At 49.7% G+C, this 138188-nt stretch overlaps 3 protein-coding genes across 11 annotated transcripts; 1 reads left to right on the plus strand and 2 right to left on the minus strand.

Moving 5' to 3' along the window:
- Positions 1-975: 975 nt before the first annotated feature.
- Positions 976-69875, minus strand: PACSIN1 (protein kinase C and casein kinase substrate in neurons 1). Of its 5 annotated transcripts, none has more exons than XM_015449547.3 (11): positions 69709-69875; positions 48733-48804; positions 10393-10518; positions 9286-9442; positions 7893-8128; positions 6918-7073; positions 6627-6802; positions 6104-6224; positions 5880-6007; positions 4717-4904; positions 976-4178 (listed from the first exon to the last, which is right to left on the minus strand). In XM_015449547.3, the coding sequence occupies exons 3-11, from the start codon at positions 10453-10455 to the stop codon at positions 4069-4071; spliced, it is 1335 nt and encodes a 444-aa protein (XP_015305033.1). In that variant the 5' UTR covers positions 10456-10518; positions 48733-48804; positions 69709-69875; the 3' UTR covers positions 976-4068. The 5 variants fall into 5 exon arrangements, with proteins under 5 accessions (XP_015305033.1, XP_065400195.1, XP_015305032.1 ...); XM_065544123.1 differs by lacking the exons at positions 48733-48804; positions 69709-69875 and adding exons at positions 21385-21474; positions 21727-21923; XM_015449546.3 differs by lacking the exon at positions 48733-48804.
- Positions 69876-103822: 33947 nt separating this feature from the next.
- LOC135970642 (large ribosomal subunit protein eL39) lies at positions 103823-104119 on the minus strand. Its single transcript, XM_065544130.2, has one exon. It carries the CDS (start codon positions 104066-104068, stop codon positions 103913-103915), a length of 156 nt encoding a protein of 51 aa, XP_065400202.1. The 5' UTR covers positions 104069-104119; the 3' UTR covers positions 103823-103912.
- Positions 104120-111177: 7058 nt separating this feature from the next.
- RPS10 (ribosomal protein S10) lies at positions 111178-133332 on the plus strand. Of its 5 annotated transcripts, none has more exons than XM_065544132.2 (7): positions 111178-111486; positions 112057-112206; positions 112393-112564; positions 115710-115787; positions 118713-118729; positions 118958-119013; positions 119581-119675. In XM_065544132.2, the coding sequence occupies exons 2-7, from the start codon at positions 112057-112059 to the stop codon at positions 119672-119674; spliced, it is 567 nt and encodes a 188-aa protein (XP_065400204.1). In that variant the 5' UTR covers positions 111178-111486; the 3' UTR covers position 119675. The 5 variants fall into 5 exon arrangements, with proteins under 5 accessions (XP_065400204.1, XP_065400203.1, XP_005553317.1 ...); XM_065544131.2 differs by having other exon boundaries at positions 111178-111250; XM_005553260.4 differs by lacking the exon at positions 118713-118729 and having other exon boundaries at positions 119581-119671.
- The last annotated feature ends 4856 nt before the right edge of the window (positions 133333-138188 follow it).

Here is a 138188-nt window from a genome sequence, read left to right on the forward strand (position 1 = left end):
ATTTGAAGATTTCTGTTTGGCTAAAACCGGGCTTCACATGGAGGTAGGTTTGGAGGAGTAAGGAAGATGGGGTGGCTGATAGATTCAATCTCCATCTCAACCTTTTTCCCTGCCTGGCACACCCTGAGGCTGGGGCACGGGGTGTCAGGGAGGGGCTGGCATATATTTGCCCTGAGTAATGGGCTTGTGTGATGGCCCTGCCAGGCTGCCAGGGCCAGAGGACCCTGAGAGAGACATCTCACCCGACTGGGGAAGCTGAGACCCGGGTGAGGGTGGGAACACAGTGAGCTGATGGCAGAACTGGGACTGGCCCTTGGACTCCTGCGCTGCCCCAGAAGAGATCCCCAGAGGCTGGGGTGCAGGGGGAGTCAGGGAGCCGGAGCAAGAGCTGGGCCTGGGGCTGGAAGAACAGCCGAGAACCCAGAGCTCTGGTCCTGCCTATGCCCCTGAGAAATTCTCCCCAAGGAGCCCTCCCACGGGTCCCACACAGAAATGCCTTCAGAGCCAGGTTGGGTGCAGGAAGGTGTGGCACGGCCCAACGTCACCACACAGGGAGCTTGGCACCGTGGACAACCAGGAACCATGGGCCTCAGCGGTCACTTTTAGAATTCTGCTTTAAAAAGCAAAACCTATTTGAGAGCTTCATTCACTCTTAATCCATGAGTGTGGAAACCTGAACGCCCCAGCTCTCCTGGTCAGGGCCTGTCACCAGGCACCCGGAACCTGAATGGGCCAGAGCTCCAGGAGCCTCCAGTATCACCCTCCTCAGTCCAGACAAGACCCAGGCCCCTGCAGGATGAAGGGACCAGGCCTCAGTGGCCCAGTCTATGGATGGTCGGCCAGGACAGCACCCAGCCCTGCTCAGGCACCACCCCTCCCCTCCTGCATCCCAACCACAAACAGCTCTCAGAGGGCTCAGAAACCCCCAGGACTGAAGAAGGCGCACAAGACTCAACATGACAATGCGCAGCCAGGTTGACACAGTTCTGGATTTTATCCACAGTCATACAATCACAACTGATATATATATATATTTGTATTTATATACCTTTAAATTACACAATCATGTACAAAACAGGTGCATTGCTGAGACCACAGCACTTCTCGGAGTTTCACAAGTGTCGGAACTAATGGGGTCAGGAAGCCTAGGGCGGCAGACGGCGGGTGGTGGGGCAGCCCCGGTTCCTTACAGAACCAGGCCGCAGAATGGTGGTTAACTCGGGACAAAACACATTACTCGCCAAGCCCCGCCAGGGCGGGCCCGTGCAGCATCGAGGATGCGGGCAGGGGCTACAGGAGGAGGCCGTGGGCATGGCAAGGGGCGCGGCCCCCACCCTCGGTGTTGAGTGCCCTGACACCAGCACTGGCAGGTAGGGTTGGGCCCTGGAGCTCAAGGGGACTTCCAGGTAGGAGACCCTCCTGCTCTGGAGCCCTGAGGAGCCTGGGGACTGAGAGAGTGGTCCCAAACAGGGCCCTGGAGGTGGCTGCTCAGGATGGAGGGGGTTTCGAGTCCCTGTCCTGGAGTGGGCAGCTGGAGTGCTAAGAGGGACAGGGTGGAGTCCAGCTGGGGCTGCAGCCCCTCCGCAGGTGCTGGGAAGCTGCTGGCACAGAGAGGGGGAGCCCAGGCCCCAAGATGCAGATCGCCAGCTTCCCACCTTTCCAAGGTAAGTGATGAGGGACAGACGCCCCCTACCCCAGCTCCTGCCTGGGGAAAGGCTGGACTTCTGCGCTGGAGCTGGGAGGACTGCAGGCTTCCAAAAGCTTGCTTCAGGCGCTGAGGAGCCCAGGACACATCTCAGGCTTCCAAAAGCTTGCTTCAGGCGCTGAGGAGCCCAGGACACATCTCAGGCTTCCAAAAGCTTGCTTCAGGCACTGAGGAGCCCAGGACACATCTCAGGCTTCCAAAAGCTTGCTTCAGGCTCTGAGGAGCCCAGGACACATCTCAGGCTTCCAAAAGCTTGCTTCAGGCGCTGAGGAGCCCAGGACACATCTCAGGCTTCCAAAAGCTTGCTTCAGGCTCTGAGGAGCCCAGGACACATCTCAGGCTTCCAAAAGCTTGCTTCAGGCTCTGAGGAGCCCAGGACACATCTCAGGCTTCCAAAAGCTTGCTTCAGGCGCTGAGGAGCCCAGGACACATCTCAGGCTTCCAAAAGTTTGCTTCAGGTGCTGAGGAGGCTCATCTTGGCTTCAGGCTCATCTCAGGCTGCAGCCAAGGCCCAGAGACCAGACAGTGATAAGGAAGGGGGTGCTGGCAGCAGGAAGGAGGTCTGCCTGTCCCTGGGATGCCATTGCCCCTGGCCCTGAGGGAGGCCTGCCCCAGCTCAGGCCCCTGCCAGAGTGTCAGGACCCTCCGTGCCCACACGGAGAAGGTCAGAACCTTGAGGCTGGGGTCTACTACCTCCTAACAGTGGGCTGTTGGGAGAAGCAGCAAGAGCAAAGGAGGACTGAGGGGGAACAGGGCTGGGCTGGCTCTCTCTCTTTACCTGGAGGCCCAGGAGGCCAGGTGTGCAGGAGGAAGGAGGGCATCTGCGGTCCAGAGGCCTAGAAGTGGCATCCACCGTAAGCAAGTCTCACCTGGTGCTGCAGGACTTCTCAGCTCCTTGCTCCAGAGGTCCCCAAGAGACTTTTCTTCCAGCTCCCCTCCCTCATGGGGTTTTGTCCAACCCTGGTCTGCTTCCCAAGCCCCTGTACCCTCTCGTGCGGGAGAGGCTGGTACCTAGCACTCCGGCACTACTGCTCACCAACCAGCAGCTGGGCCCTTTGCTTCCACCCACCCCCGAAGGTCCTTTCACTCTGACCCAGGCTTGGAGAGATGGAAGGGCTGCCAGCAGGGGGAATGTTGTTCCGGGGGCTGTGGGGACAAGGAAGAAATACATGATGTGACTATCTTCCTCTTGAGGGCCAGGGTTCCTCCTTTCTGCCAAACTCAGCTGCAGGTTCTCCCCTGATGTCTCAGGCTGGAGGCACCCATGGGGCCCTTGCAGGCTCCCCAGGCAGGTCAGAGAAGAGGAGAGATGGTTAGGCCAAGAGCTTTGCAGGTACAAGGCTTGGCCTCATGGAGGCTGATGTGGAACCCAGTGATTTTATGGTTTTTGGATGGACATGGAGGGAGCGTGGGGGGCCAGGGGGACAAGATGACCTCCTCCCCAGCAAATAGGAGGAGGCTGCTACTGTTGCTGGCTTTGCCATCAGTTTGGGGGTCCCCACCCTAGGCCAGGGGACTTATGAGAAGGGACAGGTCCTCTGCAAGTTGCTGAGGGGGTTTGGATCTGCTGAAGAGCCGATGCTCAAAGTGCTGATGGCTGGAAAGAAGGGCCTGGGTAACAGGGTCTTGGTCCCTCAGATGGGCCTGGGGCTGGGAGGGCTGGCACAACCCGGGCTGAGAGCCTGCATGCCCTTCATTCACCCTCCTGTACCCCAGTGACACCATGACTTCCTCCAGCTCACCCCTCTTTCATTCTGGGGGACCCCTGGGAACCTCCAGCGGGGAGGAGGGTGACTGTTCCTCCTCCAGTCCCACTGGGCCCAAGGGACGCAGCTAGGAGTAGAGGATGCTCCCCAGGGTAGAGTGGAAGACTAAAGATGGGGAAGCCTCCCTCCCTGGGGTCTGGAGAGGAGGCCTTTGAGGGCAGGGTGGTGGAGGAAGGGAAGCAGGGCAGGGGAGGAAGAAAAGGTTAGGAAACCAGGCCAGGGAATGGGGCAGGTGCCGGCAGCCTGGAGTGGAGTGGGACAGAGGGAGTGAGGCAGGGTGGAAGGGTCAGGAGACATCTCTCAGGGCTCAGGAGTCTCTTTGGTGGAACCTAAAGAGCAGATGTTGTGATGTTGGGCTAAGTCCTAAGCCTGTTACCTACCCTGGGACCATCATCCCAAGCCCCAGCACCGCAGCCTCCAGGTGGCCCTGCAAATGCTCTGTCTCTGTATACTTTGTTTTGTTCTGTTTTGACTTTTAAAAAAATAAAAGCTTGATCGGAAAATATGTCTGGAACTCTATGGCGAGGGGAAGGAGACGAGAGTGGGAGGGGAGGGGAGGCAGTGGGGAGGAGTGAGGGGAGTATGGAGGGAGGGCCTCTAGATAGCCTCCACGTAGTTGGCAGGGTAGAGGCCCAGCTGCCCGCTGTCCAGCCGCCCACGGCACCAGCCCTGTTCATCCTCCTCGCCCAGCTTCGTGAGTTCGTCTCCTAGGAAAAAGAACACGGGGCGGGGCGGGGGGGAGGGCTCAGAGAGAAGGCTGCCCCTCCCTCAACACACCAGTTGCAAAGGGAGCCCTCCAATACCCCCTCCCGGTTACTGCACTGGGTCTTAGATTCTTAGGCCCTGCCCCTGGAGACCAGCCCCAGTTCCATGCCAACATTCACATGCCACCCTTGGCATAGGGGTCCTGGCCTACTTCAGCCACTCACCTAATCTGGGTGTCGGGTCCGCCCCCAAAATCAGACCTCGCATCCACCCTATTCTCAGGTTCTGACTCCGCCCCTGGCACCAACCAATCTAAATCTTGCTCTCACTCCCATCCTGGGCCCAGGTCACGCCCACAACCCAGGCCACGCCCCATTTAGTTCCCTGCAAATCCTCGTAACCCGTCTTCAAATCCTGTCTCTGCCCCACCACATACCCAGTCCAGGCCCAAGCCTCTCTTTCAGGCACCGCCCCTGCCCCACCACACACCCAATCCAGGCCCAAGCCTCGCTCAGGCACTGTCCCGCCCAGCCGCCCTACCGGCCTTAAAGCTGAGCTCATCCTGCTCCTGGCCGTCATAGTCGTAGAGTGCCCGCACGCGCACTCCCTTGGAGTCGTCCTCAAAGGGGTTGGCACCCCCGTTGGCCTCACTGCCCCCAAAGGGGTTTCCACTCTCGTCGTCTGACCACTCGGTGGCGTAGGGTTGGCCTCTGTCGTAGCTGCTAACACTGAGACGCGGAGGGAGGACCCAGCTTCAATGTCTCCCCGCACCACACCCCGAGGGCTAACCACTCCTAATCAGAGCTCTGACCCTGAATTCTACCAAGTCTAGAGCAAGGATTAGCCACATAGGAGGGGTGACCCTCATGAGCTCTTTAAACAGATGTTTAAATGCAGGGCCATTTGCGTTATTATTCAGCCCAAGAGGGAGAGGGCATTTAAGGGGACCCGAGGGCAAGTCTGAGTCTTCATCCGGGAGGAGGAGTACCACCTAATGATTAAGAGCAAGGATCCTGGAGTCAGACCTCCTGGGCATCATATCTGGCTCTGAGGTTTATTAACTAGCAATGTGACCTTGGGCAAGTCACTTAACCTCTCTGGGTTTCAGTTTCTCCATCTGTAAAACGGGAATATTTACGCACTTGAACCGCGCCACACACAGCAGGTGCTCTAGAAGGATCCGCTACCACTATCTTTTAGAGAGGAGGCTTGGTTCCTATTATCTAGACCAGGGATCCCTAATCCTGGGGCTGCAGACAGTCCGTGGCCTGTTAGGAACCAGGCAGCGCAGCAGGAGGTGAGTGACAGGCAAGGGAGCATTATCGCCCGAGTTCCACCTCCTGTTAGATCAGCCGCGCCGTTAGATTCTCGTAAGAGCGCAAACCCCTATCGTGAACTGCACATTCGAGGGATCCAGGTTGCACGTTCCTTATGATAATCTAATGCCTGATGATCTGAGGTGGAACAGTTTCATCCCAAAACCACCCCACTCCCATCGGTGGAAAAATTGTCTTCCACAAAACTGGTCCCTGGTCCCAAAAAGATTGGGGACCGCTGCTTTAGAGTGATGAACTACCACTCTCCTTTAGAGAGGAGACATAGTTGCTATGATCTAGATCATTTCTTGTCTTCTGAAGCACAACTCAGCTGCCCCAGAGTGTGGGTCCCTCTTGGCCCCAGGAAGCTCCACAGGAGGCACTCACCTGCCTCGGTCCCCAGCCTGGGATGTGGACTCTACTGCCCCAGTGGCATTGGTCAGCGCCACTCCCTCTGCCTTCTTGGACTGTTTCTCCTTCTTGGTGGTGGTGTGAGGGAGGTCTGGGTTCCACTCCTGGTGGGGCCAGTGGAGCAGTCAGGCTGGGGGACTATGCCCTGAGGCACCTTTCAGCCTCTTCAGGCTCCCCTTCCCATCCCCACATATCCTCACCTCAAACTGGGGCCAGTTCATGGGCATGCCGGGGCCACTGGTGCTGCGGAACCATCTGAGGTCTTCCTGGGCGTCAGCCCCCCGGATGGCCTGCTCCAGCTCACGATACACATGGATGTAGCTGTGCTCAGGGAAATGGGGGAGGTGGAGGGCACAGATTCACCATGGCCCCTTCTCATCCTTGGTGAGGGGCCGGAGTCCACTCAGGGAAGCAGGGTGCTGGGCATGCTGCCCAGCCAGGAATCATGTGGGCTTTGCAAGAAGCAGCTCCGGGCATGCTCAGTGAACTCCCTTCTCCCTCCCACCTTAGCCATTCACCCATCACCCTGCATGTATTTCTAGAGTACGCAGTGTGCGTCATCTTGCACCCATCAGCCGCTGTGTTTGAAGCCTCATCCCTCTTGACCCCTGCAGCTCTGCCTCCCCTTCCCGTCACTATGATGTAGGGCTGGGATGCCCTGCATGCCAGTCACACCAACTGCTGGCTGTGCCTGTGCCCTCGGTGCTTGCCATGCCCAGGTACCTGCTGTTCTCAGCCAGGTTGAGGTGCCGTTTGATATCCAGCAGCACCTCCTTGAGGAAGACCAGCCGCTTTTCCTCGAATTGCTGGCACTGCTCAAACACCTGCTCCATGTTCTCCATGTACTGGGGTGTGGTCTTGCCCACGTCTTCCAGCACTTTCTCGTACTTCTCCTGTGTCTGTGGGCACCAGAATGGAGAGAGGGTGACACCTAACCAGGCCTGCAGCTCCCAGCCACCATCCTTTGCAAGGGGACCCCCAGACCCCCTGCTGCCATCCCGGCCCGGCCAGCACCTTCTGCACATCCTGCTTGCACTTGTCCACTTTGTCCTGCAGCTTCTTTTGTTGCTCAGGTGTGACCGATTGCTCTGTCTTGCTGTTCATCTCCCGTGTCATGGCCAGCTTCTCCTCTTTGCAAGCCAAATGGTAGGACTTCTTGGCTGCCTCCAGCTGTGGGGAGGGGGGAATAGGGAGTAGGGTTTTCATCTGTGACCAGCAGCAAACATGGTCATCCATCAACTCCTCCCCTGCCCACTCCCTGGGAGCTGTGAGCCCACACTCTTTTTTTTTTGAGACAGAGTCTCACTCTGTCGCCCAAGCTGGAGTGCAGTGGCCGGATCTCAGCTCACTGCAGCTCCGCCTTCCGGGTTCACGCCATTCTCCTGCCTCAGCCTCCCGAGTAGCTGGGACTACAGGCGCCCGCCACCTCGCCCGGCTAGTTTTTTGTATTTTTTAGTAGAGATGGGGTTTCACCATGTTAGCCAGGATGGTCTCGATCTCCTGACCTCGTGATCCACCCATCTCGGCCTCCCAAAGTGCTGGGATTACAGGCTTGAGCCACCGCGCCCGGCCGAGCCCACACTCTTAAGAGCCAGAAAGGATGCAAGCCCTGGCTCCAGATGTTCAGGAGCAGCACTCCTCCATTTGTGGCTTTGTCTCTGCTTAGCACTGCCTGCTCCCCTGCAGATACCCTCCTGTCAGGCAGTGCAGTGCCCACCCCATCTGGGGAGCCAGGGGCCAATGTGCCCGTCTGCGCTGCTGGTATCTTTCCTGGGGACAGTGCCCTCTTGCCCATGGGTTTCCTTACCCAGTGGGCACTGCCCACCCATCTGTGAATATTTCTTCCTGGAAGGCAGTGCTGCTCCCCTGTGGGCACAATCCCGGAGGGCAGTGCCCAGCCCACCCATCCGTAGATGCCCTCCTTGGGATCAGCACCCTCTGATCAGACGGGCCCACCCCACCCCACCCGTGGCAGCACCCACTGAGCACCTCTTTCATCTTCTTGGCCCAAGGCTTCTGGGCCTTGCGGAAGCCATCTTCAGCCTCCTTTGTCTCCTTGAAGCCACCCATGATCTGCTTGTGATAGGCGTCCTTCTGCCAGTTCTTCACCTTCTCCAGGTCCTCATTCAGCAGGTTGTTCTTCACCTCCTGGTGCAGCTCGCTCACCTTGTCTGCCTCCGTCATTATGGCACCCCAGGCCCGCTCCAGGCTGCCATACTGTGGGCCTGAGGGAGTGGCAATAGGTCACAGGAACCTCACTGCCCCCTGCCCAGAGGCCCCCCTCACACCTCCCTTCTCTGAGGCTTTCCCCTTCCTGCCATAGCAACAGAAATGCCCTCCTCTGCTCTACATGGCCCCATCCTCTAGGGCCCACATCAACCACTATCTCCAGGAAGCCTTCCCTGACTGCTCTACCCAACTGCCACGGCCTGCAGCCCTTGCTGCATTCTTCTCACAGTATCTGCAGCTGTACCTCCCTCCTCTTTATCTCTCCCGTCAACGTGTGAGCCCCACAGAGTGGGGTCAGAGGGGGGCAGCCTGGACCCTGTGAGCTCTGACAAGCCCAGCACAGCGCCAAGCACACAGTAGGTGCTCTAGGAATGTTAGCTGAAGCTTGTGACAGATGCCAGGAGGCCACTGGGGACCAGTCATTCCACATTGACTTGTTGTTTGTGTACTGGCACCAGCTCTGTGCAGGGCACTGTGCTAGGTGGTGCAGGCCCAGCCCCTGCTCTCATGGGGTTTAGAGTATACTGCAAGAGAATAACACGAACAAGTATATGTAAACCGCAACTTGAAACTGTTCTAGATTAAAGGAACCTGAAGACACGATGCATAGAGGCAATGTGCGACTGCGCTAGATCCTGGACTAGCAAGCACAATTGTTATGGTAAATCTGTGTATGAGTTGTATTCATGTCCCAAATTTGGTAGTTGAACTCTGGTTACATAAGCAAATGCTCTTGTTCTTAGGAGATAATGAAGAATTTAGGGGTAAACGGATAATGGCTCCAGCTTACTCTCAAAAGGTTCGGAACATATGCATATCAATAAACAGTCGGTGAGAAAACAAACGTGGAGCCAGTGAGTCTGGGGGAAGGGTGTGTAGGAATTCTCTGTGCTACTGTTGCAGCTTTCACACAAAGTTTGAATTATTTCAAGATAAAAAGTGTTTTGCTTTTTTTTTAATCCAACCTAAAGTTGTACAAAATACAGATGAACAGGTAAGCCTGGTTTGATCTAGGAGGGAACAGAGCCTGAAAAGGTCCTATGGCTGGTAGATGCAGGGCATGGTGCATGCAAGTATCCAGGGCTCCCAGGACCCAGACCGAGGGGGCGGGTGATGGCCTGGGGGCGCGCAGGATGTGAGCCTGGGGGAGCACCTTTCTCGATGAGCTGGCGCCAACGCTTAGCCCAGTCCGTGAGCTGCTGCCCGTACGCCTTCTCGATCTTGGCGCGCTCCTGCACGCAGTTCATCAGGTCGTTGCATAGACGGTGGCCGTCATCGATGCGCTTCACGGTCCGCTTGTAGTTCCCCACCTGGCGGCCAAGCAGCGAGCACCACTCCCGCGGGTTCCTAGCGTCCCCTGCCCCGCCCGCCGCAACCAGCACGGCCACGCCCACTGTCTCCCGCCCCGCCGTCCCGCCCACGGCCTCCGGTCCCGCCCCCGCCCCCAGCCCCGCTGCCCAGCCGCAACGCAGCAGGGAAACTGACTTTCGGAGGCTCCAGCACCCTGCGTCAGGCCCCACCGTCTACACGCACCCTCACCCCAATTTAAACATGATTTCCTCGCTGCCACAAAATGCAGAAGGATTTTTAGAATTTGGACTTGGGCTGGAATGAATTATTCATTTTGTTTTTGCGAGTTAAATCTATTATATTTATATAGAGTCATATAAGCGTTGAGTTGAGCTGCAGCTTCTTGACATAATATTATGTTTTGTAGACATCTCATTAAACGCTTATTAATTTAGGTTTGGCAGTTTTCGTCTTGGGTTTCAGGAGCCAATAGCAATTTTTTTCCTCCAGGTCTCAAATATTTCCGAAGGCTCTGAAAATGCTGGCTTCTGGCCGCGCCTGAAGGGGCCCCGTGGGGCTCTGGGAGCTCACTCCCTCTCTCTGTGTCCAGCGCTCCACCCCTGCCCACCTCAGCATCGGGGGCGAGCGAGGGAAACAGGAACAGCTGGGAAAGGCTGTGCTGTACCTGCCTGATGGAAGTGCCAGAGTCACAAAGGGCCTGTTCCCACATTGTGAAATGCCACAGGCTCTCTCTGGGGGCAGCTGTGGGGAGAGAGGGGCTCCTGACTCAGTGGGCAGTGCTCTTGGGCCACTTCATGGCTACCGCTGCCTGTTGGACACCCAGGGCTTTGGAGGGGCCTGGGGGACTGGGGAGTGGGGCCTGAGGTCATGGGGTGAGTAATAGGGGAGCCTGGCCTCCAAACAGCCAGGCTGTCTGGTCCCCAGAACCTGGAGATCATGAGAGCCTCACCTCCCAGAAGCTGTCGGTGGTCTCCTCTGGAGCCAGTGAGGCCTCATCGTAGGAGCCGGACATGGTGTAGCCGCAGGGGGATGGACAAGTGCGGAGCTGCGGTTAGCAGGCTCAGCTGCTCATGCACTGGGAGGGCAGGAGAGAGATCCATGGAGATGAGAGAAGGGCCTTCCACCCTTTGCCCCATTCCAGTCCTGGGTCCCCAACCCGATGGGATAGGGGCTCCATGGGAGGAGGCTTGCATTAGGATGTCAGCTTCCTGTCCAGAAACTAGCTCACCAGACCTAGGGTAACCCTAAGAGTCGCCCTGTAGCACCCTCATGCCCAACTCCCCATCCCTCCTCCTTCCCCCTCCCTCGAATCCATCCTCTAGCTCCAGTATGAGCACCGCCACTCAGAAGCCAGCCCCAGCCCCAGCCCCCAGAGCTGGTTCTGTCTCCTGAACTGTTGGAGCCCAGGCTCAGCGCCTCCTCAGTTATCTGAGCCCCGGGACCCTGTAAATGCCCTTCTGGCTGCCCTTGCTGCCAACCTCAGCAGCCCCCATTAGCTCCTTACAAATCTCCTGGGAATCCCAATGTGTGGCGTCCTGGCCCACAGGTCACACCACCGAGATCTCACAGGTCACACCACGGAGATCTATGGGAGCATCTGGGGTGGCTGTGTCTGCCCTGGATCTGTCAGCAGGCATCACGGTTATCCAATCTAGGCTGTGCGCTGCCCCAGGGCCAAGGTGGGTACTCCCCTCCTCCCCTCCCCAGCCAGCCCTCGCTGTTACCCCAGGCAAGAATGGCTCAGTAGTCAGGAGCCAGGACTCAAGAGGGCCAGGGGCCTGGTTTTCAAAGAGGCAGCAGAGTCCAGGCTGGGCCTGGCCAGGCTGTGAGCTGCCAGCCACTAGCTGGATCCAGGCACCAGGGGACACCTTCTTGCTTCTGCACTGCAGTCCCAGGACTATGAACCCTGATAGTGTGGATGCTCAGGGAGGGCTGGCCTCTGCAAGATTCAGCCCAACCTGGGGGTCCAGGGAACCCCCAGCCGTTACCAGCAGCTGGCTCTCAGGCTCAGGGCAGGGGCAATAACATGTAAGAATGGTTGGCTGAGGATGTCCCTTCCCCTAGGGTTCCCCATCTGTCCAGGGCCTGGGGCTCTTTCCCAGTAATAACCCCGTATTGCCTCTTGCACCCCTCAGGCATCTAAACATATTTTGTTCCCTCCCTTTTAGAAGAACCACAGACAGACTTTCCCATAAACTCGCGCACAGTGGGGGTGGGTGAGAGGGAGGACGGCTGGATTTCATCAAGGGACAAAGAAATGAGTCTGAATTTTTCTTTTCTTAACTTGGCACTTTTCACTCATAAAGCAGTACTTGCTTCATAAGGAACATTTTAAATTTAGATACAGAGAAGTAAAAAGCAGGGATGTTTAAGGAAGCATGGTCAGCCAGGTGAGCTAGGTATCCCTGGGGCCACAGTCCCTTCTAGAACCCTTAATGTCACACAGAACTCTGCCCCGACCCCTGGTAATGCATAGCTGCCAGGGGGCTGGTGGGGGGTGGGCAGGAGTTGGGTGGAGGGTACAGGCATTCCCTTGTGGGAACAAAGGTAGAACCTGAGCCATTTGTCTCTCACCCACGGTAATGGGAAAGTAACTTAATACCATACAATTGTCATTGATACAATTATGGGGTACACACCCTTCACCCAGCAACACCACTTCTAGGAATTTACTTCCAGTCAGTCAGCCAGATGATGCACAAGATTATTTACTACAGTACTGCTTGTAAACGCAAAAGGCTAGAAACAGCCCAAATACCCGTCCACAGAGGGCCGGGTCAGTAAGGTATGGTGCAGGGCTGTCTAGGAAGCTCTGTTCCTGAATGGAACCTTCCCCAGACCACATCACTAAAGCAAAAAGAGCAAGGTGTTGACCCGTGTGGCTGGGGAAAATACATAGGTAGGGAGTGTTTTGGGAGGACCACAAGAGAAACTGGTGATGGCGACCGTCTTCAGGGAATGGGGTGGCCAGGGTACGCAGGGGAAGGGAAACTTTTCTCTGTAGGTCCTTTCGTGCCCTTTTAATTTTGCCTCATGTGCATGAATTTTTTAATGTGCCTCGTGTGTATATTTTTGAAACCCTCCGGCCTGTGTTGGGGGAGAGCTGAGGGAGCTGGGAACCAGGATGGAGGGTGCTGTCAGCATGGAGGGAAGGGACAGTGCAGCTGAGATCTGGTATGTCAGGCCAAAATGCCCGACGGCTGAGACCACTCTCCACCTTGTGCAGAACAGGCCAGGCTCAGGGCTCTTGGAACTTGCTGGGGTCCACCCTTGGTGTTGGCAGGTAATGTGTCTCTCCAGCTTCCAGCTGAGGGAGCATGCGTAGTGGAAACAGCTCCAACCTCGGGGTCCCTGCTCTGCTACCAACCTGCTGTGCGGCCATGGGCAATTCGCAGGCCTTTCTGGGCCTTGCTGGGAAATGAGGATGATATGACTGACTTAAGGATTAGATGAGGTGGTTAGTGTCCAGCCCATGGCAGACTCCAGGCCCTCCCAACTCCAGCCTCAGTTCTGACCCACAAAGGGGTGGGCTCAGGAACAAGAGCCAGGAGACAGTGTGTGAACCCCCCATCATGTGACTAGACACACGTTCCCACCCCGCCTCTGCCTCTTCCAAACTAGCCTCACACCCCCACCCTGGGGGCAGGCAGGAGGCTCAACTCGGGACAAATGCCATGTCCTTCTTGAAGGGCAGTCGGTACCTGCTGTCACTAAAAAGGCTGCATCTCTCACCATCAGAAAGGGATGTGGCTGGCACCTGGCACTCCCTGTGGGCAAACTCGACATGCTCTTAACCTTCCTCAACCTTTCAAAGGGGCACGAGGCCCATCTGCCTTCTCTCACCAGTGGCTATGAGGCTAACTCAGCCCTGAAGACCCTTTAGTGTCTCAATAAATGACAGCTGGCATTGATTGGGCACGTACCATTCACATGTCGAATCTACCTCCTGTAATCCTCACCACAATCTGACCAGGCAGATTCTGCTGTCACCCCACACTGTAGCTGAGAATCCAGGGACTCAGGGATGTAACAGGGACAGAGCTTGTCCAGGTACCAAGGGGAGAAGTGAGCCCAGGGCATCACAGCATCCATCCCTGCGTGATCTTATGATTTAAGGCTGTCACAGCAATGACGGTGGCCAGCAGGCAGTGAGGGCTGAATGTCCCACACACGGTGCACAGCACTACGTGTGGGAGCTCAATGAATAGACAATGGCCATGTGACATGGGAACTGCTGTTACACTGAGCAGCGAGGTAACCTGCCAGAGGTTGCTAATTGTGATGATTAATTTCAGGGGTCAGCTTGATGGGATTAGGGGATACCTGGAGAGCTGGTGAAGCATTATTTCTGGGTATGCCTGTGAGGGTGTTTTGGAAAGAGGATGGCATTGCAATCAGTGGACTGAGGAAGGAAGATCTGCCCTCATGCAGTGTGGGCGGGCACCACCCAGTCGGCTGAGGGCCCAGAGAGAAGGAAGAGGCAGAGGAAAGGTGAGTTCTGACTCTCTTCTGGAGCTGACACGCTCCTCCTGCCCGTGGACATCAGATCTCCAGGTTCTGTGGCCTTTGGACTCAGGGACTTTGCATGAGCAGCCCCTGAGGTCCTCAGGCCTTTGGCCGCAGATTGAGAGTTACCCCACTGGCCCCCCGGTTCTCAGGACTTTGGACTTGGAGCCATGGTACTGGCTCATCTGGCTCAGCAGCTCACAGACGGCGTAACATGGGACTTCTTCACACTCATGTGAGTCAGCTCCCCTACCAAATCCCCTCTCATCCATCCTTTTCTACCTACCTATCTATCCATCTATCATCCATCCATCCATCCACCCACCCATCCATCCAACTGGTTCTGTCTCTCTGGGGAGCCTAATACACACAGCTAGGGAAAGGTGCAACTGGGATTTGAGCCCAGCGTCCAGATCCAGAGCGCACACTCCTGACCACCATACTATCATTACATAGAGAGGTGTTGACATTAACATTGGCTATCACTAGCTAGCGTTTACCGAGTGCCTACTGTGTGCTAGGTACTGCTCTAGATGCTTTATGTGTGCCTTATTTTCATTTACAGATGGGGAAACTGAGGCACGGAGTGATTAAAATAGTGCACCCATGGCCTTTGAGACAGTAAACAGCGGAGCTGGGATTCAATCCTCGCTCCAGCCAAAGCCCCTGCTGCATGGCCCCTGCTGAGCCTCATTCCCCGGGAGCCCTGCGGGAGAGCAGAAGCAAGGCTTACTGAGCACTTCCTCAGGACAGGCCCTCGCACCAGCACCGCATTCATTCTCGCAGCAGTCCTCACAGGGAGGGGCTTCCTCTTTTTCTTCTTGCGGAGACCACACTCAGAGAGGTAAACCAAGATCACACGGCTACAGGGTGGCAGAGTGAGGACTGACCCTGGGGCCTGTGCAGCACAAAGTAGGATTACAACCCAGACTCTGGAGCCAAATAACCTGGATTCGAACCCTGGCTCTCTCATGTATGGGCTGTGAGACTGTGCGTGGATCTCTTCCTCTTCCCAGGCCTCGGCGCCCTCATTGGTAAAATGGGCTGTTGCAAGGATTAAACGGAGCACTAGACCTTGGGCCACCGGACCGCGCCTGACACACGGTGAGCTTTCCACAAATGTCGGCGCTCACTATCCATCCACCACTGCCGTTGCCTGTAGGCAACAGCTCCATCTCAGGGGTAGCCCTCTCTTTCTGTGGAGCCAGGAAGGGTCTTGCCTTTCTTGTCCATGAGGATGGACATGATGCAGCCTGTGAAGTGCAGAATGGGGGGGTGCAGGGCTCTGGAGCCAGCAACCCCAACTACTACCAGTGAGATGTGGGCCAAGTCTGTAATGGAGGCCTCAGTGACAAAGGAGCCCCAGGGTGAAAAGCGTCTCTCCTCAGGCCCAGGCATCTCCTGACAGCTGCCTCTAGGAGAACCTGGAAGGCAGGGCCCTCAGCTGTGTTCCATCTACTCCTGGCTTGAGGAAGGGAGAGAGGAATTAAGAGCATGAGCCTGGAGAGGCCAGGCCTGGTGTGGACCAAGGCGCTGTGTGGATTCCTACCTCAGTGGTCACCAACCACAGGCCTGGGAGTCACCCAGCTGCTCCCAGACACCGGCAGGTCCTGAGCCTCCACCTCCTCCCTGTCCTTGCTATATTATTCTCCACAGCCCTCGTCACCACCAGACACGCCATCCACAGCACGGCATTCATCACGTTGCATGTCCTCCTTCCCACAGGAATGTCACTCAGTCCGGTCAGCGGTGTTTATCTGTCTGGTTCTCTGCCGTATTCCCAGCGTCCAGTGCAGTGCTGGCCACAGAGTACGTGGGCAGTGCACTTTTGTTGAATGAATGAATGAATAAATGCCAAGGACCTTCTGAACATTGACTTAATAAACCGCAGAAATGATGAATTTCTATCCCAGAGCCAGACACAGCTACCTGCACACAGTGGGCACCCAGCCAATGTTGACAATGATGATGATGACACAACCAGAGCCAGGAGCCAGGAGGAGGTCCCGAGTCCCACCCACCCTCTGTCTCCAGGCCGGGCTTCTCCTGGAGATCCCTTCCCTCCTCTTGGCCAGCCCTCAGGGTCCGGTTCCAGGGTCTCCTCCTCCCTGTGGTCCTAGGACCATCCTGCCCTCAGCATGGCGCCCTCCGTCCTCAGGGGTGCTGCAGCACGCAGGCAGCATCAACGACACAGCAATTTTGAGTGCCTACTGTGTGCCATTGTGAGCACCTCCTCACACGCTTTATCTCCAAACCTCACAGCCCACTGAGATGGCTGTTGCCTTCCCTAGTCTACAGACGAGTACCTGAGTCTCAGAGAAGTTAGATAACTTGTCCAAGGTCACACAGCAGGGAGGAGGCAGAACCAGACTCAGACCCAAGGGTGGTCTTTCCCCTGCCCCTGCTCCCAGCTCTCTGTGGGTGTCACTCCAGCCCTCCTGGCCTAAGGCCTTCTCCCCTGCCCGGAACAGGCTCAGCTCAGGGACAGGGCCATGGAGAAACCAGAGCTGCCTGCCTCTTCCCCAGGGTCGCAGGTCCCACAGACATTCCCAGCAGCGCCCCCCCAACCCACCCCTCGCCTCACCCAGAGATAGACCGACAGGCTCACAGCACCCAGCCTGGGCCACACAGCGCCTCTGAACCATCTCTGGGAGCTGGGGCTCCGAATGCAACGGGGAGGATTCAAGTCAGCTGAGATGCACCGCGTCCACTAGAGCCTCTGCCCCTTTCTCATGTCTCCCCATAACCCAGCCTAGGGCATATGCCATCCTCCCTCCTGTCACTCACCCCTCCCCCAGAAAAAGCCTGCTTCCCTTCAAGGGCCAGCTCAGTCCCTGTCCCTCCAAGAAGCCTTCCCCAAATACCCCAGCCCTCCCCTACCCCTCCCCTCATCTGACACCAACCCTGTGGTGCCATTCTTAGGCATGTTCTGCCCTAAACAGTCTTGCTGGTTCAGGAGTGGCAACCTGCTGTCCCAAAAAGTCGATTAGCACAATAGCTAACAGCACCAAGGGGCCAGACAGAATGTCTGGAGATGAGGTTCAAATCCCGGCTCTGCCACTGACCTTGGCAAGTTAGTTAAACTCTCTGTGCCTCAGTTTCCTCATCTGCAAAATGGAGGTGATCCCCGTGGGATTGGTGTAGGAGGAAATGAGTGCACATAAGGTCCAGAGTTCACCTGCAGTATTATGGGTATTAACAGGTACAGAGTCTTCATGACAGGAGCCTCATCTCTCTGGATCACCTGGCTTCCCTTCTCCCCTCCTCAGCTAACACCCCCAGAGTCCTTCCAGGACTGTTGGGCCTCACCTGGGACCTTCAGATCTCCAGGTCCCCCATGAAAGGAAGATCTCAGGCCTGGCTTCCTCTTGCTTTCTCTTTAGGTCTGAAAACCAGTCCCCTGGACTGCCATCCCTTCTAACCTGGGGTGTTTCAGGCAGTCCCCAAGGGGCCTGCTTATTAGAAATGATGATCCCGAGGTGAGGAGGAAGGAGGAGGATGGAAACACAAATAGGGAGACTCAGGGAAGCAGAGCTCAAACCTTACTCAAGTTTGGAAGGCTCCAGAGAGGCCCAGGGCAAAGGGGACCAGGTGGGTTCATCCCAGCTAGGAAGGGACCCAAGGTACCCCTTGGTGGTCCACCTGTGAGAACAGGTAAGCCTCAGACACAGCCTCAGGCACCCCAGCCTCTGTGGCTGGCCCTTCCTCCTCCCTAGCCCACTCCTGGTCTGACCTTTCACCCTTCACCATCCCTGTGCTCTCCTCCTCTGGCCACCCTCTTAAGAGCCCAGACCCTCTCTCTCCTCCTGAAAATCACCCCAAAAAGCTCACATCCCTCCCCTGCTTTCAAGTCAAGTAGACAAGACACCATTTTGCACAGCCCACATCTTTAGAGGGCCTCTAAGCCTGTTTCAGGTGGGGCAGGTTCATCAGGGAATAAGACCAGCCCTTCCCTCATGGAGCTTACACTCCAGCACAGGCAAAAAGCCAAGAAGCAAATATAATAAATATCACCACATTAGGTGGTGACAACAGTTCAGAGAAAACTCAGCCAGCGTGAGGGACAGGGCAAAGGGTAGTGGAGAGCCGCTGGAAGGTGGTGTATATATACCCCAGCTCCCCTGCCCTCCTGGACTGAGTCAAAGGTGTGTTCAAAATGTCTCCCAGAGCTCCCCAACTGGAGTGAGCTGAATTACCTGCAGTGGTAACTTGCTTGGTAAAGCAACCTGTTTTGGCCGCCTATTTCCCTATCTCATTTCCCCACCCTCAGTGTTTCTGTGGGCCACCTCCTAAATGAATCATATCCTTGTCTTGGGGTTGGCTTCTGGGGGAGCCCAAAGTGAGATGCCCACAGATGGGGAGGCAGGGGCAGGAGCTTGTTGGGAAGGCAGGGCCCCCTGCTGTCTGCTCTGGGGCATCTCTTTTCTCAAGACCAGTCAGCACACACTTGGCCGCTCTGCAGGGGTGTGTCTGTCCTGAGCCCACTGCCTCTGTGGCTGCCTAGAGAGCAGGGGCCACGCCGCCCCCTCTGTGGGCAGCCCTCCTGGTGGGAGCGCAGCACGTTTTTGCAACACAGGGAACACAAGGATGAGTTCCGACCAGGAAGAAGCGGCCGTGGCCCTCCCGCTTCAGTGGCTTGCGTTGGGATGCTTGCGGCTCGCTCTCTTCCTGGGCCTGGCCTGGCAGAGCTGCTGTGGCCACAGCTGGAGTAGAGAAAAGGAAGACGTGTGGACCCAGGGCAGGCCCAGCGTCCTGTCTGACCCAATGTCCCTGAGGCAACGGCCCAGGTAGACGGGCATCATCTTCCCCTGTGAGGATGGAATCATAGGCCCCCACGACAGCACAGATGCTGAGCCAGCCCCCAAGGGAGACACTCCTGGCTTTACACTGCAGCCCTGATTCTCAGAGTGCGGAGCTGGGCTACAGCAGTGAGTAAGACAGAAAACCCCCTCCCTTGTGGGGCTGACATTATAGAGGGGCTGAGCAGGCAAGAAACGAGATAAATAAGTGGTAATCAAGGATGTTAGAAGGTGACAGGCTGTGAAGGAAAGCAAGGCAGGGGAGGGGACAGGGAGGGAAGATGGGGGACAGGAGTGGTGCTTTTGTTTGCAGAATGGTCACAGAAGGTCATTCTGAGCAGGTGGCCTTGGAGCAAAGGCCTGAGGGAGGTGGGGAGAGAGCCAGGCAGAGCACTCAGGCAGCCTGAACAGCCCGTGCAAAGGCCCTGGGGCAGAAGCCGGCTGCCAGGGTTGAGGAGCAAGGGGGTCATGTGGCCTGCGAAGATGAGGGAAGGGGAGGGGTGAGGCTGAAGAGGTTGAGGGAGGGGACTGGGGAGGGCCTTGTAGGTCAGAAGGAGGCCTTTAGCAGAGTGAGATGGGAGCCACTGCAGGGTTTGGGAAGAGGTGGGATGTGATCTGGCTTCTGTTTTAAAGGATCTATGGCTGCTGGGGGAAGAGCAAACCACGGTGGGGCAGAGTGGGCAGGGAAGCTCTAGGAGGTGGCTGCCGTCCCCCAGGTGAGGGAAGATGGGGTCTCAGAATAAGGAGGTAATGTTAGAAGGAGTGGGAAGAGGCTGGAGTCCGGAAGTGCTGTGGCATTCCAGCCAACAGGATCTGCCGATGGTTTTGGATGTGACGGTGAGATGAGAAGTCAAGGATGGCTCCTGCCGGACCAGCTGGCAGATAGAGCTGCTGTTTACTGAGCTGGGGATACTGAGGGAGGAACGGTGTTGGAGGGGATGGGAGCTCAGTTCTGGAGCCCTGAGATGCCCATGGACAGCCAGCTGGAGATACCTCCTCACCCTTGCCAGCTCCTGCACGGGGGTCAAGGGCAGTGAGGAGGGACCAGCCAGGAGCCAGATTGTTCCTGTGTCTCAGGCCCCAGCCCCTGCTGAGCTCTAGGCCTCTCAGTGCTCCTGGGGCCTCCCTCAAGCTCCCTTTCACATGAGAAGGCCTGCCAGGGGAGGTCAAGTCTCAATCCGGCTTCCAGGTGGGTGCCCTGGGCTGTGGGTGCGTTGTGTGCAATGAAGTGGGGCAGGGAAATGTGTCCCAGAAGCCCATCCTGGTGGACTCACTGCCCCAGAATCTGGTGGCAAGAATGTGGGAGAAAGACAGAGCAAGCACAGGCAGCCCCAAGCCGACCTGTGAAGCAGCAACCTGACAGGGAGGGGCCTGGGCCCAGAGGAGGCAGGCCAGGGGTGGGAGGTCGGGGCCAGGCCTGGAGGGCCTGCTGAGTGGACAGACACTCCTTCAGCTCTCACCCGAAGAACCTGCCCTCCAGGCCTCACCAGCCCCTGCTCCGTGGAGGTGGGGGCGGCTGCTGACAGGCGACTGAGGCAGGAGGTGAGGCAGGGCAGATACCAGCTCCCACCCTGGTCGGGGAGGAGGAGAGTGCAGGGTTCGGAAGAGCAGGGGCAGGCAGTGTCAGTGCGCACAGGCGAATCTGCATCCCATTTCTGCCAACCCGAGACCTGCCCTTCTCCCTCCTAGGCCCTTGATCCCAAAGTGGGAGCCCCCAAGTCCAGCACTCTGTGGATGTGCATCTAACGTTTGCAGAAGTGAGCAGAGCCACACCAGCTTCTCAGTGTGTATTCCCTTCCCCATCATGCGACCCCCTCCTCAGCCCCTGCACCAGGCCCTCTGACCCGAGTGCCAGGGGAAGGGGTCACCCCACACTGTGGTCCAGCAAAAGACCCAGCTGGGCTCTCAGGGGGTGCGGCAGAGAAAGCAGGTGGAGAAGGGCAGGACCTTAAGCACGCCCATAGTTGCACACATCAACCTTCTGCCCCCTCTCAGGCTAGCATCTCCTCCCTATGCCACCCAAGGAGGCTCAGCTCCAACCAGGGCAAACCTGGACCAGGTGTGCCCCACCCATGCACTCCTGTGGGCCCCCTCCTGTCCCCTCCCTGCCCAGAGTTGGGACAGAGGGCCCAGCTCCTCCCCTGCACCCCACCCCACCCCCTCCTGAGCAGCTGGCAGAGGCTCCTCCGCAGTGGCAGTGCCGGAGAGCTCCCCCAGCAGCAGGAGTCTGTCCCCAGGATCACTGCAGCAGAGGGACGGAGAGCGCAGGAGGGAGGGCCACAGGCACTCTCACCCCATCAGAGGCCTGCTCCCTGGTGCCCCAACTTGGAGGCCCTGGGCTTGCTGGGGATGGGCACGGAGGTTCTTTGGGAGATCAAGGGTTGGGGAGAGTTCACTAAGTCTCCAGGGAGAACGAGGAAGGGCAAGGGCCTGAGGATGGGGCAGGAGGTAGATGCCTCTGGCCTGACCAGGGGGCTCTAAGCCCAGTGCCTGAGACCATCCAGGGCCAGCAGGGAGGCTCTGGCGTCATCGGGAGATGGTGGGAGGTGAGTCTGCTTATCCCAAACAGCCAGAGCCTAGCAGTGCCTTGAGTGGGACTGGGGCATCCTTACTCCTCCCTGCCCTCTGCCGCCTACCCTGTCTAGCTTCAGACTGTGGGTCCCTGGAGGCTCCAGCCTCCGTCGGCCTGCTGCCCCAAGGAGGGGGCATGGCTGCAAAGTCAGGACCTGTGGCGGTGGTGGAGACAAGAGGTACAGAGGAGGAAAGGCAACAGGGACAGTCCCCCGATGAGGAGGATCAAGGTTCTGACAAGACCTCTCAGGATGCTGGCTGCACCCCACAGCCCACTCCCCAGCAGGTCCCTGGCCCAGCCCCTCCGGATGGCCTGTTTGGCTCCTACCAGGTGCCGCCGGTAGGAAGGCAGGGCAGTCCCGTTCCCCACTCTCCACACAGCCTCTTCCAGCCATCGAAATGCCTACCTGGGCCCGTGTGGGCACCAAGCTGCGGGCAGGTAGGAGCTTACTGCCCCCGCTGGGCCAGGCCAGGGCCGGAGGGGCTGGCTGTCCTCCTTCTCCTCCGTGGTGGCGGGCGGAGAGGGGGCCTGGCGCCGGGCTGGGGGCTCTGTCCTCTAGGGTTCCCTCCACTGCTCACTCAGGAAGGCAGCAGCGCCAGAACTGCAGGAGCCAGCTCCCTCCACCGCTGCCTCCTCCCCACTCCCCCCTCCCGACCCGCCTCCTTCTCCAGCCACCCACCTCCTTCTGCTCGTTTCTATGGCAACTGGGCAATGCTCTGCACAGACAGCCTCCCTCCCATGTACAGCAGGGGACGCCCGCCTCCCGCACGGCGCCGCATCAACATGGGCGCACACGCACACACCTCACGGCCACAGGCAGGCTGGTGGGTACACGGGCTCAGCCGCCGCCCTCGCCTGGGGAGCCCTGCTCCATCCCCTTTCTCCCCTTTCTCCCCAAGATCCCACCTCCCAACCGTCCTTCCAGACAGCTGCACATTTCCATGCACTTCGCTTGGGTCCTTAAAATCTCAGCGCATGCTGCTCTGTGAGGCATTTCTATTTGTTTAATCATTTATTCTCTCATTTGATGAAAACTCAAGATTTTGAGTTTTTTCTAGGCCAGGCTGAGTGTGAGAGACGCTCATGCACAACCTCGTGCCATGAGACCTCATACCCATTTTACAGATTGGAAGCTGAGGGCCACAGCAGTAAAAGAATTTGAGTGTCCAAGGTTCCTGGGCTAGCTGTCGGCACTGAGACCTTGTGATGCCAGTTCCGACGCTTCTCCCACAGGCCATGGCTGCCACACACCAGTCAAGCGCACACAGGGGTGGCCCATACACACTCATGTGTGTCCAGGACATGTGCACCCCAATGACACACTTACAGATACAAACACCCATTACATATATTTGCACACATGCATTTCCACAAGTCTGTGTATCTTCCTACACACGCACCTATAACACACACACGTAACTGTGACACTAATATCAGCATATGCACATCTTGAAGACACGTGCACACACATCTACATGGATTCAGAACCTGTAACACACAAACCCTTCCTACACAAACTCACCGTGGCACACACAAGCCCTGATGCTAGCCTCATGGGCGGGGTTCAGTGATGGGAGTAGAAGTGTCAGGATCAAGGGGCTGAATAATGAGTGGCCTCCCGGGGAGGATTTGCCTGTCTGCTCCGCCCCACCTGGGGATCAGGCACTAATCTGATCTCAGCAGTGTCTCAGCTCTGCTGCTGAAGGGGAATGCAGTGGGGGTGGAGACCGGGCCCACCCTCCCTCACTCTCATTCTGAAAATCCACTCTAGATCCCCCCTAGAGCCCCCTCAGCCTAGGGGGCTCACACATATCCCTACTCACCCCTCTAGCATCGGTACTTGGAGTTATGACAGGGCACAGTAAAATGACTCTCCCCAAGAAGAGAATTCCAGGCTTCACACAGGCTTCTAGACTTCTGCCACCCCCCAGGAGGGACAGTGTGGGTGGTGGGTGGCAGGAGACCAGAGTGGGGACTGGGGCCCCGGACACACAGCATGCCCCACAGGACGTGCTGTCCCCAGCCCAGCACCACCGCAGGGCCTCAGGCAACGGTCACTGCAGCCCCTGTGCCCCAGGGTAATTTTCAGGGACCCCACGCTCCCCAGAGAGGGCAGATACAACAGAAAGGAACCAGAAGCCATCACAAATTAAGAGAAGGGCCCTCCGGGCGCGGTGGCTCAAGCCTGTAATCCCAGCACTTTGGGAGGCCGAGACGGGCGGATCACGAGGTCAGGAGATCGAGACCATCCTGGCTAACATGGTGAAACCCCGTCTCTACTAAAAAATACAAAAAACTAGCTGGGCGAGGTGGCGGGCGCCTGTAGTCCCAGCTACACGGGAGGCTGAGGCAAGAGAATGGCGTAAACCTGGGAGGCGGAGCATGCAGTGAGCTGAGATCCGGCCACTGCACTCCAGCCTGGGCGACAGAGCAAGACTCCGTCTCAAAAAAAAAAAAAAAAAAAAAAAAAGAGAAAGGCCCTCTTTTAATAATAATGATAGCTCCTCCGTATTCAGCACTTCCAAGACCCCTCTCAGTCACAAGGCTGCTGCTGGTGAAACTCAGACATAATTGCATGACGCATCCCAGTATTAGAGATGTCAAGAGATAAGAGAAAAATCATCTCTGGATAGAGAAATGGGGCATTTCATCCATCCAACAGACACTGACTAGGCATCTACCATGTGTCAGAGATGGTTCTAGACACTGAGATATAGCTGTGAGCAAAACAGAGTCCCTGCCCTTGAGGAGATGACGAGCTAGTGGGTTCCCGGAAAGCCTGGGCCTGTCTCAGGGGCTCTCCCACAGTCTTTGGCTGTCACAGGGCCTTGCATGGTGAGGCTACTGGACTGATTAGGAAATAGGCTCTGAGAGATTGAACAGTTTGTCCACAGTGACAAAGGCAGCCAGTGGCTAGGCTGGGATTCGAGCCCTCGGCCTGCCAAGCCTTTTCCAGTGCCTCACGTGGATTCCATTAAGAAAGATCTGATTGGGAAACACGGCACCAGCCACTCAGTTTCTAAAAGTTTCATAGCCAAGTTCGCTTCTATCCTTAGATCAAAGGTAGGATGAGATCGTAAGTACTTGAAGTCCCAATCAAGTGGTGGGCACAAGGACCCCACAATCAACCTCAGAAGTGACTTCCATCCTTGCCTTCCTTGGGCCAGAAGTCTGATGTCAGCCATCCCCAGGCCTGGAGGTCCTTGGCAGGGAGTTCAGGTCAAGGCCTAGGCCAGGAGGGTGGGGACTCCCAGTGCCCAAGAGCAGAGGCTTCCTAGAGAGTGAGAAGGCCTCAGCTGGGCAACAGGGAGGGATTGAGTTCCCAGGTGCTGTAAGCAGAGCCCCCTGCCCACCTGCCGGCCCCCAGCCCTGGATCATCTTTCTCCTAAAGAGCCGGGCTCCATCCAAGGATACCAAAGACAGCTGCCCTCCCACCCACCCCTCCGTCAGCCTGATCCGGCCCCATCTGCTGCCTAGCAGACCCCACGTCCTGTCCTCCCACACTCACGGATTCCAGACAGGCCCTGTGGAAGAAGCTGACCCCTTCTGTCTCCCCCTCCTTCCCCAGCCCAGAGAGGATCCACCCCCACCCCACCCCCACTGGCAGCCTAATCTGGCCCCATCTGCTGCTGGGAATGAAGGCCCTCTACTCTCTCACTTGCAGGTCCCACACTGGCCCAGGGACACCCCCTACATTATGTATACACACACACACGTATGCATACACACACACGTACACGCACACACACAATCCATGCCCAACCTCAGCTCCTGTTCCTGAACCTTAGCCATGCTCCTGTCCTATAGGCGAGATCAGAGGAGGGTGTCTGGCCCACGCCACAAGGCAGCGGCCCTCATGCCCGTGGGAGATGCCTACTCCTTCTGTCAACCCCCTCCTTGCCTCCTTATCCAGCTCCCCAAAAGCATTCATTGCCCCCTCTCCCCAGCTCGGCACAGTTATCCCACGTGTTCCCCAGAGCCAGGGAAAATGCAATCAGTGCTCATTAGCTGCTGCTTTGCATCTCATCTGCATAATATTCCCATGACTGTCAAAATGCCAGAATCCTCCCCAACCCCAGCCCACAATAGGCAGGGCTGGCCAGCTCTAGAGAAAGAAAATGGAAAGGCTTTAGTGGGATTCTGTGTGGGCGGCTGAGCACGTGGAGTGGGTACTTGGGAGGGGGAAGATCAGGGGAGAAAATGTCCAGTGGCCCTGGCAGGCACCCGGAGGAGGAGCAACAAATATTACAATCACTGAGTCCCTGCTACATCTAGGCACTGTGCATGGTGCTTTATACCGTATCCACTGTTTTTTCACAATGAGCTATTTTACAGGTGTGGAAACTGAGGCTCCGGGCAGTTAAGGCCTGGCTATCCAAGGCCCAGCGGCCTGTGCACCACCTGGAAGCTGGTCAGAAATGCAGCATTTCAGGTCCCACCCCAGACTTCCCGCATCAGAATCTGCATTTTCACAAGATCCCAGGTGATTAGAGTGTGAGACTCCTAGGTTAAGGGGCTGGCCCCATACTGTAATACACAGCTGCAAGATGAAGCTGGTGTCAATACTGAGGTGTCTGACTAAATCCCATGCTAGTTTCTTCGTGCATTTAACAAGCATTTCTTGACTGCAGCTATGTGCCACACTGCTCTAGGGTTGAGCACGGTAGATAAACAGACGACGTCCATGACCTCAGGGAGATTTCATGCCAAAGGGAGACACATCATAAATAAATATGTTCAAATGGTGAGCAGTGCTACCAAGAAAAATAATGTGGGCTGTGTGCAATGGCTCACGCCAGTAATCCCAACATTTTGGGAGGCCGAAGCGGGCAGATTGCCTGAGTTCAGGAGTTCTCGACCAGCCTGGGCAACACGGAGAAACCATGTCTCTACTAAAATACAAAAAATTACCCAGGCGTGGCGGCATGCACCTGTAGTCCTAGCTACTTGGGAGACTGAGGCAGGAGAATTGCCTGAACCCGGGAGGCAGAGGTTGCAGTGAGCCGAGATCACACCACTGCACTCCAACTCGGGTGAGAGCGAGACTGTCTCAAAATAATAATAACAATAATAATAATATTAATAACGTGGGTTAAAGAGACAGAGAGTATGAAGCAGGAACATTTTAGAATCCCCCTTTGAAGAGATGACATTTGAACAGAGATCTAAATAAAGGGAGAAAGGGAGGTATGTGATGGTTTGAAGGAAGAGTATTTCTGGCAGAGGGAACAGCAAAGGTAAATGTCCTAGAGGTGGGAGTAAGCTGAGCACAATGAAAGCAGCCCACAGCTGAATGGTTGGATGGGTGGATGGGAGGATGGATGAATGGATGGTAGGTAGAGCAAACCAGACAGAGAGAGGTGGCAAATGAGGTAGTGATAAAGAAGAGGCAGGCAGGGGCTGGCTCCCAGAGGGCCTTGTAGGCCATGGTGAGGACTCTGAATTTTATTCTAAGTATGAAGGGAAGCCATTGGTACTTTTGAGCAAGGGGAGAAAGGGATCTAAATTATGTTTTCAGAAGATCACAGTGGTTTTTACATGGAGAAGTGATTAGAAGGAGACCAGAGCAGAGGCAAGGAGACCAGTTAAGAAGCTTTTGCAATATTTAGTGCTAATAGCCATGAAAACGCATGTCCAAGAATGTTCATAGAAGCTTCATTCTTCATATCTCCAAACTGGAAGCAACCCAAATGCCCACCCACAGAGGGGTTGACAAACAAATTGTGCCGTTTACTGCATGTAGTTGAGGTAGTTTGCTGTGTGGGATTTCACTGTATAAATTCTACTGTGTGGTTTGTTCACATAGTGAAATACTACACAGCAATGAAAAAAATCCCACTATACATAATCACATGGATAATCTCAAGACATCATGCTGATTCTGTACACTAATAACAAAGAATTTCTGACAAATTCTGAAAGTTTTCTAAAATTTCTGAATTTCTGAAAAAAATTTAAGAAACCAATTCTATTTATAATAACATCAAAAAGAATAAAATACTTGGAATAAAGTTAACCTAGGAGATGAAATACTTGTAAACTGAAAACTATAAAATATTGATGAAATAAATTAAAGAAGACACAAATAAACAAAAACATCTCATGTTCATGGATTGGAAGATTTAATATTCTTTACTTATTTTTTTTTTTTTAGAGACGGAGTCTTGCTCTGTCACCCCAGTTGGAGTGCAGTGGCACAATCTTGGCTCATTGCAAGCTCTGCCTCCTGGGTTCCCGCCATTCTCCTGCCTCAGCCTCCTGAATAGCTGGGACTACAGGCACCCACCACTGGTTTCACCATGTTAGCTAGGATGGTCTCAATCTCCTGACCTTGTGATCCACCTGTCTCAGCCTCCCAAAGTGCTGGGATTACAGGTGTGAGCCATCACGCCCGGCCCTTAATATTCTTAAAATATCCATACTACCCCAAGCAAACTACAGATTCAATGTAATCCCTCTTAAAATCTTAATGGCATTTGTATAGCAATAGAAAAAAAAATCCTAAAATCATATGAACCACAAAGACCCCCAAAATAGCCAAAAAAATATTGAGAAGAACAAAACTGGAGGCCCCATACTTCCTGATTTCAACACATATTACTAAGCTACAGTAATTAAAACAGTATGGTACTGTCATAAAGACAGCCATATATGCATATTATGGTCACCAGCAATAAATAAATAAATAAATAAAGACATACAGACCAATGGAACAGAATGAAGAGCCCAGAAATAAACCCACAGATATATGGTCAACAGATCTTCAGTGAGGGTGCCAAGCATACACAGTGGGGAAATGATAGGAAGGATAGTTCTTCTTCAACAAATGGTGATGGGAAAACTGCTTTCTACATGCAAAAGGATGAAACTGAATCATTATCTTACACCATAGACAAAAATCAGCTCGAAGTTGATTAAAAACTTAAACATAAAACCAGAAACCATAAAATTCCTAGAAGAAAACATAGGAAAAAATTTCAGGACATTGACCTTGGCAGTGATTTCTTAGATCTGACACCACAAGCACAGGCAACAAAAACAAAAATAGACAAATAGGACTACCTATCAAACTAAAAAGCCTAAGCACTGCAAAGGAAAAAGCAGAGTGAAAATGTAACCTGCTGAATGGGGAAAAAAAAAAAAAATTGCAAACCACATATTTAACAAGGGACTAGGATCCAAAATATATAAGAAACTCCTATAACTGGATAGCTTGAAAAAATTTAAAAATGAGCAAAAAGTTTGAACACACATTTCTCCAAAGAAGGCAGACAAATGACCAACTGGTATATTTAAAAATGCTCAGCCGGGTCCGGGCGCAGTGGTTCACGCCTGTAATCCCAGCACTTTGGGAGGCCGAAGCAGGCGGATCACGAGGTCAGGAGATCCAGACCATCCTGGCTAAGATGGTGAAACCCCGTCTCTACTAAAAATACAAAAAATTAACCGGGCGTGGTGGCGGGTGCCTGTAGTCCCAGCTACTCGGGAGGCTGAGGCAGGAGAATGGCATGAACCTGGGAGGCGGAGCTTGCAGTGAGCCGAGATCGCGCCACTGCACTCCAGCCTGGGCGACAGAGTGAGACTCCGTCTCAAAAAATAAAAAAAAAAAAAATAATAATAATAATAAACATAAAAATAAAAAAAGCTCAGTCGGGCGTTGTAGCTCACGCTTGTAATCCCAGCACTTTGGGAGGCCGAGGCATGGCAGATCACGAAGTCAGGAGATGGAGAACATCCGGCTAACACGGTGAAACCCCGTCTCTACTAAAATACAAAAAATTAGCCGGGCGTGGTGGCGGGTCCCAGCTACTCGGGAGACTGAGGCAAGAGAATGGGAGGCTGAGGCAAGAGAATGGCGTGAACCCGGGAGGCGGAGCTTGCTTGCACTGAGATCGCGCCACTGCACGATAGACAGTGTAGCCTGCGCGACAAAGCGACACTCTGTCTCAAAAAAAAAAAAAATTCAGGCCGGGCGCGGTGGCTCAAGCCTGTAATCCCAGCACTTTGGGAGGCCGAGACGGGCGGATCACGAGGTCAGGAGATCGAGACCATCCTGGCTAACACGGTGAAACCCCATCTCTACTAAAAAATACAAAAAACTAGCCGGGCGAAGTGGCGGGCGCCTGTGGTCCCAGCTACTCGGGAGGCTGAGGCAGGAGAATGGCGTAAACCCGGGAGGTGGAGCTTGCAGTGAGCTGAGATCCGGCCACTGCACTCCAGCCTGGGCGACAGAGCCAGACTCAGTCTCAAAAAAAAAAAAAAAAAAAAAAAAAAAAAAAAAAAAAAAATTCAAAAAAAAAAAAAAAAAGCTCAATATCACTAATCGTTGTGGAAAGGCAAATCAAAACCCCAATGAGATATCACCTCATACCTGTCAGGATAGCCATTATTTTAAAAGTGTTATTATAATAAAATAACAAGTGTTGGCAAGGATGTGGATAAATTTGAACACTTGTGCATTGTTGGTAGGAATGTGTAATGGTGCAGCTGCTATAAAAAACAGTATGAAGGTTTTTCAAAAAATTAAAAATAGGCTGGGCATGGTGACTCACGCCTCTAATCCCAGCATTTTGAACGGCAGAGGCAAGAGGATTGCTTGAGCTCAGGAGTTCAAGATCAGCCTGGACAACATAATGAGACCTCATCTCTACTAAAAATAAAAATAAATAAAACTTTAAAAATAACTACTGTCAGGCATGGTTGCTCACACCTGTAAGCCCAGCACTTTGGAAGGCCGAGGTGGTGGATCACCTGGCCACCACCTCCTTGAGGTCAGGAGTTCAAGACCAGCCTGGTCAACATGGTGAAACCCCATCTCTACTAAAAATAGAAAAAAATGGCCGGGTGTGGTGGCACATGTCTGTAATCCCAGCTAATTGAGAGGCTGAGGCAGGCAAATTGCTTGAACCCGGGAGGTAGAGGTTGCAGTGAGCTGAGATTGTGTCATTGCACTCCAGCTTGGGCAACAAGAGTGAAACTCCGTTTCAAAAAAAAAAAAAAAAAAGAACTACCATATGATCCATCAATACCACTTCTGGGTATTTCTCCAAAAGAATTGAAATCAGAGTCTCAAAGACAAATTTGTACTGCTATGTTCATCACAGCATTACTCACAATAGCCAAGATATGGAAACAATCTAAATGTCCATCAATGGATGAATGGATAAAGAAAATGTGGTATATACACACAGTGGAATAGTATTTAGCCTTAAAAAAGGAAATCCTATCTCATGCCACAAAATGGGTGAACTTTGAGGATATTATGATAACTTAAATAAGCCAGTCATAGAAGGACAAATACTGCATTATTTCACTTATTTGAGGTATCTAAAGTAGTCAAATCCATAGAAACAGGAAGGAGAATGGTGGTTGCCAGGGGCCGAGGGGAGGAAGAAATGGGGAGTTGCTATTCACTGGGTATAAAGCTTCATTTTTGCAAAATGAAAAAGTTCTAGAGATCTGTTGCACGACATCGGGCCTATAGTTAATACTGTACATTTAAGATTTTGTTAGAAGGGTAGATCTCATGTTATGTGGGTTTTTTTTTTTTTTTTTTACCACAATAAAAGTTTTTTTGAAAAGACATCATGCCAAGCAAGAGAAGCCAAACTTAAAAGAGCACACACAGTAGATTCTATTTATGTGAAGTTCAAGAATAGATGAATCTGGACTTCTGATTCTGAACAAGATGGAGTAGACACACTTCTCCCCATTCCTCCTGCTAAAGCCACCCCTATATATAAAACAAACAGAAGAAGACTCTAAAAGGTAGAGAGAAGGCAGACTGACTAGAGACCTCAGGACCAAACAGTGGCACAGCAGTGAGTTCCCTGGGTTTTCTTTTTGCCCAATACATGCCAGATTTGGAGGTGGAAGAAATCAGCAACCCAGAAATACCAATAAACATAGACAAAAACAGCCCCAAGAAAAACCTGCTCTTTGCTTCCTGCTGACGGGTCTAAAACATAATAAAAAAGAACAAAACAAAAATAAAAAAGAGGAAAACCTGCTCTCTTTAGCCAAAGGATCAGCAGAGACCCAGCCTAGCATTGTTTTAAAACCTTTAAAACAATGACCTCCCTACTCTAGCCAAACAGCATGGAAGAAACTACAGCCCCAGGCCCGTGCTGCCCTGTGAGGACAGGCCGGGTGGGGAGCCCTGCCTGGCCATAACAACGAGCCCCATCCCCCAGCGCCAGGGCAATAACAGTGAAGAATGAGGGAGAGCCAGGACTTCCACTCCACCCGGCAACAACAAGGTGCCCCTCCCTCTCCATGCTGGGTTGACTTTCACCCCCACCCAAGAGTAATCAGGTCAGTGGAGACCACATAGGAGCAGTAACAAGGCACCCTCCCTTCCCATGCAGGGAAGGATCATTGAAGCCAGACCTCCCACCACTGCCCAGAAGTAAGGAGGTACCCCTGACCCCCACCAGGGTGTCAACCAAGGTCAAGTAGGGGACCTGGATTTCTACCCCCACCTGGCATTAATAAGGCCCAGGGCTAAAGGAGGCCTGCTGAAATAGATTACAAGAGGATCCAGCATCTCAGAACATAATACCCCAAATGTCCAGGGTATAATACAAAAATAATTTGTGGCCATGAGCAATGGCTCACACCTGCAATTCTAGCACTTTAGGAGACCACGGCAGGAGGATCGCTTGAGGCCAGGAGTTTGAGACCAGCCTGGGCAACATAGTGAGACCCTGTCTCTACAAAATGAAAAAATTAGCCTGGCATAGTGGTGCATGCCTGCAGTCCCAGATACTTAAAAGCTTAGGTGGGGGGATTGCTTGCGCCCAGTAGGTTGAGGCAGCAATAAATTGTGATTGTGCCATTGCACTCCAGCCTGGGCAACAGAGCAAGACTGTCTCAAAAAAATAAAAGAGGAAAAACTTCTCTCACACCAAGAACCAGGAAAATCTCAAATTTAATGAGAAAATGCAACCAACAGATGCCAACAACACCAAGACACAAATACTGGAATTATCTGAGAAGGATTTTAAAGCTGCCATCTTAAAAATGCTTTGGCAAGCAGTTACGAACATGTTTGAAACAAATGAAAAATAGAAAGCCTAAGCAAATAAATAGACACTACAAAGAAGAACCAAATTGATAGAATTTTAGAAAGCTGACTGGATGGGCTCAACATCCAGTGAGCTTTGTAAATAGAATGGAGGCTGGGTGTGTTGCCTCACGCCTGTAATCCCAGCACTTTGGAAGTCCAAGGCAGGCAGATTGTTTGAGGGCAGGAGTTCGAGACCAGCCTGGGCAACATGGTGAAACCCCATCTTTACTAAAATTACAAAAATCAGCCAGGCACGTTGGTGCACACCTGTAATCCCAGCTACCGGGGAGGCTGAGGTGCGAAAATCCCTTGAACCAGGGAGGCAGAGGTTGCAGTGAGCTGAGATTGTGCCACTGTACTCCAGCCTGGCGGGTGACAGAGTGAGACTTCATCTCAAAAAAAAAAAAAAAAATAGTACGGAGGTATGAGATAAAAAAAAAAAAAGTCGGCCGGGCGCGGTGGCTCTAGCCTGTAATCCCAGCACTTTGGGAGGCCGAGACGGGCGGATCACGAGGTCAGGAGATCGAGACCATCCTGGCTAACAAGGTGAAACCCCATCTCAACTAAAAAATACAAAAAATAACTAGCCGGGCGAGGTGGCGGGCGCCTGTAGTCCCAGCTACTCGGGAGGCTGAGGCAGGAGAATGGCGTAAACCTGGGAGGCGGAGCTTGCAGTGAGCTGAGATCCGGCCACTGCATCCCAGCCTGGGTGACAGAGCGAGACTCCCTCTCAAAAAAAAAAAAAAAAAAAAGTCATTGAATTTGAAGATAGAACAATAGAAATTACCCAATCTGAACAACAGAGAGAAAACAGACGAAAAAAAAAGAGAAAAGGACAGAACCTCAGGAACCTGTGGAACTAAAATAGAAGCTCTGACATTCATGTTTTTAGAGTCCAAGAGGAAGCGGAGAAAAAGTGGGGGCTGAAAAAATATTCAAAGAAATAGTAGCTGAAAACAATCCTGAACTTGGCAAAAGACAAACAATGGATTTAAGAAGTTAAGTGAACTCTGAAGAGGTAAAACCCCAAGAAATCCACTCCAAGGCACATCATGGTCAAACTCTTGAAAACTAAAGACAATGAAAAAATCTTGAAAGCAGAGAGAGAGAGAGAGAAATGACACTTTATTTAAAAGGGAAAAACGGGCCGAGCAACATAGCAAGACACTATCTCTACAAAAAAATTTTTTTAAATCAGCTGGGTGTGGTGGCGTGCACTTGTAGTCCTGACTATTTGGGAGGCTGAGGCCTCCTGGGCCCAAGGATTACTTGAGCCCAGGAGTTCAAGGCTTCAGTGAACTATGATTATGCCACGACACTCCAACAGAGTGAGACCTCATTCCTAAAAAAAAATCTAAAAATAAAAAATAAATAAAAGGAAAAAACAAATTACAGCAGATTTTTTTAAACTCAGAAACCATAGAAGCCAGCAAGAAGTGGCAAAACAGTTTTCAAGTGCTGAAAGAAAAGAACTGCAGAGCCATATATCCAGAGAAAGTATCCTTCAGGAATGAAGGAAAATCAAGGTATTCTCAGATAAAGAAAAACTAAGAGAATTTTTTGTTAGCAGATCTACCCTAAAATAATAATTAAAGGAAGTTCTTGAAACTGAAAGGAAAGATAAAAGAAGGAATCCTCCTGGAACATTGGGGAAGAGGAAAGAAAAATGGAAAGAGTAAAAATAGGGGTAAATATGATCAACTTTCCTTCTCTTGAGCTTTCTAAATTATGTTTGAGGGTTGAAGCAAAAATTATAACATTGTGGCCGGGCGTGGTGGCTCACGCCTGTAATCCCAGCACTTGGGGAGCCCGAGGCAGGTGGATCACTTGAGGTCAGGAGTTCAAGATCAGCCAAGCCAACATGGCGAAACCCTGTCTCTACTAAAAATACAAAAATTATCTGGCCTCCCAAAGTGCTGGGATTACCGGTGTGAGCCACGATGCCCGGTCTATAATTAACTTTTTAATGAATCACCAAACTGTTTTCCACAGTGGCTGTACCAGTTTACATTCCCATCAGCAATATACAAGTGTTTCAATTTCTACACTTCCCTGCAACACTCGGTTTTTTATTTTATTTTATTTTTATTTTTATTTGTGAATCAGGCAACCTCTCAAACCAGAGTAGGCTCAGAGACGCCTAACACTTGTTATTTTCTGTTTTTATAGTGGCCATCATAACGGGTGTGAAGTGGTATCTCACTGTGTTTTTTATTTGCATTTCACTAATGATCAGTGATGTTGAACATCTTTTCATGTGCTTATTGACCAACTATACATCTTCTTTGGAGAAAAGTCCTTTACCTGTTTTTTAACTGGGTTGTTTGTGTTTTTTGCTATTGAGTTGCAGAAGTTCTATACATAGTCTGGATATTAACCCCTCATTAGATACATGATTTGCAAATATTTTCTCCCATTTTTTGGGCTGCTTTTCACTCTTTTGATAGTGTCCCCTGATGTACAAAAGTCTTAAATTTTAATGAAGTTCAATTTATTTTTTTCCTTTTGTTGCCTGTGCTTTTGGTGTTATATCCAAGAAACTATTGCCAAATCCAATGTCATAAAGATTCTTCCCTATATTTTCTTTTTTCTCTTTTCTTTTTTTTTTTTTGAGACAAAGCTTCACTATGTCGCTCAGGCTGGAGTGCAGTGGTACCGTCTCAACTCACTGCAGCCTCCACCTCCCTGGTTAAGCAATTAGCCTCCTGAATACCTGGGATTACAGGCGCCCGTCACTATGCCTGCGTAATTTTTTTGTACTTTTAGTAGGGACGGGGTTTCACCACATTGGCCAGGCTGTTCTCAAACTCCTGACCTCAAGTGATCCTCCCACCTCAGCCTCCCAAAGTGCTGCGAATACAGGCGTGAGCCACTGTGTCCAGCTCGTCCCTGTGTTTTCTTCCAAGAATTTAAAAAATTTAGTTCTTATATTTATGTCTTTGGTTCATTTTGAGTTAATTTTTGTATGTAGTATAACAAGAGTCCCCAACCCCCTGTTGGAAACCAGGCTGCACACCAGGAGGTAAGTGGTGAGCAAGGAACCTTGTATTTAGCCACTCCCCCTCACTCACATTACCGCCTAAGCTCCGCTTCCTGTCTGGCAGCATTAGATTCTGATGGGAGCGCAAACCCTACTGTGAACTGTGAATGTGAGGGATCTAGGTTGCACGCTCCTTACGAGAATCTAATGCCTGAGGATTTGTCGCTATCTCCCATCACCCCGAGATGGGACTGTCATGTTGCAGGAAAAGCCCAGGGCTCCCACTGATTCTATATTATGGCCAGTTGTATAATTATTTCATTATATATTATAATGTAATAATAATGGAAATAAAGTATCCAATAATTGTAATGTGCTTGAATCATCCCCCAAACCTCCCCCAACCCTGGTCTGTGGAAAACCATCCCCCAACCCCAGTCTGTGGAAAAACTGTTTTCCACAAAATCAATCCCCGGTGCCAAAAAGGTTGGGAACTGCTGTGGTACAAGGTATGTATCCAATTTCATTCTTCTGCATGTGGATATCCAGTTTTCTTACCTGGGACACTTATTTTTTTTCTTTTTTAGACAAAGTCTTGCTTTGTGGCCTAGGCTGAAGTGCAATGGTGCAATCACAGCTCACTGCAGCCATGACCTTCCTGGGGTCAGGTGATCCTCCCACCTCAGCCTCCAGAGTAGCTGGGACTACAGGTGTGTGCCACCATGCCTGATTAATTTTTTGTATATTTAGTTAAGACAAGGTTTTGCCATGTTGCCCAGACTGGCAATCCACCCACCTCAGCCTCCCAAAGTGTTGGGATTACAGGTGTGCCCAGCCAGGACACTTTTAAAACTCCTCAAGACCAGGCTGTTGCATGGGAAAAAGTACTTGCAAATCATATATCTGATGATATATCATATGATGAGGGATTAATACTCAGAATATATACAGAACTTCTACAACTTAATAACAAAATACCAAACAACCCAGTTAAAAAACACGCAAAAGGGCTGGGTGTGGTGGCTCGTGCCTGTAATCCCAGCACTTTGGGAGGCCGAGGCGGGTGGATCACAAGGTCAGGAGATCGACCAGTATTGTGAAACCCCGTCTCTACTAAAAATACAAAAATTAGCCAGGCGTGGCGGCACACACCTGTAGTCCCAGCTACTTGGGAGGCTGAGACAGAAAAATCGCTTGAACCCAGGAGGCAGAGGTTGCAGTGAGCCAAGATCATGCCACTGCACTCCAGCCTGGCGACATAGGGAGACTAAGTCTCCAAAAAAAAAAAAAACCCAAAACAAACAAACAAACAAAAAACAGGCAAAGGACTTTTCTGCACCCCAGAATCTCTGTGGTGGGGCACAGGCATCAGAACTCAAGGTTTCCCAGGTGATTCCCATGGGCAGCCCGGAATACAACCATTGTCTATGACACTGAAATTTTAGTCCCAATTGTATTGGTCTCTGTATTCTCAGTTTCTAGCATGAGGTGTGGCCCATGGACACACAGAATAGGGTGTACACTGGGCCCCGTGGGGACTTTGGGAGATTCTATTCCTAGAAATTATCAAATAAATGGGCCCCCCAGCACCATGCCATGCCCACTGCTTTGCCAGGTGCATTCAAGAAGATGAACAAGAACTGACCATGGGTTCAGTCCCAGCAGAGTGTGGGAGGGATCGAGAGAGACTATAGAGTCAGATAGCAACAGAGTGATGGACAGTGTGGGGCAGGGTGTCTGTTCACAGAATCAGAGAGGCGTGGTTGCCTGGGGGCAGGGCTGGGGCACACACACCCTTGGATGGGATTGCAAGAAGGAGGAAGAGCTGGAGGTGAGCCTGCGAGGAGCCTTGTTGGAGAAGCTTCCCAATTGTTGCAGCAGCTAACTTCTGCAAAAGCCTGTCTGCCCATGCTTTCCACAGTGCCTCCTCATCTTTAACCAGGGATGAGAGCAGCACCTACCTCACCGGTCGACTGGGAGGATACCTGAGCTAAGGCATGAAAAGCACCCGGAACGGTGCCTGACACACAGGAAGCACTCAATATTGTCAGTTATATATTCCATCATTATCTCCTTTAATCTCAACAACCCTAAGAGATACATACCATTGGCTGGGCGTGGGGCTCAGCCTGTAATCCCAGCACTTTGGGAGGCCGAGGCAGGAGGATCACCTGAGCTCAGGAGTTCGAAACCAGCCTGGCCAACATGGTGAAACCCTGTCTCTACTAAAGATAAAAAAAAATTAGCCAGGCATTGTGGTGGGCGCCTGTATTCCCAGCTACTTGGGAGGCTGAACCATGAGAATTGCTTGAACCCGGGAAGTGGAGGATGCAGTGAGTCAAGATTCCACTCCAGCCTGGGCAACAGAGCAAGATCAGACTCTGTCTCAAAAAAAAAAAAAAAAAAAAAAAAAAAAAAAAAAAAAAAAGAGAGAGAGAGAGAGAGAGAGATGCATATCATTATCTCTTTTTTTTTTTTTTTTAAGTTGAAACTGGAGCTCAGAAAGGTGAAGTCAATTGTCCAATGTCACACAGCAGGAATGAGCCAGGATTCAGACTCTATTGTATCCAGCTCCAAAGCCCATGCACAAATCTTCCACAAAACTTGGGGACCAGAGGCTGGAGTCCTGGAATCCAGGAATCCAGAGTTGGAAGGGGTCACTGAAAGCCATTTTGTCTGGTCTAACCATTTCATTTGTAGAGAAAGATGACCAGAGAAGAGAGCATGTCAGATTGAGGAGGGTACAGAGCTCAGGCTTCTAAACAGACTGACAGGCAGGACAAGCCATGGCCTTGGCCTCAGCATCAGTCTCCCCACGAGTCAGCAAGCTCTGCCTCTCCCATCTCCAGCCAACACAGCTGAAGGCATACTAAGGAGCTGGGGTACCATCCAGGAGGAGGAGGACGAGCAGCCTCTGCGCCAAGAGCTCACCATCTGCCTCCCGCCCCAGGCTGGCAGAGATCACCCCAGAAGCCCCCAGCCCCTGTCCCTCTCAGCCTGGGCCTGCAGCCCAGAGACCCTCTGACAGGCCCCCACCGCAGCCTCCTCCCCACTGTGGGGAGGAAGTCAGGCAATTACAGATGACCTTTGCAGGAGAGCAGAATGTAAACTAGAATCCATTTTCCTGTGCAATCTTCATAATTACCACGGCAATTATCCCCAATGAGCCACTGTGACCAAGGCTTCACTCAGCCCAGGTGCTGAGCCTCTCCAGCCAGGTTTTGGTCCCTCACCCTTCCCATCATAGGCTGCCTTTAGTCCCGTGGCACAATCACCTGCACAACTGCTGCCTCTCTGCTCTCCAGCTACAACCACACAGCACACAGGGAGCTGACTTCATCCCTGTTGTAGGGATGGGGAAACTGAGGCTCGGCCTCACCAAGGATAAGGGGTCTGTAAGCAGTTGAGTTCTGATAGGAGTTAGACCTTAACACCTCACCTACACCCCATTTCTTCCCACTCTACATTCTCCTGGGCCTGGGCGACACAGAGGGACCCTGAGTAATCTCTCCTTCAGAAACACTGGGGAGATGGAAGCACAACTAGTACGATTTAGGAAAGTAGTTTCTAAACCTGTATGTGCAACAAAATCTCCTTTAAAAAATGCACATTCCTGGCCAGGCACGGTGGCTCACACCTGTAATCCCAGCACTTTGGGAGGCCAAGGTGGGTGAATCACCTGAGGTCAGGAATTCAAGACCAGCCTGGCCAACAGGGTGAAACCCTGTCTCTACTAAAAATACAAAAATTAGCCAGGTGTGGTGGCGGCGCCTGTAGTCCCAGCTACTCAGGAGGCTGAGGCAGGGGAATTACTTTAACCCAGGAGGTGGAGGCCGCAGAGAGGCAAGATCGTGCCATTGCACTCCAGCCTAGGTGACAGAGCGAGACTCCGTCTGGAAAAAAAAAAAAACATATTCCTGATCCCCACGTTGGAGATTCCGATTCTGCTGATCTAGGGTAAAATCCAAGTGTCCCTGTTTTGGTTTTCACTTATAAACTTCCTTCATGTGATTTCAATCATTAGCCCATATATGGGAAATGTTAGGTGATAAAGGAAAGAATTCCTGAATATTTCTTGTTCTTTCCCTCACTGTCACCATCTCCAACAACCAAAAGCTCCTTCTTTTGCACATCTAAATAACCACTGAGAGAGTTAAGGGAAGAGATGTGAGTCATTCACACTTTAGTATAAATAAGCTCACTCAGCTAGCTTTTTGCCTAATGCCTAGCTGAGATCCTGCCCATTTTGGGGGAGGAGAGGATAAGAATTAGGAGTGTTGATGGAGGAGGAAAGAGAAGAGAGCCGGAAGAGGGAGGGAATAGAGGTGCTTCTGAGAGAGGTGTTAAGAGTGAGGCGCCTTGAACTGAGCCAAATGACTTGAATGGTAAATACCGTAATGGGAAAACCAGAGAGAGGCTTGGACTTACAGTAACTAGCACTAGTGCCAGAGTTCAGACAGCAACTAACCAGTGTTTGCTGGAGCTCTGAGGGAGAGGATGAGCACAGCATAAAAGCCTGCCTATACAGCCGATAGCTGGGGGAGTGATCTAACGCCTCAATACTCAAAGTATGGTCCAAGGACCAGCAGTACTGGCATCACCTGGGAGTTTGTTAGAAATGCAGGCTGTGGCTAGGCTCGGTGGCTCATACCCTAGCACTTTGGGAGGGCAAGGCAGGAGGATTGCTTGAGCCCAGGAGTTCAAGAGCAGCCCGGGCAACACAGCCAAACACCGTCTCTACAAAAAATTTAAAAATTAGCCAGGCATAGTGGTACACACCTGTGGTTCCAGTTATTTGGGAAGCTGAGGTGGGAGGATTGCTGGAGCCCAAGAGGTTTAGGCTGCAGTGAGCTGTGAATGCACTGCTGCACTCAGGCCTGGGCAACACAGCAAGACTCTGTCTCAAAAAAGAACAAAGAAAAGAGGTCGGGCTCGGTGGTGGCTCACGCCTGTAATCCCAGCACTTTGGGAGGCCGAGGCGGGCAGATCACGAGGACAGAAGATCAAGACCATCCTGGCTAACATGGTGAAACTCCGTCTCTACCAAAAATACAAAAAAAATTAGCTGGGCATGGTGGCAGGCGCCTGTAGTCCCAGCTACTCGGGAGGCTGAGGCAGGAGAATGGCATGAACCCGGGAGGCGGAGGTTGCAGTGGGTCGCAATAGCACCACTGCACTCCAGCCTGGGCGACAGAGCGAGACTCTGTCTCAAAAAAAAAAAAAAAAAGGCCGGGCGCGGTGGCTCACGCCTGTAATCCCAGCACTTTGGGAGGCCGAGGCGGGCGGATCACAAGGTCAGGAGATCGAGACCACGGTGAAACCCCGTCTCTACTAAAAATACAGAAAATTAGCCGGGCGCGGTTGTGGGCGCCTGTAGTCCCAGCTACTCGGGAGGCTGAGGCAGGAGAATGGCGTGAACCCGGGAGGCGGAGCTTGCAGTGAGCCGAGATCGCGCCACTGCACTCCAGCCTGGGCGACAGAGCGAGACTCCGTCTCAAAAAAAAAAAAAAAAAAAGAACAAAGAAAAGAAATGCAGGCTTTTAGGACCACCAGACCTACTGAATCAGAATCTTTTAAAAAGGTCCCCAGGAGACACCTGTGTGCATTAAGGTTGGAGAAGCTCTGGTCTAACATTTAAGCACAGCGAGCTCTGGGAATGACCTGCTTCGAAGAGGACATTGATGAGCAAGAGGTAGGGGCAGACCATGAAACAAAGAATGGGGGTGGGCACTGGGGAACTGGGCAGAGCAGGTTAACTCTGCCAAGGAGCTAGCCTGAGTTGCTTTCTAAAGGAAGGGGAGGGTAAGATAGGCCAATAAAACTAACAAGTAGCTAAATTTTGTGTCCTGGACTTGGAATCTACAGCTTGGTTTCAGGGTCAGTTTTACTGATTTCTGTGTGACTTTGCCCAAGTAACTGACCTCGGTTTTGTCTTCTGTCAAATAGAGCTGATATTCTATTCTCTTGCTGCCTTTAGAGATATTATGAGAACCAAAGGAGCTAAGATGAGAAAAAGTGCATTGGAGGCCATGAAACGCTGGACAGAGCAAGTCAAAGCGGCTGCTTCCTAGTGTCCACAGAAGCCTGACCTCCCAGGCAGCAAAGCTTACCCTTGCTCCCTTCCCACACCTGACAGCTGGAATCCCATGCTGAAAGGAGCCGGACAAGCCTGGGCACTTGAGGATGTTATGATCTCACAATACTTTAATGTGTCTGCCAGGATTTGGTTTGGAAGACCCTTGGGATTAGAATCAGGTAGCCAAGTGAGGGTGGTCCAAGGGCTCCCCATATCTCACATCCTCCTACCCACTGGGGAGCATTGGTTCCCCACCAGGCTGCACAACAGAATCAGTGATGTCTGGACCATCAGGGTAACTAAAATGAAAAGACAGATAATATCAAGCGTTGGTGAGGATGCAGAGTAATCAGAACTCTCAAACACTGCTGGTGGGATTGTAAAATGGGATCAGCCATGTTGAAAACTATGCAGCAATCTCTATTGAAGTTCAGCACACATACCCCTTAGACCAGCACTTCCACCCTTGGGCTTACATGCAGCAGAAGTGAGTGCCCAGGCCACCAAAAGACATACACATGAATGCCTGCAGCAGCCATATTCATAGTAGCCCCCAAAAATCCACATGTCCCCCAATAGCTGAAAGACTAAGCAGATACACTGTGTCCAGTGCTATGCCCTGTGCCACCCCAAAGCCCAGCATCAGGGTGAAGACCCTCCATCCCCCAGCTGCAGGGGGTATTTACTGCTGACAGTTCTGAGAGTTCTTTTCCGAGAATTCCCCTCCTCTTGCTGGCCCCCTCCCAGGGGCAACTCATATCCAACAAGTGCTTGACCCAGGCCTGGATCCCTTGCTTGATTCAGGACAACTCTGAAGCGCCCTCCCAGCCCCAGCACTCCATGTGGGATCAACTGAGGCCTGTGTTAAAAGGGCATCTTAGCTCACCCTCTCCCACTCTCTGCCCTGTCCCACTTCCCTATCCTCTTTTCTCATGTGTGTGGTTTTTATTTACTTGTAACTTTTATTTTAGATACAGGTACATGTGCAGGTTTGTTACATGGGTATATATTGCACCCAGGTAGTGAGCACAGTATCCAATAGGTAGTTTCATGACCCACAGTTCCCTCCTTCCCTCCTCTAGAAGTCCATGGTATCTACTATTCCCATGTTTATATTCTTGGATGCTCAATGTTTAGCTCCCACTTATAAGTGAGCATGCACTGTTTGGTTTTCCGTTTATGCGTTAATTCACTTAGAATTATGGCCTCCAGGCCAGGCACAGTGGCTCGTGCCTGTAATCCCAGCACTTTGGGAGGCTGAGGTGGGTAGATCACTTGAGGTCAGGAGTTCGAGACCAGCCTGACCAACATGGCAAAACCCCATCTCTACAAAAATACAAAATTAGCCGGGCATGGTGGCGCGTGCCTGTAATCCCAGCTACTCAGGAGGCTGAGGCAGGAGAATCGCTTGGACCCAGGAGGTGGAGTTTGCGGTGAGCTGAGATCGAGCCATTGCACTCCAGCCTGGGCAACAAGAGCGAAACTCTGTCTCAAAATAAATAACAGTAAATAAAAATTAGCTGGGCATAGTGATGCGCGCCTGTAGCTACAGCTACTGGGGAGGCTGAGGCAGGAGAATTGCTTGAACCCAGGAGGAGGAGGTTGCAATGAGCAGAAATTGCACCACTGCACTACAGCCTGGGCAACAGAGTAAGACTCTGTCCCAAAAAAAAAAAAAAAGAATTATGGCCTCCAGCTCCATCCATGTTGCTGCAAAGGACATGATTTTATTCTTTTTCATAGTTGCATAATATTCCACAGTGACATACCATCTCACACCAGTCAGAATGGCTATTATAAAGGTCAAAAAAGAACAGATGCAGGCAAGGCTGAGGACAAAAGGGAACACATATACACTGTTGGTGGGAATGTAAATGAGTTCAGCCACTATGGAGAGCAGTTTAGAGATTTCTTAAAGAACTGAAAACAGAATTACCATCTGACCCGCAACGCCATCACTGGGGCATATGCCCAGAGAAAAACACATCATTCTACCAAAAAGAACATGCATTTGTATGTTCATCTCTACACTAGTCAAAATAGCAAAAAAGGGAATCAACGTGGTGGATTAAAGAAAATGTGGTGCATTTACACCACGGAGCACACAGCCCTCTCCTTTTATACGTGGTGTTCCAACGAGCACTTCCTAGCGACCCTCCTGCACAAAAGTCTCCAAGTCAGAACCGAACCTACCCCAGTTGGTATCAGGACTGATTCTAGGAAGCAGCCTCTGAACCCTGGGACCCAGAAGCTGGGTCGCCCACTGTCGCTGGTGCTAGGAGAGCTGGCACCCAGCAGGTAGCAGGGAAGAGACCGCACTGCAGGGACAAGAGCTCCCGAATTGGAGAGGCCGGGGGAGTGGTAATTAATTATAAAGTCTGTGGAAGGGGATGGCTGTGCTAGGGCCCGCGTGCACTAAAGAAAGACAACGCAAGGCTGAGTGTGACTCAGCACTAATTTAAGGCCAAGTGAGAAAGCCAAGGGCCTCCTTAGCAGCAAATAAATCCTCCTCTCCTGCAGCAGGAGGGGAGGAAAAAGCTGAGGAGCAGGCCAGGGCGTAGTTATGAGTGGAGCGTAAAACAGAAGAAGTTCAGTGCTCAGCCCACGATGAGTTGGCTGCGTCAAGTGCAGAACCTGCTTAGGAAAGAGTGAGGTGCGGAAGTGACCCCCGGCGAGCACTCCCCCTGCTTGAAGACTATGCAGATAGGCTCAGGGGCTGGCCCAAGGCCAGGGTGGGACATCAAGTGGGATAAAGGAGAGTCAATCCCATAATACGAGGATTAACACCCTGGCAAGAGGGCTTAACATGCTGCTTGGAGAAAACGAAAGCCCACAGTAGAAGTCACCAGGGATGCGGTGTCAGGCCGCGGAAGAAAGCATCCAAAGGCCTGGAGAAGAGGGCATGCTTGGGTGTCTGCCGTGTCTGGCCAGAAACCCACTCACTATCCGTCTCCTGCAGGAAGGCCGGGCAGCCACCTCATTTACCAAGGCCAACGGGAAAGCCCTAAGAAGCCCAGGTGAATGTCCTTTGAAGACCTGCTAGTTGGAGCTGCAGTTACAGAACTGGGCGCCCTGACAATAGCGGGGATGACAGGATCCCGAAGAAAGAGGCCAGGTGGCGGCGCCTGGTCATCAGAAGCGCAGGCTCAGGAGTCTTCAGGTGGAGGCAGTTACCACCGCTAGCAGCCAGGTCAGAGCTGCTGGACCCGCCAAGCCATGGAAATGGTTCATCGACTCCGTGTCCCAGGGCAAGCCAGATGGGCAGCCAACAAGGACACTGCCCACCCGATGCAATCAAAAGAGTCCAAGGGCTGGGCGTGGTGGCTGACACCTGTAATCCCGGCACTTTGGGAGGCCTAAGTGGGAGGATCCCTTGAGCCTAGGAGTTCAAGATCAGCCTGGGCAACACAGGGAGACCTTGTCTCAAAAAAAAAAAAAAAAGTTTTTAAATTAGCCAGGTGTGGTGGTGCATGCCTATGGTCCCAGCTACTCAAGAGGCTGGGGCGGGAGGCTCACTCGAACCCAGAGGTCGAGGCTGCAATCAGTGAGCCCTGATCACACTACTGCACTCCAGCCTAGGTGACAGAGTGAGACCCTGTCCCCCAAAAAAAAACAAAAAAGAGAGAACATCCAAGGCTTGATGATGGGGGTTGACAGCAGTAACCCAATGAAAAGTCCTGATCCTTTGAGAAGTTTCCAGACCTGAGGAAGGTTTCACATCCAACTGACTGAAGGAGAGACCAGGTCCCCAGAAGGAAGGACCCTGCAACCCCCGAATCAGCACATGTGATGATGATTCCATCATCCTTCCTGAGAAGGGCGTACATGCCTTTTACTTGAGTAACCATATGTGGGAGAAAGATGAGTACTCAGGCATTTCAAAGACTGTCAGACACAGGGTCCACATGGACATTGGTCTGGGGACCCAAAGAGGCATCATGGCCCCCTGTTAGGGTGGAAGCATATGGGGGCAGGTGATGAGTGGAGTCCCAGCCCAGCTTTGGCTCACAGGGAGTCCAGTGGATCCACAGGACATCCAGTGGTGGTCTCGCTGGTCCCTGAGTGTATAATTGGAATAGACACACATTGCAGAACCCCCACACTGGTGCTTTGGCCCGTGGGGCAAGAGCTACTATGATAGCTCTTGGAAGCCTCTGAAACTACCTGCCATCAAAGGAAGTGTGGCTGTGGGTTTTCGACGTCGAACCTGCCGGTCTCACCACACACAGCACCACCCAGCACTGCCGCTGGATGGGGTGATGTAACAGCCCCTTGAATGCAGCTGACCAAGAGCTCTACTGTACAGGATGGTGGCTGTAATTCCTGACAATGTGCTGTATTGTTGAGCATTGCTACAAGAATAGATTTTAAGTGTTCTCACCATAAAAGTATGTGAGGTCATGCATATGTTAATTAGTTTGATTTAGCCATTCCACAATTTCAAAACATCATGTTTCACACCATAAAAATATACTTTTTTTTTTTTTTTTTTGAGACAAACTCTCACTCTATCAACTCTCAGGCTGGAGTGCAGTGGCACCATCTCAGCTCACTACAACCTCCACCTCCCTGGCTCCAGCGATTCTCCTGCCTCAGCCCCCCAAGTAGCTGGAACTACAGGCACACGCCACCACACCTGGCTAATTTTTGTATTTTTAGTAGAGACAGGGTTTCACCATGTTGCCCAGGCTGGTCTTGAACTTCTGAGCTCAAGTGATCCGCCTGCCTCGGCCTCCCAAAGTATTAGGTTTATGGGTGTGAGCCACTGTGCATAGCCAATACAGACAATTTTTACTTGTCACTTTAAAAAATAATAGGCCAGGTAAGGTGGCTCATGCCTGTAATCCCAGCATTCTGGGAGGCCAAGGCGGGAGGATTGCTTGAGCCCAGGAACTCAAGACCAGCCTGGGCAACAAATCAACCAACCAGTCAATCAAATAAATAATAATAAAAAGATGCAGATGAGGTGTCAGCTTGGAGCTGATCCCCTGCAAGGGTGGTGAGCTGTCTTCTGGAACACGGCGCACACTGTAATGACTACTGCATGGTGCTGAGTCCCTAATGGGACCAGAATAGATGCGTCTAAGAACTACAGAGTAGAAGTAGGAAGAGCCCCACTCACCATCACACCCAGGGACAACTCTGGGCACTGCGAGGTTAGAAATCCTGGTTCCCAAAGGGAAAATAGTTCCACCAAGAGACAGCAAGAGTCAGATTAAACTTTCAGCTATAACTACCACCACTTCCCTTCAGGTCCCTTGTGGCAAGAAACCAGCAGGGAAAAAACAACAACAACACAGAGTCACCATCCTGGCAGGAATAACTGGCCCTGATCATCCACAGGCGCCTTCTGTAAAAGCCTCACACTGTTTGTACAGCAAGGGCCAGGGAAGAAGAATAGCATTGGCAGCCAGGCAATTCCCTGGGACATCTCTTGGTGCTCCCTTGCCTGGTATTGATGGGAAATGGGCAAGGGCAATGGTCATGGTTTGAGAAGAGCAGGAAGGTCAGAGACTCAGACTCCCTCAGACATGAGGGGCCGGGTCCCCTCACAAGGTAAGCCACCTAGACCAACAGAGGTGCTAGCCAAGGTCAGGGTCACTGAGGAGGGAGATTACAAGTGTCTGTTGTGGCCCAGAGTCCTGCTGCAGCAGCAGGACTGTCGCTCGTCTCACTGACCTTCCCCTTATTAGCTTCCCCAGGAAAAGAGACCAACCAGGACTCTGAAGAAGCTGTTCCCAGGTGGGATTAATTATGATAAGGGCTCAGATTTCCAAGTAGTGCGAGGGGCAGGCTGCGGTGGGTGCTGTAGGTTTGCCACCTCCTCAGGGTGAGGTCGCTTTTGACCCCAGCTGTTGGGGGTGTTGCCTGCTGATGGCCCACGCCTGAGTCCTTCTCTGGGCATTGCCCTGGGCTGAAGGGAGCCCCCTCGTCCAAGGTTATGCCTCCTCCCCAGAGACAGCCTGCACTGACCAGTGACTGCACTGACCAGCCGCACTGACCAGTGACTGGTCAATGCAGGGGTGCAAAGCCCTGGCCCCTTGCCTTAATATGATATGATGTTCAAGAGTCACCCCAGCTTCAGGGCTCCATGTGGGGTCAGCTGAGGCCTCTACTGTGACTTCTCCTTCAGCCCAGTCCTCCATCCTTCAATCCTGTTGATTCCAGCAGCAACCTCCTGAATCCAAACCTCCTGCATCCAAACCTTCAGCTCAGACTATTTTTTCCAGAGACTAGACCTACGCCAACTACACAGTGGTGGAGAAGGGCAAACCACTCAGCCCACCGGAGCATGGCGGACTCTCACAGATGGAGCACTGAGCGTCAAACAGCACATTCCACGTGATTCCATGTCTATGAAGTTCCAGAACAGGCAAACCTGGTCCTGACAGGAGAGTGGTTACCAGGGGCAGACATGAACTGGGAAGGGGCAGGAGGGAACCTTCCGGGATGCGGGATCCTGTTCTGTGTAGTGGCTCATGTTCACTGACATGCACTTTGTACTTTAATTAATTAACTGATGGATTGATCGAGACAGGGTCTCACTCCATCGCCCAGGCTGGAGTACAGTGGTACAATCATAGCTCACTGCAGCCTCAACCTCCCTGGGCTTAGCTGATCCTCCCACCTCAGCCTCCTAAGCAGCTGGGATTACAGGCGCACACACCCAGCTAATTTTTTTTTTTTGCGGGGGGTACAGACCAGTGCCATGTTGCCCACACTGGTCTCAAACTCCTGAGTTCAAGTAATTTGCCTGCCTCAGCCTCCCAAGGTGCTGGGATTACAGGCGTGAGCCACCACACCCAGCTATATCTCAATTTAAAAAATACCAATGCCCAGGCCCCAGCCCAGTTAAATCAGAAAATTCTAATGTGCGGCCAGGGTCCAGAAGACCCTAGGCTGGGGTCTGCTGCAGCGGAGACAGGCGCTGTCCCGACATGCAGAGCGGCTCCAAGGCAGGAGGAGAGAGAGGAGCCCACGGAGCAGGGCCCCGGAAGGCAGCCTTACACGGCTGACAGGGTAGCGGTGGGAACAGAGTGGCCCAGGTGTGTTGTGCCCATAGAGCTTAGGGGAGGGAGGAAGAGGACCAGCAATGACAACGTCACCTTCTCGCTGTCTGGCCTTGGGACATCACTTTCCCTGTCTGGACCCCAGTGTCCTCCCTGCTGGTGCAGCACTGGACTGGAATGGGAGGCGGAAGGGACAGGGTGTAGTCGAATCCCAGTTCCATACCCCATGCCCTCCAGGCCCCGTTCAGACCTCAGTCCTGCCCTAGCTGGCAACTTACCTGGCCCCCTTCCTGTTTTCTCATCTGCAGAGCGGGGGTGATGGCGCCTACTTCACCCGGTGGCTGTGAGAACTGCATTGGAGACAAATATTTTACAACACCTCCTCCTCCCTCCCTCTCAGCTGACGGCTGTGCCGCTTATTTCTCTGAGAAAAAGGGAGGCACCTAGAGACACTGCGGCCCCACACCCACCTCACCCCACCCCTAGGCCCTGCCGCCCTCCCCCTGGGTTCCCAGGCCCCCTGTCCCTCCACCCCTCACCCCTTAGGCTGGGCACTCCTGCTGCCGGGCTGGGATGTGCTCTCCCCTCTCCCGAATGATTGGTTTTCCCTCACATAGAATCTGTCCCATCCAGAGAGAATCATGCTGTTGTTTCTCTCATTTAAGAGAAAGTCAAAAGGGTCCCCTAGACCGCCCAGTGCCCCCCACGTTGTGGGCCCATGTGTCTCCTCCCTCCGGTGGCAGAGGACACTCCTGGAAAGGCCCGCCCATCCTCTCCACCTCCACTCCCTCCGAAGCCTTTCCAGTCGGCCTCTGGCCCTCACCAGCCACTGCTGACCCCCATGGCCAGTCTCCAGTCCTCCTCCTTGGCAGCACGCTGTCCGCCCTGGCACCCGTGCCTCCGGGCTCCTCAGACACCACACTCCCACTCTGTGTCGCACCTCCGTCTCCCTGGGTGGGCCCTCACAGGGCCAGGACTCAGGCCTGGGGCCTCTTCTCTTCTCCACTCATGTCTACTCCCTCTGGGATCTCATCAGAGCAGTGGCCTTAGATCTCCCTGAACTCCAGCCTCACACATCCACCCACCTCCTCAACAGCCCCACTTGGATGTAGGCACTTACCATGTCCCCATCTGACAGCCCCCAGCCTGCCCCAACGCTGGCCTTTGCCATCTCAGGACACAACACCACTGTTCACCCAAGAACTTAGGAATCTCCCTCACCCTACACCCCGCTGACTCTCCCTTCAAAATATACGCAGAATCCAGCCACCTCTCACCTGTCGGCCACAGACGCCAGGGTCTGCCCCAGCCCCCTCTCCCACCCGGAGGGCTGTGTGGCCTTCTAATGAGCCCCCCTGCTTCCACCCTCGCCCCCTACTGTCTATCTGCCAGACGGCAGCTGCAGTCATCTTTTTAAAACATAAATAATGTCACTAAAGTTGATACACAACCCCCCACTGCTAAATTAGACTGGCTTTTTTTAAAATTGAAAAATAAAAACACAAATATAATTTTGACACATCACACCCCTGCCGAAACCCTCCAGCGAGTGACTCACCCATCTGAGAACAGGTTGGCTGTGCCTCCGGGCCCCAACCTGTTGACTCATCCTCCCCCACTCCCCACGACCACTCTCCACGCCTCACTCCACCCCAGACCCCCTGTGCTTCCTCTTCCCTGCCTCGGAGCTAGCACCTGCGGCTTCCTGTCCCGAGATCCTTCTCCCTTGATATCTGCAGGGCACATTTCCTTGCGTTAAGTCTCTGATTCATGATCCTGACCCCCACTTTTGCCCCATCCAGAACAGCCAGCCCATGCCCCACACCCCTTACTTAAACCCTCACCCTGCCTTATTTTTCCTTTGTAACACTTGTCACTTCCTAATATATTTGTGTGTGTATGTGGATATATATATTTTTTAATTAATAGATTTTATTTTTTAGAGCAGTTTTAGGCTCACAGAAAAATTGACTAGAAAGTACAGACAGTTCCCATACACCCCCTCCCACCCACACAGTAGCCACCCTTACTGTCCATACCGTGCATCTATGTGGTACATTTGTGAGGACTGATGAACCTACACTGACACATCATTATCACCCAGAGTCCATAGTTTACATTAGGGTTCACTCTTGGTGGTGTGTATTCTATAGGTTTGACTATAGGTTGATGACAGGTAACTACCATTGTAGTATCATACAGAAAAGTTGCCCTGCCCTAAAAATCCTCTGTGCTTTCTACCTATTTATCTCTCCCTGCCCCACCCCAATCTCTGATAACCACTGATCTTTTCACTATCTCCATAGTTTTTCCTTTTCCAGAATGTCACCTAGTTGGAATCACACAGTATGTGGCCTTTTCAGGTTGGCTTCTTTCACTTAGTAAAACGTATTTAAGGTTCCTCCTTGTCTTTTCATGGCTTGATAGCTCATTTATTTTGAACACTGAATAATATTCCATTGCCAGGATGTGCCACAGTTTATATAACCATTCGCCTACTGAAGGACATCTTGATTGCTTCTAAATGTTGGCAATGAAATGTCTTGACATTCACAGGACACAGCAGCATGATAAAGGCCCTGATGGGCCGGGCACGGTGGCTCACGCCTGTAATCCCAACACTTTGGGAGGCTGAGGCGGGTGGATCACGAGGTCAGGAGTTCGAGGCCAGCCAGACCAAGATGGTGAAACCCCATCTCTACTAAAAATACAAAAATTAGCCAGGCACGGTGGCAGGTGCCTATTATCCCAGCTACTCAGGAGGCTGAAGCAGGAGAATCGCTTGAACCAGGGAGGCAGAGCTTGCAGTGAGGCGAGAATGTGCCACTGCACTCTAGCCTGGGCGACAGAGCAAGACTTCATCTCAAAAAAAAAAGGCCCTGATGAGGCCTACACTGAAGAGCACCCTTTACTTGGGTTGAACCTAAAAGTAAATTTCCCAAATTTGACCACGGACAATCTGTCCAGGTGCTACCTCCCACCTCCTGGGTGCCACAGGAGCTCACACTAGGATGACAAGTCCCCTCTCTCAGCTGGGGCAGCCCATAAAGTCCTTGAAGGGGCTGAGCGTGGTGGCTCACGCCTGTAATCCCAACACTTTGGGAGGCCGAGGCAGGTGGATCACCTGAGGTTGAGAGTTCGAGACCAGCCTGACCAAAATGGAGAAACCCCGTCTCTACTAAAAATTAAAAATTAGCCTGGCATGGTGGCACATGCCTGTAATCTCAGCTACTCGGGAGGCTGAGGCAGGAGAATCGCTTGAACCCGGGAGGCAGAGGTTGCAGTGAGCCGAGATCACACCATTGCACTCCAGACTGGGCAACAGGAGTAAAGCTCTGTCTCAAAAAAAAAAAAAAAAGAAAAAAAGTCCTTGAAGGAGAAAGACTGCGGCTAAGAGCCACAGAGCAGGGCGCCAGAACCCACGTAAAGGGAGCGGTGGAATTTGGAGGTTTGGAGCACGTGTGCCCAGCTGGGGTGAGGACCCCTAGAGGAGCAGTAGGAACTAAACTGCGACCCAACTCTGGTGCCCACAGGCTATGTGGCCCTGCGCAAGCCACTCCCCTCCTCTGTCCTGCAGCATTACTGCAAGATGAAGGGGCTGAGCAAGGTTGGTCCTACAGCCCAGGGCCCTTTGTCCAGAGCTTCAGAGGCTCTTGGATGGGACCTTAGGTTGACTTCTAGAATTCAAAAAGTCTGGGTCGGGCATGGTGGCTCACGCCTGTAATCCCAGCACTTTGGGAGGCCAAGGTGGGCAGATCACTTGAGCCCAGGAGTTCGAGATCAGCCTGGATAACATGGCAAAACTCCGTATCTACTGAAAATACAAAACATTAGCCAGGTGTGGTTGCTTACACCTGTAGTCCCAGCTACTTGGAAGGCTGAGGTGGGAGGATCCCTTGAACCCAGGAAGTCGAGGCTGCAGGGAGCCATGATTGTGCCACTGCACTCCAGCCTGGGCAACAAGAGTGAGACCCTGTCTCAAAAAAAAAAAAAAAAAAAAAAAAGGTTAAACATGGAGTTGGCCAGGCACTGTGGCTCACAACTGTAATCCCAGCACTGTGGGAGTGGGAGGCCAAAGTGGGCAGACCACCTGAGGTCAGGAGTTCAAGACCAGCCTGGCCAACATGGCGAAACCCTGTATCTACTAAAAAATACAAAAATTAGCCGGTCGTGGTGGCAGGCACATGTAATCCCAGCTACTCAGGAGGCTGAGGTAAGGAGAATTAATTGAACCCAGGAGGCAAGAGAAGGTTGCAGTGAGCCGATATCATGACATTGCACTCCAGCCTGGGCAACAGAGTGAGACTCCATCTCAAACAAAAAAAACAAAAAAACAAAAACATAGTTACCATACGACCCAGCAATTCTACTCCTAGGTATATATCCAAGAGAAATGAAAACACATGTTCACAGAAAAACACGCATATAAATGCTCTTAGATGCATTATTCATAAAAACCAAAAAGTGGAAACAACTCAAATGTCCATCAATGGATGAACGGATAAACAAAACGTAGTATATTCACACAAGGCAATATGAATCAACCATGAAAAGGAACGCAGTAGTTGCACGCTACAAAGAGGGGTGACCCTTAGAAACATTATACTAAGTGAAAGAAACCAAGGCCGGGCGCGGTGGCTCACGCCTGCAATCCCAGCACTTTGGGAGGCCGAGGCAGGCAGATCAGCTGAGGTCAGGAGTTTAAGACTAGCCTGCCCAACATGGTGAAACCCCATGTCTACTAAAAATACAAAAATTAGCCAGGCGGGGTGGCACGTGCCTGTAATCCCAGCTACTTGGGAGGCTGAGGCAGGAGAATCTCTTGAACCCGGGAGGTGGAGAGATGGCAGTGAGCTGAGATTATGCCACTGCACTCCAGCCTGGGCAACAGAGCAAGACTCCTTCTCAAAAACACAAAAACATAGGCCAGGCGTGGTGGCTCACGCCTGTAACCCCAGCATTTTGGGAGGCCAAAGTGGGCAGATCACCTGAGGTCAGGAGTTCAAGACCATCCTGACCAACCTGGAGAAACCCCATCTCTACTAAAAATACAAAATTGGCCAGGTGTGGTGGTGCATGCCTGTAATCCCAGTTACTCGGGAGGCTGAGGCAGGAGAATCGCTTGAATCCATGAGGCAGAGCTTGCAGTGAGCCGAGATCACACCATTGCACTCGAGCCTGGGCAACAAGAGCGAAATTCCGTCTCAAAACAAACAAACAAAAAAAGAAGCCAGTGACAAAAGGCTCATATGATTCAATTTATGTGAATCTTCCAGAATAAGCAAATTTATAGAGACAGAAAGTTGTTTGGTGGTTTCCAGAGCTGAGGGAGGGGGAATTAGGAAGTAGCTGTTAATGGATATGGAGGTTTTTTTTGGAGTTATGGAACATTCTGGAATTAGATAGTGGTTACCCAACTTTGTAAATATACTAAAAGCCACTGAAGTGTACATTTGAAAAGGGTAAATATTATAGTATATGAATCATATTTCAATAAAAAAATATGTTTATATAAAAGATCCACAGCTCCTTGGAGAGCTGGCTGAGTCCAGCTCTGAGGAACATGGAACATCTTCACACCAGAAAGCACGGGCATTTCCAAAGACTGGTGTTAACATATGAAAAGGATGTCAGAAGCCGGGCGCGGTGGCTTGCGCATGTAATCCCAGCACTTTGGGAAGACAAGGTGGCTGGATCATTTGAGATCAGGAGTTTGAGACCACCCTGGCCAACATGGTGAAATCCCATCTAAAGATACTGAAGATCCAAAAATTAGCCAGGCATGGTGACGCACACCTGCAGCCCCAGCTACTCGGGGGGCTGAGGCAGAAGAATCACTTGAACCCAGGGAGGTGGAGGTTGCAGTGAGCCGAGATCACACCACTGCACTCCAGCCTGGGCAACAGAGTGAGAACTTGTCTAAAAACAAAGAAAAGAAAGAAAGAAAATGATGTCAGAGTCCACTTGAAGAAGTTCCCACTGGCCAAAGATGAGACAATTTGAGCATTACTGAGAATAATGAGTGCAAGTGCTAAAATACATCAAATTTATAAAAATCCATAATGATAATGAAAACCAAATTCCAAAAAAAAAAGAAAAAAAGGCTGCGAGTAACCACATATCTGCAAGAATGTGGGCCACTGGATTCTGCACACACTGCTTTGTGTAGGTGTGATTTGGTACAAGCACTCTGGAAAACAGTTTCACATTATCTATAAGGTTGAAGATAGCATACCCCATGACCTAGTGATTCCATTCCTTTGCATAAACCCTGAAGAGCTGCATGCATATGTTTACCTGGGGATATGTATAGAGCAGAAATTTTTTTTTAAGTACTTTTTATTTTATGCCTTCATGGAAGCCAGCAGAACTTTTCCTAGTAGACAGAAATCAGAAAAAAACCCTGATGTCTGTAAACAGACTAGACAAGTATATCATGGTTTATTCACATATTAGAAACTATTATATATAAGGAAAAATGAGATGCCAGGTACAGTGGCTCATGCCTGTAATCCCAGCACTTTGGGAGGCCGAGATGGGCAGATTGCTTGAGCCCAGGAGTTGAAGACCAGCCTGGGTAACATAGGGAGAGTCCCATCTCTACAAAAAAAGTTTAAAATTACCTGGGTGTGGTGGTGCACACCTGTGGTCTCAGCCACTTGAGAGGCTGAGGTGGCAGAGGTTTTGAGCCCGGGAGGCAGAGGTTACACTGAGCCGTGATGGCACCACTACACTCCAGCCTGGGTGACAGGGTGAGATCCTTTCTCAAAAAAAAAAAAAAAAAAGAAAAGAAAAGAAAATGAAAGGACTGATGCTACAAATAACAACCCAGATGCCTGGTAAAAAGAAAATGTTAGTTTAAAAAAAGAACAAACTGGCCGGGCGCGGTGGCTCAAGCCTGTAATCCCAGCACTTTGGGAGGCCGAGACGGGCGGATCACGAGGTCAGGAGATCGAGACCATCCTGGCTAACACAGTGAAACCCCGTCTCTACTAAAAAATACAAAAAACTAGCCGGGCGAGGTGGCGGGCTCCTGTAGTCCCAGCTACTCGGGAGGCTGAGGCAGGAGAATGGCGTAAACCCAGGAGGCGGAGCTTGCAGTGAGCTGAGATCCGGCCACTGCACTCCAGCCTGGGTGACAGAGCGAGACTCCGTCTCAAAAAAAAAAAAAAAAAAAAAGAACAAACTTTAGATTCCAGGAGTGGAGGCTCATGCCTGTAATCCCAGCACTTTGGGAGGCCGAAGTGGGTGAATCACCTGAGGTCAGGAGTTCGAGACCAGCCTGGCCAACATGGTGAAACCCCATCTCCATTAAAAATATAAAAATTAGCTGGGCGTGGTGGCATGTGCCTGTGGTCCCAGCTACTATAGAGGCTGAGGCAAGAGAATCACTTGGGCCCAGGAGGCGGAGGTTTCAGTGAGCTGAGATTGTGCCACTGCACTCCAGCCTGGGTGACAGAGCAAGACTCTGTCTCAAAAAGTAATAATAATAATAATACAATTAAAAATAAAATTAAAAAGAACAGACTTTAACGAAATACATAATTCATTACTTAAAATTTAAAAAGACCAAGTGTGGTGGCTCATGCCTATAATCCCAGCACTTTGAGAGGCCGAAGCAGGATGATCACTTGAGCCCAGGAGTTCAAGGCCAGCCTGGGCAACAGAGGGAATCCCCATTTCTCTAAAAAAAAAAAAAAAGAAAATAAATTAAAAAGACAGCTGGGCATGGTGGTGCACTCCTGTGGCACCAGCTTCTCAGAAGGCTGAGGTGGGAGGATTGCTTGAGCCCAGGAGCTTGAGCCTAAATGGGCCAAGATCACGCTACTGTGCTCCAGCCTGAGCAAGACTCTGTTTCAAAAAAGAAAGAAAGAAAGAAAAATCAGAAAATTCAAAAAGAAACAGAACTCTTTGGTTTTGGATGCATACTTAGGTGATAAAACCAAAAACAAAGCAGTGAATAACCCTAACGATCTAGAATGGCGGGTTCCAATTGGGGAGGCAGGGGCTTGTGATGGGAAAGGGTCTGAGGGGGTCCTTTGGTGCTGTGGCAATGTTCGGATTTGTTTTACCTACATGATGGAGACACTGGCTTTATATTAAATTTGTTAAAATGTTGCTGTGGTTTGAGTGTGTCCCCTCCAAAACACATGTTGAAATTTGATTCCCAATGTGGCTGTGTTGGGAGGCAGGGCCTAGTGAGAGGCATTTGGATTACAGGGCACTGTCCTCAGGACTAGAATAATGCCACCTTGCGGGAGCGCTGTGGGAACGGATTAGTTCCCATGAGAGCACGCTGTTATAAAGTGAGCCTAGCCTCTTGTCTGTGTCACTTCTGCATTCGCCCACTGTCGCTCTGGCACCTGCTCCTGTCATATTAGAATGCAGCCAGGTGGTCCTCACCAGAAGCCACGCAGACCCGACGCCATGCTGCTTGGACTTCTCAGCCTCCAGAATTGTGAGCCAAATAAGCTCCTTGTCCTTTTAAATTACCCAGGCTCAGGTATTCTGTTATAGCAACACAAAAAAGACTACGACAAATGTACAACCTATTTTATATATGTTTATATTTTAAAAAAGGAAAAAATATTCATTGGTCACCATTGGAGGTTGCTATAGCACCAACTCATTCCTTTAAAAATGGATAAATAGGCTGAGTGCGATGACTGACACCTGTAATTCCAGCACTTTGTGAGGCCAAGGCGGGCGGATCACAAGGTCAGGAGTTCGAGACCAGCCTGACCATCATAGTGAAACTCCATCTTTACTAAACACACAAAAATTAGCCAGGAGTGGTGGCGCGTGCCTGCAATCAGCTACTTAGGAGCCTGAGGCAGGAGAATCACTTGAACCCGGGAGGTGGATGTTGCAGTGAGCTGAGATGGTGCCACTGCACTCCAGCCTGGGTGACAGAGCGAGATTCCATCTCAAAAAAAAAAAAAAAAAAAAAGATAAATAGGCTCAGCGTGGTGGCTCACGCCTGTAATCCCAGCACTTTGGGAGGCTGAGGTAGGTGGGTCACAAGGTCAAGAGTTCAAGACCATCGTGGCCAATATTATGAAACCCCGTCTCTACTAAAAACACAAAAAATTATCCAGGCACAGTGGCACGCACCTGTAGTCCCAGCTACTTGGGAGGCTGAGGTAGGAGAATCACTGGAACCCGGGAGCCAGAGGTTGCAATGAGCCAAGATCACACCACTGCACTCCAACCTGGGCGACAGAGCGAGACTTTGTCTCAAAAAAAAAAAGGATAAAGGGGCCGGGCTTGGTGGCTCATGCCTGCAATCCTAGCACTTTGGGAGGCTGAGGCGGGAGGATTACTTGGGCCCAGGAGTTCAAGACCAGCCTGGGCAACATGGGGAGACCCTGTCTCTACAAAAAAAAAAAAAAAAAAAAATAGCCAGGCTTGGTGGCACAAAGCTGTAGTCCCAGCTACTGGGGAGGCTGAATTGTGAAGATCACTGAAGCCCAGGAGGTTGAGGCTGTGGTAAGCTAAGATCATGCCACTGCTCTCCAGCCTGGGCAACAGAGTGAGACCCTGTCTCAAAAAGCAAATCAAAAAAAGGATGAAGGGAAGGAATGGAGCCTTTACCCTTCAGTATGCACCATGTTTCAGAATAACAAAATAGGTGAAGAGGAATAGTTCTTCGTAGAAGTCTAGCTCATAAATACAAACAAAATGATCAAATTAGAAAAAAAGTAACCATCTGGAGAGGAGAAAGTGTGATGGAAATCGGACTTGAGCTTGCAGTAAAGATGAGATGGCCAGAGCCCTCAGGGGTCCTCATCTTTCTGTGCCCCTGGTCCCCCAGCTGTTGCAGGGAGTGCCTGTTCCCTGCAGACCACAATACCCCAGCAGGCCACACCCACAGTGAGACGGACATGATTCTCTTTCTTTCTTTCTTTCTCTCTCTCTCTTTCTTTCTTTCTTTCTTTCTTTCTTTCTTTCTTTCTTTCTTTCTTTCTTTCTCTCTCTCTCTCTCTCTCTTTCTTTCTTTCTTTCTCTTCTTTCTTTTCTCTTCTCTTCTCTTTTCTTTTCTTAATAGAGACAGCATCTCCCTATGTTGCCCAGGTTGGTCTTGAACTCCTGGGCTCAAGCAATCCTCCTGCTTTGGCCTCCCAAAGTGCTGGAATTACAGGCATGAGCCACCACGCCCGGCCTGGACATGCTCATTTGCCTATGTTTCACATACTATTTCATGTCCAAAATTCACACAAATATTCCTGAAGTTCTGCCAAGAGAGGCACAGTCCCTCAGTGCAGCCCCTGGAGGAAGCCCACAGGGCTGACGTTTGGAACAGAGTGCTGGCCTCCTCTGCCACAGCCCAAATGAGCAACGGTCAGAGAGGCCTCAGGGCCAGGGAACGAGGGGGTCCTCGGGAGAGAAGGGAAATCCCAAGCTGACACAGGCCTGGAGTGCCCATCCCCGAGCTACTGCCTCATAGACGCCCATTACCAAGGCAGTCCTGGGGGGGTGCCCTCTCCACCCTTACATTCCTCAGGTGGCAATTTTGTGATTTGGTTGCTCCCTGTCCAAATTGTCTTGGCCCTGTTTGGCAGGAAAGAAGGAAGTCCCCTATGATTTGCCACCCGCCCCCGGCCCTGTCCAGGGGCCCCCAAGCTGAGCCAAGCCAGCTTTGCAGCTTACCAGGACAGCTGGTGCAAGGGGGAGGGGCTGTCAACACCCAGGCCATGCTGGGGCTGGCAGAAAGGTCCACCCAGCTGTCAGGGCCAATGACAAGGGGCTGGCAAGGGGGCAGAGGCAGGGATCCTGGGCCCTGTAGGGTAGGGGAGGCCTCCTATTAGAGGTGCCCCGTCTGGGGCAGGGCCAAGTGGGGCAGGTGAGATGGCGGCCAGTCATCCAACACCTGGGGAGCAGGCAGCAGTGGCAGCCCAGTGTCCGATGAAGCTGATGATAGAGGTGACACCAGATATCCTGCTGGTGGTGGCGGGGGAGCGTGGGGAGGGCTGGGGAAGGGGCTGCAGGAAGCGGGAGAGCCAAATTTAGCCCCATGCTTTCGAATCCCAGCTCTATCACACGCTCACCAAGAGACCTCGGCAGGGAGCTGCAAGTCCCTCCGCAGCCTCAGCTTACCCATCTGAAGATGGAGTGCTATGAAGGCAAAGGGGAGCCTGGCACAGTGCTAGCACATAGTTCATGCTCAATAGACATCGTGTTGTCATTATGGAAGCTGGGACTGCTGAGGGCTCAGTAGGGGTAACCACGGTGGTGGCGGCTAAATACTGGGCAGATCCACTGACTGGCAACTCCAGGGACAAGGACACAGTGTATGTCACTCACTGCTGAATGGCCCGACGCCTAGTTCAGCACACAGCACACCACACGCAATACATATTCATTTAACATTCAAAAGGATGAACGCGTGAGAGTAAAACTACAAACCAGCAGCCACTAAGACGGCTTGTCAGCTAATCAGAGGATCCAGAGTAAGAATCTGAGCTTAAATCTAACCGCTTCCTGGCTGTGCAACCTCAAGCAAGTCATTTCAGCCCTGAGAACCTCAGCTTCCTCGTCTAGGAAATGGGAATAATGATCATTAATAAATACCATCCCCACAGGCTTGTGGCAAGGCTCAAAGCAGAAATGGATATGGAAATAGAGGGGGTACTGCCAGTGTCATTCTATCAGGTGGGGTACCCATCTCTCAGCAGCTGTAGGTGCTGGCTGCCAACAGCTCACAGCTGCCCCCTTCCCCTGAGAGCTGCCCTCAGCTTATAGAAGCTGCCTCATCTGGGGATGCAGGGGGAGGCTAGGCCCTTCCCTGGGAGCAGCTTGCAGACAACGACCACCCGCTAAGGGGTGACCAAGGTCTGGCCCCTTGTCTGGAGGAAGGTAACCCTGTGAGACTGGCTGTTTATAATCTAGAGCTCTCCGTGGGATCCTAGCTGTAAGCACATCTTTTCCTGCTCTAATATGAGCATGCCTGCAATAAATCATTTGCCCGGGAATTCTTGTCTCAGCTCTGCTTCCAGAAGACCAGACCTGAGACAGAAAGTATTTTGTAAACAATGACACACTAGGCACAAATATGTGTTTTTAAATTTTTTTTTTTTTTTTAATTTTAGGAAACATTGAAAGTAGAGGAGTTAGCCATGTGAGAGGAGGAGGCGATCAGCTCTGTGGGCAGGGTTGAGGGGCAGGGGAAGGCCAGTCATGCTGTTCTGCCCCCACCCAAACCCTGCCTTCATGGAACGCTTGGGCAGGTAAGGGAGACAGACAAGAAACCAACAAGAGCATAATGTCAGGGATAAGTGCTATGAAGACAATAAAGTAGGATCAGAGGATGGGGGACAACGAGGACTATTTTTTATGAGACGGTCTGGGAGGCCTCTCTGAGGGGGTGATGTGGGTGGAGATGCGAACATCATGAGCCATGCAGGCCTTTGGGGAAGAGAATTCCAGGCATAGGGAATAGGAGTGCAAAGGTCCTGGGGTAGGGTGTTTGAGGGGCCCAAGAAATGACATGGGGATCAGTGAGGCTAGGATGTACAAGAGGAGGTCTGAGGTACTGGGCAGCCGGATCACATAGGGCCTTGTAGGCAATTATAGGGCTTTTTTTTTTTTTTTTTTTTCTGAGACAGAGTCTTGCTCTGTCACCCAGGCCGGAGTGCACTGGTACGATCTTAGCTCACTGCACCCTCCACCTCCCAGGTTTGAGGGATTCTCCTGCCTCAGGCTCCCGCATAGCTGGGACTACAGCTGTGTGCCACCACGCCCGGCTAATTTTTGTAATTTTAGTACAGATGAGGGTTCACCATGTTGGCCAGGCTGGTCTCGAACTCCTGACCTCAGGTGATCCACCCACCTCGGCCTCCCAAAGTGCTGGGATTACAGGCATGAGCCACTGTGTCTGGCCTGTTATAGGACTTTGGGCTTTATTCGGAATGGCAGGGGAGTCATTGAAGAGCTTTAGCAGAGGAAGGATGTGATCTGATTTAAGTTTTAAAGGACCTTTGGCTGGTGAGGCAAGGACAGGGCAGGAAGACCAGGTAAAGACTGCTGCAAACATCTAGGAGAGGATAGTGGAGGCTGAGAAGGGAAGGCAGCAATGGAGGTGACAAGAAGTAGGTGGATTCTGGGTGTTTTGAATGTAGAATTGAAGGACTTACTGATGACAAGATGAGGTGTCAGAGACAGACAAATGCAACTCCCAATTTACAGAGAGGACAGAAGAACATACTAAACAACACCAAAGGGATGCAATCAACAAAATCCAGTCTGCAGGAAACACAGCAGGACAAACCACCTGCTTTCTCCCATAGATAAACTGCAAAAGAATAAGAAAAGATGGAGAGGAGAACTATGGATTGAAAGAGACTAAGACATATCAATCGATCACAATGTGTGAACCTTACCTGGAACTTGATTTAAACAAACTATTTGAAAAACAAGAAGACATACCTCAGACAACAGGGAATGTGAATACTAAGTGAATATTTGACTATATAAAGGAATTAATACTTATTGAGCATAATAATGGTATTGTGATGATGTTAGAAAAGTCCTTATCTTTTACAGAAATATCTTGATTGAGATGAGACTGGACATGTGTTGGTATCTGTTGATGCTAAGCCATGAGTCTATGACTGTTATATAACATTTTCTCTACTTCTGTAAATGCTTATGATGTTTCACAATAAAAAGTTTGCAAATAAAAGAAGAGGAAACAGAATCCAAGGGAGGGGGTTGAGTGGCCCTAGGCCCCTCAGTGAGTCACTGTCAGGGCCAGGACCTCAGCCTAGACCCCCAACCCCCAGCCCTCCAGCCCTGCCTCGGCTGCCCCTCTTGTCCTCAGTGGCTTGTCAAGGCTAGGCTCCGGAAACCCAGGATGAAATGTGTGACCTCAGGGAAGGCCCAGATTGGGCAGAGTGGGGCTGAGGTATGCAGGGTCTTTGCCAGGCCCTGCAAGGAGAAGCAGGCCCTGGGCCACCTGTCCCAAAAGGTCCAATGAGGTGGACCATTTAAAATGCCCTGCAGCAGCAATCCAGGCTGGCTGTCCCACCAGCCTCACCGCCCATGTCCGCTCTCGTGTTCCTGTGCTGATTTCCTCCCCAGCCCCTGAGCCCACCACTCACATTCCACCTTTGCATCTTGTTCCCTGCTGTCGCTCTGCCTGGAATGTACCCCGCACTCCCCCCATCTCTGGATCTGACCATCCTTTCCTTCCAGGTCTGCCTTCTGCAGAAGACAACCCTCCTTCAGTCTTCCAGAACACACCTGGCTCCAGTCTCTGAGACAGGAGATTATCCCCACTCCTTGACGACAGGTGCTGAGACACGGAGTCTCACAAGCACAGCTTCTGGAGTCAGACTGCATGGCTGTGAATCTGGCTCAGCCACTAACTCACTGTGTGACCTCAGGCAAGTCACTTAACCTCAGTTGCCCCATCTGTAAAATGGGGATAACCGCATGAGGTTACTAAGAGGACTAAATGAGTTAATAAATACGGATAAACAAAAGAGTGCCTGGCACATGTCAGGGATCCCTGGCCCCTCCTTTGTGTCCCTACAGGACTCCCCAGTGGTACGCAACCACCACTTTGCCAGATACCCCACTTCCACCATACTCCTTCTGCAACCCTCCTGATACCCAGATGTTACCTCACCTTACCCCCGTTCCCATCCCGCCAGGTGTCAGGCACCACAGGTCTGGGAGGAGGGAGAGGGGAAACAAGCTCAGGAGGGGACCAGTTAAGAACCAGTCACAAATAAAAACTCTCCAAACATACGTGGCAGTATGTGACTCAAATGCCATCAGATTAAGGGGAATGCAGTTTACGTGCTCATTTTTTTAGCTTTCTAAGAAAAAAATTCCCAGTATCATCAAGTGCAGTTTTAATTTGTTTCCTCATGAGTAATGATATTTGTTTATAAAATGCAGACAGCACAGAATGGCTGAAAGAAAGTGGATGCATTCTCCCTCCATCCCGGCGATAGGCTTCCCCCGCAGGTAAGCTCTAATCACAATCAGGTATGCAGCCTTCTACGCATTGTTATGTAAATATGAACAGAGAGGAACACATGTACATGTACTTTAAACATTGAATCATACTACACACACTGTTCTACAAAGCCACTTGCTTTAACTTATCAGTACGTCGTGACCATCTTTCCACACTGGTAATAAGCTCCGCCCTGTCTTGTCTCAGTGTCCCCAAGCACCTGAAGTGGTGCCTGGCAGGGAGCAGACATCCAGAGAGATCCGTTGACTAAATCCCAGAACGAACAACTGCCTGAAATCACAGCACACAAAGAGGTCTTGACTTTGTCACTGGTCCCCCTGACAGACATCTAGTTTCGCTACACTGACTGTCTCTGCTCAGCTAATCTTTGCACCCTGCTCAGAGTGTACCTGTGGGATAAGTCCCAAAAAGTGGAATTGCCAAGTCAAAACTGTGACCACTGTTGCCAAAAACACAGTGCTAACGTATGCTCCCTGACTGACGTGAGAGTTCCAGTTTCCCACGCCCTCTGCCAGATGAGAGCTTTCTTAGATGAGGACTTTTATTTCTTAAATGGATTAACCCTATTTAGCGATTCCACCCTTGATCACCACATCTCCCTTTGTCCCACCTGCATAAATGAGAAAAGTACTGTTTTATTATTTCTCAGCATCAGTAAGGAGCCAAAATCCACAAATAAGGGGCTACTCTCTAGCCAGTATAGAAAGTTAACAGATGGGAAATTTGGAACATCTCACCTGTTTCTAAAAGTGGATGTGTTAATGTTTTAAAACTGTCAACTTCAAACAAGTATCTATTGATTCTTCCCCCACACTCAAGAAGAGAAAATTCTCACCCTCTCTCTCCACTCCTCCCTATCCCAGCCTACACTGGCCACATTTAGTCAATAAAAATTCAGGGCCAGGGACGGTGGCTCATGCCTATAATCCCAGCACTTTTGGAGGCTGAGGCGGGCAGATCACTTGAGGTCAGGAGTTTGAGACCAGCCTGGCCAATATGGCGAAACCCCATCTCTACTGAAAATACAAAAATTAGCTGGGTGTGGGCATGGTGGCAGCCACCTGTAATCCTAGTTACTCAGGAGGCTGAGGCAGGAGAATAGCTTGAACCTGGGAGGCGGAAGTTTCAGTGAGTTGAGATCGTGGCATTGCACTCCAGCCTGGGCAACAAGAGCAAAACTGCGTCTCAAAAATAAATAAATAAAATAACGGCCGGGCGCGGTGGCTCAAGCCTGTAATCCCAGCACTTTGGGAGGCCGAGATGGGCGGATCGCAAGGTCAGGAGATCGAGACCATCCTGGCTAACCTGGTGAAACCCCGTCTCTACTAAAAAAAAATACAAAACACTAGCCGGGCGAGGTGGCGGGCGCCTGTAGTCCCAGCTACTTGGGAGGCTGAGGCAGGAGAATGGCGTGAACCCGGGAGGCGGAGCTTGCAGTGAGCTGAGATCCGGCCACTGCACTCCAGCCTGGGCGACAGAGCAAGACTCCGTCTCAAAAAAAAAAAATAAAATAAAAATAAAATAAAATAAAATAAAATAAAATAAAAATTCAGGACACCTAGTTAAATCTGAATTTCAGATAAATGACGAATATAGTTTTTTTTTTATTATTAAAAATATGTCCTGTGGAATGTTTGGGACATACTTAGACTAAAAAATAACAAAAACACATCTGTCGTTTTTCTGAAATTTAAAATTCCCTGAGTATCCTGCATTTTATATAGAAAGACTACCCTGGCCCCTACCCAGCATTTTAATATCAAGTGATTTTTAGCCTGGACAATGTAGTAAGACCCCAGCTCTACAATAAAATTGAAAAATTAGCCGGGCATGGTAGCACATCACCTGTAGTTCCAGCTACTCAGGAGGCTAAGGTGGGAGGATCCCTTGGGCCCAGGAGGTCAAGGCTACAGTGAGCTATGATGGTGTCACTCACTCCAGCCTGGGTGACAGAGCAAGACTCTGCCTCTAAAAATAAAATAATAATAACAATATGGAGTGATTTTAAAATAATAGCCAAGGTAGGCCGGGCACAGTGGCTCACGCCTGTAATCCCAGCACTTTGGGAGGCTGAGGCAGGTGGATCACAATGTCAGGAGTTCGAGATCAGCCTGGCCAAGATGGTGAAACCCTGTCTCTACTAAAAATACAAAAATTAGCCGGGTGTGCTGGTGGGCACTTGTAATTCCAGCTACTCAGGAGGCTGAGGCAGAAAATTGCTTGAACCCAGGAGACGGAGGTTGCAGTGAGCCAAGATGGCGCCACTGCACTCCAACCTGGGCAACACAGTGAGACTCCATCTCAAAATTAATAATAATAATAATAATAATAATAGCCAAGGCCTCCTCTGCCCTCCCAGTTTTCAGGTATCCTGCAGCCCTTCACACCCAAGGTTGAGGTCTTCAGAGGCAGCACCCAGGGGAGGGTGGAGGGGAGCCCCCACCCCAGTCCCCAGCCCAGCCCTCCCCTCCAGGCCACCCTGCCCCTGGCTGGAAACCAGCCACAAAGTGTCCACAGCAGGTGGGTCTGAAGTGGCTAATGGGTTTTCTTCATTTGGCTTTCCAGTACATTCTAAATTGCTCCCCACAGACACGCTCCCTTTCTGGAAATGGCACCAGCAACTTCCCTGGCATTAGAGGTCCTGTCTCCCCAGAGCCAGCTGAGGCCAGGCTCCAGTTGATCTTGTCCCTTCAGCCCACCTCTGGGTTCCTCCCAACCCATCTTTCCTGGTGGTGAACACTATCTGTTGCCCCATGGGGTGGGTGCTGTCAGCAGGCGACCTCAGTGGGCAGATGCTTCAGGGACTGCTGCTGCCACAGAGTCACCTGCCAGAAGGCATGCCCAAACCCAATGCCTGATGGGCACAGGATGCTGGGGTCTAGGGCCTGACTCTCCCAAGAAAATGGGCATGACCTGAAAGGCTACTCTAGCCCCAGGGCACCCTGTTGCCTGTTGGGACTGCATCAGAGTCCACTTCCGCTTCATCCAGTCCCACTTCCTTCCCTGCTTTCCACAGTGAAGCTCTAGGACTCCTCCCCTACCTGCCTGCCAATCCTCATGGCTACTTCCTGGGACCCTAACCTGCCCCCAGGTCCGCAGCCCAGCCCTCCCCTCCAGTCCACCCTGCCCCTGGCTGGAAACCAGCTATGAAGTGCCCATGGTGGGTGGGTCTGATGTGGCTAATGGGTTTCCTTCATTCAGCTTTCCAGTATATTCTAAATTGCCCACAGCAAACCCATATTATTTTGGTAATAAGAAAAAATAATAAAAGCTACTTTTCTTTAAGAAAAATGTAAAACCAAACCAAGCAGCGTCCTTCTTATCTGGTATACCCACTCCTCCCCCAACTCCTCCACCTGGTTCCCCAGGGAGGGCCCCCCAAATCAGTGAATGCCCACACCCCTAATGTCCTCTCCTGTCCCTTCTGTCCTTCCAGACCTGTAGCCAGTTTCACTTCTCCAGGGAAGGCTTTCTACCACCAACTCATTCTTGCTGTGGGGATACCTGCAAACTTCCGAATGGGTTCCTCATCTCCTAATGGGAGAAGAGTGCAAAATATGTCCTGATATTGGTGAGGAGAGAAAGTAGATGATAGGACCAACAGTCACTCACTCAGTCCACAAGCCAGAGCTGGGTTTACTCTGTGCCAGGCCATGGGGCCACCGGAAACAGCACACAGACTCTGCCCCCACAGACCCCACAGCCCAGCAGGGAGAGGCCATCTACGTGATGGGAGAAGCCCGAGAGGACACTACGTGATGGGAGGGTTCCTAGGGGAGGCAGCCAGGCTGTGGGGAGGGGATTCATGGGTGGGGCTCCCAGCCCACTGGGGAAGCCTCTGGAGGGAAAAGGAGCCTCAGTGGGCTCCCGAGGGTGAGAGATTTGGGTGGGAAGGAAGAGGGAGAGGAGGAGACAGGAACAGCCTGTGCAACGGCCTGCAGGTGACAGAAGCCCCACTTGCCTGAGGAACTGAAAGCAGCTCAGGGCAGCCGGGGGCAGAGGGAGGGCGAGAAGGGAGAAACGGCCTGGCTGTGGGAACGGTGGCAGAGCCATGCTAGGGAGACTGCATGGCTGTCAAATAGTAACGCGGGCCATTGTGGAATGAATGAATGATTGAGTGACTGAATGTGAACTCTGGGAAATAGCTGGCACCCTAAAGGAGAGGATTGAGTCCCCACTTGGGCTTTCCCTCTATTCCCCAGGACCAAAGAGCCACCCAAACCAGACAGTTCTCTTTAGGCCCTTCCTAAGCCTAGAAATGTTGACGTCCTTCACAGACACAGGCCTGTGGCTAGGCCAGAACCCTTGGTGGCAGCCTCTTCCTCTGAAGTGGGTTTGCTCCTCCACACACTAGGGTCATGAGACCCCTGAGAGCTTGCTATGAAGACCCCAGAGGCTGAGGACGGCCTGGCTTGGGCCTTCCCAGCTTCCCTGATGTTGACCTGGATTTTCCCAAGGACTGGGACAGAGGCAGAGACCCTGGTCTAAGGTTGGCACCCCAGGAAGAAAGTGCCAACCCAGCAGCCTGAGGAGAGCCAGACCTTCACATCAGGCATTCCCCCAAGCCAGGACCAGGCCTGGACACTCAAACCAGGGGCCCATAAGACTCTCTGGAGCCAGCAGGTTGCAAGACTATCTCCAAAAGCCATAGATGCCCATCAACTCCAGGCTTAGGAAGGGCCTAGCCAGGCATGGTGGCTCAGGCCTGTAATCCTAGCACTTTGGGAGGCTGAGGTGGGCAGATCACCTGAGTTCCGGAGTTCAAGACCAGCCTGACCAACATGAATAAACCCCGTCTCTACCAAAAATACAAAATTAGCCGGGTGTGGTGGTGCATGCCTGCAATTCCAGCTACTTGGGAGGCTGAGGCAGGATAATCGCTTGAACCTGGGAGGCAGAGGTTGCGGTGAGCTGAGATCGCGCCATTGCACTCCAGCCTGAGCAACAAGAGCGAAATTCTCTCTCTCTCAAAAAAAAAGGAAGGGCCTAAAGAGAACCGCCTGGTTTGAGTGGCTCTTTGGTCCTGAGGAATAGAGAGAAAGCCCAAGAAGGGGCTCGACCCCCTCCCTCAGGTTGCCAGCTATTTCCCAGAGTTCACATTCACTCATTCAATAAGTCATTCATTCCACAAATTATTTACTTGGTGCCAAACCCTGCTTTGGTGCAGGGGCAATGACAGGGATGAATCAGACAGATTCCCAGCCTGAAGGTACTTCCAGTCTAGAAGGAGATGAACAAAACGAATAACCCAGCCACAAGGCAGTCCAAGAACATAGGGCAGGGGGCAAGGATCTCACCTGCGGTATCAGGGAAGCTGCTGGAGGCGGTGGCTTGAGAGTGGTGATTTGGACATGTGATAGAAAGGCCAGGATGGAGGATGGAAGCTAAATCGCTGACAGACAGTCGTGTTTGCACCCCAGCTGTGCCAGGGGCTGGGGCAATGTGGGTTATTTATGGTTGTGCCTAGAAATAAGCGGCCATATGTGTCACTGCCTATGTGGTGCAGAGCTGGGCTGTTGTGGGTAGGGGCAGCTGGGGCTTGAAGCTGGGTCTGGCCAAGCTCCCGGGTTTGCCACCATGTCCCCTACACCCTGATGACCCTTTAACCTTTTCACAGCCTCTTGTAAGGTGAAAATAAGGGACAGAGACAGCTCCAACAGGCAGCAAGTGACCTGGGGCTTGCAGGGAGGGCAGTGCCCAGCAGCCCATGGCTTCTGTATCTGCGGGCCTTTTAGCATCATCACCTCCTTCTTGCCTCCTCCTCCCTCCCCGCTCCCATCCCAGCTGTGGGGGAAGGGGTAGGGGACAGAAGGAAATACCTTTAACCATAAGCCAGACAGGCATCATCTGCTGTGTTTCTCCCCAGCCCACTCTGATCCATAAATAGCCTACGCACCAAGCTGACACCAGCCCACCCACCCCTTCTGGTAGCAGTCCAGAGACCCGGACCGCCCGGGCCCAGGCCCCAGCTTCCCAAGGAACCTATTTCGGGCGCTTTTCCTGGGGTAAGGGCCTCCGTTGCCGGCTCGCTCCCCCAAGGGACCCAGCGCAGGGGCATCCTGACACTGCCTGGGTGATGCCCGAGAACTCTGTCCCCTGAAAGCATCCCCGGACGCGCACCCACTTCTCTCCAGGCAACTGCCCAACCCTTCCTGGGCTCTGGCCCAGGGAGATGTCAGTCCCGGCGCCCACTTCCAACACGCACTCCCTAACTGGACACCCACACACACAACCCCCCCGCCCTCTATTCAAGGGCCAGACCCCCTACCTGGGGGCAGGACAGCCAGGCACCATCGGCGGCGCCTCCGGGCTACGCGGGACGTCTGGGGCTCGGCCTCAAGCCCGGTCGACTTCCCGGGGGAGGAGGGGGCTGGCGCTGCCGCCGCCACCGCGTCTCTCTGGGATGTCGACGGGGCTGCGGGAAGGAGGAAGGTCAGAGTCGAGGCGGAGAGGGGGGAAGGATGAGGAGGAGGCGTGCACAGAGCAGCGCAGATTAGAGAGGCATTTTTAGCGAGCCAATGGCAGCGCGGCAGGGCGGCGCGGTGGCTGCGCAGGTGGACGCGCGGCTGCTGCCTGGGAGGCAGCAACCAGTTTGGCAGGCGCCGGGGGTGGCGGGTGGCGGGTGGCGAGTGGGGTCCGGCTCCCCGCCGCTTCAGCGGACCCCTGCCCCAGCAGTCTTGCTTGGTTCCCTCCTCCGGGGGCTGCCCGCGGCCCCGCGCGTGCTGGGATTCCTCCCGCGCGCCCTCCTCCCTAGCCCTCCCAACTGGCGCGCTCGGAACCCGGGGTGTTGCTCCCCGCCTCTTTCCCCATCTCCCCACCGCCCTGGCCTTTCCTCCTTTCCCGAGCCTCGGCGTCCCTTGGTGCGTGCGGGTGCCTGTGTGGTGGCTGCGCCACTGCCCACCGATGCCCACCCCTCCCGCAGCTTCTGCCCTGTGACCCCATGGGGCAGGGTCGCTAACCCTTATGTCCTAGTTCCAGCAGGACCGTCTGCCGCCAAGCAAACTCCAGGCCATGTCCTTGGGGCTCTCTAGGGAGCTTGGGGCCTAACAGGGGACCCTCAACGGCCTTCACTCTTCCGAACTTGAGCCCTGAATGCTGCCTGGAGCCTGGACGCTGCAGGGGGGAGCGGGGCACGTACCTATTGAAGGCCTGTTCTGTATCAGGCACTGATGAGGAGCTGGACTGCAGCAGAGGACAGAACAGACCAAAACTCTGCCGTCTCATAGTTCACACATGTGAGGGAAGATGGATATTCAGTATCAGCAGCTAAGAGTGATTTTTTGTTTTGTTTTGTTTTTGAGACGGAGTTTCGCTCTTGTTGCCCAGGCTGGAGTGCAATGGCGCGATCTCGGCTCACCGAAACCTCCGCCTCCCGGGTTCAAGCGATTCTCCTGCCTCAGCCTCCCGAGTAGCTGGAATTACAGGCGTGCGCCACCACGCCCGGCTAATTTTGTATTTTTAGTAGAGATGAGGTTTGTCCATATTGGTCAGGCCAGTCTCGAACTCTCAACCTCAGGTGATCCGCCCACCTCAGCCTCCCAAAGTGCTGGGATTACAGGCGTGAGCCACTGCGCCCCGCCCAGAGTGTATTTTAAAGTGGTATGCACAGAGTAGAAAAATAAAGCCGGAGGAAGGGAAAGGAAGTGAGATTGCTCAGGACCAGAATGGGTCCCTGCCCTTAACATGTGTAGGGATTGGGGGCTGGGGGTGGTGGCTGAATTTGAATGTGAGCCCCTCAGGTAGGCGTGCAGACTCTAGTTTGCCACAGACCTAACTACTCCCTATTGTTTGAGCCTGGAATAGTCACATGTTTGTATTTCCTGACTTCCCTCTCCACGCACTTCACCAGAGGCACTGAAATTCATGCCCCAGTGACCCAGGGGAATGCCTGAATGCAGTATTTATTCGTGCAATAAGAATTCTCTGAGCACTGGGCCGGGCGCGGTGGCTCAAGCCTGTAATCCCAGCACTTTGGGAGGCCGAGACGGGTGGATCACAAGGTCAGGAGATCGAGACCATCCTGGCTAACCCGGTGAAACCCTGTCTCTACTAAAAAATACAAAAAACTAGCCGGGCGAGGTGGCGGGCGCCTGTAGTCCCAGCTACTCGGGAGGCTGAGGCAGGAGAATGGCGTGAACCCGGGAGGCGGAGCTTGCAGTGAGCTGAGATCCGGCCACTGCACTCCAGCCTGGGTGACAGAGGGAGACTCCGTCTCAAAAAAAAAAAAAAAAAAAAAAAAAGAATTCTCTGAGCACTGATTGCATGTTAGGTGTTGAAGTCTGGGGGAACTCAACACCTAGCTGGGGAAGCCAGATGGTAGTATGTACCTCAAGGCTGACTAGGACGGCCAAGTGAGTGGACAATGTTCTGGAGAAGGTCAGTATAAGATTCTGGTTTAGGGCCATCCAGGAAGGCTTCCTGGAGGAGGCAGCATTCCAACAGGGTGCCAAAGGTTAACTGGGATTCTGATGAGCCAGACAGGGCAGGAGGCAGGGATGAATTGCTGGGAAAGGCCAGCAAGGCCAGGGGACATTTGGCAAGTGGCTAGGGCTGGGTCGTGGAGCACTGCTGGACACCCTCTATGCAAGAGGTATGCTGTTTGTCTTGGGTTGGTGAAGCCCCACCCTGCACTCCCACTCCAGCAGTTCCTGGTCCTAGCTGCCCTTACCCCAACCTAGAATTTCCCAGTAGCCCCAGAAGGAGGTGTGATGAGCATGTGGGTAGCCGTGGGGAGGAACATCAACTTCACTTAGTTGCTTGCTTGCTGGGTGAACATGGACAGGTAACTCAACCCCTTGAGATTCAGCCTTTTCATCTTAATAGCCATGCGGCAAGTTGCTTACTTGATCTGTTCCTTGGTTCCCCGGCTTGGAAAATGGGCATGGCAACAGCACCTACCTCACAAGACAATTAGGTGAACTGCTTAGCACATACATACTCAGTTAATTTTGTTGTATTTATGATGATGATGATGATGATGATGATGATGATGATTACACTTGCCTCATAGGGTTATTGCAATTAGACAAAGAACGTAAGTTACCTAGCATAGTGCCTGGGACTTAGTAGGTGTGCCAAAATAATGATATTATTATTATCACCAACTACATGCACCCCAAAATTTCTCCCTTTCTGATCTACCACAGTGGTATGAAACACCCTCTTTAGACAGAGCTTTATTTTTATTTTTATTTTTTTCAGACAGGGTCTTACTCTTTCGACCAGGCTGGAATAAAGTGGTGCAATCACAGTTCACTGCAGCATCGACCTCCTAGGCTCAAGCAATCCTCTTCCACCTCAGTTTCCCGGGTAGCTGGGACTACAGGCGCATGCCACCACACCTAGCTAATTTTTAAAAATTATTTGTAGAGACAGGGTCTCGCTATGTTGCCCAGGCTGGTCTCAAACTCCTGGGCTCAAGTGAGCTGCCCACTTCAGCCTCCCAAAGTGCTGGGATTACAGGCATTAGCCACCGTGCTTGGCCTACCAGGACTTTTTTTAATGTAAAGAAGCTAATTCCCCAAGAGGCTCTTAAAGGACAATCTAGGATGGATAGACTAACAATTGGCCCCTCCCCTACTAATACATTAGCCTGGCTCAATGTGTCGTCAGGGGCTTTGATGTAAATGGAATGGAGCCCAGGCCTGGAAGGTTTTGAAAAGGCAGTGAAGTCCAGAGCACAGGACACTGACTGAGAGAGGACACTGACTGAGAGAGGACACGCGATGTTTCTCGGCCGCAGGCAGTCGGTGGAGGATGGTGAGAGCAGGAAGAGGACATTCACAGGGAAGGGGGTGTAATGCAGAGGGCACAGGGAGGACTCTGCCTTCGCAGGGGTGGAGCCACTTGGGGACAGTGTGGAAGGGCAATGGCTGGGCAGACCTGATTGGGCAGAGGTAGGGAGAGGGAGGAGGTGGGTGGGGAAAGGGGTGAGAGAGAAGACTGAGCTGGGCTTATTCCTTTAGGAGTTGAGGCTTCCCTAAAGCTGAATTCAGGCCTTAGCAGCCTCAAGCCCTGAAAAAATGAGAGTGGAATACACACACATGCACACACACACACCCCTGTCCTGTGTAATCTAAAATAAACTGTTATTTTAGGAATTGACACAACTTCCATGCCTCCTAAAATTAAACTGGCTTTCTTCTAGATTTTCTGTCTGCAAAACTTATGTTCATCAAAGATAAACTTTCTCTCTCTCCATCTCTCTCTCCGCTCACCTCTTTCTCTTATTGTTTTGTGCCCCTGCTCAGAGAATAAGACTTTCTCCCTTTTGCACAGCACTTTTCACTTTTCAAAGTGCTTTTCACATCTTTCTTCTCCTGAATGCACTTTTTTTTCTTTTTTCCGAGACAAAGTCTTGCTCTGTTGCCCAGGCTGGAGTGCAGCAGCACAATCTCGGCTAACGGCAACCTCCGAACAGCAACCTCCGCCTTCCAGGTTCAAGCAATTCTCCTGCCTCAGCCTCTGGAGTAGCTGGGATTACAGGCGCCCGCCACCACGCTTGGCTAATTTTTGAATTTTTAGTAGAGACAGGGTTTCACCATGTTGGCCATGCTGGTCTCTAACTCCTGACCTCATGATCCACCCACCTGGGCCTCCCGAAGTGCTGGGATTACAGGCGTGAGCCACGGTGCCCGGCCTCAGTGCACTTTTTCTCAGTCTCATTAAGATCTGACCAGCCTCAGTTTCCATGGTACCTTCCTTCCCACTGAGAGCTTCGAGCCCTCCCTCCATCAGCAGCCTCCTCCGTTAGGCTGTCTGTACCATAGAGGGCAATGAGGCAGGCCTACAGACCTCCCCAGAGGATTTTTCACATGCAGACATAACATGTGGAAAGGACAGACCAGCACTGGACAAGCCTGTGAAATCAACCAACCAATAAATGAATAATGGATGCTAATTAATATTGCATGCTTAGACTAGGAGAGCAGGACGGTGGTGGTAACACTGTGGGTTCCCTTTTGTTCCATCCAATATGAAAGGCTTCAAGGAGGAGGTGGGGTTTTAACGAGTTTCTCTATTCTTACCACATCTCTGGGTAAAAAGAAAGGACATGGATTTTTTTCCCTAATTTTGGCAGAGCAGGACTCTGAAGCCCAGAGAGGGAAAGTGACTCATTCAAGGTCACACAGCACATCCGTGACAGAGCTGGGGCTAAAAACAGATCTCCTGACTTCTGGTCAGGTGCTGTCTTTGCCACATGATTCCTCCCCCACAAACCTGCATGGAGGTGGGCAGGTTAGAGCATGGAAAGCAATTGGCCCAGTCGCCCAGTGTGGTGGTGTATTTTCTGAGCTGCCTTTCTGCAGCACGCAGGGGCGTGAGCAGGACACCCCCAAGGCACAAAAGTACTTTAAAAACAGCCTCACAGCTCCTTCTGCCCTCGCCTTATCCTCCCACCAGCTGGCTTCACACTGGCAAACTGAATGCCATCACCTGCCTGGTGGACAGAGGCTGTTGCCAGCTGTGTCCTGAATCCTGAACCAGGATATCAGGAGCCTCAGAACTGTGCCTTCCTCAGTCCATGACTCATGCCTGGGAGGTTAAAAACTCCCTGAAGATGACGTCTCACCTTGACAAGGCCCTCAGTCTTGGGAGGTGCCCAGAGTTAAGACCCAGACCCAGCCTACTCACCCCAGGACATACAGACACTGTGGCAAACATAGCCCTTTTCCTGGAGCAGGTTTCTTCCTTCCTTCCTTCCTTCCTTCCTTCCTTCCTTCCTTCCTTCCTTCCTTCCTTCCTTCCTTCCTTCCTTCCTTTCTTTCTTTCTTTCTCTTTCTTTCTTTCTTTCTTTCTTTCTTTCTTTCTTTCTTTCTTTCTTTCTTTCTTTCTTTTTCTTTCTTTCTTTCTTTCTTTTTGAGATGGAGTTTTGCTCTTGTTGCACAGGCTGGAGTGCAATGTCATGATCTCGGCTCACTGCAATCTCTGCCTCCTGGGTTCAAGCTATTTTCCTGTCTCAGCCTCCTGAGTAGCTGGGATTACAGGCACGTGCCACCATGCCCAGCTAATTTTGTATTTTTAGTAGAGACGGGGTTTCTCCATGTTGGTCAGGCTGGTCTCGAACTCCCAACCTTAGATGATCTGCCCACCCTCAGTTTCTCGAAGTGCTGGGATTACAGGGGTGAGCCACCACACCCGGCCTTGGTACTTTCTAAGCTTTACACATAGAAACTACAGGGATTACCAGCCCCCATTTCACAGACAGGAAAATGGAGGCCCACAGAGGTTAGGCAACTTGCCTGAGGTCACAAAACTGGTAGGTGGTAGAGCTGGGATTCAAACCCAGGCAGTCTGGTTCCAAAAGCCATGTTCCTAATCATACAGCTAGGAAAGAAGCAAATATTTACTAAAGGCATTACTATGCACAGGAAGAGCTTACATACTTGCCCTCATGTAGGTACTCTTATCTTCATTTTACAACTGAGGAAATTGAGGCTCAGTGGGTCCTTCGGGGGTGCCTGTCTCCAAGTATAAAAAGAAAGGACACTTGAGATTGTCCTGAAGGTAATGGCTCTGGAACAAGCCTCTATGGCCCAGATACCATCGCCACCTAGTGGCACTGTACCTTAAACGCAAGCAGAATGCCTAAGCGAAGGCTGGCCGTCAGGTTCAACACGTGACAGATTTTGCAATTTTTGTTTACTTGTTTTGGATGCCAGGTAATTTTAACTTTCTTTTCTTTTTTTTTTTTTGAAACGAGGGCCTGCTCTGTCTCCTAGGCTTGAGTGCAGTGGCACAATCGTGGCTCGTTGCAACCTCTGCCTCCCAGGCTCAAGCAATCCTCCCACCTCACCCTCCCGAATAGCTAGAATTACAGACATGTACCACCATGCCCGGCTAATTTTTGTATTTTTAGTAGAGACGGGGTTTTGCCACGTGGGCCAGACCGGTCTCGAACTGACCTCAAGCCATCCACCCGCCTCAGCCTCCCAAAGTGCTGGGACTACAAGTGCAAGCTATTGCGCCCAGCCAATAATAATCTTTTGTATTTAAGATATGGTCTTGGGCAGAATTCATCATTAGTAATGTCATCCTCAAAATTAATGGTGGGGTTGCAGGGGAGGATCTGTACAACGTATTGATTTTTCAGTTTTCCAAGAGCCTCCACATGCATTGTTTCATTTGACTCTTATCACGCCAAATATTATTTGACTCCTACTTTTTTTTTTTAATGAGAAATTGACTCATCCAAGGAGCATCAATTGAGCTAGTCTTTGAACCCAAGCCTGATGGCCAGAATCTGTATCTTGTAACTGGAGAGGCCCCATTGGGTCAAGCTCCCATGTCCCAGGCCCAGAAAAGCTGGGTGAGTTGCCCAAGGGTTCCAGTGAGTCTGTGGCAGGCTTAGGCCTCAAGCCCTGGTCTCCAGAATTTTAGGGCTGAGTTCCTCTGCAATCCTGGGCTGTGTTTCAGCTTCTATTTCCTCCAAAGCAAATGCACCTAAGAAGAAAACAAGAGTTAAGCAGAGGCACTGCCATGAGGCTGTTGGGCTGAGCAAACAATACCCCAGAGTATGACACATTGGCAGGTTAAGTACTTAGAACTAAAGGGAAGGCCTCCAAAGTAGCCTCAGAAACAAAGTCTCTCACCTTTCTCTCGTGCCTGCGCTCCTGTCTCTCGCCCCTCTTTCTCCCCGAGGGAAGTCATAGAAACCAGAAGTGCTTTTCTCCAAGGTGAGACATAGAAACTAGAACCCCTTTCCCCCAAAGCAAGCCATAAAACCTAGAAAGATCACTCTCTCCCTTCTCTCCTGAAGACCCTCATTGCAGAAAGGTCCTGCCCCAGACCCTGGGGAAAGGAATGCTACACAGAGAGACCACGATGAATCTGAACAGAAGGCCTGGCTGGGCCTTGCTGGTATTACAGGATCTTTGGGGTGTCGATTTTCTGGCCAGACACAGTGCCTTTGCCTGAGTTCTCATCCTGCAGTACACAGACAAGTGAAGGTGAACAAGACGAAGATGAGCTTTACCGAGTGTTACAACAGCCCAGAAGAGACCGGCAGTGGGTAGCTCCTCTCTGTAGGCAGGGCATCCCTCAGTCAAGTGTTCAGTTCTCAGCAGAGAGGAGGCCCTGGAGGGGGTAGCAGGTCGTCCAGTTGTCTCCAGCTATGCAGCTTTCAGCAGAGAGAGGAGCACCTCTCTGCAGCTGGTCATCCAGTCGTCTCCAGCTATCAGCAGAGAGGGTATTTCCTCTTGTCTCCAGCTATAAGTAGAGAGGGTAGCTCCTCTATGCAGCTAGTTGTGTCCCATTATCTCTCTGCCCTGTTTGTCCTCTGGCCATCCTCTGCCCTGCTCTGGCTGAGCCCAGGGCTTTTATGGACCTCAGAGGGGAGGAAATGTCTGCCGATTGGTCCAAGGGTGGCCATGGGCGGGTCAAAAAAGGCACCATGAGACCCCACTCCAGTTTACTGGGACTGGCAGCCCAGCCGCCAGCTTTCAGGCCCTCCCTGGCCTGAAGGTAGGGCCTAGGAACCTGCCTCCTTCTGCCCAGGCTTCCTGCATGGCCTGGGCCCTAGGGCTCAGCCCCAACCCTGCTCTGAGATCAGAGCAGGTGCTGGGAGAGGACAGAGGCCAGGCAGTGGAAGCAGCAGACACCCTCGAGCCTGCAGGGACAGGGTGATGTTGGGGGGCCGTCCTGGGGCCCCTGAGGGTGCAGGCTGCAGAGACTCCCAGGTCCTGCACCTGCAGCTGCACCCCGGGGCTCCCACCCCACCAACTCGGAAGGGGCAGGGCTCCTGCTCATCCCCAGCTCCTGCCTGCTCCATGGAGCAGGAGGCCCAGGTCTGCAGCTGTTGGTCGGGGGTGGCAGCTGCACCCAGGAGGGCAGATCTTACCTGCTCCTGGCCCCCTCCAAGAGCACAGGGAGGCTGGCATCCACAGCCGCAGTTTGGGTAACTGCAGCCCTGCTCAGGAGAGCAAGGGCTCCTGCCTGCTCCATAGAGCAGGAGGCCTGGTTCTGCAGCCATGGTTTGGGCAGCTGCAGGGGCACCCAGGAAACTCTCGCCCCAACTCAGAAGGGGTGGGACCCCCACCGGCTCCATAGAATGTGCAGCCCCAGCCGTGCCTCCCTGCTACAGCCAGTGTGAGGGCAGCAGCCACTGCCATCACCAGGCTTCCCCTTTCAGTCTGTTACCACTAGATCATGCCCTTTTGGCCAATTCCATTTCTACATGGCTGTCCATTTTTCAACCTAAGCTTAAAAACAGACCATTTCCCAGGGGTCTTTGGCCCTTCATTTCTGAAGGCTTTGTCACTTTATGTGACAAAGTTTTATGTCACATAAAACCTTGATTAAATAAATGTGGTATGCTTTTGTCTTGTTAACCTGTCTTTTGTTATAGAGTGTTGGCATGATCCCTAGGATGGGTGAGGAAAGAGATCACACCTGTCTGCTCCTACAAGGCTCACAGCTGCAAAGCACCCCTTCCAGCCCACAATCTCTTTGCTGCTTTTCAGTCTAGGAGCACAGGGTCTTCTTTCCTGCTGGGCCTCCTTCATCAAGTAGCCAAGCATTAGGCCAAGGAGGAGAAAACCATAGTTCAGGCAGATCAGCCTGCGTATGCCCTGGCCCTCCTGCCTTCTGTCCCTTTTTCATGCTCCCCTTCTTCTGAGAGCCAGGAGGGCCCAGGCCAGATGAGATGGAATACATCACCGAGTTTAGAGCCAGGGACTGCATCTGATTCTGGTTCCGCCACCAACTCACCATGTGACCTGGGATGGGACATCACCTCTCAGCCTTGGTTTCCTCACCAATGCAGTGAAGATGGTTTGCAGCATGGTGTGTTGGAGCTGAAGCCTGAAAACCACCCAGGGCTGGGTGTGGTGGCTCACACCTGTAATCCCAGCACTTTGGGAGGCCAAGGTGGGCAGGTGACCTGAGTTCAGGAGTTCAAGACCAGCCTCGCCAACATGGTGAAACCCTGTCTCTACTAAAGGTACAAAAATTAGCTGGGCGTGGCGACACACACCTATAATTAATCACAGCTCCTCGGGATGCTGAGGCAGGAGAATTGCTTGAACCCGGGAGGCAGAGGTATTGCAGTGAGCCGAGATCATGCCATTGCACTCCAGACTGGGCAACAAGAGTGAAACTCAGTCTCAAAAATAAATTAATTAAATAAAAATAAAAATGACTCACTTTGGGCTGGGTGTGGTGGCTCACGCCTATAATCCCGGCACTTTGGGAGGCCGAGGTGGGTGGATTACCTCGGGTCAGGAGTTGGAGACCAGGCTGGTCAACATGGCGAGACCCTGTCTCTACTAAAAATACAAAAATCAGCCGGGTGTGATGGCACACACCTGTAATCCCAGTGACTTGGGAGGCTGAGGCAGGAGAATCACTTGAACCCAGGAGGCGGAGGTTGCAGTGAGCCAAGATTGTGCCACCGCACTCCAGCCTGGGCAACAGAGTGAGACTCCATCTCAAAAAAAAAAAAAAGGCGGGGGAGGGTCTGTTCTCCATCTTCTTCTTTCAAGAAGGGTTTGACCAACAGAAGATGGCAGAGTGATGTGGTAGTTCCCAGCCTAGCCCTTAACCGGCCGGCAGTTTCTGCATCGTGTGGATACTCCTCCTTTCAGCGGCTCTCTGACAGCCACCACCAACCCACAGCTGTGACAGACAGAGGGAAGTCCTAGACTTGCAGCCCCATCAGGCCTTCAGAGACTCCAGCCCCAGCAGTAAACCAACTGCAAAAACACAAGAGACTCCACCCAGCCGAGCTGGGTCAATCCACAGAATCAGAAGAGATACTCATACATTGTTGTTTGATGCCACTAAACTTTGGGGTGATTTGTTATGCAGCAAGGGACAGCCCAGATGGAGGCTTTAAAGTGAAGTGGCTTACCCGCCATGGTGGCTCGCACATGTAATCTCAGCTACTCAGGAGGCCGAGGTGGGAGGATCACTTGAGCCCAGGAGTTCGAGACCAGCCTCGGTAACATAATGAGATCTTGTCCCTAATTTTTTTTATTTTTCTTTCTTTCTTTTTTTTTTTTTTTTTTTTGAGACAGAGTCTTGCTCTGTCACCCAGACTGGAGTGCAATGGTGCCATCTTGGCTCACTGCAAGCTCCGCCCCCCGGGTTCACGCCATTCTCCTGCCTCAGCTTCCTGAGTAGCTGGAACTACAGGCGCCTGCCACCACGCCCAGCTAATTTTTGTATTTTTAGTAGAGATGGGGTTTCACCGTGTTAGTCAGGATGGTCTCGATCTCCTGACCTCGTGATCCTCCGGGCTCAGCCTCCCAAAGTGTGGGGATTACAGGTGTGAGCCACCACGCCCGGCCCCCTAAATTTTTTAAAAAATGAGATCACTCATTGTGGGTCCCAGGTCTTGGCTGTGGTTCTGTTGGTTAATAGTGTTCAACTGGGCAAAATGGTGGGAGAGAAGGCAGAGACCCCAGCCAGGCTGTTCAGTGTCAGCTCCAGCAACAACAGCTATCGTAAGGTGCTGGCTCAAACACTGTCAAAGCTCCACCTCCTTGTCTGTTTTGGTCTCTCCTTTTGCCCTGATGGCCTGTGTAGCACCATTAACACCATTTCTGATCATACTGACAATGTTCTCTGCTGCCCTTAAGCCATAAGTCACCATTTTTTAGCATCAGTAAATCAAATACAAAAACCGAGGCTGCTCTGCTGGCTACCTGTGTCTCCCTGGCAAAACTGGAACTCCTAGGAACTTGGCTCATCCTCAGTGTGCAGTGGGATGGCTTGGCCCCATCATTTGGGCCCTGGACTCTTCTCTGTCTGGCATTGTTTCTCTCTGTGTGTCTAAGAAGGTTCCTCATGATTTTACCCATGGACCAACCAAGGGACAAATTCAGACCATCAGTGTTCTATCCAAGCTATACTTCATTCCTTCAGTACATTCTTTCCATGTTGAGAGCCCCCTGTGTCCCGGGCACTGTTCTAAGTGCTGGAAATATGGCCATGAACAAGACAGACAAAATCCCTGCCCTCATGGGGCTCAAAGACTGGAAGGAAAGGAAGATGATAAGCAGATAAACACGTAAATACAAAATAACATCAGCTGGTGATAAATGTTACAAAGCATAACAGGGGATTGGAGAGCTAGAGAATATTAAGAGATATTCTTTAGAGGGGAAGTCAGTGAATGCTCCCAAGAAATCATCAATACAACATAAAAATGACTGGAAGAGCCGGGCGTGGCGGCTCACGCCTATAACCCCAGCACTTTGGGAAGCCAAGGAAGGTGGATTGCCTCTGAACTCAGGAGTTTGAGACTAGCCTGGGCAATATGGTGAAACCCTGTCTCTACTAAAATACAAAAAATTAGCGGTGTGTGGTGGCACACACCTGTAATCTGAGCTACTTGGGAAGCTGGGGAACAAGAATCGCTTGAACCTGGGAGGCAGAGGTTGCAGTGAGCCAAGGTAGCACCACTGCACTCCAGCCTGGATGACAGCACAAGACTCTGTCCCCAATAAATAAATAAATAAATAAATAAAAGCATTAAAATTGAAAATGGCCAGAAGAAAGAATCAAAACATCTCAAAGAAATTCGAATCTGCAAAATTTGATTGGAGAAATGATACCTGGTAAAAAGTAATGGCCACAAAAAAATACTCACAATTAGAGGAAATTTAAACAATGAAACTTGCTGTGTAAGTTTGAAACTCCCCCAGACCCCCTAAAAAGTCAATAAGTCACATGGGATTTTAAAATTTGTTACAAAAGAATTGATCCCAGTGATAATAATCTCAGCAAGGTAAAAATCAAAATGGCAAAAGAGTTACTGCATGCTATAGAAAATTACTTAAGGAATGATCTTGTTTAATACTATTCACTCCAGAAAATATTTTCTCAATGAAAATTGATAATGAAAATACATCTGATTAAAATTCTATTTTTAAAAATAGGGTCAATAGAGCCCGGGCGCGGTGGCTCACGCCTGTAATCCCAGCACTTTGGAAGGCCGAAGTGGGCGGATCACAACGTCAGGAGTTTGAGATCAGTCTGACCAACATGATGAAACCCCGTTTCTATTAAAAGTACAAAAATGGCCGGGCGCGGTGGCTCAAGCCTGTAATCCCAGCACTTTGGGAGGCCGAGACGGGCGGATCACGAGGTCAGGAGATCGAGGCCATCCTGGCTAACACGGTGAAACCCCGTCTCTACTAAAAAAATACAAAAAAAAAAAAAAAAGTACAAAAATTAGCCAGCTGTGGTGACGCGCGCCTCTAATCCCAGCTACTCAGGAGGCTGAGGCAGCAGAATCGCTTGAACCAGGGAGGTGGAGGTTGCAGTGAGCCGAGATTGAGCCACTGCACTCCAGCCTGGGCAACAGAGCGAGACTCCGTCTCAAAAAAAAAAAAAAAAAAAAAAAAGGAGGGGGTCAGTAGGCAAATAGGCAAATCCATAGAGACAGAAAGTGGATTCGTAATTGCCAAGGGCTGAAGGGAGGGGTGAATGGGAAGTGACTGTGAATATGGGGTTTCTTTTGGGGGGATAGAAACGTTCTGGAATTAGGTAGTGGTCATTGTTGCACAACATTCTCAATGTAATAAACGCTACTGAATTGTACACTTTTTTTTTTTTTAAGACAGGACCTCACTCAGTCACCCAAGCTGGAGTGCAGCGGCGCCATCGTGGCTCACTTCAGCCTCAACCTCCCTGGCTCAAGCAATCCTCCTACCTCAGCCTCCTGAGTAGCTGGAACTACAGGTGCGTGCCACTACGCCCAGCTAATGTTTTCCTAGTTTTGGTAGAGACGGAGTCTCCCTATGTTGAAGTTTGTGGCCTCAAGAAGTCCTCCCCGTTGGTCCCCCAAAGAGCTGGGATTACAAGTGTAAGCACCATCCTGGGGAATTGTATGCATTTTAATTTAATTAATTTATTTTAATTTATTTTTTTTATTTTTGAGATGGAGTTTCCTCTGTTGCCCCGGCTGGACTGCAGTGGCACTAATCGTGGCTCACTGCAGCCTTGATTTCCTGGGCTCAAGAAATCTTCCCACCTCAGCCTCCCTAATAGATGGGACCACAGGAGCCTGCCACCATGCCTGGCTAATTTTTTTTATTTTTTATTTTTGTAGATACGGGATCTCCCTTTGTTGCCCAGGCTGGTCTCAAACTCCTGGGCTCAAGTGATCCTCCTGCCTCAGCCTCCCAAAGTACTGAAATTACATGCATTAGTCACCACACCTGGTCCTGTAGTTTTGAAATCAGGAAGTGCGGTCAGGCGCAGTGGCTCATGTCTGTAATCCCAGCACTTTGGGAGGCTGAGGCGGGCGGACCACAAGCTCAGGAGATAGAGACCATCCTGGCTAACACAGTGAAACCCTGCCTCTACTAGAAATACAAAAAATTAGACGGGCGTGGTGGCACGTGCCTGTAGTCCCAGCTATTCAGGAAGCTGAGGCAGGAGAATTGCTTGAACCCGGGAGGCAGAGGTTGCAGTGAACTGAGATCATGCCACTGCACTCCAGCCTGGGCAATAGAGCCAGACTCCATCTAAAAAAAACAAAACAACAACAACAAAAAAACCAAGCCAGACCAGGGGTGTGCTGTGGCTAAGTTCCCAGACCCATCAGACACCAAGGGGCCAAGACCCATCAGATCCCACTGTGCTTGACTGTGCCCCCATCACAAGCACCAGCAGCAGGCTTGCAATAACAGTGTCCACCACTCCAGATGCACCTCCAGAAGTGCGGCCTCTGATTCACCCTGTTCCGACCCCATTCCTCCATGCTGTGGAGTGAGCCTCCCTCCTGAGGCCTCCCCTCCTCTGTCCGGGGCATATACTAAGAAGCACAGGGACCTCAGAGTCTGTGCATCATTTCCCAAACTCATGCAACAAATATCCACCGACCATCTTCACCTCTGAATGCCGTTCCCTCATTTGACAGCCTCTATCATTGCCCCTACTTCACAGAGGAGGATGCCGAGACTCAGGGAAGTAAAATGCCTTGCCCAGAATCAATAAAAACTTTTCCAGATGTGATGAAGTGAAGGATTCTGATATGGGGAGATTATCCCAGATTATCGGAGCAGGGGCAGTGTAATCACAAGTGTCCTCATAAAGGGAGCAGGGGGAGATTGAGTACAGAAGAGAGGATGGCAATGTGACAACAGAAGCAGAGATTGGAGTGATGTGGCCTGTGCCCAAGGAATGCAAGAGGCCTGTAGAAGCCAGAAAAAAGGGCAAAGAACAGATTCTTCCCTGGAGCTGCCAGAAGGAGCCAGCCCTGCTGATGCCTTGATTTTAGCCCTGTAGGACTTATTTTTGGACGTCTGTCCTCCAGAACTGTATGAGAACGAAGGTATGATGTTTCTAGCCACTGAATTTGTGGTAATTATTGTAGCAGCAGTAGGAAATTAATACCTGCTGCTAGACTCTTAACTGTTGCATCAGCCTTGCAAGGTAATGGTTATTTCCATCTAACAGACGGAGAAACCAAGGCTCAGGGAAGCTAAGTGGCTTTCCCAAGGTCACACGGGTGGTGAGTAACATAGCTGGGGTTTGGACACAGGCCATTCCAATAGACCTCACTGCACCCCTACTCAAGGTAAAGATGGAACCCAAACCCAGGCCTCAGGATGCCGCCCAGGCTTATTGCCCTTTACCAGCTTTATGGCTTGGTGTGAATTGGTTAAACTCTTTGTGTCTCAGTTTCACCATCTGTCAAATGAGATTATAAACATAACAGAGCTGGCATATAATAAACAGGAAACCTGTTCTATCTGCTATTGTTCTTAGTGTTATACTAAACCTTTATTAGGTTGCATTTGTTTGTACAGTTATTCCACAGGACCAGGGACCCTCCCAGAAGGCTGTGCTCCATATACTTCTGTACCAGTGCCATCCCATGCTGCTGACACCATCCCTAGTAGCCAGGACATCAGGCAACATACCCACAGCTCCTCCAGCCCCACCGCCAGTGTCCCTGACTTTTCTAAAGTAAGCCCTTGCCCTGTCTGCCAGGGAAATGGGCTAATGCAGCGTTACTTTGGAAACATCCTGGGGAAAGGCAGGTGAGTTCAGTTTGTGTCTTTCTGCAGTTTGTCATTGTCACCACCCAGTCCAGGCTGGGCCCTGAGGGACTGAGGCCCGGGACAGCACACATGGCAGGTGAGCTGGGCACCTGACCTGGGTCTGCGCCCTCCTCTGACTCTGGCACCACACTGATGAGAGAACTTAGACAGGCACGGCCCCTCTCCCAGCCTCCTCCTTCCGCCTTTGGACAAAACAAAGTGCTTGATCATCATAATTATAATATATGATTGTTATCTACATTTAACCCTCTCCACACTGTGGGTAGGTGCTATTATCATCCCTGTTGTGTAAATTAGAAAACTGATATACAGAAAGAACAAGTTGCTTTTCTTTTTAATATATATATAACTTATTAGTTAATTAATTTATTTATTTTGTTTGTTTGTTTTTGAGATGAAGTTTTGCTGTTGTCGCACAGGCTGGAGTGCAGTGGCGCAATCTCAGCTCACGACCAACTCCGCCTCCTGGGTTCAAGCGATTCTCCTGCCTCAGCCTCCTGAATAGCTGGGATTACAGGCATGCACCACCATGCCCAGCTAATTTTGTATTTTTAGTAGAGACGGGGTTTCACCATGTAGGCCAGACTGGTCTCGAACTCCTGACCTCAGGTGATCTGCTCGTCTCGGCCTCTCAAAGTGTTGGAATTACAGGCGTGAGCCCCCACACCTGGCCTACTTATTATTATTATTATTTATTTTTTTTTTTTAGATGGAGTTTCGCTATTGTTGCCCAGGCTGGAGTGCAATGGCACGATCTCGGCTCACCGCAACCTCCATCTCCCAGGTTCAAGCAATTCTCCTGTGTCAGCCTCCAGAGTAGCAGGGATTACAGGCTTGCACCACTACGCCTGGACAAGTTTGTGTTTTTAATAGAGACAGGGTTTCTCCATGTTGGTCAGGCCGGTCTCGAACTCCCAATCTCAGGTGATCCGCCTGCCCCAGCCTTCCGAAGTGTTGGGATTACAGGCGTGAGCCACTGTACCCAGCCTATTTATTATTTTTTAAATGGAGACAGGGACCTCTGTATGTTGCCTAGGTTTGGCTCAAACTGCTGGGCTCAAGTAGTCCCCCTGCCTTGGCCTCCCAAAGGGCTGGGATTACAGGCATGAGCTACCCGGCCACACAAGTTGCTTTTCTAGGCTCGGTTTGGGTGCTAGGCAGTTTGGTTTCGGAGCCCATCTTCTTTTCTTTTCTTTTCTTTTTTCTTTTTTTTTTTTTGAGACGGAGTCTCACCCTGTTGCCCAGGCTGGAGTGCAGTGGAGTGATCTCGGCTCACTGCAAGCTCTGTCTCCCGGGTTCACACCATTCTCCTGCCTCAGCCTCCGAGTAGCTGGGACTACAGGCACCTGCCACCACGTCCAGCTAATGTTTTTTGTATTTTTAGTAGAGAAGAGGTTTCACTGAGTTAGTCAGGATGGTCTTGATATCCTGACCTCATGATCCGCCCGCCTCAGCCTCCCAAAGTGCTGAGATTACAGGCTTGAGCTACCACACCCTGCCTCAGAGTCCATTTTCTTAACAACGCCATCAAAGACAAGAAAGGTTAAGGAATCGCCAGAGGGCTCGTTTAAAATGCAGTTTCCAGCATGCCTCTTCTCTAGGGATTATGATTCGGCAGGTTTTGGTGTAGCCCAGGAACCTGCCATTTTTTAAAGCTTCCCCCAGGTGATTCCCATGGGACTCAAGCTACACTTTGACAATCAGAGCTCTCAAATGTTTCCCTGTTCAAAAAAATGCAGTGACACTGAATGCAGGGAGAATGGGGACCACGAGATGCCAGCAGCACGGAGCTCTCAACTTCCTCCCTCACCCTCTCTCATCTTTGCACCCTCTGATCCGCTCTGGCTCACTGGGAGCCTGACGGCAAAAATATCTGGGGAGTTCTGGCAGGCGGAATTCCCTGTTTCTGCTTCCTAAGGATAAAAGGGCAGCCTGTGGAATTTGACCTGAGGCAGAAAGTCAAATCTCCACCTTGAAGGGAGACAGTCAGGTACAGAAGACAGCAGGAGTGAGGCTCAGCGCCTGCTCTCCAATTTGCAAAGATCCAGTTCCATGGCTGAGGAAGCGGGACCGCCATATGGCATCAGCCTTGCCAGTGCTCCGAGCCAGCCCCAGAAAAACAGCTGAGGCATCAGAGAGGAAAATGCCTGCCCTTCGGTCCATCAGAATGTCAAGGCCCCAGGCGGTGGCTCTTCCCCACGCAGCCAGCCCCATGTACCTCCCCCCCGCCAGGAGGGAACAAAAGAATGGCTTTTGGAGTGGCCCTGATACGTCAGATTATCTGCCTTCCCCTTCAGCTGTCCTCCCCACCGCAGGCTGCAGGGAGCTGTTATGCCAGGCGGATTAAGACTTTCAGGCCAGAGACAGGGAGGGCTGAGGCACTGACACTCCACGGCTGATCAAATGGGCCTGCAGAACTGCCACCCACACCCAGGAGCATTATTTATGGTGCCGGCCACAGGGCTGATTTGTGCTTTCCTCCTTCTCCATCTGGCCCTCCCTGGCAGGGCTCCCGGCTTGACTTACCACTGACAGGGCCGTATGCCCCGCCAGCCCTGGGAGGGCCTGCAAGCGACAAGGGTGGAGAGGAAAGATGGGAGTTAATTCTTTTCCACAGTGCCAGTCCTGTGCCACCCCCTGTGCTCCCCATAGCCCGAGGTGGAAACTCCATACCTACGTGGAATCCCGTAGTGGAAACAGCAGGAATCCTTTCCCTCCCTCGCCCCACCCTTTAGCGACAGCTAAGGTACAGTGTTCATTTGGCCTGCAGCAAGCTTCCTAAGGGGGATGGCACCTGCTTGGGCTCTGGGTCAGACAAGGCTGAGCTGGCATCTCTGAAGATGACACTATCCACCCCTTTCTGCCTGTGTGCACCTGCAGCTCCTCCCACTGAGAGGCGGAGTCTGTGTCCCTGCCCTTGACTGCGGGCTGGTCTTGCCACTTGCTCTGACTACCAGAAGGTGGAGGGAGTGACGGCCTGACCTTTAGGAGACCTAGAAGCTTCTCCTTTTGTGCTTTCTGGGAAAGCCACCGCCATGCCTTTAAGAAGCTCAGATTACTGCATGATAGGGAAAGCTGAGTGAAGTTTTTGTGGCCCTTGAAGCTTAACCCAACGACCAGCTGAGTGAATGAGCCTAGCCGTCTCCAAAAACCACTGGACAAGGTTTATAACACAACTGGTGACAAGCTATGTCCGTGAAGCCTAAAATAGGAGTGAATGAGGACAAAACACTGACAGTCACAAGACTTGTGGGGGAGGAAGGAGAGGGAGGAAACCAGGGTAGCACCAGGTGGACCTGAAAACAGGAGGATCCTGAAATAGGCAGCAGACATTGAGGAGAAAGCTGGGCAGTGAGTTTGAGAAGAGCAGCTGAAACTGCAACCAAGCGCAGGGAGCTTGGAGGGGCTGAGGCAGCATATGGGGTTGATCAAGCTTCTCCACATCCTGAAACAGACCCTCCAGGGCTCCCTGTTCTGTGCAGACAGGACCCGGCAGAAACTGCTGGCCATGGAATAAAATTAAGCAGCAGAATGGGGACCACAGAAATGAAGGCCAGAAAGGCCAGAAAAGAATGGATGTATCAGTTATTTATTGCCTCTCGGTTTCAACCTCTCCCTCTTCTTCCTCATATCAGATGAGCATCCAAATAATTACATTATATATGTTTCCTACTTTTTTTTTTTTTTTTTGAGACAGAGTTGCCCAGGCTGGAGTACGACAGTGTGATCTCAGTTCACTGCAACCTCTGCTCCCCCAGGATTCAAGTGATTCTCCTGCCTCAGCCTCCCAAGTAGCTGGAACTACAGGTGCATGCCATCACATCCCACTAAATTTTGTATTTTTTTCGTAGAGATGGGGTTTCTCCATGTTGACCAGGCTGGTCTCTAACTCCTGACTTGAGGTGATCCTCCCACCTTGGCCTCCCAAAGTGCTGAGATTACAGGCATGAGCCACCATGCCTGGCCTTTTTTCCTACTTTTGTCCACCAAAAAGGCTAATGCAGTGACAGTAGCATCCCCAGAGCCTGGATTGTGGTCTTGAAATATTGTTTCAATTGAGGGCTGGGTACAATGTCACGCCTGTAATTCCAGCACTTTGGGAGGCCCGGGTGAGAGGATTGCTTAAAGCCAGGTATTCAAGTTTGCGGTGAGCTACAATGTCTTAAAGCCAGGGCAACAGAGCAAGATCCCATCTCTTAAGAAAAAAAAAAATCAGGGCTTCTTGGCAAAATGCTTTGCTTCAAGACTAGAGTAGGACCACCTTTACATACCAGCTTACAAGGCAGCTCTCAAAGACTAATAGGATAATGTCAAAAAGACTCAGGATCCAGTTTGAATAGGCTCCCACTAGACCATGTGAGCTTTAGTAAGGACAAGAATTGCAATGAGTTCAAATCAATCAAAGAGGTTTAAATCTATGGGTTCATAATACTGTTAAAAAACAACTGGTCACCAATATATTTATCTCAGAAACTGGTAAATAAGTGAATCAAACATTTATCCTTCCTTCCCTATATGAACTAGACTTAAATAATAGATGAAGGAAAGCATCATCTTATGAAAATATTACAGGCTGGGTGCAGTGGCTCATACCTGTAATCCCAGCATTTTGGGAGGCCGAGGCGGTGGATCACCTGAGGTCAGGAGTACAAGACCAGCCTGACCAATATGATGAAACCCCATCTCTACTAAAAATACAAAATTTAGCTAGGCATGGTGGTGTGTACCTGTAGTCTCAGCTACTCGGGAGGCTGAGACAGGAGAATTGCTTGTACCCGGGAGGCAGAGGTTGCAGTGAGCCAAGATCACTCCACTGCACTCCAGCCTGGGTGACAGAGCGAGACTGTATCCCAAAACAAACAAACAAATAAATAAATACAATGAATAAAAGAAAAAGAAAGAATGGAATTAGAATACCATAATTTTGCTGCCCCTAGTTAATTAATTAATGTAGGCATTAAGTCTCAATAGCCAGTAACATCACCAAAAGACAGATGCTATGTGCCTCCTGCGTGAAGACCACACATCACTACCTAAAATGTTGCTAACGGGATCCAACCTGAGCCTGATCAATTCTCTGTGTCCAGCTGCCAATTCACCAGAAATGCAGAGAACAAAGGAACATGCTGAATTGCACCAGGAGTGTACAATTAGCAAAATCCAGACTATAGGAAACTCTGCAGGTTACACAGCCCAGGTACTTTGACAAATTTGTTGTAAAGAATGAAGGGAATAGAGAGTGTGGCCAGCACACCCTAACTGACCCCCAGTGGGTCCTGCCCTTGTGTAATTCCTTCCTCTTGAGTGTGCGCAGGAACTGTGAGTTGCTCCTGGCCCACAGAGTAGGGCATATGTGATGGGATGTGACTCACCTGCTGTTTTTTTATAGATTTCATCTTAACCAACTGTGGGGAGAGATGCTACTGCTAGTCTTGAAGAAGCAAACAGCCATGCCATGACCAGCTTATGGGGAGGGCCATGCAGCAGGGAACTGTGGATGGCTTCTAGGACTCTGGGACCTGAAGGTAGCCTCCAACCAATAGCCAGCAAACATCTGGCTGTCATCAGTCATCCAACCACAAGGAAATTCATTCTGCCAACAACCTGAATGGGTTTGGAAGTGGATTCTTCCCCTCGTGAAACCTCCAGATGAGAATGCAGCCCAGATAACAGGTTAATTTCAGCCTATAAACTCCTGAGCAGAGGATCTAGCTAAGTTGTGCCATAGCCTTTTGACCCATGGAAGCTGTGAGATGACAATTGTGGTTTTTTGTTTTTGTTTTTGTTTTAAATTCAAACAGGGTCTTGCTCTTTTGCCCAGGCTGGTCTCCAACTCCCGGGCTCAAGTGATCCTCCCACACAGATCCCACAAAGTGCTGGGATTACAGGCATGCTCGGCCTTGTGAATTTCAAAAACTTTATTTGAACGAGTTGTTTGTTTGTTTGTTTATTTTGAAACAAAGTCTCTCTCTGTTGCCTAGGTTGGAGTGCAATGGCGTGCTCTCGGCTCACTGCAACCTCTGCCTCCCAGGTTCAAGCGATTCTCCTGCCTCAGCTTCCTGAGCAGCTGGGATTACAGGCATGTGCCCCACACCCAGATACTTTTTGTATTTTTAGTAGATCCTGTTGGCCAGGCTGTCTCCAACTCCTGACCTCAGGTGATCCACCTGCCTCGGCCTCCCAGAGTGCTGGGATTACAGTTGTAAACCACTGTGCCCAGCCTGAACTAGTTTTTAAGTTAGAGAAAAGTTGCAAACATAGTAGAGTTTTCTTGTATCTTTCAACCTGCTTGCTTAGTATTAATAATCTTATGTAACCAAAAATAGGAAATTAATATTAGTACATTATTATTGTTATTATCATTTGAGACAGAGTCTTGCTCTGTCGCCCAGGCTGGAGTGCAGTGGTGTGATCTCAGCTCGCTGCAACCTACGCCTTCTGAGTTCAAGTGATTTTCTTGCCTCAGCCTCCCAAGTAGCTGGAATTACAGACGTGTGCCACCACACCAGGCTAATTTTTGTATTTTTAGTAGAGACAGGGTTTCACCGTATTGGCCAGGCTGGTCTTGAACCCACCCTGACCTCATGATCTGCCTGCCTCGGCCTCCCAAAGTGCTGGGATTACAGGTGTGAGCCACCATGCCGGGCCAATATTATTATTATTATTGCAACAGGATCTCCCTCTGTCGCCCAGGCTGGAGTGCAGTAGCATGATCTCAGCCCACTGCAACCTCTACCTCTCAGGCTCAAGCCATCCTCCCATCTCAGCCTCCTGAGTAGCTGGGATTACAGGCATGTGCCACCATGCCCACATACTTTTTATATTTTTTATGGAGATGGGCCCTCTCTATGTTGCCCAGGCTGGTATTGAATTCCCGGGTTCAAGCAATCCTCCTGCCTCAGCTTCCCAAAGTGCTGGGATCACAGGCATGAACCACCTCTTCCGTCCTCAATATTATTTTTATTTTCAAGACAGGTGTGCTCTGTCGCCCAGGCTGGAGTGCACTGGTATGATCTTGGCTCATTGCAACCTCAACCTTGTGGGCTCAAGCAATTCTCTCACCTCAGATTCTCAGGGAGCTGGGACTACAGGCACACGCCATCACGCCCAGCTAGTTGTTTTTTCTATTTTTTTCTAAAAAAGACAGGGTTTCACCATGTTGCTCAGATTGGTCTTGTACTCCTGGTCTCTAGCGATCTTCTCCCCTCATCCTCCCAAAGTGTTGGGATTATAGGCATGAGCCACTGCTCCTGGCCAACAATATGATTAATTAAACTGTAGGACTTGAATTTCATGAATTTTTTACTAATGTCCCTTTTTGGTTCCAGGATGTGATCTGGAATCCCATTTTGCATTTAGTTATTATTCCTCATTAGTCTCCTTCAATTGTAAGTCTTCCTTTGTTTCTTATGACACTTAGCAAGCTTTGGGGTTTTGTTTGTTTGTTGTTTTGTTTTGAGCAAGCCAAAATGATTTCATGATTTCTTAAAAAGAACAAAGTTGGAAAGCTTATACCACCTGATTTCAAGATGTTCTGTAAAGTTAGTGTTAAGAAACTGTGGTATTCGGCCAGGTGCTGTGGCTCACGCCTGTAATCCCAGCACTTTGAGAGACCAAGGCAGGTGGATCACAAGTTCAGGAGTTTGAGACCAGCCTGGCCAACATGGTGAAACTCCGTCTCTACTAAAAATACAGAAATTAGCTGGGTGGTGGCACGTGCTTGTAATCCCAGCTACTCAGGAGGCCAAGGCCAAGAATCATTTGAACCTGGGAGGCGGAGGTTGCAGTGAGCAAAGATCACACCGTTGCATTCCAGCCTGGCCAACAGGAGCGAAACTCCATCTCAAAAAAAAAAAAAAAAAAAAAGAAACTGTGCTATTCATGTAAGGATAAGGATAGATCTGTAAATCAATGGAACAGAAAAGAGAGTACCAGAAGTAGATTCACAAATTCATGGTCTGTGGTCTCTTGATTTTCAACGAAGGTGCCAAGGTAATTCGATGTGATAATTCAATGTCTTTTCAACAAATGATGCTGGAAGAACTAGGTATCTTTTCTTTTTTTTCTTTTTCTTTTTTTGAGACAGAGTTTTGCTCTTATTGCCCAGGCTGGAGTGCAGTGGCATGATGTTGGCTCGCTGCAACTTCCACCTCCCGGGTTCAAGTGATTCTCCTGCCTCAGCTTCCCAAGTAGCTGGGATTATAGGCATGCTCCACCATGCCCGGCTAATTTTTTTTTTTTTTTTTTTTAGACAAAGTCTCACTCTGTCGCCCAGGCTGGAATGCAGTGGTGCAGTTTTGGCTCACTGCAACCTCCGCCTCCTGGGTTCAAGCGATTCTCCTGCCTCAGCCTCCCAAGTAGCTGGAATTACAGGTGTGTGCCACCACGCCTGGCTAATTTTTGTATTTTTAGTAGAGGTGGGGTTTCACCATGTTGACCGGGCTGGTCTCGAACTCCTGACGTCAGGTGATCCGCCCTCCTCGACTTCCCAAAGGGCTGGGATCATAGGCGTGAGCCATCCTGCCAGCCTAGATATCCGTTTGAAACAAAAAGCATCTTGAGCTGGGCATGGTGGACAGCACTATGTGGGAGGCTGAGGCCAGCAGAATTCTTGTGCTCAGAAGTTTGAGACCATTGTTGGACAACATAGCAACACCGCATCTCGAAAAAAAAAAAATCTTGGCCGGGCGCGGTGGCTCAAGCCTGTAATCCCAGCACTTTGGGAGGCCGAGACGGGCGGATCACGAGGTCAGGAGATCGAGACCATCCTGGGTAACACAGTGAAACCCCGTCTCTACTAAAAATACAAAAAAATTAGCCAGGTGTGGTGGTGGGCACCTGCAGTCCCAGCTATTCGGGAGGCTGAGGCAGGAGAATGGCGCAAACCCGGGAGGCGGAGCTTGCAGTGAGCCGAGATCGCGCCACTGCACTCCAGCCTGGGCGACAGAGCTAGACTCCGTCTCAAAAAAAAAAAAAATTAGCCGAGGCAACACAGAGACTCTGTCTCTACCAAAAATTTTAAAAATTAACCAGGCATGGTGGTGCATGCCCGTAGTCCCAGCCACTCAGGAGGCTGAGGTGGGAGGATCACTTGAGCCCCCGGAATTTGAGGCTGCAGTGAGCTGGAATTTTGCCACTGCGCTCTTGCCTGGGCAACAGAGTAAGACCCTATCTCAAAAAAAAAAAAATTATAATAATAAAAAATAATAAATTTGGCCAGGAGCAGTGGCTCACGCCTGTAATCCCAGTGCTTTGAGAGGCCAAGGCAGGTGGATCACAAGGTCAGGAGTTCGAGACCAGCCTGACCAAGATGGTGAAACCCCATCTCTACTAAAAATATAAAAATTAGCCGAGCATGGTTGTGCGTGCCTGTAATCCCAGCTACTCAGGAAGCTGAGGCAGGAGAATCGCTTGAACCCAGGAGATGGAGGTTACAGTGAGCCGAGATCACATCATTGCACTCCAGCCTGGGTGACAGAGTGAGACTCCATCTCAAATAATAATAATAATAATAATAATAATAATAAATTAGACTTGATCAAAATGTAAAACCCTGGTCTTCAAAAGACACTGTCAAGAAGATGAAGAGCCACAACGTAACAGAAAATATTCATAATACATATATCCGAAAAAAGAACGGATATCCAGATTATATAAATAACTCCTACACTCAACGAAAAGACAAATGACCCAGTTTTTAAAATGGACGAAAGACTGAAAAGTAGGCTGAACGCAGTGGCTCACACCTGTAATCCCAACACTTTGGGAGGCCGAGGTTGTTGGATTGCTTGAGCCCCAGGAGTTCAAGACCAGTCTGGGCAATGTGGTAAAACCCTTTCTCTACAAAAAATACAAAAATAGCAAAGTGTGGCGGTATGCACCTGTAGACCCAGCCACTTGGGGGGCTGAGGCAGGAAGATTGCTTGAGCCCAGGAGGTCGAGGCTGCAGTGAGCTGTGTTCATGCCACTGCACTCCAGCATGGATGACACAGTGAGCCCCTGTCTCAGGAAATAGAATGACAGAAAGAGAGAAAGAGAGGAAGAGAAGAGAGGGAGAGGGAGACAGGGAGAGAGGGAGAGAGAGAGAGAGAGAGAGAGACTTAAACATGATTAAGATGGTACATTTTATTTTATTTTATTTATTATTTTATTTTTGAGATAGAGTCTCACTCTGTCGCCCAGGCTGGAGTGCAGTTGTGCAATCTTGGCTCACTGCAAGCTCCACCTCCCAGGTTCACGCCATTTTCCTGTCTCAGCCTCCCTAGTAGCTGGGACTGACTACAGGTGCCCGCCACCACGCCCAGCTAATTTTTTTTTTTTTTTGGTATTTTTAGTGGAGATGGGGTTTCACCGTGTTAGTCAGGATGGTCTAGATCTCCTGATCTTGTGATCTGCCCGCCTCAGCCTCCAAAAGTGTGGGGATTACAGGCGTGAGCCACTGCGCCCAGCCTTTATTTATCTATTTATTTATTTATTTGAGACAGATTCTTGTTCTGTCGCCCTGGCTGGAGTGCAGTGGTGCGATCTCAGCTCACTGCAATCTCTGCCTCCCGGGTTCAAGCAATTCTCCTGTCTCAGCCTCCTGAGTACGTGGGATTACAGGTGCATGCCACCACTCTGGGCTAATTTTGTATTTTTAGTAGAGTTGGCCAGGCTGGTCTTGACCTCTTGACTTCAGGTGATCTGCCTGCCTCGGCCTCCCAAAGTGCTGGATTACAGGCATGAGCCATTGCACCCTGGAGCTCTTATATATTGCTGGTGAGAATGTACAATGGCACAGTGTGGTGTCATTTTACATATATATATTAATATGTATTGGCTTCCTCCATGGTTCCTGGTTTGTAACTCCCATAGCCCTTGTTACAGTCTTTTGTTATAATGATGGGTGCTGTAGGCCAGGCCCGGTGGCTCATGCCTGTAATCCCAGCACTTTGGGAGGCTGAGGCAAGTGGATGATGAGGTCAGGAGTTCAAGACCAGCCTGGCCAACATGGTGAAACCCCATCTCTACTAAAAATACAAAAGTTAGCCAGGCGTGGTGGCAGGCATCTGTAATCTCAGCTACTTGGGAGGCTGAGGCAGAGAATTGCTTGAACCCAGGAGGCGGAGGTTGCAGTGAGCTGAGATCGCACCTCTGCACTCCAGCCTGGGTGACAGAGCAAGACTCCGTCTCGAACAAGATATGTATAAAAAATAATAATGCTGAGTGCTGTGGGCCTCAGAAGCAGGCCTCATGAAACAGAATCTCTTTGATTTTTTCCTGCCCTTCTTTCACCTGCCCCATGGCAGAACTCTAATCTTCCTCCACCTTTCTGATTGTGGGACACAGGACTCTAATTCCAGAGAGGGTCCCGCTCCATACCCTGGAGACCTTCATTTCAACAAGGTTGTCTATAAAAACCCAAGAGGACAGGGTTCAGAGAGCTCCTCGATAGCTGAACACATAAAGATTCCTGGAAGGTGCTGCATCTGGGGAGGGCCTAGAAGCTCAGTGCACCTTCCCCCAGTACCTCACCCTACACATTTCTGTCCGGAGTTGGTTCCTTCCGGTGGGTTCTTGGTCTCCCTTACTTCAAGAATGAAGCTGCAGACCTTCGCAGTGAGTGTTACAGCTCTTACAGGTGGCACAGACCCAAAGAGTGAGCAGTAGCAAGATTTATTGTGAAGAGCGAAAGAATAAAGCTTCCACAGTGTGACAGTGTGGAAGGGGACCCAAGCAGGTTGCTGCTGCTTGCAGGGGGGAAGGCGAGGGGTGTGGCCAGTTTCTATTCCCTTATTTGTCCCCACCCATGTCCTGCTCATTGGTCCATTTTACAGAGTGGTCAATTTTATAGAATATTGATTGGTGTGTTTACAATCCTTTAGTTAAACACAGAGCGCTGATTGGTGTGTTTTTACAGCGTGCTGATTGGTGCATTTACAATCCTTTAGTTAGGCACAGAGCACTGATTGGTGCGTTTTTACAGAGTGCTGATTGGTGCATTTACAATTCTCTAGCTAGACACAGAGCGCTGACTGGTGTGTTTACAATCCTCTAGCTAGACAAAAAAGTTCTCCAAGTCCCCACTCAACCCAGGAAGTCCAGCTGGCTTCACCTCTCATATTCACTGGTATCTTTTGTAATAGCCTTTGTAATGTTACTGGAAAACCAGACTCTGTAAAGTATTTTAAAGAGGTTTATCCTTAGCCAATATGATTGTTCCCCATGGCCTGGGGGAAGTGAGAAAGTGTACCCAAGGTGGTCACGTTAGTGTAGATTTATACATTTTAGGGAGAGAGGAATTGTAGGTAAAATCATAAATCAATACATGGAAGGTGCACATTGGTTCAGCCAAAAGAGCTGGGACATCTTGAAGGAGAGATGAGTTTACAGGTCAGTGTGTCTAGAATTGGTTCCTTCCGGTGGGTTCTTGGTCTCACTGACTTCAAAAATGAGGTCACGGACCTTGGCGGTGAGTATTACAGCTCTTAAAGGTGGCATGGACCCAAAGAGTGAGCAGCAGCAAAATTTATTGTGAAGAGCAAAAGAACAAAGCTTCCACAGCACAGAAGGGGACCCAAGCAGGTTGCCCCTCCTGTGAGGTATGGGGGCTGGTTTGGGGGGGAAGGGGGAGGGCAGCTTTTATTCCCTTATTTGTCCCCACCCATGTCCTACTGATTGGTCCATTTTTCAGTGTGCTGATTGGTCCATTTTACAGAGCACTGATTGGTCGATTTTACAGTGTGCTGATGGGCACATTTTACAAACCTCTAGCTAGCCACAGAGCGCTGATTGGTGCATTTTACAATCCTAGCTACAGAGTGCTGATTGGTGCATTTTACAATCCTCTTGTAAGACAGAAAAGTTCTCCAAGTCTGCACTCCACCGAGGAAGTCCAGCTGGCTTCACCTTTCATTAGGTAGATTCAAATATTTTTCTGATTGGCAGTTGGTTGAAAGAATTAAAGCTTTGTCTAAAGACTTGAAGTTAGCAGAAGGAAATGACTGAGTTCAGATAAGGGGAGTGTGGAGGCCAGAGTTTTTTTTTTTTTGTTTCTTTTTTTAATGTGGAGTCTCACCATTGCCCAGGCTGGAGCACAGTGGCATGATCTTGGCTCACTGCAGCCTCTGCCTCCCAGGTTCACGCCATTCTCCTGCCTCAGCCTCCTGTTCACCTGGGATTACAAGCCTGTGCCACCACACCTGGCTAATTTTTGTATTTTTAGGAGAGACATGGTTTCGCCATGTTGGCCAGGCTGGTCTCGAACTCCTGACCTCAGGTGATCCGCCCACCTTGGCCTTCCAAAGTGCTGGGATTTACAGGCGTGAGCCACCGTGCCAGGCCCAAACTTCTTGTTATATCGATGATGCCTCATAGGTAGCCCCTTTCAGAAAGAATAGATGGTAAATCTCTTTTAAGAACTTAAAAGATTAAGAACTTAAAAACGTGTCAGATTCGAATTTAATCTCTCATAGGTTCCAGAAAGGCCTAGAAAGGGAAGCCTGGCTGCATTAATGGAGATTCTCTACAGATGAAAATTTCCCCCACAAAAGATGGCTTTGCAGAACTATTTCAAAATATGTCAATGAAATATATTTTGGGGTGAAATACTGTTATTTCCTTTAGGGTCGCTGTTTGTCCCATGATGCTATACCAGAGTAAGGTTGTAGTTTGGTATCCTATTGCCCCGAAGAGTCTGTTCTGCCAGTATTAAGTCTTACTTCTCTATTTTCATGTTAATGCTGGTCGGTTGTGCCTAAACTCTAAAAAGGAGGGAGCGTGACCTCCCTTCCAGTCTTGGTCAGGAATTCAGTTTTTCAGGTTTCTCGGGTGCTAGAAGGGGTCTGTTCAGCAGTTCAGTCAGTTGGGAAACTTAGGATTGTATTTTTTATTTATGGTAATAAATCAGTAAACATAAGTAAATGTTTCCCCGAGTTCTGTGAGCTGCTTCAGCAAAGTAATTGCACTCAAAGTTGGGGTTGTGGGAACCCCCCAACTTGAAGCCAGTTAGTCAGAAGTTCCTGAGGCCCAGACTTGCTACTGGTATCTGGGGGGCGGGGCAGGGGCAGCGTTGGGGACTGAGCTCCAAATCTGTGGAATCTGACACTATCTCCAGGTAGATAGCGTGGGAATTGGCACCCAGTTGGTGTGTGCTGCAGAATTGATCGCTTGCTTGCTGGTGAGGAGAAATCCCCATATATATTGGGGTCATGGAAGTCTTCTACGTTGACTGTTGTATTGATCCAAGAGTGGAAGATAAGCTCAGTTTGAGAGTTTTTCCTGAACACACAGCCATTTTGGAAAACAGTTTGACAGTTTTGTATAAATTTTAACACATACCTCCTATAAAGCCTAGTAATCCCACTCCTAGGTGTTTATTTACCCAAGTGTATTAAAGTAGATGTCCATACAGAAGTCTGTAAGCAATGCTTGTAGCAGCTTTATTGGTGATAGCCAAAAACTGATCACAACTCAAATGTCCCTCAAAAGAAGAGTGCGTAAACAATTTTGGTATATTCATTCAGCGGAATACTTCCTGGCAATACAAAGGAAGGAAGGCCAGGCACGGTGGCTCACACCTTTAATCCCAGCACTTTGGGAGGCTGAAGCTGGCAGCTCACTCAAAGTCAGGAGTTCAAGGCCAGCCTGGGCAACATGGAGAAAGCCCGTCTCTACTAAAAATGCAAAAATTAGTGAGGCGGGGCAGCGTGCGCCTGTAGCCCCAGCTACTTGAGAGGCTGAGGCAGGAAAATTGCTTGAACCCAGGAGGCGGAGGGTGCAGTGAGCCGAGATCACACCACTGCACTCTAGCTTTGGCAACAGAACGAGACTCCGTCTCAAAAAAAAAAAAAAAAAAAGGGAAGGAAATACTGAACAGCGATAAATTTCAAAACCATTAGTGAAAGAAGCTGTACCCAAAAGAGAATGTAACATGATTTTAGTTATATAAAATTTTAGAAAAGGGAAATCTAATCTATAGCAACAAAAAGCAAATTAGTGGTTGCCTGGGCCCAGGACTAGGGGAAGGGGAGTGGGTATAAAGGGTTACAAGGGAATTTTGGGAGTGATAGAAATGTTCTTGGATCAGGATTGGTGGTTACATGATTGTATACACCTGTCAAACTCATCAAAATTGTGTCCTTAAAATGGATGGATTTTATTAGATGTAAATTATACCTGAATAAAGTTGTCTTTTTAAATCTGTAAGACTGAAGTATGGTGTCTAGAGAGGCACTCTTGGGTGATGAACCCCGCTGCAAGTGAGTCCTATGAGTCAGGATGGTGGGCTCAGTTGGAGAGAGTCAGGGACTATAACTGGGATGCGGCAGGGAAGGGCTTCTATGAGGGGAGAGTGGGGGGATGTCAAAGTTCTAGTTCTTGGGTGGTGATTACAAGGGTGTCTGCCTTATAAAAGTTTACTAAGATGAATAGGCACGGTGGCTCACACCTGTACTCCCAACACTTTGGAAGACAGAGGGGGCCAGATCACCTGAGGTCAGGCATTCAAGACCAGGCTGGCCAACATAGGGAGACTCCGTCTCTACTAAAAGTACAAAAAATTAACTGATGATGGTGCACGCTTGTAATCCCAGCTATCTGGGAGGCTGAGGCAGGAGAATTGCTTGAACCTGGGAGGCAGAGGTTGCAGTGAGCCAAGATTGTGCCACTCTACTCCAGCCTGAGCAACAGAGTGAGACTCTGTCTCAAAAAAAGAAAAAAAAAGGTGGGGGGGTGCCGGGGGCAGTGGCTCATGCCTGTAATCCCAACACTTTGGGATGCCGAGGAGGGTGGATCACCTGAGGTTGGGAATTTGAGGCCAGCCTGACCAACATGGAGAAACCCCGTCTCTTCTAAAAATACAAAATTAGCTGGGCATGGTGGCGCATGCCTGTAATCCCAGATACTTGGAAGGCTGAGGCAGAAGATTCACTTGAACCTGGGAGGCGGAGGTTGCAGCGAGCTGAGATCGAGCCACTGCACTCCAGTCTGGGCAACAAGAGCAAAACTCTGTCTCAAAAAAAAAAAAAAGTTCACTAAGCTATATCTTTGTTTTTTGTAGTTTCTCGTATCTGATTTTAGCTTATAATTAAATGTTTACAAATAAATTTTAGGCTGGGCGCAGTGGCTCATGCTTGTAATCCCAGCACTTTGGGAGGCCGAGGCGGGCAGATCGCCTGAGCTCAAGAGTTCGAGACCAGCCTAGGCAACACAGTGAAACCCTGTCTCTACTAAAGTACAAAAAATGAGCCGGGCATGGCGGCGTGTACCTGTAAGCCCAGCTACCTGAGAGGCTGAGGCAGGAGAATCACTTGAACCTGGGAAGTAGAGGTTGCAGTGAGCCAAGATCGCGCCTCTGCACTCCAGCCTGGGCGACAGAGCAAGCCTCTGTCTCCGAAAAAAAAAAAAAATAACAAAATAATAATAATAATAATAATTATGGCTGGGCATGGTGGCTCATGTCTGTAATCCTAACATTTGGGAGGCCAAGGCAGGTGGATCACCTGAGGTCAGGAGTTCGAGAGCAGCCTGGCCAACATGGTGAAATCCCTCTACTAAAAAAATACAAAAAATAAAATTAGCTGGGCGTGGTGGTGGGTGCCTGTAATCCCAGCTACTTGGGAGGCTGAGACAGAATTGCTTGAACCCGGGAGGTGGAGGTTGCAGTGAGCCGAGATAACACCATTGCACTCCAGCCTGGGAGATAATAATAATAATTATTATTATTATATGTCTCAAAAGAAAAGAAAAGACAGTTAAAAAGAATCTAAGAAGTAGGAGAAATGCTCAGAGGTTTATACCTTGAGCATAGACCTTGACAATAACGTGATGGCCTCCAATGTGGACCACCTCCACAGCAGTGTGGATCATCTCCCCAAGAGCGAGGCCTAAAGCGACAGATCCAACAGGCTATAAATATGTGACATTCCCTGGACTCTGTTTTCACTTTGATACTGGTCATAATCAAATAATTCAGGAAAATAATCACAGCAGCATCAGGAAGGTGAGGTCAGAGGAGCTGCTGCAAACCACAATAGGAAAAGAGGTGGCCCACCGAAGGGGAGGGGACATCTCATGTGGAGGGGAGCAGGTGCCATTTAGAGGAGAAAACAGCCCTTCAGCCCATGGCGTCAAGTGTGTGTATGCGCGTATGTGTGTGTGTGTGTGTGTGTATGTGTGTGTCCGGGAATGCATCAGTAGCCATCTACCTACATCCGCAAACTCACATATGCTGTGCAAGCTACACATGAAGATTGCAGCACAGATGGCTCTTTTGAAGGGGTTTCTGGATGAGTGGGAAGAGGTAATGTTCCACAGCATTAGGAAGCTATTTTAGGTGTGGTGCCAGGAGATGCGGGAAGAGGTGAGACCCAGGGTGTCTCTTGAGGAATGTCTGTTTCAGTGTTCTTACAGCCAGTGCATCGCTGTACTGGGGCCATGAACTGGTGTCCTCCGCCCCATCCCCAGAGCCTGGGAAATAGAAAAATCTCCTGGCTGCAGTGCTGGCCACAGAGGGCACTGCTCCTCTAGGTCTCCCTCCACTCCTGCTGTGACACCAGAGATTTTATGAAAGACCCAGGAATCTCAAAGGCAAGGGACTGCAACTTGAAAATCTTTAGAAACCACAGTTTACTTTTTTCCAACCTGAGGAGACCCCCAGGGTCACTGGGGACCTAAACCCTGGCTTCCTTTGGTGTTCATAGGTTCCTCAGAGTCACGAGTTCACAACTTTGGCTGCTTTAGAAATAGTCATTTAGGCCAGATACGGTGGTTCACACCTATAATCCCACTCTTTGAGGCCGATGTGGGAGGATCACATGAGCCCAGGAGTTCAAGACCAGCCTAGGCAACATAGTGAGACCCACCCCATGCCCCTTGTGTCTCTACACAAGTTTAAAAACTAGTTGGGCATGGTGCACACCTATAGTCCCAGCTATTCAGGTAGCTAAGGTAGGAAGGATCTCTTGAGCCCAGAAGGTCAAGGCTGCAGTGACCTGTGATCACACCACTGCACTCCAGTCAGGCGAAAGAGGGAGACCCTGACTCAGAAAAAAAAAAAGAAAAAGAAAAAGAAAAGGCCATGCACAGTGGCTCACACTTGTAATCCCAACACTTTGGGAGGTCAAGAAGGGACAGATCACCTGAGGTCAGGAGTTCAAGACCAGCCTGACTAACATATAGTGAAATCCCAACTGTACTAAAAAAAAAATACAAAAATTAGCTGGGTGTGGTGGCATATGCCTGTAATCCCAGCTACTTGGGAAGTTGAGGCAGGAGAATCTCTTTTTTTTTTTTTTTTTGAAATGAAAGGCCTCACATATTTATTACTGAACCCAGCCAACCAACGCATTCATAATAGATTCAGAGAGGAAAATACGTCGAACTCTCCAGAGAGTGGTGACATTTTCAGTTTGATACGGTAATGTGATCGTGACCTTCAGACAGCACAAATATATGTGCCATCTCATGTGCAATTCCTTATAGACCCAGCTTGGTTCTTCTCCAGTGTCTCCTTTTGGAGTTGTACCTTATTTTATTTCCAGTTTTCATCCGAATCCACTGGGGAATGGGACGATTTTGCTTTTGTTTCTTGGCCAGGAATCGCTTAATCCTGAAAGTCTTGTGAGAAGACATGGCGAGAAGTGGAGGCAAGAACACACCACGATGGCGGAGAAAGGAAAAGAGAGAGGAGAATCTCTTGAACCCAGGAGGCAGAGGTTGCAGTGAGCCAAGATCACGCCACCACCACACTCCAGCCTGGGCAACAGAGCAAGACTCCATCTCTTAAAAAAAAAAAAAAGAGAGAGAGAGAAAGAAAAAAAAGAGAAAACAGCTGCTGCTCAATACCTATGTCCACCAAAAGCCACACATAAGAACATTCTTAGCAGTTTTATTTATAAATAGCTAAACCCTGGAAAAACGTAAATGTCCATTAGCTGGTGAATGGATAAACAAATTATGGTATAGCTTTACGGTAGAACACAGCTCAGCAGCAAAAATTAGCTACCAACATGCATGATCCTCACAGAGAGGGAGGGGCAGATCGCCAGACGCCAGTGCATACTGTGGCCATATCGGTCAGAACGTGCCTTTGGGAATGCAGGTGGGGTGGGCTGTCTGCACAGGGGATTCTTGTGGTATTAGCCATATTCTATATCTTGGTCTGGATGGTAATTAACATGGATTTATACACACACATACATATATGTAAAAATGCATTGAGTTGGCTGGGCATGGTGGCTCACACCTGTAATCCCAGCACTTTGGGAGGCTGAGGTGGGTGGATCACAAGGTCAGGAGATCAAGACCATCCTGGCTAACACGGAGAAACCTTGTCTCTACTAAAAACACGAAAAATTAGCCAGGCGTGGTGGTGGGTGCCTGTAGTCCTAGCTACTCAGGAGGCTGAGGCAGGAGAATGGTGTGAACCTGGGAGGTGGAGGTTGTAGTGAGCCAAGATTGCACCATTGCACTCCAGCCAGGCGACACAGCAAGACTGTGTCTCAAAAAACAAAAAACAACACAAGTAATTTTTTGGCCGGGCACAGTGGCTTACACCTGTAATCCCAGCAATTTGGGAGGCCGAGGTGGGTGGATCATTTGAGGTCAGGAGTTCAAGACCAGCCTGGCCAACATGATGAAACCTCATGTCTACTAAAAATATAAAAATTAGCCGGCATGGAGGCATATGCCTGTAATCCCAGCTACTTGGGAGGCTAAGGCAGGAGAATCGCTTGAATCCAGGAGGCGGAGGTTGCAGTGAGCTGAGATCGTGCCATTGCACTACAGCCTGGGTGACAAGAGTGAAAGTCCATCTCATAATAAATAAATAAATGAAAGTAATATCTTTAAAACATACATTGAATCCTGCCATTACTGCTTGAAACCTTTCCACGGCTTTTCGTTGCACTTTGAATAAAATCCTGATGCCTTCCTGAGGTGAGGTCGATGTGCAGTCCAGCTTCACCTTGTTACCATGTCCTAACCATCCTGGCTGCCTTTCAGCTCAAGCTGTTTCCTGCATCGGGGACTTTCAGAGGCCCTGTTCCCCCTTCCCAGTTCTCCCAGTTCTCTGTAGGTTTCACATCAAACATCACCTCCTCACTCGCCATTACTCTCCATCACCACAGGCTGATCATTTTCTCCATAGCTCCCAGCACATGACAGGTATACATTGCTTGTCGTGGGATCCCTGTGTGCTCATGTCCCCAGTCAGCCCCATCATCTGGCCCAGGACTAGGGACCCAGTGCCTAAGTGCGGAATGGAATTTGGCGAACTCCATGAAGTGCTGGCATCTCAGAAGGCTTTGGTAATGGCAGAGATAGTATTATTCACTTCCTTCCTCAGTCAGTCATCATCCCTTGTTTCCTCCACTTGCCATGCGGTTACTGTTAATTTTGAAACATTTATTAACTAACGTGTGAGACATCATGCTAAATGCTGGAAAGGACACTGAGAGAGGGGAAGCTGTGGTTCCTGACCTCAGGGAAGTGCCATCCAGGATGGAGATACCAAGGGAATGCTATCATTCAAGGGTGAGCTGGGCAGTGCTGTGGACCTCCTCCTCACTCCTTATCCTTTCTAGGTGACCTCAGAACCTCACAAGGTCTTAGATGATGCCCTTTCCTCATCTGACCCAGCTCTTCTACAGGACACATTCAGAACCCTTTATCTGAAATTATACTGTGCATTTGCACCAGTGTGTCTCATGGGAACCTCAAATGCAACAAAATCTAAAACTGAATTCATCTCTCATAAACAATTCAGTGGTATTTCAGATAAATAGAAACATAGCTCATTGGGGAAATGGTGTTGAGATAATGGCTAACCCTTTGGAGGGAAAATGCTTTACATCAGACAACATTCCAGGAGAATAAAAGATGTAAACATAAAAAATGAATCCAACCGTGCACAGTGGCTCACACCTGTAATCCCAGCCCTTTGGGAGATCGAGGTGGGAAGATCGATTGAGCTCAGGAGTTCGAGACCAGCCTAGGTAACATGGAGAAACTTTGTCTCTGCTAAAAATACACACACAAAAAAAATCAGCTGGGCTTGGTGGTGCATGCCTGTAATCCCAGCTACTTGGGATGCTGAGGCACAATAATTGCTTAAGCTGAGATCATGCCACTGCACTCCAGCCTGGGTGACAGAGTGAGATTCTGTCAAAAAAAAAAGGACTGAGTATTTTTTCAAGTGAGCTGGGGAGCCATTAGCGTGATTTAAGCAGGGAAGTGACATGGTTTGATGTTGCAGCAGGATCGCCATGGCTCTAGGAAGGGAAGAGAACTGGGAGACCATATTTCAGTTGACTGCATCCCAGCGTTGCTGCAGGGAAGTGGGCAGTCACACCTGTCTTTTCTTGCTGGCTGCTTTTAAGATTTTCCCCAAAATCATCCCTCTGGCCAGGTGCAAGGGCTCATGCTTGTAACCCCAGCATTTTGGGAGGCCAAGGTGGAAGGATCACCTAAGGTCGGGAGTTCGAGACCAGCCTGGCCAACATGGTGAAACTCCATCTCTACTAAAAATACAAAAATTAGCCAGGCGTGGTGGCACATGCCTGTAATCCCAGCTACTTGGGAGGCTGAGGCAGGAGAATCGCTTGAACCCCAGAGGCGGAGCTTGCAGTGAGCCAAGATTGTGCCACTGCACTCCAGCCTAGGTGACAGAGTGAGACTGTCTCAAAACAACAAACAAACAAAACCTAAGTCCTGTCTCTGGTCACTGAGATAAATGTGTATCTGATTGTCTCCTTTGGAAAGGCTAACCAGAAACTCAAAAGAATGCAACTGTTTGTCTCTCACCTACCTGTGACCTGGGAGCCCCCTCCCTGCTTTGAGTTATCTCACCTTTCTGGACGGAACCAATGTTCATTTTACATATGTTTATTGATATCTCTTGTCTTCCTAAAATGTATAAAACCAAGCTGTGCTCTGACCACCTTGGGCACATGTCATCAGGACCTCCAGAGGCTGCATCGTGGGCTCATCCTCAACCCTGGCAAAATAAACTTTCTAAATTAACAGACCTGTCTCAGATTTTCAGGATTCACATTGTCTTCCAGTAATTCTAGAAAATACTCTGACAGTGTTTCTTCCCTACTTTATTATTTTCTTGTAGGACTTCACCTAGAAGACTTTCTCACTCTATCCCTCATGTCTCTTCCTTTCTTTCAAATATTCTATCTCTTTAGCTGGGTATGGTGGTGTACACCTGTAGACCAAGCTACTCGGGAGGCTGAGGCAGGAGGATGGCTTGAAGGTCGGGGCTGCAGTCAGTCGTGACTGCGCCACTGCTCTCCACCCTTGGCAAAAAAGGGACACCCTGTATTAACAAAAAAACAAAAAAACAATCAATCAAATATTCTCTTTCAGTCTCAGGACTACATTGTGTATATCTGTATATATATTTTCATTTCTACTTTTAATCTCACTGACTTTTCTCTTCAAGTGTCAGTTTGTCAAATCTATTGTTCAGTCTTTTGGGCCTTTTTTTTTTTTTTACTTTCTTGGAGTTGTTTTTTTTTTTTTTTTTTAGAGAGGAGGTCTTGCTATGTTGCCCAGGCTGCTCTCCAACTCCTGGGCTCAAGTGATCCTACCACCTCAGCCTCTTAAGTAGTTAGGACTACTACAGGTTCACAGCACACCTTACCTGGCTATTTAGTCTTTTTTTTTTTTTTTTTTTTTCTCTGAGACGCAGTGTCACTCTGCCGCCCAGGCTGGAGTGCAGTTGCAGCAATCTGGGCTCACTGCAAGCTCCGCCTCCCAGGTTCAGGCCATTCTCCAGCCTCAGCCTCCTGAGTAGCTAGGACTACAGGCGCCCGCCACCACGCCCAGCTAATTTTTTTTCTATTTTTAGTAGAGGCGGGGTTTCACCGTGTTAGCCAGGATGGTCTCGATCTCCTGACCTCGTGATCTGCCCGCCTTGGCCTCCCAAAGTGCTGGGATTACAGGTGTGAGCCACCACGCTCAGCCTTTTTTTTTTTTTTTTTTTTTTTTAATGACAGAGTTTTGCTCTGTCACCCAGGCTGGCCAGGCTGCAGGGCAGTGGTGCAGTCTCGGCTCACGGTAGCCTTGACCCACGGGCTCAAGCGATCCTCAAAACTCAGCTCCATGAGTAGCTGGGATTACAGCTGCCCGCCACCACGCCCGGCTAATTTTTTATTTTATTATTATTTTTTTTTTGAGACGGAATCTTGCTCTGTCACCCAGGCTGGAGTGCAGTGGCGAGATCTTGACTCACTGCAACCTCTGCCTTCCAGGTTCCAGCGAATTCTCCTGCCTCAGCCTCCTGAGTAGCTGGGATTACAAGTACCCACCACTACGCCCAGCTAATTTTTGTATTTTTAGTAGAGAGGGGGTTTCACCACATTGGTCAGGCTAGTCTCGAACTCCCGACCTCAGGTGAACCGCCCACCTCGTCCTCCCAAAGTTCTGGGATTACAGGCCTGAGCCACCGTGCCAGGTCCACTTTTCTTTTCTTTCTTTCTTTCTTTGTTTCTTTCTTTTTTTTTTTTGAGACGGAGTTTCGCTCTTGTCGCCCAGGCTGGAGTGCAACGATGCAATCTCAACTCACTGCAACCTCCGCCTCACTGCAACCTCCGCCTCCCACGTTCAAGAGATTCTCCTTGCCTCAGCCTCCCAAGCAGCTGGAATTACAGGCGCCCGCCACCATGCCTGGCTAATTTTTGGTTTTTTTTTTTTAGTAGAGATCGTATTTTGTCACGTTGGCCAGGGTGGTCTCAACCGCCTGACCTTAGGTGATCCACCCTATTCCGGCTCCCAAATTGCTGGGATTATAAGCGTGAGCCACTGCGCCCAGCCCCACTTTCCTTTTCTTTCTTTCTTTTTAGACGGAGTGTCGCTCTGTCGCCCAAGCTCTGGAGTGCAGGGGAGTGATCTCGGCTCACTGCAACCTCGCATACCGGGTTCAAGAGATTCTCCTGCCTCAATCACAGGCGTACACCAACACGCCCGGCTAATTTTTTGGAATTTTTAGTATAGATGGGGTTTCACTATGTCGGCCAGCTGGTATTGAAGTCCTGACCTCGTGATCCGCCCACCTCGGCCTTCCAAAGTGCTGGAATTACAGGCTTGAGCCGCTGCGCCCGACCTCTTTTTCCTTTCTTCTTTTTTTTTTTTTTTTTAAATAGAGCCAGGGTATTTCTCTGTCACCCAGGCTGCACTGCAGAGGCATGAACCCGGCTCACTGCACCCTCCACTTTCAGGGCTCAAGCGATCCTCCCGCCTCAGCCTCGTGAATAACTGGGACTACAAGCGTGCACCACCACAGTCAGTTAATTAAAAAAAAAAAAAAGAAAGAAAGGCCAGGCGCGGTGGCTCACGCCTGTAATCCCAGCACTTTGGGAGGCCGAGGCGGGTGGATCACGAGGTCAGGAGATCGAGACCATCCTGGCTAACACGGTGAAACCCCGTCTCTACTAAAAATATAAAAACTTAGCCGGGCGTGGTGGCCGTCGCCTGTAGTCCTAGCTACTTGGGAGGCTGAGACAGGAGAAAGGCGTAAACCTGGGAGGCGGAGTTTGCAGTGAGCTAAGATTGCGCCACTGCACTCCAGCCTGGGCGATAGAGTGAGACTCCGTCTCAAAAAAAAAAAAAACAATTGTAGAGATTAAGTCTCACGGTTGCTCAGGCTGGTCCGGACCTTCTGGGCTCAAGCAATTCTCCTGCATCACCCTGCCCAAATGCTGAGTCAACTTTTTTTTTTTTTTTTTTTTTGTTTTGAGACGGAGTCTCACTGTCGCCCAGGCTGAAGTGTAGTGGCATGATCTCGGCTCATTGCAACCTCCACCTCTCGGGTTCAAGCGATTCTCCTGCCTCAGCCTCCCGAGTAGCTGGGACTACAGGCGCCTGCCGCTAAATTTTTTTGTATTTTTAGTAGAGACAGGGTTTCACCATATTGGCCAAGCTGGTCTCAAACTCTTTTTTTTTTTTTTTTTTTTTTTTTTTTGAGACGGAGTCTCGCTCTGTCGCCCAGGCTGGAGTGCAGTGGCGCGATCTCGGCTCACTGCAAGCTCCGCCTCCCGGGTTCACGCCATTCTCCTGCCTCAGCCTCCCGAGTAGCTGGGACTACAGGCGCCCACAACCGCGCCCGGCTAATTTTTTGTATTTTTAGTAGAGACGGGGTTTCACCGTGGTCTCGATCTCCTGACCTTGTGATCCGCCCGCCTCGGCCTCCCAAAGTGCTGGGATTACAGGCGTGAGCCACCGCGCCCGGCGGTCTCAAACTCTTGACCTTATGATCTGCCCAGCTCGGCCTCCCAAAGTGCTGGGATTATAGGCGTGAGCCACCGCGCCCGGCCTCTGTTTTTTTATTTTATTTTATTTTTTTAAAAGTCTACTGGTGTGAGTGCATATGAGTTTGGAAAAATGTATACCACAATGTTAATAGTGATCCTCTTTGGTTGATGGGAGTACCTTTTTAGTCTTTTATTGTCATCTGATTTGTATGTTCTCTCTCTTTTCTTGCTCCAAGAGCATATATGACTTGCATAATAAATTTTGGGCGGGGAAAAAAAGAAGCGTTTCTAAAACGTCAGCCCAAAATAGGTGACCCTGTACTGATAAAGCACGCAAGCTCAGAAGTTCCCGGCGGCGGTTTCCTAGTGTGTGCGTGCGTCCCTCAAGCTGTCGGGCTCTGTGGTCAGATCCGCCAGTCCTTCAGGCACCGCCGAGGCCACCCCAGGCTCCGCGCGGGTCCTGGCGGGGGGCGGGCCCACGCCAGCCCGGAAGAGACGCAGCACCGCGCATGCTCCTTCTTTTCAAGCCCCGGCCCCGGACCCTGCAGCCGCCGAGGTGAGTTTCTGTGGAGTTCGAGTTCCATCGGCTCCCATCCGGGCCATCTTGCCGCCTTAGCGGCTGCTCCTTCCCAGGATGCGGGCAGGGGGCCTCTCTCCCACTCCCCACACACCCATTTCTGAGTAGCGACAGGGGCTGGAGGTTTATTTTATGGGGTAGGGGGCCGCTGGTAGGCGAAGATTGTCCGAGGGAGAGGGGGAGGATGAAGGCAGTGCGTGGCGGAGACCTGCCAGGTGAGACTAGGGAGACAGTGTCCCGCCGACACGCTTTTTCCTTGGGGACAGGACTCCCCCGACTGCCTGCTTGCCTGGCACTGGAGCTCTACTTTGGGGGAGGTGTGGTAGGAAACGAGGGTGCGAAGGCCTTAGCCCTTCGGTTTGGGGTCTGCCGCTTTCAAGAAGCGGGGTTCTACTCCTCCGGGCCTTCCCTGTGTACCTTATGGTACAGCCGCGCGATTCCGCGCTGGGTACAGTCGCTGATGGCCTCCAGCTGCTCCCGATAATACAGGGTCTGCTCCTCTTACCCCGCCATCGACCTTTGTAATTGTGATAACTTAAGGAAGTTTGGCGCGAATGTGCACCACTATGCTGGTTTTAACATGCTGACAGCTTTTCCACCTGAATTGTTTTTGGGGATGGGGAGGGACGGAGCTGGCCTCTGCCGAATCTGTTTTGTGAAGCTGAGTCCTCCCACCGGCATGTTGTCTACGGATTTTTGTGGGTGACTTTAGGGTCACGAACTTGATTACTGGGCCCCGGCCTCGTTACTCAGAAGTGCTCTTGACAGTCATCTCCTTTTTGCAGATGTTGATGCCTAAGAAGAACCGGATTGCTATTTACGAACTCCTTTTTAAGGAGGGAGTCATGGTGGCCAAGAAGGATGTCCACATGCCTAAGCACCCGGAGCTGGCAGACAAGAATGTACCCAACCTTCATGTCATGAAGGCCATGCAGGTAGGAGGGTGAGGAGGAAGACTGGGACGGGATGGAGGGATCTTCCCCTAACGTTCAAGGCAAGTTCCAAAGGGGAGGTCAGGACTGCCGGGGCTGCTTGCTAACTTGAAGGGCTGGGACTGGAGACTTGTCTAGGATGATCCAAGTTTCTACTTATGCCTTAACAGTAAGTTTTTTGCCTTACAGTCTCTCAAGTCCCGAGGCTACGTGAAGGAACAGTTTGCCTGGAGACATTTCTACTGGTACCTTACCAATGAGGGTATCCAGTATCTCCGTGATTACCTTCATCTGCCCCCGGAGATTGTGCCTGCCACCCTACGCCGTAGCCGTCCAGAGACTGGCAGGCCTCGGCCTAAAGGTATGGTGCCCAAACAAATGCCTTCAGCTATTTGAAAATAGTTTCTTTTGTGTAAGGGACAGAAGCATTCTTAGCTGGTGTCAGCTTTAGAGGGCTCTGGCCTGCAGGCATTTGGTCAAGTGCTAGAACCCTTGTCCCGTGACTTGGGACTTGGAATAGAACTAGACTCAGTTCTTCAGGCCATCCATGAGATGGCCTTAAGCACAGATAGTCAGTCGCTTTCTTCACCCATACCTGTACAAACATCCAGACACATGTGGTATAGAACATTGAGTAACTTTTCCAGCAGAGTGTGTTGTACTCTTCCCAAAAAGTCCAAAGCAAAGCCATTTACCACCTTGAAAGAAACAAGAGTTTTGTAGTTTTCTTGCCAGCAGGGGAAAAAATTAGAAACAGTGGAGTGGAGAACGGATGGTGTATACCACGATGTGAAAGGATATGCACGCATGTGTAGTGCGAGGAGAATTATCTTTTGATTATTGAGATCATTGCTGGCTTACAGTTGCTTTTTTTTTTTTTTTTTTTGAGACGGAGTCTTGCTCTGTTGCCCAGCCTGGGGTGCGGTGGTAAGCCACCGTGCCTGGCCTGTATTTTGTCTAGGTTATGGTTCTTTGTTATGAAACTGTAGGAGCTGCAGAGAGCGTAGGTTGGAGTGACAAAATGCACAGATTCCTAAACGTGATCATCAGAGGGTCCAGGTTCCCCTGGAGAGTTACTTTATGGAGCTTAGGAATTTGTTAGGAAAGTTGCCCAAGGGATTCTGGTGATCAGGTAGACATCTGTGGCCAAGGCTGGAGTGCAGTGGTGCGATCTCAGCTTACTGCAACCTCCACCTCCCAGGTTCAGGCAGTTGTCCTGTCTCAGCCTCCCGAGACTGGGATTATAGGCGTCCAGAACTATGCCCAGCTAATTTTTGGATTTTTAGTGGAGATGGGATTTCACTCTGTTGGCCAGGCTGGGCTCAAACTCCTGACCTCAGGTGATCCACCACCTCAGCCTCCCAAAGTGCTGGGACTACAGGAGTTAGCCACCGTGCCCAGCCCATAATACGTCTTTTTAGCAAGAGTTCTCTACTGCATCTTGGAATCTTCTGGGGGGAAAAAATGCCATTGCCTATCTGTGCTTGATATATTCTGATTTAGTTGGGCCTGACATTTATTTTTGCCACTCATTACATGATTTATTTCTGCTTTGAAAGCAGTTCATTCTGCCTGAGTGCAGTGGCTCATTCCTGTAATCCCAGCACTTTGGGAGGCCAAGGCAGGAGGACTACTTGAGTCCAGGAGTTTGAGATCAGCTAGGGCAGTATAGTGAGACCCGGTCTCTACAAAAAAATAAATTAGCCAGGCATGGTGGTGCACACCTGTGGTTGAGCCCAGGAACTCCAGGCTGCATTGAGCTGTGACTGGCCGTTGCACTCACCCTGAGCAACAGAGCAAGACCCTGTCTCGAAAAAAAAAAGAGACATAATTCATATTCTAATCACACAGACTCCGGGTAAGTTCCAAGGTAACTGGGTAGAGGAAATACTTGATTAAACTGTTACTTAATGTGTGTGTGTGTTTGTTTGTTTATATTCTGTCACCCAGGCTGGAGTACAGTGGTGCGATCCCAATTTACTGTAACCTCTGCCTCTCAGGTTCAAGTGATTCTCCTGCCTCAGCTTCCTGAGTAGCTGGGATCACAGGCGTACACCACCACACCTGGCTAATTTTTGTAATTTTAGTAGAGACAGGGTTTTACCATGTTGGCCAGGCTGTTCTTAAACTCCTGGCCTCAAGTGATCACCTGCTTTGGCCTCCCAAAGTGCTGGGATTACAGGCATGAGCCACTGTGCCTGGCCAAATTTATTATTTTTTTTGTTTGTTTGTTTTGAGACGGAGTCTCACTCTGTTGCCCAGGCAGGAATGCTGTGGCGCAATCTTGGCTCACTGCAAGCTCCGTCTCCTGGGTCCACGCCATTCTCCTGCCTCAGCTTCCTGAGTAGCTGGGACTACAAGCACCTGCCACCGCGCCCAGCTAATTTTTTTGTATTTTTAGTAGAGACGGAGTTTCACCATGTTAACCAGGATGGTGTTGATCTCCTGACCTTGTGATCCGTCTGCCTCGGCCTCCCAAAGTGCTGGGATTACAGGCGTGAGCCACCGCACCGGCCTATGATAATTTTTTAAAGGTAGCTCTAAAAGTTTGTGCCTTAGGGTGTGGTGGCTCACAGCTGCAATCTCAGCACTTTTGGAGGCCAAGGTGGGAGGATCACATGAGGCCAGGAGTTCAAGACCAGCCTGTCCAACATGGTGAAACCCTGTCACTACTAAAGATAACAACCAAAAAAAAAAAAAATTGCCTAGGCGTGGTGGCTCACGCCTATAATCCCAGCACTTTGGGAGGCCAAGGCAGGCGGATCACTTGAGGTCAGGAGTTGGAGACCAGCCTGGCCAACAGATTGAAAGCCCCTTTCTACTAAAAATACAAAACTTAGCTGGGCATGGTGGCACGTGCATGTAATTCCACCTACTCGGGAGGCTGAGGTGAGAGAACTGCTTGAACCCAGGAGGCAGAGGTTGCAGTGAGCTGAGGTTGTGCCACCACACTCCAACCTGGGTGACAGAGCGAGAGTCCGTCTCAAAAAAAGATTGATACAGTTTCCACCTTAATATGTATCCCGCAGCCTAACAGGTATGTGAAGAAGCCCAGGAGGAACTAAAGGATTCTTGGTAACCCGTAGATTATGTACTTAATATTGGAGTTGGGACTTTCAGCTTAGGATGCTTCCTTTTCCATTTGCATATACTAAGTTTTCTACTTAACGTGGGTCAGGTTCAGAAGTTTGGCTATTCAGATGTTCATAGAAATAGCTGGATGTCTAGATTGGTCCAATAATTGGAAAATGGTTTTATGTCGAAACAAAATGGAAGCCTTTTTTTTTTTTTCTTCGCAGATTTGCAGCCACGATTGTCAATAAGTTTCTATGGAGAAATAATTGTTTCTAGCTGACGTTATAGGTTTAAGGAGTTCCTGTCCCCATTAACCCATCTTAACCAAGTGGTTGCTCAGTGAAAACTGGAGAGCAATGCCAGTTTTCTTGGCTTTAAGGGACAGAGTTCCCAGATTGCCCTATGTTCACAGTGTGTTTTGATTTACATAGGTCTGGAGGGTGAGCGACCTGCGAGACTCACAAGAGGGGAAGCTGACAGAGATACCTACAGACGGAGTGCTGTGCCACGTGAGTAAATGCATCACCTATATTAGGGGTGTTGGGGTGAAATATCTGGATTCTCACAGCTGGCTCTGGCTGGGTGGGGCTCAGCCTTTGATGATGACAAAATGACCAGGAAAGATTCTTGGTTTAATTCTGCAGAGCATCAGAACAGCTGGAGTCCTTTGTGCTTCTTTCCTTATGCAGTGATTTAATAGATGAGAATTAGGAGGAAAGCCTTCTGAGTTAGGGACTGGAATTTTTTAAAAAGCAAAACTCAGGCCAGGCTCAGTGGCTCATGTCTGTAATCCCAGCAGTTTGGTGGGGGTCGAAGTGGGCAGATTACTTGAAGTCAGGAGTTCGAGACCAGCCTGGCCAACATGATGAAACCCTGTCTCTACTAAAAATACAAAAATTAGGGTGGTGTGGTGGTGGGCGTCTGTATTCCCAGCTGCTTAGGAGGCTGAGGCATGAGAATTGCTTAAACCTGGGAGGCAGAGGTTGCAGTGAGCCAAGATCATGCCATTGTACTCCAGCCTGGATGACAGAGCAAGACTCTGTCTCAAAAAAAACAAAAAAAAAACTTCAGTAAGATGAGGAGCCTTTGTTAGTATTTTTGTAAAGGAATAATAGGATTCAACTTGTTTTGTTTTGGTTTGGTTTGGTTTTGAGACAGTCTTTGCTCTGTGGCCCAGGCTGGAGTGCAGTGGCACAATCTTAGCTCACTGCAAGCTCTGCCTCCTGGGTTCACCCCATTCTTCTGCCTCAGCCTCCCAAGTAACTGGGATTTCTCCAGCCCTTGGTTGAGAGGAAGTTGGTGATATTGGAAGTTTAATGATTATGGGCCAGGCACAGTGGCTCATGCCTGTAATCCCAGCACTTTGGGAGGCCGAGGCAGGTGGATCACTTGAGGTCAGGAGTTCGAGATCAGCCTGGCCAGTGTGGTGAAACCCCATCTCTACTTGAAAAAAATTAGCCTGGTGTGGTGGTATGTGCCTGCCTGTAATAATCTCAGCTACTCGGGAGGCTGAGGCAGAAGAATTGCTTGAACCTGGGAGGCGGAGGTTGCAGTGAGCCGAGATCATGCCACTGCACTCCACCCTGGGCAACAGAACAAGACCCTGTCTTAAAAAAAAAAAAGAAATTTAATGATTACTGAAACCATATTCGTTATTGGCATTTGCTTTCCTCCCCCTATCCTTGTGCCCAATGTGAGCCATAGATCTAATACAAAATTTCCTGGTAGCCACACTTGAAAAAGCAAGTGGAAACAGGCTATTTGATTACTAATGTCTTTTATTTAATCAAATATGTGTAGAAGTGAGCTGGGAATGGTGGTATGTGCCTGTAGTTCTAGCTACTTGGAAAGCCAAAGCAAGAGGATTGTTTTGAGCCTAGGAGTTTGAGATACAGTGAGCTATGATCTTGTTGCTACACTCCAGCCTGGGCGACAGAGTGAGACCCCCCCAACTCAAATAAGTCAGGGCCAGGCGCGGTGGCTCACACCTGTAATCCCAGCACTTTGGGAGGCTGAGACGGGCAGATCACCTGAGGTCAGGAGTTCGAGACCAGCCTGGCCAACATGGTGAAACCCCATTTCTACTTAAAATCCAAAAAATTAGCCAGGCATGGTGGTATGCACATGTAATCCCAGCTACTCAGGGGGCCAAGGCAGGAGAATTGCTTGAACCCCAGAGGTGGAGGTTGCAGTGAGCTGAGATGGCACCATTGCACTCCAGCCTCAGGAACAACAGTGAGAGTTCATCTCAAAAAAAAAAGAATAAATAAATAAATATAAATAAATCGATTTTTAAAATATCTAAAAGTGTTAATTTAACATGTAATCAGTATAAACAGTATTGAAATATTTTACATTCTTTTTTTCCTTAAGTCTTTGTAATTGGCTGGGTGCAGTGGCTCACACCTGTAATTCTAGCACTTTGGGAGGCCGAGGCAGGCAGATCACTTGAGCTCAGGAGTTTGAGACCAGCCTGGGCAACATGGCTGAACCCATCTCTACAAAAAATATAAAAATTAGGGCCAGATGCAGTTGGCTCATGCCTGTAATCCCAACATTTTGGGAGGCTGAGGCAGGCAGATCACCTGAGGTTGGGAGTTTGAGACCACCCTGGAGAAACCAACATGGAGAAACCCCGTCTCTACTAAAAATACAAAAAAATTAGCCATGCATGGTGGTGCGTGCCTGTAATCCCAGCTACTGAGGAGGCTGAGGCAGGAGAATCACTTGAACCTGGGAGGCAGAGGTTGCAGTGAGCCGAGATCACGCCGTTGCACTCTAGCCTGGGCAACAAGAGCAAAATTCTGTCTCAAACAAACAAAAAATATAAAAATTAGCTGCCTACAGTCCCAGCTGAGGTGGAAGGATCGCTTGATCCCATGAGGCAGAGGTTATAGTAAGCTGAGATCGTGCCACTGCACTCCATCCTGGGCGACAGAGTAAGACCCTGTCTCGGGCCAGGCGCGGTAGCTCAAGCCTGTAATCCCAGCACTTTGGGAGGCTGAGATGGGCGGATCATGAGGTCAGGAGATCGAGACCATCCTGGCGAACAAGGTGAAACCCCGTCTCTACTAAAAAATACAAAAAACTAGCCGGGCGAGGTGGCGGGTGCCTGTAGTCCCAGCGACTTGGGAGGCTGAGGCAGGAGAATGGCGTAAACCCCGGAGGCAGAGCTTGCAGTGAGCTGAGATCCGGCCACTGCACTCTAGCCTGGGCGACAGAACGAGACTCCGTCTCAAAAAAAAAAAAAAGACCCTGTCTCAAATAAGTATAAGAAAACTGGTGAATTTTGCATGACTCCATTTGAGCTGTGACTGGGATATAGGACAGGGCAGCATCTTGTCTGCTTTTCTCCCATGGTAATTAAGGCTTTTGTGGGCCCTTACCCCTTTACATGTTAGTTCTTCCCTAATTACGCTCCCTTTGTTACCTAGATGCTGCTCTGAAGTGGGTAAGTCAGTCAGTGTGATCGGAAGTGGGAATCCTTTGGGAGGATTTGTAGTTTGGGCTGTGAGTATTGGAAGGCTGAGAAGGTGTTCCCCACCACTGGTGTAATTTGCTTATATTTAATGGGGTGGTGCGTGGCTTTTCCTGCAAGATTGGAGTCGGTGAGTTGTCTTCCCTTGTTCTATAGTAGATTGGATAATATGATGATTCTAAATCGAGTTTCACTTTCTAGCTGGTGCTGACAAGAAAGCCGAGGCTGGGGCTGGGTCAGCAACCGAATTCCAGTTTGTGAGTATCTTCCTATTTGTTTTCCATGAGCCATCATTTGTTCTGGCCTCAGTCTGGTTGCTCGGCAAGTTGTGGGGATGTCGTATAGTATGGTCCTGTCAGCCAGTTCCCTCCTCCCGCTTTTTTCCAAATTCCAAATTTTACATTGAGATGTAGCATGCAAACTTTTGTAAATATGTAAATTACTGAAATGAGTCTCAGAAATCAGTACATGTGGCCTGCTGTTACTTTGTTTTGTTAATGCTTGACATTGAACTAAACACTGGAAGGTGAGTGGGCTTAAGAACCAAGATGGTATGAAATCAGATCATCCCATCTTTTTTCATATGATGTTTCCCCATCTATAAAATAGAGGTAATTACAGCTACCAAGGAAATGGGCCTAGACGTTGGATATGGCCCCACATCCAGTAAGGGGCAGTGCTGGGATTTACAGCCTGTACTCAGCTCTCTCCCAGCAGTTTACATTTGGGGGCCTCTGGAGTTATAATGAGGCTTGAAAGTTAGCAAAACCACAAGGTCAAACCAGAGTGCTGCTCATGCTGATGTGATGTGCTTTCTCTTACAGAGAGGCGGATTTGGTCGTGGACGTGGTCAGCCACCTCAGTAAAATTGAAGAGGATTATTTTGCATTGAATAAACTTACAGCCAAAAAACCTTAATCTTGTGTCCATTTTGTTTGCTTTGTGCAGCCTGAACAGGAACGTTTTAAGGGTCAGAGTGTAAATGGGACAGTACTGGCTTGGTTTGGGGGGTTGTCGTTGTCCTGGGTGACACCGGCTGCTGCTGTCCTTGGCTTTGGCATGTGCCCTGCTTTCTCTAGCCAGCGCCTCCCTGCAGAGTGGTGTCCCATATGGTGCTGCACCTTGGAGGCAGTTGGAGAACTGGGTTCCTTTTCCAGACCAGCCATGCTGCCTCAGCTCTGCGTGGTGGGAAAGTTGCTGGTTGCCTGGGAGTTGTGATTTGTGCCTGCTGTCGGGAACTATAAGAAGTGCTGGGCAGGGAGGATCAAAGGTAACCAAGGAAATGGTTCTCCTTCAATTTATGGGGAAGAAGCACAGGAATGGTGTTTAGGCCAGCATTACTAATATGTCTTCAAGGGTCGGCGTTTGTTGACAAGAATCAAGGGAGAAAACAATGCACAAAAACCACTGTTCACAGTGACTAAGGCCTGTAGTCCCAGCTACTCAGGAGCCTGAGGCAGGATTGCTCGAGGCTAGGGGTTTGAGACCAGCCTGAGAAACATAGCAAGACCCTGTCTCAAGGACCAAAACATTTGAAACTCATCTGAAAACTTTTTTTTTTGAGACGGAGTCTAGCTCTCGTTGCCCAGGTTGGAGTGCAATGGCGCAATCTCAGCTCATTGCAACCTCTGCCTCCCAGGTCAAGCAATTCTCTCTCAGCCTTCCAAGTAACTGGGATTACAGCCTTCTGCCACCATGCCCGGCTAATTTTGTATTTTTAGTACAGATGGGGTTTCTGCGTGTTGGTCAGGCTGGTCTCGAACTCCTGACCTCAGGTGAAATGCCCACCTAGGCCTTCCAAAGTGCTGGGATTGCAGGTGTGAGCCACCATGCCTGACCAACGTTTTTATGTCTTAACATAATTGGAATAAATATTGGGCAGTAGGAGCTTTGCTGTCCAGGGTTCCTTTAAGGAAGGAATAAGAGTTGTAGTTTTCCTTGGTCTCCGAGTGGTGATCCGTCATGGCATGACTAAATGGACTAGAGATGTGTATATAGTCTTCTGTTGATCAAGTGTGATCTCAGCATGGATGCAGGAAAGGGACTGCAAATATACTATATACCTGGCACAATGCCAGAAGGGAAACTTGGCATAGCCCAGTGAGAGCTGAGACAATCCTGCAGACTTGCTGAGTAGGACACCAACCTTGGCTTGCAGATCAGTCACCATGACTATCTGCAGTAAATACGAGTTACTGGGATGGAGGTGGTTAAAGCATTTGAGGTAACAGCTCTGAACCAACCAGTGGCTCAAGACAGGCCCAAGGTAGTGTTTTTCAGCCAGAAAAACTGGTAGCTAATTGGAAGTGCGTCTTACGGGTTTTGAGAACTTAGGAATCATTTGTGGAGTACCGTGGTCTAAGCATTGTATAAAAATGGACAATAATTGGTGAAATGGGGCCCGGCATTGTGGTTCACACCTTTAATCCCAGCAGTTTGGGAGGGCAAGATGGGTGGGTCACTTGAGTCCAGGAGTTAAAGACCCGGCATGGGTAACAGTGAAACCCCATCTCCACAAAAAAAAAATACAAAAATCAGCCTCGCATGGTTGTGCTCACCTGTAGTTCCAGCTACTTGGAAGGCTGAGTCAGGAGGATTGTTTGAGCCCAGGAAGTAGAGGTTGCAGTGAGCTGAGATTGTGCCACTGCATTCCAGCCTAGGCGACAGAGTAAGACTCAATAATTATCACTGATCTCATGAAGCTGAGCACTGTGGCACACACATGTAGTCCCAGCTACTCAGGAGCCTGAGGTAGAAGGATCACTTGAGCCCAGGAGTTGAAACCATCCATTGAGACCCAATCTCAAAAAAAACAAAAAAACAAAAAACTTGGTCAAATGAGATTTGTGACAATTCTAAACTACACAGATGAGAATTCTAAACCACCTTCAGTATTGATAGGCAGTTGTAATGTAGACCACGAGGTGGCAGCTGATGGTAACTCCAAATACGCACTTAACTGTTAGTCCTGGGAAGTGAACTTTGGAATCTGAGCCACCAATAAAATAGAAGCTTGCTTTGGCAGAAAGCAGCAGTGTTTGGGGAAGCTCGTTTCAGCACGGCCTTGGCTCGTTTCAAAGATTGCTTTTTATCCAATTTTTCTGCTGGCTCGAGTGATGTCAAGTGGTTTGCCCATGTTCACACGCTTTGTGATTGTTTAACCTGGATTCCACTGTGAAATGTTAGGAGCTCCTGCCTTTCTGTTTCCCACAGGCCAGCTAGTGAATAGGTTTCCTCTACGACCTTAGTGATTTTCTGGCCCTAAAATGTTACTTTTTCAGCTAGGGCTCTTTGCCAACTTCTTTCCTCGTGATTCAGATTAGTTTCATAATATATACTCCAAGATCACCCATGGACTCTGGGGAAACCCGAGGAGTCTAGAAAAGAGCATGTGAATAAAAACATGCAGGTAGAAGTGGATCTTGGTGCCTGCCAGCTCTGTCCCTACCTTGGTAGATGAAAACAGCCCTTCCAATCAATAATCATTCATTAGCTGCTCAAGGATCATTGCGAATAAGAGCTCTGAGAAACAAGGCTCAAAATTTGCCCTTAAGCACCTGACAGTCGAGTTGGGAAAACAAAACCAAAGCTATACATTAATAAGAGTCCAGAACAACAACTATTCTGTAAGTGGTAAATCGCATCCAGACTGAATTCTAAGGACGTGTAGGGCAAGGGAGATGAATGAAGGCTGAAGTGGCCCAGAGGTGAGTTGCGGGGCAGGCTGCATGGGCCCAGCCATCACTTGGGAAAAGCTTTGAAGAGGTTTAACCCATCTTCCAGGGTTGGTCTCCAGGTGCACCTTAGCCTCAAATCTACCCACCAGCCCAATGGTTCATCAGATAATCCCAACCACCACTACTGCTACCTACCAAAGGGTTTTTCAAGGGATTTGGGAAGCTGATAGCTGAAGATACATTTTCCTAACTTAACATAAACTTCCTGATAGGGACACAAATCTCCTTCCCTGAAAAACAGAATCCCCTTGCAGCCAGTGCCAACAACAGCTTTAAGTCTCAGTGACTCTTTTGAAGCACCACTTCTGTTTTGATTAATAAACAGACCAGGAAGCAGCTATCATGTAGGCATGTTACATGCTTGGAGGCAAGATAGAGCAGCTTAAAAGATCCCCTAAGAGGCTGGGTGTGGTGGCTCACGCCTGTAATCCCAGCACTTTGGGAGGCTGAGGCTCACCTGAGGTCGGGGAGTTTGAGATCAGCCTGACCAACATGGAGAAACCTGGTCTCTACTAAAAATACAAAATTAGCCAGGCGTGGTGGTACATGCATGTACTCCCAGCTACTCAGGAGGCTAAGCCAGGGGAATCGCTTGAACTCGGGAGGCGGAGGTTGCAGTGAGCCAAGATCGCGCCGTTGCACTCCAGCCTGGGCAACAGAGCAAGACTCTGTCTGGTAAAAAAAAAAAAAAAAAAAAATTCCCTAAGAGGTTGGGCGCAGTGGCTCACGCCTGTAATCCCAGCCCTTTGGGAGGCTGAGGCAGGCAGATCAAGAGGTCAGGAGTTCAAGACCAGCCTGACCAACATGGTGAAACCCTGTCTCTGCTAAAAATAAAAAAAAAAAAAGTCCCAGCACTTTGGGAAACTGAGGTGGTCGGATAACGAGGTCAGGAGTTCGAGACCAGCCTGGCCAGCCTGGTGAAACCCCGTCTCTACTAAAAATGGAAAAAATTAGCCGGGCATGGTGGTGTGTGCCTGTAATCCCAGCTACTCAGGAGGCTGAGTCAGGAGAATCACTTGGACCCAGGAGGCGGAGGTTGCAGTGAACCAAGATCATGCCACTGCACTCCAGCCTGGGCCATAGAGCGAGACTCTGTCTCAAAAAAAATAAATAAATAAATAAATAAAAAAAGATCCCATAAGATACTTGTTTTTGAGGAGGTAGCTCTGTAGACATGAGGGCTCACTAGAACGCTCCCTACCTGGTGCCTGGCATGGGTGGGCCCATTGAGGCTAGGCATTGTTAGGATAGTTTGTATTTTCTAGAGTTTTATATAAATGGAGTCATACGGTATGCATTCTTTTTAGTCCAACTTCTTTTGGCATAATTGTTTTGAGATTCATCAGTACTGCGTGTATCAGTAGTTCCTCCTTAGTGCTGGGCAGCATCCCATTGTGTGGCTATACCATGATTTGCTTATCCATTTACTTGTACTTGGGCATTTGGGTTGTTTGTTTCCAGTGCTTGGCTATTGTGACTAATGTGAACATTTGTGTACAAGCTTTTGTGATGACATGTGTTTTCAGTTCTCTTAGGTATATACCTAGGAGTGAAGTTGCTGGGTCATGCAGTAACTCTATGGTTAACACTTAGAGGAACTGCCAAACTGCTTTCTAAAGTAGCAGCATCATTCTACACTCCCTCTAGCAGTGTGTGAGTTTCAGTTGCTTCTCATCTTCACCAACACCTGGTCTGGCCAGCCTTTTCATTTTAGCCATTCTAGTAGGCATGAAGAGTTTGGATTTTATCCCACAGGCGATCATGAGCCAGTGAACAATACGAAGGTGGGAGGCGGACAGTGGACGGGGAAAGGGGAGATGTTGGTCAACACGTACAAAGTTTCAGTTAGATAGGAATAAGTTTTGGTGTTCGATTGCATAGCACAGTGACTCTTGTTAATAACACTGTATTGTATACTTCAAAATAGCTGAAAGAGAGGTTTTTACATGTCCTTACCGCAAAGAAACGATAAATATTTGAGGGGATGGACATGCTAATCAGCCTAATTTGATCATTCCACAATATGTACATCACATTGTACCCCATAAACACATACAATTATAAATAAAACTTAAAAGCAATATGGAGGGGAGGACTGACACAACCAAGAATGCTGGATGCTTGGGAAGTACTCGACCCCACACTGCGGAATACTGTAGGCTGGACTGGGTCTGCGCCGTGACCACACTGGGGCAACGAGTGTTCATGGGTAAGCCCCTTGGTCAGTGGTGACTACAATACACATTCAGGCTGCTACCAGGAAAGGGAGGGGACAAAATCCATCATTTGATTGCTCAGTTTTTGAAAGGGAAACTAGGACAGAATGAGGGCAGTAGCGGGGGGAATGAAAGGAATTGTTTAAAAAGTTACAGCCCATAGAAAGCAGGGAGCCCATTTCTATTGAAAAGTGCTTTATTGGAAGCCCGTGATAAATGCATGGCACCAGACCAAGAGAACAGCCACTTGAAAAATAAGCCCTGCATGGTTTACTGACATATCAAAGAGCCCATTGTGAGGAAAAGGGCATCTTTAAAAATGAAGAAATATTAAATGAGAGAGGATACCCAAGCTAAGGGAATTAAGGAGGCCTCAAAATGGGGCAAAATTTATGAAAGTTACAAATCAAATGAGAGTAAGAAATTCTGAAGAGTATCTGCAAGAAATGTCAAAGCAAATAGTTTATTTAAGTTCTAGTTTATTTAAGTGTGTGAAAAGCAGAAGGTCAGTTTCAGAATCTAGGGGCATCCATTTATTAATGTGCAAAAAGTACACTGGGAGGCTGAACAGTCAACTGACTGTTTGACATCTTTGCCTCCATTACACAGAGATTTCCCCTTCCACTAAAATAAAAAACATTTAGTATAGAAAACTTCAAACATATAAAATAAAAATAAGTATAATAAACCAAGGTTGGGCATGGTGACTCACACCTGTAATCCCAGCACTTTGGGAGACTGAGGCGGTCGGATCACCTGAGGTTGGGAGTTCGAGACCATCCTGACCAACCTGGAGAAACCCCATCTCTACTAAAAATACAAAATGAGCCGGGTGTGGTGGCGCATGCCTGTAATTCCAGCTACTCGGGAGGCTGAAGCAGGAGAATCGCTTGAACCCGGGAAGTGGAGGTTGAGGTGAGCCGAGATCGTGCCATTGTACTCCAGCCTGGGCAACAAGAGCAAAACTCTGTCTCTGAAATGAAATGAAATGAAATGAAATGAAATGATGAAATGAAATGAAATGAAATGAAATGAAATGAAATGGACCACAGTGTACCCATCACTGAGCTTTAATAGTCATCAGCATTCTGCCATTCCTTTTTTGTTTGTTTTGAGATGAAGTCTCACTGTGTTGCCCAGGCTGTACTCAAACTCCTCACACCTCAGCCTTCCAAATAGCTGGGACTACAGGCATGGCCTCTGCCATTGTTGTTACATTGATACCTATGCCCACTCCCACCCCTAATTTGATTATTATTTTAAGTCAGATTTATTGAGGTACAATTTACATACAGTAAAATTCACTTTGTTTTTTTGAGACAAAGTCTCACTCTGTCATCCAGGCGGGAGTGCAATGGTACCATCATGGCTCACTGCAGCTTCTACCTCCCAGGCCCAAGTGATCCTCCCACTTCAGCCTCCCAAGTAGTTGGGACCATAGGTTGCACCACCATGCCTGGCTAATATTTTATTTTTATTTTTGTAGAGATAGGGCCTCCCTATGTTGCCTAGCTGGTCTCAAACTGCTGGGCTCAAGTGATCATTCCACCTCAGCCTCCCAAAGTGCTGGGATTACGCATGAGCCATCACATCTGGCCAAAATTCACTTTTTAGATATAGAGTTCTGAGTTTTGATAAAAAGATATACATCACAGTGAAACAATGGAGCTTTTCCATCACTCTAAAAAGTGTTTCCACATGCTGCCCCTTTGTGGTCAACCCCCTGGCAAACACTCTTCTTGGTCTTTAGTATAATTTTGCCTTTTCTAGAATGTCAGATATGTGGAATCATATTGTATGTACTCTTGGGACTGGCTTCTGTTGCTCAGCATGGTGTTTAGGGATTCATCCATTATGTTGCATGCATCATGCATCAGTAGTTTGTTCCTATTTATTGCTGAGTAGTATTCTGTTACATGGATGTATTACAGGGTTTTTTGTTTGTTTGAGATGAAGTCTTGCTCTAGTTCAGTGATGCGATCTCAGCTCACTGCAACTTTCTCCTCCTGGGTTCAAGTGATTCTCCTGCCTCAGTCTCCTGAGTAGCTGGGATTACAGGCACCCACCACCATACCCAGCTAATTTTTGTATTTTTAGTAGAGATGGGGTTTCACCGTGTTGGCCAGGCTGGTCTCGAACTCCTGACCTCAAGTGATCTACCTGCCTTGGCCTCCCAAAGTGCTAGAATTACAAACATGAGCCATCGCATCCAGCCCACAGTTTGTTTATTCTTTTTTTTTTCTATTTTTTTCTTTTTCTTTTTTTTTTTTTTGAGACAGAGTCTCACTCTGTCACCCAGGCTGGAGTGCAATGGCACAATCTCAGCTCACTGCAAACTCCACCCCCTTGGTTTGAGCAATTCTTCTGCCTCAGTCTCCTGAGTAGCTGGGATTACAGGTGCCTGCCAACACACCCAGCTAATTTTTGTACTTCTAGTAGAGACAGGGTTTCACCATGTTGGCCAGGCTGGTCTCAAACTCCTGACCGCAAGTGATCTGCCCACCTCGGCCTCCCTAAGTGCTGGGATTACAGGTGTGAGCCACCGCACCCGGCCTGTTTATTTATTTTGTATATAGGCATTTTTAAGTCAAATTGACATTGAAATACACAAATATTAACTCTACTCTTGGATGATGGATACAACCTTGTAACTCATACCCCTGAGAAAGAGAAAAGCAGCCCCTAATGTCAGGAACTGACCTGATCCTTATAGCTAGGCCTTGGCATGTTTGAAGCTGGCCTGGCGCTCACAGCGAGGCCATGCCATTCTCCTGTGGACATAAACAACATCATCAAACATCAACAATCAGACAAGGTCACTTTGTGACCCTGATAAAGTGTACCAAAAATACCAAGACTGCCAGGTGCGGTGGCTCGTGCCAGTGATCCCAGCACTTTGGGAGGCTGAGGCAGGTGGATCACATGAGGTCGTCCAATCCAGAGCAAAGCCTCAGTCCCTTAACCTTCCCCAAAACCACCTAACACAAGTCCAAATCCTAAATCCTTCTTATTACCCTCTTTGAGATACGCTATGCTTTTCCACGATATGTATTCTCTTTCATGACAACCAGCAAAATCCTAACTTTGTTCAACTACAAATATGTTTCTAATCTGTGCCTGGAAGGCATTGATCATTGATGTCCCTGTCAAGATACAAAATATTTCACTTTTTTTTTTTTTTTTTTCCGAGACCGTGTCTCACTCTGTCACCCAGGCTGGAATGAAGTGGCTCACTTTAGTTTCAAACTCCTGGGCTCAAGTGATCCTCCCACCTCAGCCTCCTGAGTAGCTGGGATTACAGGTGTGCACTACCATGTCTAATTTCTTTTTTTTTTGAGACGAGTCTTGCTCTGTTGCCCAGGCTGTGGTGCAGTGGTATGATCTTGGCTCACTGCAGCCTCCGTCTCCCGGGTTCAAGAGATTCTTCTGCCTCAACCCCCCAAGTAGATGGGATTACAGGCATCTGCCACCACACCCGGCTAATTTTTGTATTTTTAGTAGAGACAGAGAGATGGGGTTTCACAAAGCTGGCCAGGCTGGTCTCAAACTCCTGACCTCAAATGATTCGCCTGCCTCGGACCTCCCAAAGTGCTGGGATTACACGTGTGAGACACCACGTCTAGCCCCAATTTTTTTTTGAGACCAGATTTTTGAGACGAGACCTCGCTCTGTTGCCCAGGCTGGAGTACAGTGGCACGATCTCAGCTCACCGCAGCCTCCAGCTCCCCTGGCTCAGGTGATCCTCCCACTTCAGCCTCCTTTTTTTTTTGAGACAGGGTCTCTGTTGCTCAGGCTGGAGTGCAGTGGCACAGTCTCAGCTCACTGCAATCTCTACTTCCCAGGCTGAAGCGATTCTCTTACCTCAGCCTCCCAAGTAGCTGGGACTACAGGCGCACACCACCACACCTGGCTAATGTTTGTATTTTTTGTAGAGATGGGGTTTCTCCATGTTGTCAGGTCTGGTCTCGAGCTCCTGGGCTCAAGCAATCCTCCTGCCTTGGCCTCCCCAAGTTATGGGATTACCTGTGTGAGCCCTTGGGCCTGGCCACTGATTTGTAAATTTTCAGTAGAGGTGCGTTCTTCCTATATTGCCCAGGCTAATCTTGAACTTTTGGCCTGAAGCAATCCTCCTGCCTCTGCCTCCCAAAGTATTTGGATTAAAGGTGTGAACCACGATGCCTGGCCTCATCTCCTTGTTTTTTTGGAAGCAGGGTCTCTTTCTGTTGCCCACGCTGGAGTGCACTGGTAGAATCACAGCTCACTGCACACACTGGAGTGCAGTGGTGTGATCATAGCTCATAGCAGCCTCGACCTCCCAGGCTTGAGTGATCCTCCCACCTCAGCCTTCTGAGTAGCTGGGGCCACAGGCATACGCCACCATGGCTGACTAATTAAAAAAAAATTACTTGAGAGACAGGGTTTTCCTATGTCCTTCTCTACCTTTTAGTCATGAAGAGACGGCTTATGTTTTCCACAAAAGTCTTGGTTTTAGTTTTTATGTTAAAGTCTATAGTCTAAAGTCTTCAGTTTCATGTTAAAGTGTATAATCCATCTCGAATCAATCTTTGTGTATGATGTGAGGTAGGAGTCATGGTTCATTTTTGTCCATATGGATACCCCTTTATTCCAGCACCATTTGTGAAAAAGCACTTGTCCTTTCTTCATTGGATTGCTCTGGTGTCTTTGCTGAAAATAAATAACCATGAAGTGTGGGTCTATTTCTGGATTCTCTATTCTGTTCCATTGATCAATTAATCTATCCTTACACAAATGTTACACTGTCCTGATTACTATTTTTTTTTTTTTCTTTGAGACAGAGGCTCTCTCTGTCACCCAGGCTGGAGTGTAGTAGCGCAACTTTGGCTCACTGCAACCTCCGCCTCCTGGGTTCAAGCGATTCTCATGCCTCAGCCTCCCAAATAGCTGGGACTACATGTGAGTGCCACCACACACTGATTGCTGTCATTTTGTAGTATTAAAAATAAGTTATATAAATCCTCTGACTCTGTTCTTTTTCAAGTTTTTTTTTTTTTTTTTGCTGTTTTACATCCTTTTCATTTTCATATGCACTTTAGAATAATTTTGACGACTTCTTCCCAAAAAACTGCCAGATTTTTCTTTTTTTTTAAGACGGAGTTTCTCTTGTTGCCCAGGCTAGAGTGCAGTGGCATGATCTCTGCTCACTGCAACCTCCACCTCCTGGGTTCAAGTGATTCTCCTGCCTCAGACTCCCAAGTAGCTGGGACTAAGGCACCCCCCATCACACCTGGCTAATTTTTGTATTTTCAGTAGAGACAGGGTTTTACTATCTTAGTCAGGCTGATCTCGAACTCCTGACCTCATGATCCACCCGCCTCGGCCTCCCAAAGAGCTGGGATTATAGGCGTGGGCCACTGCGCCCGGCCCAGAATTTTTATAGGAATTGTGTTGGATCTGTATGACAATTAGGCAAAATGGATGTCTTTTTAATACTGAGTTTCCTAAACCATGAATATAGAGTATGTCTCCATTTGTTTAGGTCTTCTTGAATTTCTCTCAGCAACATTTTGTAGTTTTCAATATACAGATCTTACACAATTCTTTTTTTTTTTTTTTTTTTGAGACAGAGTCTTGCTCTGTTGCCCAGGCTGGAATGCAGTAGCGCGATCTCGGCTCGCTGCAAGCTCTGCCTCCCGGGTTCTCGTCATTCTCTTGCCTCAGCCTCCCTAGTAACTGGGACTACAGGCGCCAGCCACCACGCCCAGCTACTTTTTTGTGTGTGTTTTTAGTAGAGATGGGGTTTCACCACATTAGCCAAGATGGTCTCGATATCCTGACCTCGTGATCCGCCTGCCTCGGCCTCCCAAAGTGCTGAGCATTTCTAAATTCTTTTTTGAGTTAGAGTTTTGCTTTTGTTGCCTAGGCTGGAGTGCAATGGCATGGTCTCGGCTCACTGCAATCTCTGCCTCTCGGGTCCAAGCAATTCTCCTGCCTCAGCCTCTCGAGTAGCTGGGATTACAGGTGCCCATCACCATATGTGGCTAATTTTTGTATTTTTAGTAGAGACAGAGTTTCACTAAGTTGGCCCGGCTGGTGTTGAACTTCTGACCTCAGGTGATCTGTCCACCTTGGCCTTCCAAAGTGCTGGGATTACAGGCTTTGTAACTCCTGAGGTCAGGAGTTCAATACCAGCCTGGCCAACATGGTGAAACCCTGTCTCTACTAAAAATACAAAAATTAGCCGGGCATGGTGGTAGATGCCTGTAATCCCAGCTACTTGGGAGGCTGGGGCAGGAGAATCACTTGGACCCAGGAGGCAGAGGTTGCAGTGAGTCAAGATCATGCCATTGCACTCCAGCCTGGGCAATAAGAGTGAAATTCTGTCTCAAAAAAAAAAAAAGAGTCTCGCTCTGTCACCTAGGCTGGAGTACAGTGGCATGATCTCAGCTCACTGCAACCTCTGCCTCCCGGGTTCAAGCCATTCTCCTGAGCCACTGTGCCCAGCCTAATTTCACTTATTAATACTACTATTTTGGGTATTTGGCTAGTACCTACCTTTGGATTTTCTACTTAAAAAATAGGTTGTCGGCCAGGCGCGGTGTCTCATGCCTGAATCCCAGCATTCTGGGAGGCTGAGGTGGGTGGATCACTGGAGGTCAGGAGTTTGAGACCAGCCTGGCCAACATAATGAAACCCCTTCTCTACTAAAACTACAAAAATTAGCTGGGTGCAGTGGTGCACGCCTGTAGTCTCAGCTACTTGGGAGGCTGAGGCAGAAGAATTGCTTGAACCCGGGAGGTGGAGGCTGCAGTGAACCAAGATTGTGCCACTGCATTCCAGCCTGGTTCATGGAGTGAGACTCTGTCTCAAAATAAATAAATAGATAAACAAATAAATAAATAAATAAAATAAAAAATAGGTTGTCTGTGAATAGTGACAGTTTTACTTCCTCGCTAGTCTTTATGCCTTGTATTTATTTTTCATGTCTTATTTCACTAGCTAGGATCTCTAATATAATATTTAATAATAGTGGTGAGAGGAGATATTCTTGCCTTGCTTTTGATCTTAATGGGAAAACATTTATTCTTTCACCATTTCACCTGTTGTTCATAGGTGTCCTTTATCAGGTGAGGAATGTTTGCTTCCATTCCTAGCTTGCTGAGAGTATTGACTGTGAAATAATAATTTTATTTAAAAGTGAAGTGCTTTTCTAGGATCAAGACAATCATATAGTTGTTCTCTTTTATTATGTTGATGTGATTTATTTCACTGTTTGATTTTTGTAAAGTTAAACTAACATTATATTCTTGTATTAAACTTTTTTTGGTCATAATATATTTCACTGCATATATTGCTGGATTCTATTTATTGATCTGTTCTTCATGATTTGTGTGTGTGTGTGTGTTCATGAAGGATACAGGTCTGTAACTTTTTTCTTGTAATGTCTTTATCAGATTTGCATATCAGAATTACTTCAGCTTCATATAATAAGTTGAAAAGTATTCTTTCCACCTCTGTTTGTTGAAAAAGCTTGTGTAGAATTTGTATCCCTTCTTTCTTGGGTATTTGATAGATTTTACCAATGCTACCACCTGGCACTGGAATTTTCTTTATGGCAAGTTTTTTTGAATAGACTTATTTTAGAATAGCTTTAGGTCTATAGAAAAGTTGTGAAGATAGTAGAGTTCCCATGTTCTCCACACCCAGTTTTCCTTATTGTTGACATCTTACATTAATATGGTACATTTGCCACAACCAATATCAGTATATTATTATTATTATTATTTTTGAGACAGGGTCTTGCTCTGTTGCCCAGACTGGAGTGTAGTGGTGCAATCTTGGCTCACTGCACCTCTGCTTCCAGGGATCAAGCTCTCCTCCCACCTCAGCCTCCCAAGTAGCTGGGACTACAAGTGCACACCACCACGCTTGGCTATTTTTATTTTTACAATTAATATTTTCAAAGAACCAACTTTTGGCTTTGTTGTTTCTATTGTTTGATTTATATTTCATTGATTTCTTCTCTTTTATTAATTTCTTCCCCTACTTAATTTGGGTTTGCTTTTTTTCTAGCTTATTTTATTTATTTATTTACTTTGAGACAGGGTCTTGCTCTGTTCCCCAGGTTGGAGTGCAGTGGTGTGATCTTGGCTCAGTGCAACCTCCGCCTCTCAGGCTTAAGTGATCCTCCTACCTCAGCTTCCTGAGTAGCTGGGACTACAGGTGCCACCACACCCAGCTACGTTTGTATTTTTCATAGAAATGGGGTTTCACTATATTGCCGAGGCTGGTCTTGAACTCGTGGGCTCAAGTGGTCTGCGTGTCTCAGCCTCCTAAAGTGCTAGGATTACAGGTGTGAGCCACTGCACTCAGCCTTTTCTCGCATCTTAAGGTGGAAATCTATATTATTGATTTTAAACTTTTCCTCCTTTCTAATACTAGTTGAATATATTTCCTTCTAAGCATTGCTTTTTTTTTTTTTTTTTTTTTTTTTTCTGTAGAGATGGGGTTTCACCATGTTGCCCAGGCTGGTCTCCAAACTCCTGGACTCAAGCAATCTGCCTGCCTCAGCCTTCCAAAGTGCTGGGACTACAGGCGTGAGTCACTGCGCGAAGACAGCTTTAGTTAAGCCTCATATATATTGATATCAGTTAGAAACATTTTATCTTTTGTGACTTTTGTTTCATGGGTTACTTGGAAATAGATTTAATTTACAAATATTTGAGGCTTTTCTAGATATCCTATTATTGGTCTTTTCTAATTTAAGTCCTTTTCCCCATGAACATATTCTACGCAACTTCAGTCCTTTGACATTTATTGAAGCTTATTTTATGGACAAACTTATGGTCTATGTTGACAGATGTTCTTTTCTTTTTTTGAGACAGAGTCTCGCACCGTCCATCAGGCTGGAGTGCAGTGGCATGATCTCAGCTCACTGCAACCTCTGCCTCCCAGGTTCAAGCGATTCTCCTGCCTCAGCCTCCTGAGTGGCTGGGATTACAGGCACGTACCACCATGCCTGGCTATTTTTGTATTTTTAGTACAGATGGGGTTTCACCATGTTGGTCAGGCTGGTCTAGAACTCCTGACCTCGTGATCCACTTGCCTCAGCCTCCCAAAGTGCTGGGATTACAGGAGTGAGCCACCGTGCCCGGCTCTTTTTTTTTTTTTTTTTTTTTTTGAGACAGTCTTTCACTGTTGCCCAGGCTAGAAAGCAATGGTGCGATCTTGGCTCACTGCAACCTCCCCCTCCCACGTTCAAGCAATTCTTGTGCCTTAGCCTCCTGAGTAACTGAGATTACAGGCACTATCACGCCCGGGTAACATTTTGTATTTTTTAGCAGAGATGGGGTTTCACCATGTTGCCCAAGCTGGTCTTGGACTCCTGAGCTCAGGCAATCTGCCTGCCTTGGCCTCCCAAATTGCTGGGATTACAGGCGTGAGCCACCACACCTGGCCTATGTTGGTAAATATTCTATGTGTACTTCAATTGTGTATTCTATACTCGTTGGTTATAGTGCTCAATAAATGTCATTTGGGTAAAAATGGTTGATAATGTTCAGATCTTTAATATTCTTCCTTTTTGTTGAGCTGTTGTATCAATTACTAAAGAAGGGGTAACAATCTCCATCTAAGACTATGGATTTGTATATTTCTTCTTTTAGTTCTGGTTTTTACTTTACGTATTTTGAAGCTCTATTTTTTAGCAGAAGGAACTACATAGTGGTAAATACAGTGGCATGAAAGTAGACGGGAGGCATGGGCCAAAACTTCTGACTGAACCCTGGAAGAAATAAGCATGTCCAATTTCCCAACTCTATTTAAAAATCTCTTCTTAGGCATACCCTGGGACTTAAAATATATTTATTAGAGCTTTATCCTAGATGGCTTTTGGAAAATTGGGCATTTTTAGTAGAATGACATTTGGATTCATTTTTTGACTTAATCTATTATGATCCACTCTCACCTATGGAAGGATACCCTCTTCCCCCCAAGAATTATCTTTCACCTCTGTTGAGAACATTGTTGGGTATAGGGAAAATGGATGACTGAACCACAGACCAAGTAACTTTTATGGGAGGTGTGGTAAGAAGGTTCTAATACGGCCTCCAGTGATCCTTGCCTGCTGGTATTCATGCCTTTGAGTAATCTCCTCCCACACTGAATCAAGGCTGACTTATGTGAGCAATAGAAAGCTGTAGAATTGATAAAGTGTGACTTTCAAGGCTAGGTCATAAAAGGCAGTCTAGTTCAGTCTTGGAATCTTGTGTCATTCACTCTGAGGAGAATCCAGGCACCATGCTGTAAGGATGCTCAAGTAGCTCCATGGAGAGGCCCACATGCAAAGGTACTACAGCCTCTTGCCAACTGCCAGCCATGGGAGAAGCCACCTTGGAAATGGATCCTCCACCTGCAGTCACAGCTTCAGATGACCGCAGCCTCAGCCAACACCTGACTACAATCTCACGAAATACTCTAAGCCAGAACAAACCAGCCAAGCTGCTTCACGATTCTTCACATTTCTTTCTTTTTTTCTTTTCTGAGACAGAGTCTCACTCTGTCGTCCAACCTGGAGTACAGTAGCATGGTCTTGGCTCATTGTAGCCTCAACCTCCCAGGCTCAAGTGATACTTCGACCTCAGCCTCCCGAGTAGCTGGGAGTACAGGTATGTGCCACGACACCCAGCTAATTTTTTGTTTTGGTAGAGGCTGGTCTCAAACTACTGGGCTCAGGTGATCTACCCTTCTTGGCCTCCCAAAGTGCTGGGGTTACAGGCGTACACCACCATGAATGGTCTTTAGAGATAGGGTGTCACTTTATTGCCCAGGCTGGACTTGACCTCCTGGGCCCAAACAAGCCTCCCGACTCAGCCTCCCACATAGTTAAAACTACAGGTATGCACCACTGTGCCTACCTCACCCCAGGATTCTTAACCTACAGAAACCATAAGAAATAACAATTCATGGTTTAAGCCACCAAATTTTGAGAAAGATTTATTATCCAGCAGTAGGCAACTAATACAAAAGCAAAGATCAGAAATAGAAGGTGCTCCTGGGGGACTTGATGGGATATAGCAAGGTAGGCTGGGGGAGGCGGGAGCAGTGAGAAGCATGGTAAGGGAGCAAAGTGGAGTAAAGAACCTGTGAAATCAATTTGTATTTTACTTACCATTTCATCCAGGATTGGCTCTAAAAGGTTATTACAGATGGTCCCTGAAATGTAGGATCAAGAGAATGCTGTGTGATCTTTATTTGGAAGACAGATTTTAGGTTGTGTCAGGTGGGGGTGTTCCTACAGACAAGTTAGTCTCATTTCATCCTGAACAAGTGATTGGGCTTTACAATAAAGATCAGGTTCTGGAAGTGCAATAGCTTTTCTTTTATTTTTTATTTTTTGAGACAAAGTCTCACCCTGTTGCCCAGGCTAGAATGCAGTGGCACGATCTCAGCTCATTGCAACTTCTGCCTCCCGGGTTCAAGCGATTCTCTTGCCTCAGCCTCCCGAGTAGTTGGGACTACAGGTGCCCGCCACCACGCCCAGCTAATTTTTTTGTATTTTTGGTAAAGACAGGGTTTCACCGTGTTAGCCAGGATGGTCTCGATCTCCTGACCTCATGATCTGCCCGCCTTGGCCTCCCAAAGTGCTGGGATTACAGGCATCAGCCACTGCACCCGGCCTTTTCTTTTTTTTTTTTAAATAGAGATGGGGGTCTCACTATATTGGCCAGGATGGTCTTGAACTCCTGGCTTCAAGCAATCTTCCTGCTTTGGGCTCCCAAAGAGTTGGGATTACAGGCGTGAGCCACTGCACCAAGCCAATATCTGTTCTTTAACAAAACATTTTTTCAATTGTTTTATGCTAAGCCCTGGGATAACTGCTGGGTGAACTAAGCAAGGATAAGTGAGTCACAGACTCTGCTTTCAAGAAGTTTCACAAGTGTAGGGGAGATTATCAAGAAAACAATGACAATACTATGCTACAAATAGTATGATAAGGCCAGTCACAGTGGCTCATGCCTGTAATCCCAGTGCTATGGAAGGCTGAGGTGGGCAGAGAGCTTCAGCCCAGGAGCTCAACACCAGCTGGGCAACAAAGTGAAATCTTGTCTCTATGAAAAAATTTAAGAATTAGGTGGGTATGGTAATGTGTACCCGCAGTCCCAGCTACTGGAGAGGCTGAGGTGGGAGGATCACTTGAGCCTGGTGGGGGACCAGGGGTTGAAGCTGCAGTGTGTTGTAATTGCACCACTGCACTCTAGCCTGGGTAACAGAGAGAGACCTTGTCTCAAGGTAAAAAAGAAAAACCATATAATTAATCAGGACAAACCCAGACCACTAGGATGAACGGAGGTAGTCAGGGAGAGCTTTCCGGAGGAGGTGACTTTCGAGTTTTGAAGGATAAATATGATTTGGCCTCTCTCTGAGTGAAAGGAAGGGACAGGACAATGGAGTGTGGGATGGTCTTGGAAGAAAAGCCTTCTTGACACTAGAGAAAGCATATATGGAAGGTTCTCTAAAGGTTCAAGAAACTGTAGGTATTTCTGAATGCCTAGAATATAGGAAATGAAGGGAGGGGTGAGGTCGGCAGGGACCTAGTTCCTGCAGTCTTATATTTTCTGGTAGGGTTTTAATTTTTGTCTTCAAAGCACTGAGGAACAACTGCAGTGTTTTAATCAAGGGCTTGACCTAATCAGATTTGCATTTGGGAAGGATTTCTCTTGCTGCAGTGGGTGGATGGGACTGAGGAGGGCTGGACAGGAGCCAAGATGACCAGATGGAAGGTCACAGTTCAGAGGGAAGAGTCCCAATGAAGTAGTGACAGAGGGCAAGGCAGGAAAGGGCTGGGCCCAAGGATGTTGACAGGTAGAAGCAGTGAAGTTTATTATCAACTGGATGGTGGGAAAGAACATGTCAACAACGCCTCCCAGTTGGCTGGGCGTGGTGGCTCACACCCAGCACTTTGGGAGGCTGAGGTGGGTGGATCACCTGAGCTCAGGAGTTCGAGACCAGCCTGGCCAACATGGTGAAAACCCGTGTCTACTAAAAAAATACAAAAATCAGCCAGGCATAGTGGCACACACCTGTAATCCCAGTTACTTGGGGAGGCTGAGGCAGGAGAATTGCTCGAACCTGGGAGGTGGAGGTTGCAGTGAGCCAAGGTTGTGCCACTGCACTGCGCTCTAGCCTGGGAGACAGAGTGAGACTCTGTCTGAAAACAAAAAAGACAATGCCTCCCAAGTTTCTGGCTTAGCAAAATGAATAAATAACCTATTGGTGTTTTCTCATGTGACTTTTTTTGTTTTTAAGAAACAGAGTCTTACTCTGTCCCCCAGGCTGGAGTGCAGTAGTGGCATGATCATGGCTCACTGTAGCTTTGAACTCCTGGACTCAAGTGATCACCCTGTCTCAGCCTCCTGAGTAGCTGGGACTTACAGGCAACTACTACCACGCCCTGGCTTCTTGTAGGACTTCTGGAGAGGTATTTAAGTGGAATAATGT

The sequence above is a fragment of the Macaca fascicularis genome, chromosome 4 (genome assembly GCF_037993035.2).
Source record: "Macaca fascicularis isolate 582-1 chromosome 4, T2T-MFA8v1.1".
Lineage (NCBI taxonomy): Eukaryota > Metazoa > Chordata > Mammalia > Primates > Cercopithecidae > Macaca > Macaca fascicularis.

Bases quoted from the DNA above. Each gene is read 5' to 3' on its own strand.
- PACSIN1 (XM_015449546.3), bottom strand. From the start codon at position 10,455: ATGTCCGGCTCCTACGATGAGGCCTCACTGGCTCCAGAGGAGACCACC. The intron at 7,074-7,892 runs GTGCTCAGTGGG...CCCTCCCCACAG, and splicing joins GGGCCAAGAAGATGAAAGAG to CTGGAGGCAGCCAAGAAGTC. The intron at 6,008-6,103 runs GTGAGGATATGT...TGGCCCCACCAG, and splicing joins TGAACTGGCCCCAGTTTGAG to GAGTGGAACCCAGACCTCCC.
- LOC135970642 (XM_065544130.2), bottom strand. From the start codon at position 104,068: ATGTCTTCTCACAAGACTTTCAGGATTAAGCGATTCCTGGCCAAGAAA.
- RPS10 (XM_065544132.2), top strand. From the start codon at position 112,057: ATGTTGATGCCTAAGAAGAACCGGATTGCTATTTACGAACTCCTTTTT. The intron at 112,207-112,392 runs GTAGGAGGGTGA...TTTGCCTTACAG, and splicing joins ATGTCATGAAGGCCATGCAG to TCTCTCAAGTCCCGAGGCTA. The intron at 119,014-119,580 runs GTGAGTATCTTC...TTTCTCTTACAG, and splicing joins CAGCAACCGAATTCCAGTTT to AGAGGCGGATTTGGTCGTGG.